This window comes from Anabrus simplex, chromosome 3 (genome assembly GCF_040414725.1).
Source record: "Anabrus simplex isolate iqAnaSimp1 chromosome 3, ASM4041472v1, whole genome shotgun sequence".
NCBI classification, from domain to species: Eukaryota; Metazoa; Arthropoda; class Insecta; order Orthoptera; family Tettigoniidae; genus Anabrus; species Anabrus simplex.
Window position 1 is genome coordinate 343,617,289 of NC_090267.1, and position 121,896 is coordinate 343,739,184.

The 121,896-nt window shown below is 40.0% G+C and overlaps 1 protein-coding gene across 1 annotated transcript; it reads left to right on the forward strand.

Annotated features, from left to right (window-relative positions):
• Positions 1-61,048: 61,048 nt before the first annotated feature.
• Positions 61,049-117,902, forward strand: LOC136866804 (ATP synthase subunit b, mitochondrial). Its single transcript, XM_067143909.2, has 6 exons — positions 61,049-61,123; positions 68,638-68,656; positions 69,788-69,991; positions 84,099-84,262; positions 93,189-93,377; positions 117,549-117,902. The coding sequence occupies exons 1-6, from the start codon at positions 61,049-61,051 to the stop codon at positions 117,900-117,902; spliced, it is 1,005 nt and encodes a 334-aa protein (XP_067000010.2).
• Positions 117,903-121,896: the final 3,994 nt, after the last annotated feature.

A 121,896-nucleotide genomic window follows, 5' to 3' on the forward strand; every position in this document is an offset into this window, starting at 1 on the left:
AATAGCCACCTGCCTTCTGGACACGTATTTCGCCGAAAGAGTTGCAATTAAGAGATTATAGGTCGTTCAAAGCACATACCGCATAGAAGCAACTTTTTGATAGAGTGGAATGTCTGTACGCTTATAAGTTAATGAGTTATTAAACCTTATATTTTGCATCTTTGGCGTGTTTAAAAATGCACTCTGTTACAGAACATAGTAGTATAATGACTGCTATTGATTTCACATTCGAAATACAGCACGTTGTGGCACTCCTTTGTAAACCAGCGGATAGGCATCCCATTCATCATTAGTGCGTGTGGGACACTTATAAGCAGAAAGTACGGAGCCGGAGGAGCACCTGGTGTACATAAAATTCCTATTCATTTTGTCATTCAAGAGATATTGAGAAAACGACAACGTTTCAGCGGATGAAATTGCCACCTGATATAGGCTGTTACTTCTCCTTTACAAGAAAAACCAATTAAATTCTCACGACCACGATTTTTTTGCTCTTTTAAGAAAATTACGTTTCTTTGAGTGAAGTGATTGTGCCACAGTTACCTTGAGGTCGCACTACGTCCATCCACAGTGTTGATTTTACATCGGAGGTATGTGGCCTTCTATTTGGTGCTCGTGGAACTTCATTCAAGTGGACAAAGGGAGATGGCGACACATTCTACAATGTATTCACTGACTGAAGCCGAGTTTTGTGCCCGTTACCATATCAGCAATACCATCACTACTAGCCAACGCTAACAGAATAAACTAGAACACATCACCAATGTGCTGCGGGAGTTGAAACAAACGGTCACGCGTGGACACCATATTGTTTGCGCCAAAACATTAAAACTGTTTACTCTCCATCGTTGATCAATTTACGACGTTAAAAGCAAATACAAGAATTCCGTGCAATGATTTGGATTTTTGAGATGTTTATAGGAGTTGCAACAAAATAAGGATGACATACACATAGGAAATAAAATCACACATTTGCATATAATCGGCAGGAAATTGAAAACGACAATTAAATTAGATGTATATGTTTTGAACCACTTCATACGACTTCAAATGTCATTCGGTCAATTTTAAAATGTGCTACTCTCTGGTCCAAAATGATTTTTTTTTTTTTTTTGCTAGGGGCTTTACGTCGCACCGACACAGATAGGTCTTACGACGACGATGGGATAGGAAAGGACAAGGAGTTGAAAGAAAGCGGCCGTGGCCTTAATTAAGGTACAGCCCCAGCATTTGCCTGGTGTGAAAATGGGAAACCACGGAAAACCATTTTCAGGGCTGCCGATAGTGGGATTCGAACCTACTATCTCCCGGATGCAAGCTCACAGCCGCGCGCCTCTACGCGCACGGCCAACTCGCCCGGTTATTTTAAAACTAAAAAATAGTGTAAATTTCTAGAGATCCCAAATTCTACAAATTCTACAAATCGGCAGTGGAGAACTAGGCCAAAATGGTATTAGTGAGATCTCAAAAAAAATCTCATTTCAAAAAATATTGAGCAATATTTGCTTGGATTTTCTTCACATCGTAATAATTAAATTATGTTTTCCGAAAGAAGCAGAACAAGTTTAGTCATTAAACAACAAATTCTGAACATTTTAAGGTCATAAAATATCGTACAGTCACTCAAAAAGGAACAAGAGCGTGCTATTGTATAAGATCCTCTCAGGTTCATTTTTCTAAGAAACAATTAAACCTATAGAAATAATGTTTGTTGTCGGTATCCACAGAATCTGTATCTACGTTAAAGGTGAATTATATTTTGATAATAATTAAAATTTAGTCTGACAAAACATAAAATGCTAGGAACATACAATACCATTCGTTCACTCTTCGTTTGGTGGTTGTGGTGGTGGTGGGGGTGGTGGAGGATGCGACTATACATTATAACTGATTCCGTAGAATACGTTGATGTTTATGAAGTAGTACTTCATTCTATTGAATTTCTGAACTTCATTCATTCTTCAGGCATTCTGCTTCACAAGTTAGACATAAAAGTTGGATATGTCGTTATATTCTTCTTTACAATATGAATACTGATGCTGGTTTGCGCAACGGAATTAGATTGTCTAATGTAAAGCTACACAAAGGTATAGTTCATGCAGAAATTCTCATGGACGCAACTACAGGAATAATGTGTTTCATTCCAAAAATAGCTTTTGAAAGCCTGATATGGATGGAATTAACTATTTGTTTTGTCTTCCGGGGCCATGTGGTTATCTGTAAGTGCGGTTGGACGTATCTATTTGGGAAAAAATTATATAAAGAAAATGTCATAATACCTGTTATGATTCTGTACAATTGACATGAATATAACATGGAATGTGTAACTTTTTCCATAAGATACAAACATTAACGTGTTCATTTCAATTTTCCAATTACATTTTACGTGCTAATATTTACTGTCGAAGATTTTCATTGCAAAATCCATCACATGAAGCAACGCTACATAAAAGAATTGTTCAGCCATCGTGGTAACGAATTAACTATGAAAATGAAGGGGAAAAAGGAATTCATAAAATGGTTGGGGACTCCCTGGTCCTCGGTTGTCCGAATATCGCCGGCCGCAAGAAAATAGTGTGATAGCCCTCAGTATCCCTCTAAAACCAATCAACAAACACGTTACACTGACCAACTGCTATTTGTTCCAGTACGCTCTGTTGTCCCTCGGCTACTACTATCTCCGCGAAACGACAGTTCTGGTGCAATTGTACTAAATCTAACTCATCGACGACGACGGGTACAACAGCTAGTAAAATAATAATAATAATAATAATAATAATAATAATAATAATAATAATAATGGAAACAATATTGTTTCGAATACTGAATAGAGTTCGAGTTGCCGTATACGGCCGAAAATATTGTAGAACTAGCGAATGTACCCGTGCTTCGCTACGGTATTCTACATTGTATTCGAATATCGAAGTAAATAGTGTACATGCAGTAAATAAGATTGTTTTAAAATTGCATGTCTCTTAGCGTTATCCGAGAAAGAGCATGGGGAGGTCCCCGTACGTTGTTTCCAATGTAAAGTGTTTGTTACGGATTTGTGATATAACGGCAGGCTCACTTGCCTACTGCCATTCACAATCGAGTTGGGAAGTTTACATTATAACTGCAGGCCCCATTGCCTACTACGCGGACAGAATCGATTTGGGGAGTTTTCGTTAAAATGGCAGCCCCACTTTCCTACTTCCAGACAAATTACAGTTGAGGAGTTTTTATTATAATGGCAGGCAATTACCGTACTATCACTCGAAATTGAGTTGTGCCGTTATCATTATAATGCCAGGCCCATTTTCCTACTGCCAGCCAGCTTACTGCCAGCCACACCAAGTTGGTTGAGTTTCCATCAAAACAGCAGGCCACTATGCCTAATGCCAGTCACATTCTAGATGAGGACATTTCTTTATAATGGCGAGCACCCTTGCCTACTGCCAAACACAATCGGGTAGGGGAGTTTTTACACAAAACTGCATGCTCACTTGCCTGCTGCAAGTCAAATCGAGAAGTGAACTATTCATTACAATTTTAGGCCTTCCTTACTAATGACAGTTACACAGGAATTGGAGAAGGAACCCTTTCCTACTGCCAGTCAAAGTCGGTGTGGGGAGTACTGATTACAATAGCAGACCCACCCTTTCTCGATCGCTACAAATCGACATCAGTGAATATATATACAGTAGATCGACATACGAAAGTTATGCGTGTTTACAATATTGAAGATCTTCATTTACAGATTAACTGCTACTAAACGTACGTCATATCGACAAAGGATTATACCAAAAGACACGCCGGATTTAGTGGCCTAAATGGCTGGTCCTATGATATGTCGTCTATTCTTGGGTCAGATTGAATTAGAAACGTGGAACAGGGTAAAGTTTTTGTAAGATTATCTCACATTACATTACTTTTCGGATAATTATGTGACAGCTACGTACATAGCATTTGGCTCATATATGGCTACTGGGTGGGCCAATTTTCGTGAAGAGTTTGATGATTCTGTATTTCATATAAGTAATTGAAAGTATGAATTATGCATGTGAAAATTCCAAATTGACTTAACATCGATTAATAGGTAAAAATCAAACGTAAAAGGGATACAGATACGGCAAAAAGTCAAAAAGCCAAGGTTGTAGATCATTCCAAATTGAACGGAGATTGTGCAATCCGTTATGTGATAGGAATTTCCGAAGGTGTGCACCATCATTAAAATTGCCTGCATATTTCGATATTCTTCGGGGATAAAAAGTGAAAAATTTAATGATCTTGGTAGTTTTCCGTTCATTACAGGCTAAAACGTATAATGTTGTCAAATTTCAATTATCTTCTTTTTCTTCTGGCAGATTATGCCGCAATCTGGATTTTGGGCGAGGCGGGTAAAAATTAGGACTTTCAGGAGACTAAACCAAAAAATTATGCAGATGGTCATTATTACCCCTTAAACGGAAAGCTGTACGAAAATTTCGCCAAAATAGTCAGTGTAGAGGCACGCAGTCGTTACGATTTTATTTATATAAATAAGGAATCTGCTCCATGTAAAACACCTTTTGGGCTATGTCCGCTGGACTTAACCTGCAAAACTGACCATTCATGATATCTCCCTTATTAATCCTCCTGACGAAAAAATGCACATGAAAAAAAGGTTTAGAGGTGGAATTCCATCACGTTTGTTCGATTTCCAGTCAGGTTGGTCTTGTTCTGTATATATTGTGGAAGAGTAAAATCACCATTTCGGTTCCCTATAAACCGCCAGTCCATTCCGGAACATGAAATGTTATTTACGTTTAAAACCTACCTTTGGACAGGTGGATGCTAAATATAAATTTTGGTTCGAATGTCTTCAGTAGTTTTCAAGTTGTATGGAATACGCTTTACACGCACCCGCTCGTGAGTTAAGTCCGATGGGACTTGTACAGAAAAACGGTCCGTTAATGATATCTCCCTTATTAATCCTCGTATCGAAATGATGCACATGAGAAAAAAGGTTTAGAAATTAATTTTTACCAAGGTAGGTAGATTACCATTAAGTTTGGTTGTGTATATTTTGTGGAAGTGCAAAATCACTGTTTCGGTTTCGTTCAGTCAGTTCAGGGATTTAGAAACAATATTTGCCCTAAAACCTATCAAGGACAGGTGTATTCTAAATACGAATCTTGGTGGAAATACATCCAGTAGTTTCTAGCACTCGCGTACATACGGCGTAATTAAGGAAGAAAATAATACAGTTAAGAAAGTTGAAAGTAATAGAAAATGGATTATAACTGAGGACAGCCGGATAACGACAAATAAGTAAATGCCAAGGGAATGTATTGGAAAATCAAATGCCCGTCAATAAATTATGCTAGTGTGAGTTATGGATATAATAAAGCGGTAACAGAGGAGAAATTTAGGTCCAGTGATTTTTAGGTAAACAAATAATAAGAAGATGACTAATGGTGTTATTACTTAATCTATTCGAGGGCGGTTATAACCTCCAACGATATTCCGCCAATATCCCGCAGATGGGCCGATTGACGCCTCTCTTGCCATCTACCCAAGGAACAACCACGAATTTAAAACATGATGAGGAAAACGGCAATACGTTACTTCCCTACTGGCATGCAGTCAGAGACGTTGCCATGGTAACCTGTAGGTTCGTTGTCGGTCTGTCGGTCACTCAATGCAGAGCATGATACCAGCGGAAAATTGTAAATTTCTCCGTCATGTGAAGAGTAAGGTAAATTATGAACATAACGAAAGTTGTTTATAATGAAGAGACGTTTCACGTACGGTAAACGAAGTTTACAGAAATTCAATAGTATAAGAGAAAATGGGGGGAAACCATTCTGGTTTTCCTATAAACCCCCGTCTATTCAAAGATTTTAAAATGATATGCATATCGAAACCTTTCTCGGGATGAGTATACTCTAAATATGAAGTTTGGTTGAGATCTATCCAGCCGTTTCGACGTGATGGTGGAGAAACCATTCTGGTTTTCCCATAAACCCCCCGTCTATTCAAAGATTTTAAAATGATATGAATATCGAAACCTTTCCCGCGATGAGTATACTCTAAATATGATGTTTGGTTGAGATCTATCCAACCGTTTCGACGTGATGGTGGAAAAACCATTCCGGTTTTCCTATAAACCCCCCGTGTATTCAAAGATTTTAAAATGACATGCATATCGAAACCTTCCCCGGGATGAGTATACCCTAAATATGAAGTTTGGTTGAGATCTATCCAGCCGTTTCGACGTGATGGTGGAACAGACAAACAGACAGACAAACAGACACGAAACGTAAAAACCACCGATTCGGTCTTGAGTTGACCTAAAACGGATAAATATCTGAAAAATTGGCAAAACAAAAAAAATTACAGACAGCGGACCACCTACAATTTTTTTATATAGATAATTAGAGCTTCCTTCCTGGAGCCTCCGTGGCTCAGACAGCAGCGCGTCGGCCTCTCACCGCTGGATACCGTGGTTCAAATCCCGGTCACTCCATGTGAGATTTGTGCTGGACAAAGCGGAGGCGGGACAGGTTTTTCTCCGGGTACTCCGGTTTTCCCTGTCATCTTTCATTCCAGCAACACTCTCCATTCTCATTTCATAGCATCTATCAGTCATTAATAAATCACTTTGGGAGTGGCGACCCCATCGTACTAACAGCCTCTATCTGCTTCATTCATTCCATCCCTGACCCGGTCAATGACTGGAAAACAGGTTGTAAGTTTTCATTTTCAATTAGAGCTTCCTCTGTAGATGATCAGTGGTGAAGTGTCAGGCAACAAAATCGCAGCCTAAAATACGACATGACATAGGTTGTCAGATTTTTGAAAAACAGGATAAAGTTCACACGTCACTGTATGTCGTACGATGTCGGTATATAACTGATCTGATGATTCATCATCATCATTGGTTCCTTCCGCACGAAGCCCATAGGGTAGCAAGTTTCCGCCAACGAGTCCTATTCAAAGCGGCGTTCTACATATCGTCCCACCTGACGTTAACTGCCCGTACGTCGCCTTTGAAAGTTTGGCTCCATTTTTTGTGTGGTCTGCGAGTTCTTCGAGTATCGGCTGTTTGGTAAGCGAAGAATATCGCCTGCTAGACGTATTCGACGTTCCGCCACGATATCTCACAATCGATTTCGTTTTACGGAAGGCGCTAAATGGGCCAAATGCTGGAGTCCCGTGGAATGACCTCAATTTTGCCGAAGACATTCGGAAACCAGTACTTCTCTACAAGACATGACTAGCAGGGTGGGAAAGTTGGATTACGCGTTAGTGTTGATATGTTGATTATTAATCATGCTACCATCACGCCGATCATCGCAGGGTAGCAGCCAGCCGAACAAGTGAAACAATTCACCTAGCTCGGTAGCGTTTTAACGCAAGATGGCACTAAAAATGTCGTATGGCTTTTAGTGCCGGGAGTGCCCAAGGACATGTTCGGCTCGTCAGGTGCAGGTCTTTTGATTTGACGCCCGTAGGCAACTTTCGCGTCGAGATGAGGATGAAATGATGATGAAGACGACACATACACCCAGCCCCCGTGCCAGCGGAATTAACCAATGATGGGTAAAATTCCCGACCCTGCCGGAAATCGAACCCGGGACCCTTGTGACCAAAGGCCAGCACGCTAACCATTTAGCCATGGAGCCGGACACAAGATGGTACTATTTTAGGTAAAAGCTGCACTAACAAATAAATTTCTTTGTATCACTGAAGCGAAAATGTTGCCACTATAACTGTATTCCTTTTCTACCACCCAGTATGCAAATTGCCAGATTCTATTCACACTTAGACTAAAGCCAGCTTCTTGGATGTCCACAATGAATTTCGACAGTTTTATCTCACTACCAGACTTCAGTGCACAGATTTGGTATATCTGTTGGTGCTATAACGCCATCGGTTCTTTAACAATATCCTTCAAAGTACTCCGTAGGATAGAAAACTGTTAGTAGATTTGTATTTAGGATATTTCTCCTCTAAAACCTTCTAAATTGCTACCTGAAGACTTCCGACATAATATTTTTGTCTTCTTTTAGATGTGGAAACTTTCAAATTCGCCTTTTCTTCCCTTTTTCTTGCGAAGGTAGTTAGTTTTTAAAATCATAAGAAAAATATAAGCTAGCCTCAACATAATCCCTTTCTGTAGTAAGTTAAACATGCATTCATATGTATTAAGATATCAAACTTTTATGATAGGATATTTAGCAAATAATTGAATTGCTGCAGCAACATTTTCTCCATAAGTCCAGTGTTCTGGACCATTAGCCTATAAGAAGGACTGCCTTCGGCTCATTTTGCTCAACAGTATAGCACACAGATTTTCCTTATTTTATAACTTCAAAACAAACCCGTTCTGAAACTTATTTACACAACAGCATGCGTTTTACTAACAGGTGGTTATATATAGAGAGACCGGCTCCTTGACTGAATTATCAGCGTCGAGGTCTTCGATTGAGAGGATCACGGGTTTCTACGTCTTGCCGGGATGGGAATTTTAGCCGCGTCTGGTTAAAGAACATGCTAAGTCACATTTTACTAATTTTACCGAAGAGCAACATTAAAACATTGTAGCATCATGTTCCTCTGATGTGTATGGTTTTTAAAATCGTTCATATCTAGGAACTTAACAGGTCCCCTCCCTTTATTGAACAGAGGACTGAAACTACATACTTAGAGCCACAAGATGGCAGTAATATCGGAAAAAATTGACTTAGCATGTTATTCCCCTGGACTCTTCGTTTGTCTTAAAGGATGTACTGAACCACCACCGCCAGACTGAGTGGCTCAGACGAATGAGGTGCTGGCCTGACCCCAACTTGGCAGGTTCGATCCTGGCTCACTCCGGTGTCGGCAGATTTACTGGCACGTAAAAGAACTCCCACGGGACTAAATTTCGGCACCTAAGTCTCCAAAACCTTAAAATTAGTTAGTGGAACGTAAAGCAAATAACATATTATTATTATTATTATTATTATTATTATTATTATTATTATTATTATTATTATTATTATTATTATTATTATTGAAACACTATCGAAAAATGTCTCACGAGTACTAGACGCCATGCTCTTCTCGTTCGTCGTTCAATTCGTAGTGTTCTTAATGGGATTTGCCCCGCTGATGGACGAAGTTGTACGCTGTTTGATTTTTAATACAAAAGAACGAGAAAAATCTGCAATAACTGACTATCGCTGCGTTCCAATGTTCTAAAGTAAAAGTTACTATATTCACTCCATCAGCTTCCTAAGCAGGAGCCCTTACAAAAACAGTGGTTACATGTGATTCATAGGAAAAACTTCTTCTTATTATTTATCTGTTTATCCTCCAGGGTCGGTTATTCCCTCGGATTCACCGAGGGATCCCACCTCTACCGCCGCAAGGGCAGTGTCCTGGAGCTTCAGACTCTGGGTCGGGGATACAACTGGGGAGGATGACCAGTACCTCGCCCAGGTGGCCTCACCTGCTATGCTGAGCAGGGGGCCTTGTGGGGGGATCGGAAGATTGGAAGGGATAGACCAGGAAGAGGGAAGGAAGCGGCCGTGGCCTTAAGTTAGGTACCATCCCGAAATTTGCCTGGAGGAGAAGTGGTAAACCACGGAAAACAACTTCCAGGACGGCTGAGGTGGGAATCGAACCCACCTCTACTAAGTTGACCTCCCGAGGCTGACTGGACCCCGTTCCAGCCCTCGTACCACTCTTCAAATTTCGTGGCAGTGCCGGGAATCGAACCCGGACCTCTGGGGGTGGCAGCTAATCACACTAACCACTACACCACTGAGGCGGACAGTAGGAAAAACGTACGAAATAAAAGTGTGATCTTGAATGTCAAGATCTGCTCGCATCTCGCCAGCTTTATACAAAATACTGCTTCCGATTGGACTTAACACTTCACAAACTCAATAAAACTATCACTGAAGAGTATAGCAAACCATAAAGTGACCACTGATGTGTGTAGCGAACCATAGAGTGCTGGACTATAATTTGAAATTGGGGCACCATCGATTTCAGACTTCCTATAAACGAAATAATTCTTCAAATCCAATTTTAAAATATTTATTTCTTCCTTATGAACTAAAACCAGATCTTGGAACTCATTAGGTGCTGAAGGGTAATCGCATCCACACCGACTAGTAACTGAAGTTCTACCAATGTCGTACTTTTGTGTACGCTTCTAATATTTAAAATAATAATAATAAAATTCACACATATTTTTGCACTTACAGAGTTCAACATTTAACAAAATCACTACAAAATGGTTTCTGTATTTCATATTGAACTTTCTGTCAACTCTTACTTCTTTCACATATTTTTTCCACCTTATTGGTTCAGTTCCGCTTTCAAATCATCATTTCTCACAGCGTCAGTAGAAAATGACAACTTGACTTTCTATAAATAAAAATAAAAGATTTAATTTGAAACTCTCAAATTCTGAAATTATCTATGTGAATAATTTGGTATGTAAAACAAACGAGAAGCGGGAAGCGCAAACCATCACTTAGCGGACAAGTTTTCTTCTTATTCTTATACAAGCCCTTTCATATTTACATACCGAGCTCGACAGCTGCAGTCGCTTAAGTGCGGCCAATATCCAGTATTCGGGAGATAGTGGGTTCGAACCCCACTGTCGGCAGCCCTGAAGATGGTTTTCCGTGGTTTCCCATTTTCACACCAGGCAACTGCTGGGGCTGTACCTTAATTAAGGCCACGGCCGCTTCCTTCCCAGTCCTAGCCCTTTCCTGCCCCATCGTCGCCATAAGACTTATCTGTGTCGGAGCGACGTAAACCCAATAGCAAAAAAAAAAAAAACAAGCATATTTACACAACACACCACACTACTAACCACTGCAAAAACATGCAGTAGTGAATATATCCCTCAACATGGAGTTGACCTCAGAAAGGAGATCCGGGCATAAAACTGAGCCAGTTCACCATTTGCTACACAGTACGCTCCCGTGACGCCTTCAGAGTGTGTAAAAATGGCAGAAGAAGAAAGTTATGTTGAGAGACTCCTTTTAATTGTATCCTGTCAGAGTTAAGTCCGTCTTACTTGATGAGCCGTCGCATTGTTGTTGGATTGACCTAATTATTTTCTTTTTTTAGAGACCGTGGCCTTAATTAAGGTTCAGCCCCAGCATTTGCCTGGTGTGAAAATGGGAAACCACGGAAAACCATCTTCAGGGCTGCGGTCAGTGGGATTCGAACCCACTATCTCCCGGATGCAAGCTCACAGCTGCGCTCCCCTAACCGCACGGCCAACTCGTCCTGTGGTTGACCTAATTAAGCAACCATTCCACTGTTCTGCGAATTTCATCGGAATGGTTCAGAACTGACGAAAGAATGTACAAGTCATTATGCAAGAACCGAAGGCAGTAAGTTTGACTTGTGAATGATACGACGTCCTGAGCTTGAAAGGTAAACTTATTGTTTCTTTGACCTCCGTTTGGACAACGATGCTCATCGCTCCTTTATTACAATTCTTCATTTTCTTTCTGGCCTTTATCCGAACTTACTGAGAACGGCACTTAGTGTGGATTCGGCCCAGCTTTACGTCCAGATGGCCTTCCTGACACCAACTTTATCTGGAGGACTGGAATTACTATTTCGTGTATCCGTAATGGTTGGTTGTGTGATGTGTTGTATGTATATGAAGAGAAGTATACTACGACGAACCCAAAAACCAAACTCCCAAGCCAAAGGAATTAACCGTACAAAGCTAAAATCCCTGGCTCACACGGGAATCGAACCCGCAGACTTATGAACAGAAATCCAGCACGTTGAGCATTCAGCAAAGGAACAGGAACACTTTACTAAAAGTAATTAAAAGTAATTCAGTTGACCGAATATTTGGCTTATTACTCTGTCGAATGTATCCATACGATGTATTAGACTGTGCTTTATGATAACGGAAATTCTATTTGTAAACTTCGTTTTGATACGTCAATCTGCATGTTTATGCTGTAACATAATGTATTCCTGACGCACTGTTGTACATATTTCGAAAAGATCCCACTGTAGCAGACTGGACCTGATCAGGTGACTGAAAAAAAGCTGCGAAGCACACCTGCACGGATCTTCAACATTCAATGTTTTATCACTTACACTGCCATTGTAACACTTCCCACAACCCTCACGTTTAAAATTACCTTAGCGTCTACAAAATCTTACAGAACTAAGGGTTCCATCGACGTTTCGTTAAATTATAATTCAGTGTAAATTGTAACTTAAAAGCTTTCCAGTCTGCCGAACATACTACTCACGGTACGACAGGCAGCGCGACTACTGCACGGTTAATAATGTGTTTTTATATTTTACACAAGGAATAAAAATGTTTATACCTTGTTTAATAATGTGTTTTCGTTTTCTGTTTTATACACAAGGAATAAAAATACACACTGTTTATACCTTGTTTAATACTGTATTTTTTGTTTTCTTTTTGCTTTCACACAAGGAATAAAATGATATTAGTAAAGAAGTGGAATCAGAGGTAAGGCTTTTTGCGGATGATGTTATTATCTATAGAGTAAAAAATATGTTACAAGATTGTGAGCAACTGCAATGTGACCTCAATACTGTTGTGAGATGGACAGCAGGCAATAGTATGTTGATAAACGGGGTTAAAAGTCAGGTTGTAAGTTTCACAAATAGGAAGAGTCCTTTCAGTTTTAATTACTGCGTTGATGGAGTGAAAGTTCCTTCTGGGGACCATTGTAAGTAACTAGGTGTTAATATAAGGAAAGATCTTCATTGGAGTAATCACATAAATGGGATTGTAAATAAAGCGTACAGATTTCTGCACATGTTTATGAGGGTGTTTAGGGGTTGTAGTAAGGATGTAAAGGAGAGAGCATATAAGTCTCTGGTAAGACCCCAACTTTAGTATGGTTCCAGTGTATGGGAGCCTCACCAGGATTACTTGTTTCAAGAATTGGAAAAAATCCAAAGAAAAGCAGCTCGATTTGTTCTGGGTGATTTCCAACATAAGAGTAACGCAACAAAAATGTTGCAAAGTTTGGGCTGGGAAGAATTGGGAGAAAGAAGACGAGCTGCTCGACTACGTGGTATGTTCCGAGCTGTCAGCGGAGAGATGGCGTGGAATGACATTAGTAGACGAATAAATTTGAGTGGCGTTTATAAAAGTAGGAAAGATCACAATATGATAAAGTTGGAATTCAATAGGACAAATTGGGGGAAATATTAATTTATAGGAAGTGGAGTTAGGGATTGGAATAACTTACCAAGGGAGATGTTCAATAAATTTCTAATTTCTTTGCAATCATTTAAGAAAAGGCTAGGAAATCAACAGATAGGGAATCTGTCCCCAGGGCGACTGCCCTAAATGCAGATCAGTAAAGAATGGAATAAAAATACGCTCTATTTATACCTTGTTTACTAATGTGTTTTTTTGTTTTTTACACAAGGTATAAGAATACACACTATTTATACTTTGTTTAATAATGTTCTTTTGTTTTTTACACAAGGAATAAGATTCCACACTATTAATACTTTGTTTAATAATGTTTTTTGTTTTTTACACAAGGTATAAGAATACACACTATTTATACTTTGTTTAATAATGTTATTTTGTTTTTTTACACAAGGAATAAGATTACACACTATTAATACTTTGTTTAATAATGTTCTTTTGTTTTTTACACAAGGAATAAGAATACACACTATTTATACTTTGTTTAATAATGTTTTGTTTTTCACACGAGGAATAAGAATACACACTATTTATGCTTTGTTTAATAATGTTCTTTTGTTTTATACACAAGGAATAAGATTACACACTATTTATACATTGTTTAATAATGTTTTGTTTTTTACACAAGGAATAAGAATACACACTATTTATACTTTGTTTAATAATGTTCTTTTGCTTTTTACACAAGGAATAAGATTACACATTATTTATACTTTGTTTTATAATGTTTTGTTTTTTACACAAGTAATAAGAATACACACTATTTATACTTTGTTTAATAATATTCTTTTGTTTTTTACACAAGGAATAAGATTACACACTATTTATACTTTGTTTAATAATGTTCTTTTGTTTTTTACACAAGGAATAAGAATACACACTATTTATACTTTGTTTAATAATGTTTTGTTTTTCACACGAGGAATAAGAATACACACTATTTATGCTTTGTTTAATAATGTTCTTTTGTTTTTTACACAAGGAATAAGATTACACACTATTTATACATTGTTTAATAATGTTTTGTTTTTTACACAAGGAATAAGAATACACACTATTTATACTTTGTTTAATAATGTTCTTTTGCTTTTTACACAAGGAATAAGACTACACATTATTTATACTTTGTTTTATAATGTTTTGTTTTTTACACAAGTAATAAGAATACACACTATTTATACTTTGTTTAATAATATTCTTTTGTTTTTTACACAAGGAATAAGATTACACACTATTTATACTTTGTTTAATAATGTTCTTTTGTTTTTTACACAAGGAATAAGAATACACACTATTTATACTTTGTTTAATAATGTTCTTTTGTTTTTTACACAAGGAATAAGATTACACACTATTTATATCTTGTTTACTAATGTGTTTTTGTTTTTTACACAACGAATAAGAATGCACACTATTTATACCTTTTCAATAATGTATTTGTTGTTTTTTGCTTTTACACAAGGAATAAATATACACACTATTTATAGTTTTGCATAATAATGTGTTTTGTTGGGTTTTTTTTTTTTTTTTTTTTTTTTTTTTTTTACATGTATGGTATAGTGTAATATTTAACTTGTGTTTTCGACGGACTGGAAAGCTTTTAAGCTACATTTAACTAAATCGACACTGGAAAGTACGGCTTCCTTCTTAATAAATGGTCATTCAAAGCATTTGGTCGTCTTATTAGAGGTGTACGAGGTCGTGGACCAGAGACGGATCCACGGGAGAGGGAATGGGGAGAAATTTACTACACACCCCTTCCAAATGGTCAGATGAAGATTCGAAAAATGTAAAATTTTCAGAAAAAGTAATGTAATTTTTAACAATTGCCTTTACGTCGCACCGACACAGATAGGTCTTATGGCGACAATGGAATAGGAAAGGGTTAGGAGTGGGAAGTGAGCAGCGTGCAGCCTCAGCATTTGCTTGGTGTGAAAATGGGGAAACCACGGATTACCATCGTCAAGGCTGCCGACAGTGGGGTTCGAACCCACTACCTCCCGCATACGAGCTCACAACTGCGCGCCCCTAACCGCACGACCATCTCACCTGGTAAAAATAAAAGAATGTAAAGGAATCATCAGTGTCTAAGGGGATACAAAAATATACAGCTAAACACTGTGAATTGTAATAAGCGTACAATCTGCATAGCAATAGGAAATTGATTGTACTGGTTCAGCATAAATAGCAAGAGGTACTCTGATCTTTTAACAGCACCGACAACTTGATTTTGAGGAGGTGAGAGAGAGAGAGAGAGAGCAAATGGTCAAAGCCCCACCCTCTAGTAAGCAAGTGCGATAAATGGTGGTAGAAATACTCCGTTAACCGAAGAGACGTCGCGAACTAGCGTTGTACTTAGCCATGCTTCATTCTGGTTCCATCGTTTGAGAGAGAAAAAGTGTTTTACAGGTATGTTATAGTGTTCTAAGAGTTATAATTCATTTTAGAGAGACTGAAAATCCTAAACGTTATATTAATTTATTCGATACTTAAAAAGAGAATGGTTGGCTTCTTTGTTAACATCCATTTAGGTGGCCTGCCTCACATCTTCAGAGTGAGAAATATAATCTTGTCCATCATCATCCTGCTCTTTGTAGGTAGTTCTCTTGTTTGCTTCTAGACTCCTTACCTTGGGTTCTGTATGGGCATAAACATATAAAAGGTTACGGTACTTCAAGAAATGTTTTTTTTTTCTCAGTAACCTACCTGTTTGAGACAGTTACAACATGGCCGACGATTGTGTCTTTATACCGGGGTGCCAAATCAGTGTGACGGAAAGCAAGCACTGTAATAAGGGGCTTAAGGTGACACTACCGAAATAAAGAGATAGTTTTACCTAATGCATGGATTTTCACGAAATTTTATGGGAATGTCATCTACATAAAAGTAGAGATACACAAACATTTCTTTCATATACATTTAATAGTTTTTCCAAAATAAATTTTTGTTTTTGAAATTTTTAATATCAGTTTTTTATGAAATGTAATTAAAATTTTAATATTAATTTGTAATTAGGTAGATAATACTGCTTTTAAAAGCACTACGTATCGTACTAAATCCCTGACCCGGCCAGACGGCAGCGCGTCGGTCTCTCACTGCTGGATACCGTGGTTCAAATCCCGGTTACTCCATGTGAGATTTGTGCTGGACAAAGCGGAAGCGGGACAGGTTTTTCTCCGGGTACTCCGGTTTTCCCTGTCATCGTTCATTCCAGCAACACTCTCCGTTATCATTTCATAACATTTATCAGTCATTAATAATCACCTTGGGAGTGTCGACCCCATTGTAATAAAAGCCTATATATGTTTCATTCATTACATCCCTGATCCGGTCAAAGACTGGAAAAAGGTTGTAGGTTTTCATTTTCATTCATCGTACTAAAGTTTGTGTCATTTTTACGTTCTAAAATTTTGGAATTAAAAATCCCTACTACTTGAAAAAATTCTGCAATCAAAAATTCCATAAGCAGGTTTCTTAATATAACTGTGATACATATACCATACAAATTTTGTCACATTTGGCGTAATATTATGGGAGAAAAACGGGATTTAAATGTAAAATTACAATTGGCAAACAAAGCATTAGTACAGTAATAAATTGTTGAATTCAGTGGAATAACTTCATGACAAGAGAAAAGAATCTCAATCCTTTCAATTTCAGTCCAAAGAAATTCAACAAAATTACCAAAATATCGATTTTTATCTCCGGGGTGTTGCCTTGAACCACTTCCCTCCCTTGCGACGGACCTACGGAATGTCTTGTTTCTTGATAGTGACAGCTTATTCCTAGCGTGCTGGCTTCTTGACAAAGTAACCAGGTATCTCAGTGAATGTGAGAATTCTTTTGCTGCGTATTTAACGCGCACCAAATCTGTACTTTTCGGCGAGGGTGGAAAAGGAGAGGACCAGGCTTGGGAAGTTAGTGACCACGGCCTTAATTAAGGTACAACATTTCCTGGTGGGAAAATGAGAAACCACGGAAAACCATTTTAGGTTTGCCGGCGGTGAGACTTTAACCCTCCAACTCCAGAATGCAGGAGCAAGTGGATTCGGATTCCATATAAAACTATTATCCCTGTGACTTATGGTCACAACATTTAGAATCACGTAAAACTGCAAGCTAGCTAAATTATTATTATTATTATTATTATTATTATTATTATTATTATTATTATTATTATTATTATTATTATTATTATTATTATTATTATTATTATTATTATTATTATTCAAGCAAAGTCACGTCCGTACAGGCCATGAAGGCCCTTGGAGGGGAGGAAGATAAAGGCTTCCACCATTGTTAACCTCGGCACGGATAGGGTGGAGTAGTTAGCTCTACGCCCGGCCGCCTTTGCCCCCAGGAATTAACCTGGTATTCATTTTTGGTGTAGGCTGAGTGAACCTCAGGGCCATATGCACCTCCGGAAGTGGAAATCTATTTTCTTAAATTTTACGACTTCCTGACGTGGATTCGAACCCAGTCCTTCCGGGCGAACCGAGCACGCCTTTACCGCCTTTGCCAGGCAGCCCCTATTATTATTATTATTATTATTATTATTATTATTATTATTATTATTATTATTATTATTATTATTATTGATGATGATGATGATGATGATGATGACGATGATGATGATGATGATGATGTTCTAGATGCCACAGCAAGATGCAAGATTAAATTATTAAAAGGAAATTCTCATTAAACTTTGAATATATTATTACTCGGGTTTAAATTTTGAGACTTACTAGCAGTAGCAATTCTACTTTAGTATCGAAGAAACCGGGCGAGTTGGCCGTGCGCGTAGAGGCGCGCGGCTGTGAGCTTGCATCCGGGAGATAGTAGGTTCGAATCCCACTATCGGCAGCCCTGAAAATGGTTTTCCGTGGTTTCCCATTTTCACACCAGGCAAATGCTGGGGCTGTACCTTAATTAAGGCCACGGCCGCTTCCTTCCAACTCCTAGGCCTTTCCTATCCCATCGTCGCCATAAGACCTATCTGTGTCGGTGCGACGTAAAGCCCCTAGCAAAAAAAAAAAAAAGTATCGAAGAAGATTTAGGTAAGGTGCTATAGTTAGATTTAATTTTGTGTTTTGATTTTTAAAATTTCACGATTACGTATTTTCATTATACTCTGATGACCCCTCCGTGTATAAAACAGACATCGGCTATTACCGCTGGTCTCGGATTCAAACCTCGTGACTGCATGCGAATTTTGTCCTATATAAAGTGGAGGCCGGAAAGGCTTTCACCGGAATCTCCGGCTTTCCTATGTCCTTTTCCCTTCAAGAGATGCACCGTATTATACATTTTGCATTGCCTCAGAGGTACGTGACAGGCCTCCCCAGCTGCACGTTCCTCTTGCTCGGTGTCAGTTGAGGCCTTCTTTGTAGAAAAATGCATAACTCACATAAGATGAACAATAACACATAACATAATTAGACGATCTCGCCTTGCTGATAGATTCAATTTCTCCTAAGGAAGGAAAAAAATCCTACAAGGGGAATACACCACTTATTTCTGAGTAACTATCGGCATTGTCATCGTCTGTTTAGGTTTTACTCTTCTGGCTAATTCATCCACCACGTAAACTGGGTACTAGCACTTTTTGTTTCACAAGGTGCACGAGTTCCCCCCTTCTTTATGTTTTCGAGAACCGAAATATTGTACTCCTTCAACCGCTCAATTAACTCATTATTTCAAGCCGCCATTGTTAGTGCTTTGTCAAGAATGACCGAGTGAACTGACAAATGCCGCGGAAAGAACAATACACAGTTGATAACACGTGGTTACAGGAAACAACACACCGACAACACTGGTAACCGGAACTAGAGTCTATCGGAGCGATCGGCTGCCTTGGCTGTTTATTAATTCACTTAACCTCCGCCAAAAGGCAGTGCTCAAATGTCAAGTCGAAACTCATAAGAACTGAACTATAGTGACATATTTAGCATCTACCACACAAAATTAACGAAAATCTTAAGAGATTCGGATTTATTGCTGCCATCTGGTACAGTAAATTGGAACGACAAAATTGACGCTCATGAAGCCTAGATTATATCGTCTCAAAATGCCTGCACGCGGTAACTGATTTCGAGCGACTATATTATTATTATTATTATTATTATTATTATTATTATTATTATTATTATTATTATTATTATTATTATTATTATTTCTTAATCCGTTTACCCTCCAGGGTTGGTTTATCCCTTGGACTCAGTGAGGGATCCCATATCTACCGCCGCAAGGGCAGTGTCCTGCAGTCAGTGACTTTGGGTCGGGGAGTTACAACAGGGCAGGAGGATCAGTACCTCGCCCAGGTGGCCTCACCTGCTATGCTGAAGAGGGGCCTTGTGGGGGAATGGGAAGATTGGAATGGATAGACAAGGAAGAGGAAATGAAGCGGCTGTGGCCTTAAGTTAGGTACCATCCCGGCATTTGCCTGGAGGAGAAGTGGGAAACCACGGAAAACCACTTCGAGGATGGCTGAGGTGGGAATTGAACTCCCTCTATTCAGTTGACCTCCCGAGGCTGAGTGGACCCCATTCCAGCCCTCGTTTCACTTTTCAAATTTCGTGGTAGAGCCGGGAGTCGAACCCGGGCCTCCGGAGGTGGCAGCTAATAACACTAACCACTACATCACAGAGGTGGACATTATTATTATTATTATTATTATTATTATTATTATTATTATTATTATTATTATTATTATTGTTCCGGGGTTTCTGTGGAATGCAGACATGGTGAAAGAAGGTGCGGGCTTGAATGGGTCTATCTGCAATATCAAAAATTGAGTTAAAACTTTAGAAGGCTATATTTCTTTTCCGAAAACAAACTTAACAATCTTTTTCATGACAATATTACAGGTACAAATAGCAATCATTAAACAAAATTCGGAAAAAATCCAAGATTCAGAACCTTAACACTTTGGGCTTTAAGCCCCTAGTTTTACAGTTTTACAAAAGGAAGAGGTATTATTTAATGAGGGGCAGAAATCCGCTCATTCAAGAGCACTTGCTCCCTAAATCACAATATCTAGCCTCCCAGAGGCGTACTTTACAGTTACAAAACTTGAAAAAGAGCTAACAGGCTTTTAGTTTCTTGCTGCCTACTCAAGGCAACGTTACATCAATGTCAGGTCGCTCAATCCACCATTTACAAATTAAACTTACTTTTACAGGGGTATTTAATACCCAACCTACGGGGCCTTCATGGAAACAGAACAGGTTAAATAACTGACCCAAACACAAAAGGAATGGAGGCGTGCACTGCGCTCCAAGATACTGAAAACTTACAAACCTACAGGGCTCTAGGCCGATGAAACAGGGGCTATTCCCAAACTACTGAGGTGACTCGTATAGAACTTACTTTAACGCATTACAGAAGGAAAATCAGTTACAAAACGTAGTCACCTCAAACCAAGATGAAGGGGAGCTCGAGAGGGTACATCACTCTCTATCCCCGATTCTCAATTAAAAGGTTTAAGAAGTGTTTACATTAGCCGAAAGAAGATTTACATTTTACAAAGGTTTGTTACATAATTAAAGAGTCGGACCTTTCCCTCGGGTTAAACTGCGGCGGTTACAAGAAAGAATAAAGTTATATGGCCATTACCTTATAGATGTTCTGGTTGCCGACGAAAGAGGCCGCCCGCCTCCTGCATGACACACACTTACAGATAGACGACGATCAATTGGCCAATAAACGTGAAAAGCCGCAGTTTATAAACCCTCAGGGAAGGTTCGAGATCATTCAAGACTAAACTAGCCATACCCTCTCAATTTTATTGGTTAAATTCAAAAGTAACATTCAGAATCGAACAAGAAGCCTGTGATAGGTTGAAAATTAATTACAGAAATTAGTGATTGGCTGGATTCAAAACTGGCGGAAAGAAAAAGGAAATATTGCCAACCCAAAAGTAAATGAACATCAATCAGTTACAAAAACCTAGAAATACAAAACTACTTTAAATTATAAGTTCTTTCACTTTGAACCAGGGTGCATGATCATAGTTTTTTGGTAGTGTCACCTGTGGAGAAATGTCCAAACTTCTTGATGAATGGCAAACAAAACAAGGAGAAATTCACTCAGTTTAGGAAACTGCACAATAACAAAATTACCGAGCTCGATAGCTGCAGTCGCTTAAGTGCGACCAGTACCCAGTATTCGGGAGATTGTAGGTTCGAACCCCACTGTCGGCAGCCCTGAAAACGGTTTTCCGTTGTTTCCCATTTTCACACCAGGCAATGGCCTTAATTAAAGCCACGGCCGCTTCCTTCCCACTCCTAGCCCTTTCTGTCCCATCGTCGCCATAAGACCTGTCTGTGTCGGTGCGACGTAAAGCAAATAGCAAAAAAAAAAAAACATAATATTTCGGTGGTGCCCTTCTGATTAAAGTTCCAAATTGTTGTGTTATTAGTTCCACTTTTGATTGATAGAGGAGTTCATTTAGGCGCAAATTTTGAATACGCGGCGTTGAGGTGTACCTCCCGGTACAATTATTATTATTATTATTATTATTATTATTATTATTATTATTATTATTATTATTATTATTATTATTATTAGACATTCCCCAGAATTCCAATGAAAATCAAGCAATAGTATTTCATCAACATTATGATCCCACTAATTTACATTTGGAATTTGCCTTAATTTGGTCCAAATTATAACACGAAATTATAAAAAGGTAACTCGACAAAATGAAAAAATGCATTTTTTTAAGGTTGACTCAAAAATAATTGTGGTGTAAGTTTGAAAATTTTAAACTTCTCCATTGGGCTCTCCAAAAATGAGGTGTAGGAATTTTAAGATGATTTCAAGCCTAGATTGAAAACCGCGAGCAAATGGTATATACACAGCCTTTTTTGTTTGTTTGTTTGTTTGTTTGTTTGTTTGTTTGTTTGTTTGTTTGTTTGTTTGTTTGTTTGTTTGTTTGTTTTTATTTTTGTTTATGTAGTTTGGGGGGGGGGGTCTTGGTAGAGTATTTTCGAGCAGTCACATATTTTTGTGCTTTAAGGTCATTAGCCCAGTCTTCGGTTTCTTTGGACAGCCGAATAAAAAACCTATAGACCACAGCGAGGGAGCAACTGATCAATCACAGCCCGTTTCAAAGATTTCTGAAATAAAAGTAGTTCGAGTTCCTTCAGTGTTCTGCAACACTGGTGGCTGAAGAGTCTCGATGTACACGTCGCCCTTAAAACCTCCTTGCCAAACATAGCTCAGTTCGTTGCTGCCCAGTCTCTTCAGTTCTTTACATTGGATATGACATTGGCCTTTGCTGGCAAGATGTAGTGTTTACAGTGCGCTATGTCTTCTGGTATGGGCTAGAATAAAATTGTTACTTTCATTGACCTGTCTCTATCTTATCCTTGGCTTTGACAATATGAAAGTGGCTGAGGTATGAGTGACGCTAGTAAAGCCATTTCTTATCCAGCCAGTCCCTGCTATGAATGGTGTGAAAATGTCGCTCATAGGGTCGGTTGGTGCACGCATTTCAGTGGGCTTGGCAGACTGATGTGCAATAGCAACTTCTGGCGCAGTGAGGAAAGCAACGGGAAACTACCTCACTCCTCATTTCCCTAGTACGCCTCTTCAGTGACACCTAGGCCATCTATGACAGCTAATTGTGAACCTGTTGAGGATCCAACCAGTCTTCGGGCTGAATACCCAACATACATATACATGACATTGGCCAAGACATCAAGAACCATACAAAGATGATTTACTGGAGGAAACCTGATTTCCGTTAGATAACTTTAGTTTCTCTTTTCCCTCAAGATCTGTATCGGGAAAAATCGTTAAGAAATTACATCAGGATAAGTCATCTGTAGAACCATAAAAATGAATTTTGCTGTCAAACATCAACAAAAGGGTTATATTGTAAATTTTAACCTTGGTTTACTCATCGAAATGAAGATGGATTTTATCACAGAAACTCGTAACTAATTTCAAGAAGATAACTACCGAATAAGTTGGCCGTACGGTTAGTGGCGCACAGCTGTGAGCTTACATTCGGGAGATAGTGGGTTCGAACCCCACTGTTGGAGGCCCTAAAGATGGTTTGCCCATTTTCACACCAGGCAAATGCTGGGGCTGTACCTTAATTAAGGCCATGGCCGGTTCCTTCCAACTCCTAGGCCTTTCCTATCCCATCGTTGCCATAAGACCTATCTGTGTCGGCGCGACGTAAAGCCACTAGCAAAAAAAAAGACCTATCTATGTCGGTGCGACGTAATACAGATTATAAAAACTGGCTCTACAGGTGATTTGGAAGTACACAGTAAATGCTTTTCATTCAGGGAAAGATTTCCTTACTTGTTCTCAAATGGAAATAGGAAATCTAATCGATGTAGAACTCCTTTCCTAAGCACAACAACATCGAGAGAGGCTACTCCCAGTTGCGAATGCCATAATAATGCTCAGTAGACAAAACATACCTCTGTGTGGACATAGAGATGAGGGCCCTACTGCTATAGATTGTCTTGCAACTTCTAACGAAGGAAATTTCAGAGCTATGTTGAAATTTAGGGTAAATGATGGTGACAATGTTCTGCAGAACTATCTAGAAACTACATCTTCAAGTTCACCCAGAATGAAATCATAAACTGCTGTAAGGAAGAAATGACTTATGTAATTCTCAGAAGAATATCACAATCTCGGTTTTACTCGATTTTTTTAAATGAAATATTTATTTTTTCGAATAAGGCGCAGGTAAGCCTTGTTCTTCGTTATGCACAGTTTGAAGACGTGCCCAAAATCAGAGGATATTACTTTCATAGATGCCTTCGCGGACGTGGCTAAAGCTGATTCACTACAAGATGACCTTCAACAAGCAGATGTCTTTAAAGAAGAAGAAGAAGCAGAAGACGCAAAAACTGGTTGAGAAGACTGTGGTGGTTTTGCCTTAACCCGCGTTCTCAAGGTACAGGAAACCCTGTGCCTGCACGACTTCGGAGATCTAACGGCCCATACCTGATCAGCTGTTACTCACACGGTAGTGATGGGTTGCGACTCGAATCGTGAAGAGTCGATTCCTTATGCCTGGAGAATCGGTTACCCGATTCCGAGGAACTAGTAGCACCATCTATGAAGCAGATACGTAAACGCGTGCAGCACGAATGTTTTTGCTAGTTGCTTTACGTCGCACCGACATAGATAGGTCTTATGGCGACGATGGGACAGGAAAGGGCTAGGAGTGACAAGGAAGCGGCCGTGGCCTTAATGAAGGTACAGCCCCTGCATTTGCCTGGTGTGAAAATGTGAAACCACGGAAAACCATTTTCAGGGCTGCCGACAGTGGGGTTCGAACCTACTATCTACCGAATACTGGATACTGGCCGCACTTAAGCGACTGCAGCTATCGAGCTCGGTCAGCACGAATGTGTTCTGTAATGTGAGTTCATTTTGGTTTATAACCAGGTCACTCTACAAGCCATGCCTCCTCTCATTATAGTGTCCTGGAGTTATACAGGGTGTTAGGTGTATACGTGCAGATATTTCTTGTACCAATCGAGAATGATGTGTAGAACCAATATATATCAATTTTTTAATAATCGTCGGAAGTTACTTTCGTGAGCAGAGGGATATGATGTTTTTAGAGTAGTTAATACACCTCTCTGTTGTGAAAGGATAGCTTTGCTCTGTTTATGTATATGGATAGCCTGTCCACAATAACAGCTGAAGGCTGGTGCTACTGGATCATGACAAGTTACGTACCACTCTTGTTAAACCGGTTTTGTTCATGTGTTTGGGCAGCCTGTCCAAGATAACAGCTGAAGGCTGGTGTTACTTGTTCATGACAAGTTACGCACCATTCTTGTCAAACCGGTTTTGTTTACGAGCATGTGTATCCTGTCCAAGATAACAGCTGAAGGCTGGTGCTACTGGTTCATAATATGTCACATAACATTCTTCCCAAACCAGTTTTGTTTATTTACGATCAGCCTGTCCACGATAAATTTTTAGCATTTTGTTTCCATTTCAAGATCTTCAGGAAGCCTCCGTGGCTCAGGCGGCAACGCGTCGGCCTCTCTCCGCTGGATACCGCGGTTCAAATCCCGGTCACTCCATGTGAGATTTGTGCTGGACAAAGCGGAGGCGGTACAGCTTCCTCCGGGTACTCCGGTTTTCCCTGCCATCTTTCATTTCAACAACACTCTTCATTAACATTTAATTTCATCTGTCGGTCATTAATGAAATTAAATGGCGTACGACGTTCAGTGCCGGGAGTGCCCAAGGACAATTTCGAATCGCCGGGTGCAGGTCATTGCCCCAGAGGAGTGCGACAGGCTTCGGCAGCCGGCACATTTCCTATCCTCGCAGCTAGATGTGGCTTCAATCATTCCATTTCTGACCCGGTCGAATGACTGGAAACAGGCTGTGGATTTCCATTTTTAATATTTTCAGACGCCCTTGGTCATCGATCTCGGTTAATGGAGATGTATCGAATAGCCGGTGTTAATGTGGGTTCTGTTGCTGTTAGGTCCTTTAGGGGATTGGGATATTTGTGGTTATCAGTCCCATGCTCTAGTGAGTGTGGAAATGGCCTGATCATCTGTGTCGGTACGGAGTCTGTAAGATTGTGTGGTATTATAATTATTCGAGAGTGGAGTTAGTATAGGTTCTCCAGGACATGAAGTATGCTACTATCTCGCTTTGTATTGCAAAAATGGAGAATGAACAAGGCAAAATCATGCTGGCGTATACGTAAAGAACTTTCGTTGCTTCAAAAATATAATACTTGAGATAGGATATAAAAATAGGTAGTACTGGAAGTGAATTATTAAAGCACATCGAACGTTTTGTTTCAACCGGATAATGTACATGTTATTAAACTACATAAATTAACGTACCTACAGTTCATCCTTCCTAACGAAAAGATCATGTATAATGGTAGAATAAAAAATCATTAACTTATTGCTGCTTTTGCAGCGCTTATTAACCGCATCAAAAATTCAAGTTTACGGGCTGAATGGCTCAGACGGTTAAATAATTGGCATCCTGGCCCTTACTTGGCAGGCTTAATCCTAGCTCGGTCTGGCGGTATTTTAACCTTCTCAAATACGTCAGATAAGGATGTAAGGGAGAGAGCATATTTGTCTCTGGTGAGACCCCAACTAGAGTATGGTTCCAGTGTATGGGACCTTTACCAGGATTACTTGATTCAGAAACTGGAAAATATCCAAAGAAAAGCAGCTCGATTTGTTCTGGGCGATTTCCGACAAAAGAGTAGCGTTACAAAAATGTTACAAAGTTTGGGCTGGGAAGACTTGGGAGAAAGGAGATGAGCTGCTCGACTAAGTGGTATGTTCCGAGCTGTCAGTGCAGAGATGCTATTTGCTTTACGTCGCACCGACACAGATATGCCTTATGGCGACGATGGGATAGGAAAGGCCCAGGAAGTGGAAGGAAGCGGCCGTGGCCTTAATTAAGGTACAGCTCCGGCATTTGCCTGGTGTGAAAATGGGAAACCACGGAAAATCATCTTCAGGGCTGCCGACAGAGGGGCTCGAACACACTATCTCCCGATTACTGGATACTGGCCGCACTTAAGCGACTGCAGCTATCGAGCTCGGTAGTGGAGAGATGGCTTGGGAGGACAGCAGTAGACGAATAAGTTTGGATGGTGTCTTTGAAAGTAGGAAAGATCACAATATGATGATAAAGTTGGAATTCAAGAGGACAAATTAGGGCAAATATTCGTTTATAGGAAGGGGAGTTAGGGATTGGAATAACTTAGCAAGGGAGATGTTCAATAAATTTCCAATTTCTTTGCAATCATTTAAGAAAAAGGCTAGGAAAACAACAGATAGGGAATCTGCCACCAGGGCGACTGCCATAAATACAGATCAGTAGTGATTGAGTGATTCCTATCAATAGACTTACTGGCACGTTGAAGAATACATGTGGGGCAAGATTCCGGCACCTCGGAGTCTCCGAGAACCGTAAAAAGTAGTGGGACGTAAGCAAATATCGTTATTATTATTATTATTATTATTATTATTATTATTATTATTATTATTATTAAAATAAAAGGTATCCGTCACACTCAAACTTTGTAGCTCTTAATTTGTCACAATACATGAAAAAAAAATAGTGAACTGTCAAGAATTCCGAATTTTTACCCGAATTGTTAATCATAACTCTACCGGGCGAGTTGGCCGTGAGGTTAGCAGCGCGCAGCTGTGAGCTCGCATCCGGGAGATAGTGGGTTCGCACCCCACTATCGGCAGCCCTGAAGATGGTTTTCCGTGGTTTCCCATTTTCACACCGGGCAAATGCTGGCCACGGCCACTTCCTTCCCATTCCTAGGCATTTTCTATCCCGTCGTCGCCATAAGACCTATTTGTCTCGGTGCAACGTAAAACAAATAGCGAAAAAAAAAATTAACTCTGAACACGGCTCCGAAATTACTAGAACATGTACCTCAAAGTCACCATTCCGTTCCCTTATAGGAGGTGCTCGAAATGTCGTCCGTTAACTCGACGACAGACGTCCATGTGGTGACAGCATAAATCCCTCACCCACCTCCATGTCAGCTCTCACAGTTACGATGGCATCCCCAATACGTCGTCTTACAGTAAATTCATCGGCATTTTCACTTGGTACACCAAGTCTTTGAGGTGCGCCCAGAAATAAAAAATCTAGTGGATCGAACTCGGGAGATCTCGGTTGGCAGCTGACGAGACCATACCGACAAACCCACCGATTGGGGAAACGGCGTTCTAGTGTTCGACGAGCGTACCTACTGAGGTGAGGAGGTACCCCGTCGTGCATGAGCGACATCCGCTTTCGTATCTGTAGTGGAACGTCGTCCAGAGGCTCTGGCAGAGACAACTGCATAAATTGGAGATAACTAGAGCCAGTCAGTTGCGCAGGCAGCTCCAATGGTCCAAGAAGCAGATCTCCAGAATTTACAGCCTTAATATTTTTAGAAAACCTATGCTGGAAATAACCTTGGTAAATGGCATGAGGGTCTTCTTCTGCTCATGTAGGGGCATTGTGAAAAATAATTATACCCCACCCCGCTAGTAAAGGATGCCTCATCTGTAACCAATTCACTGTGCGGAACGTCTGCATTACGTTCACATTGTTACAAGAATCAGGTACAGAATTCAGCTCTTGGTAGGTAATCCGCTTCTTGGAGATGCTCATTTTTTTTTTTTTTTTTTTTTTTTACAATTGCCTATCCCATCGTCTTACTGCGACGATGGGATAGGAAAGGAATGCGAAAGAAGCAACCTTGGCCTTAATTAAGATAGAGCCCCACCATTTGTCTGGTGTGAAAATGGTAAGCCACGGAAAACCATGTTCAGGGCTGCCGGGAGTGGGGTTCGAATCCCCTGTTTCCCGAATGCAAGCTGATAACTACGTGACCCAAATCATGCGGCTACTTGCTCAGTGAGATGCTGAACTTCGTGGTAGTGCTGTGGGTACAACAGCTGTTCACGGAATGTACGATGAGCAGTCTAGTTAGATGTAACTACTCGTCTTGCCAAGCTCCTTTGGCTATAGTCGGTCCCGCTTGGACAAGTTTTCGTTTAAATCCTTCTTCCCGCCGAAGATCCAAGCGATCGCGTTGCAATCCACGGCACACGATCTGAGAATGAAGCGAGCCTGATTCTCGGAGCCTTCGGTACACATCGGCGAACGTTCGGCTATTGGAAATACGGCAGTTTGGAAATCTTCGTCTGTACAGCTTCCTCGCCGCATGTGCAGTTTCTCCAGCTGTCCGTAAACGAGGTGAATATCAGCTAATTCGGCACATGCAAATGTTTCCGTTATGTAATCAATTGGCTGCAGTGATGTTAACCCACGACTGCAGGACAGGCAGCAACAACTTGCGAACAGTGACAGTGGGGCAGGTAGCGTGGAGCATACGTCCAGTGTCGCATTCACTTGTTCACTCACTACTACTGAATATAACGTCACTCGGATTGCTTACATAAGAGCTGCGTAAAATCATTTCCTCATCTGATTGGTATACGTAGATTTAACAATGTCTTGACATTCAAACGTATTAGTCTACATTTAAAATAAAAACAATAATGCATTTTGGAATAAATCAATGGAGCGGAGGCATACGTAATAATAATAATAATAATAATAATAATAATAATAATAATAGGAAGAAGAAGAATTGACTACTCGTAATTAATGCTCTGTCTAGAAAACACTCATCAACGTTTATAACTATGGATCTACACGCGTGTATAATGTCTTAAATATGGTGAAACGGATGCTCTAATGCCACGTTGATTAGTTGAACTGTAGAGCGCTGGCCTTCTGATCGCAACTTGGCAGGTTCGATACGGCTCAGCCCGGTGATATTTGAAGGTGCTCAAGTACGTCAGCCTCGCATCAGTAGATTTGTTGCAACTTGCTTTACATCGCGCCGACGCAGATAGGTCTTATGGCGACGATGGGACAGGGATGGGCTAGGAGTGGGAAGGAAGCGGTCGTGGCCTTAATTAAGGTACAGCCCCAGCATTTGCCTGGTGTGAAAATGGGAAACCACGGAAAACCATCTTCAGGGCTGCCGACAGTGGGGTTCGAACCCACTATCTCGCGAATAGTGGATACTGGCCGCACTTAAGCGACTGCAGTTATCGAGATCGGTATAAGTAGATTTAGTAGGAGCCTTCCAACTCCTAGGCCTTTCCTATCCCATAGTCGCATTAAGACCTATCTGTGTCGGTGCGACGTAAAGTCCCTAGCAAAAAAAAGATTTAGTAGCATGTAAAAGACGTCATGTGAGACAATATTCTGGCACCTCGGTGTCTCCGAAAATCGTAAAAGTAGTTAGTGGGACGCAAAACCTATTATTATTATTATTATTATTATTATTATTATTATTATTATTATTATTATTATTATTATTATTATTATTATTATGCTAGTTGCTTTACGTCGCACCGACACAGATAGGTCTTATGGCGACGATAGGATAGGAAAGGGCTAGGAGTGGGAAGGAAGCGGCCGTGGCCTTAAGGTAGAGCCCCAGCATTTGCCTGGTGTGACAATGGGAAACCATGGAAAACCATTTTCAGGGCTGCCGACTGTGGGGTTCGAAACTACTATCTCTCGAATACTGGATACTGGCCGCATTTAAGCGACTGCAGCTATCGAGCTCGGTATTTATTATTATTATTATTATTATTATTATTATTATTATTATTATTATTATTATTATTATTATTATTATTATTATTATTATTACGAAAGCTAGACCAGTTTACGAGTACAGCATGACCTCACCAGCGACAAGGGGAGGAGTACACCAACATGCGTTTGCCTGCGATAGCAAACAGGTTCAACAACTCCCTTACTGTGCAACTGTATTTGAGCACGTGACTCAACGACACGAGGACAGTATGACATAACCAGCGTTTCCTACTACGGCAATTCAAAACACATTAGCTCCTAAAATATTTGGCTCATTTATAGGGAAACTAATAGGACAAGGTAAAACGTGCATAGTATGTGTTATGAGATGTACTTTTCTTTACCGACTAGCGAAATATCTGCACGTATACACCTAACACCCTGTATATTCTAATACGACTGTAATTTGATCAGAATATATGATTCTGTGTTTGGAACTGATCAAATTGTATAGAATGTCAATAAATCAAAACTTGTACGAGGATTATGACATAATATACAGTTATACTACTATTTCATCAAAATACAATTGTACTGACGAGACTTAGCTAGTGTTAAGCAGTAATAAAAACAAAAATAGTAATTCTAACAATTTCTCATAATAATATTTAGTAGTAGTATGAAATGTTCATTGCAAATTAAATGTAACAGAAGACAGATACGCTACCGAACAAGTTGTATATTTATTAGAAATGTTATTCCACAGACTTTATACACATATACTAGCGTTATTTGAAAATCATATTAGAAGCAGAATACAGTATAAGCATAAATAACAACGCCGATTGTTACATCCAGTATCGAAATGTGAAATGTTATTTCCAGATTACCAGGTTAAATTGTTATTTCAGTATTATGTGGCATAATTCATTCATGACAACCAATAAGACATGTAATTTAAATGGATGTTGTATCATACTACACTGTATATAAAACAAATACTAAATATTACACGTTCAAATTTGCCCCACTTATCTACGAATCGACTCACTCTAGTGAGTGCGCCCAGCACAGTCTGCTGACGTAATCGCGGAACCAGTCCCTCACATGCGACATTGAGTGCGACTCGGAGTCGTAGGAACCGATTCTCGCGATTCCAGGCGTCATTCACGCACATCACTATCACACAGCCAGTACGAGGCATGACGACATCGTAGTCACGTTCCACGCTGTACTGTTACATTCTCTGGGCTGACCACAGCGTCCTTTATCCAAAACGGCAGCTATCTTTAATTCAATTGATCATGAGTGTGTTAAGACACGGTTGAAGACAACCATGGTAGGAAGTAGACTTGGCGTTGTCGTTCATCCAGAGAGACCCACCCACATCAAGTAAATGAGCGGTTTCCGAAAACTGGAAAACGTAGGGTGGTCTTGAAAACAGGAGTAAATGCTACATTTATTAGCGGATAAGCTTACGGTCAACTGGAGTTATGTTGTCACAGAATGGATAAATTTGAGTTGAGATGCAGTGCTGGTTTTCTGAAACAGACCTAGGCCTACTTAGTACTTCACACACCAGTACGTTGCAACACAATATAATATTACAGTTCCTCACTTTGTAATATGTAATAAAGCACAGGATTCAAAAACAGGAAACATTATATGAACAATGTTAACCCTGTATAATAAAACCACACCACGGATAGAAAATCACTGTTTGACGGGAAGGGAAAGAAAACATTGCTTACAAAAAGTCCGATTAATGTAAAAGAGTAGCATCATCAATAAAATCCACAATATTAGCAGAAATTACCCATGAACTCACGACAGCTGAGCGAATTGGCAGCGCGTAGCTGTGAGTAAGCATTCGCGAGATGGTGACTTCGACACACACAGTAGACAGGCCTGAAGATGGTTTTCTGTCGTTTTCCATTTTAATATCAGGAAAATGCTGGGGCTGTACCTTAGTTAAGGAAACGGCCACTACTTCACTAAACCTATCCCTTTCCCATCCTTCCGTCGCCGGAAACTTCTGATGTGTTAGTGCGATGTTAAACAACTAGCAAAATCTGCACCAAAAAAAAAATTCTTCTTCTTCTTCTTTTTCTTTATCTGTTTACACTCCAGGGTGAGTTTTTCTCTTGGACTCAGCGAAGGATCCCACCTCTACTGCCTCAAGGGCAGTGTCCTGGAGAAAAATTACTTACAAAAAGTATAGTTTTCCCTAACATTTAAGTTGTGTGGCACAACCACCTCTAAATATTTAGGGAAATATTTTCTTTTTGAGAGCTAAGTTTAATAAGGTAAATTACTTCCGGAACTCACTTGTAAGACTTTGTTGTTAGGTACTTCCTCAGAAAGAATTATGACTCATGAAGTAATATCTTAGACACGAACACACAAAACTGAGTTTGCCGAGCCGAGTAGCTCAGACGGTAACCGCTGGCCTTCTGAGCCCAACATGGCAGGTATTTGAAGGTGCTCAAATACGACAACCTCGTGTCGGTACATTTACTGACACGTAAAAGAACTTCTTCGGGACAAAATTCCGACACCTCAGCGTCTCCGAAAACTGAAAAAGTAGTACCTAGTGGGACATAAAAAATAACATTAATACTAACGAAACTGGGCTCTAAAATAAGCCGGTGAGGTGTCCTTAAACGACAAGAACTCCCTATACTGGAAAGGGTTGCACAGCTGTGAGCTTGCATTCGAGAGATAGTGTGTTCGAACTCCACTGTCAGCAGCCCTGAAGAAGGTTTTCCGTGGTTTCCCATTTTCGCACTAGGCAAATACTGGGACTGTACCTTACTTAAGACAAGGTGCGACTCGTTGTCTGAATGGTCAGCGTACTGGCCTTCGGTTCAGAGGGTCCCGGGTTCGATTCACGGCCGGGTCGGGGATTTTAACCTTCATTGGTTAATTCCAGTGGCCCGGGGGATAGGTGTTTGTGCTGTCCCCAACATCCATGCAACTCACACACCACACATAACACTATCCTCCACCACAATAACACGCAGTTACCTACACATGGCAGATGCCGCCCAACCTCATCGGAGGGTCTGCCTTACAAGGGCTGCACTCGGCTAGAAATAGCCACACGAAATTAAAAAGAAAACTTAAGAGAAGAGCTGCTTCCCTCCTACTACTAGTCCTTTCCTAGTCCATCGTTCCCCATTAGACATATCAGTGTCGGTGCGACGTAAAGCAAATTGTATACTTCAAAGGTAAGTTTTTCTTTGTTTTCCATTGTACATATTTCGATTAAATGGAATGCAGATTATAGTGTTGTTCTGATAAGCTGTTAAAATGGTCCATCACCAGCTTAATTAACGAGGTAGAGAAGACACACGTGATTGGGCATATTCATTCTTGTACTAATATTTACGAACAATCTCACTGTCACGTAGAGTGCACGCCATTCCCGTTATCGTCGCACCTGTCAACTCCTGTCGGTATTTAAATGGACAGATCATTCTGTGGATATCGTAGTGGACGACACCATTCTCCATCGTCATGAACTCGCTCAGGATTACTCTTCTCTGCACCGTCACAGCTGTGTTGCTTCTTGTCTCCACAGCTCATCCCGTCGAGAAGTCGGTTATGTTGAGGTACCGATTAGGAAAGTGGTTCCACTACTCCAATGGCTTGACTGGCTGCATTAGCGAACAGGTCAGTATCTTACTCTCCAGTTTACAGGTTTCAACTCGTAGTAGTACTCACAGTATCAAGGGAACTATCAACCAAATTTATGTTAGTTGGATTTCAATCCCAATAGACTAATTTTTCTTTCACTAAACCTCAATATTGCCAATTTGGGACCCTGTACAAATTACACTTAATACTCGGACATTTTCTATAAAAAATTCCTATTATACAAAAATTAAATATATGATTCAAAACAACAAAAGTCTTTTAAATGATCTCACATGATTTGTTTTAACAGGTACGTCTAAAATCGCATAAATAGCATATATATTTAACGGTGAAAATAATGCTTTGCTTTTTCTACAATTGGCTTTACGTCACGCAGACACAGTCGGGTTTTATGGCAACGATAGGATAGGAAAGGGCTAGGAGTGGGAAGTAAGCACCCGTGGCCCCAGCATTTGCTTAATGTGAAAAAGAGAAACCACGGAAAACTATCTTCAGGGCTGCCGACAGTGGGGTTCGAACTCACTATCTCCCGAATTCAGGCTCACGGCTAGGCGCCCCTAACAACACGGCCAGCTTGCTTGGTAAAAAAATTATACCTAAATTACGTTTTATTCTGTTACATTTTATTTCAGAAGTACGTTCGGTTTGCAAAAAACAAAGAAAAAATACAATACAAGCCTCATTTTACGACGGAGGTCTAACAATCAAAGTACAGATCACTATTTTCCCAAGAGGTTTATAGGAATATATGTTTCATAAAACCATAAATCGTCGTTATATACACCTCGAAATACCGTCGTGACAATGTTGAGGGGAGAAACACTGACCCGCAGCACACGTATCACTCGTAAAAAAAATTCGTTGATACAGTTTATGCAATACTGAACCCTACATGACAGAGTCTCCTTGGTCAGCGTTCTAAGCTGAAATATTGTCAAATAGCGGTTTTTATAGGTGCAGCGACGAAATACAATATTAGGTTCGAATCCTACTGTTGGCAGCCCTGAAGATGGTTTTCCGTGGTTTCCCATTTTCACACCAGGTAAATGCCGGGGCTGTACCTTATTAAGGCCACGGCCGCTTTCTTCCCATTCCTAGGTCTTTCCTGTCCCATCGTCGACATAAGACCTATCTGTGTCGGTGCGACGTAAAGCAAATAGCAAAAAACAAAAATAGCTATGGGCAACTTCAGCCTATGTTACTGCAAATTTTAGAACATCTCCTGGTAGAACTATAATATTTCCTCTTGTATTTTACAGAAACAAGCGTTGAGAGATGTATCCATCAAGCACGTGGATGTGAGAGTAAACAATACCGAGCACTGTGGATCTCAACTCCAGGTGGTGTTCTACAGCGACAACAAGCTTCTGCAAACTTACAATTACCCTTGCAAGATGCGCTGCAGAGAGCCTGTGGTGCTTGGAAGTTAACAACCTGCGGTGTTCTAAATCCATTGAAACGAGCTGTGATAATACACTTCAAATATTCCCAGTTTATGTGAAGTAACATTCTACCACCAGCAACTGTGTCGATCATTATGTTACTACCAATAGTACGAAGGAAAAAACATAGAACCTTGAAGGGTATCACTGGTTACTGGTCATCAGAGTGTGGGCCTCGAGGACATTGCTTAGTAAGAAGGCATGCACAAAAGAATAATTTTAATTTGGGACGCAAACTTCAAGGATTGTACAGAAACTTGTTCACCTTGTTCTCTTCACACTTACTGCAGTCTTTACAATCAACGTAATAGCTGGGAATATTAAAATGTGATATCTGTGTATCTGTGATATTTTGTTTATAGCAACACAAATTTTAACTAACTCTTTGGAGTATTGATATCTTACTGGTGATTGTACTTGTACTTGTTTAGTTGGATATTTTCTTCCATAATAAGTTACTGTTTTAAAACGAACTTCTTCCCCGTGCTGTGAATAGCTACCAAATTATGTTACAGGATGTAAATATTCATGAGAAAGTTTTCACTTTCAGTTGAATAGAATAAAATAATGTGAATAATACAGAAAATAGTTTTCTTTCAAAAATAACATTTTTTGAAACGCGAGAAAGTCAGAAAACTAACCAATAATCGTGTCTTCTTGTACATCTATGCTTCATCAGTACAAGAAATACCTCCATTCCATACAAACTTCACCACCTATACTCATTTAAAGTTCCGTGTTTGCTAAGTCAGATCTAGTAATATGTAGTCATTTACGTTACTAGGGCCGGAATTAATTAATTGATTGATTGATTGATTGATTGATTGATTGATTGATTGATTGATTGATTGATTGATTGATTGATTGATTGATTGATTGATTGATTGATTGATTGATTGATTGATTGATTGATTGATTGATTGATTGATTGAATTAGCGATACCTTAGGTCTTTTCGCGAAGAATGCTTGTTGAATGGCGCTATAAAGTATACGTTTAAGTGCAGAGTACTCGTATGTGTAGTAACATATGCTACAAAATATGACGATGCCAAGGTTGTAAATGTACATTTAGGCTCGAGTAGGCACAAAAAATATGTAACAACAAAAGAAAATTAATCATTTCTTAAGTTCATGTGAAATCAGTTTTGTGCAGAGATGATAAAGTACTGTCACTGCAACAGAATTGACATTTACTTACCACGACGTTAAACAATTCATACAATTCTGAAGACTGGTATAATATGTTAAATTCGCGTAATTTTAAAAATCCTTCATAACAAGAAAATAAGTCGTAGTCGCACAAAAAGTGAAGTGTTTGTGGAAAGTGTACTCTGGCCGTTTGCCAAACAGAGAGTAATATTAGTGATTTAATAGATAATGTCCCATTTTCAATAGGATCAAATTCTTTAAGTAAGGGCCAGTAGCGTAGCCTAGATCGACCGAGGGGGGGGAGGGGTTATAGTTACAAAATGATTATAGAACACAATGAAGGTGGTTGTGAGTGTGTGGTGTGCATGAGTGTCTCTATAAGGACACTGATACAAGTGAATTATGTTCATATTCAGAATGTAATACACTACAAAATCTTACATCAAAATACAAAACGAGAACAATATGATCAAGTTCGAGAGTTTTACAGCGAATGGTATGTTCAGATTGCAATCTAAAGTCCAACTTTAGGGGCTTCTTAGAAAATAGACTCAAGAGATCTGTTGGTTTTACAATTATGTCTGTGAATATGCAAAAGAGCCAACATATTGAGTCAACTTTCACTTGTTTATTGTCAGTTTCGTTTATTTACGTTTTTTTTAAACGTCCATGGAGGGGTCTAACCCCCAGTACCCCCTCCCTTCCAATGGCTGGGCCTATGAGGCTTACGAATGTTTAAATTGCTTATATAATAATATGCAATTTATTTTTGTTAAGTTGCTGTACGTCGCACCGACACAGATAGGTCTTATGGCGACGATGGAACAGGAAAGGGCTAGGAGTGGGAAGGAAGCGGCCGTGGCATTTTATTTTATTTACATAAGCATGAAAAACCAGCAGTTGTTGCACATCTACTTGACACAGGTCATTAAGCGTCAACTACACAAAATTCTATCACTGTTTTACAGACATACCAGAAAGGGATAAAATTGATCATTTTACAAACTCTAGAAATGTACAGGTATCAATTAATGATAAAATTGAAAATGAATATTTAAAAGCAGCAAATAAATATTTCTGAGATGACAACACACCTATAGTTGATTCAAGATAGATGTAAACATTTCATAATGCACATAGCCCCTAGTCTTCAATAAAATAGTATAATATTCTTAGAAAACAACTGTGTATTAAATAGAGCAACAATTAAATATCACTATTTCACTACCTGTCAATAGATTTTAAGCTCTGAAAAGCGTTTTGGAATAAACAATAAAAAACTGCGACTGGTAATTATTTTATAACGAGTAAGTTACCTATATTTACCAAGATTGTCACCCTCAACTTGCATAAACAATTCTCCGAACTACGAATCTACAACTTGAATGCAAACAGAACAGGGTGAAGGAAAACTGAGCACAAAGTAACTTAAACAGTTCGTGTTGTATACTGAGTGGTGAACACTGCTCTGGCGTTTTCCGTTAAGTGCGCATCCTGCCCATTCCTATCACCGCCTCTGAGCAGGGATCGAATAGCTGGAATACTATGGTGGACCAGTGTGCAATGGATCAGTAGTTATCAGAACATATGAAGCAGGGAAATGGCATGCTAAAAAAGAAAGTTATCTAACTCACCAGTTACTTCGCGCCAGTTTTCGGGTAGGCTGTTCTAGTAGACACGCAGCAGTAATACCATCACCGGGCGAGTTGGCCGTGCGGTTAGGGGCGCGCAGCTCTGAACTTGCATCCGGGAGATACTGGGTTCGAACCCCACTGTCGGCAGCTCTGAAGCTTGTTTTCGTGGTTTCCCATTTTCACACCAGGCAAGCGCTGGGGCTGTACCTTAATTAAGGCCACGACCGCTTCCACCCCATTCCTAGGCCTTTCCTATCTCATCGTCGCCATAAGACCTATCTGTGTCGGTGCGACGTAAAGCAAATAGCAAAAAAAGGCCATCTATCGGAGATGAGTGGCAGCAGAAGAGACAAAGCACGGCCGACTTGATGCGTCGCTCTAGCTAGCTCCTTACCGGCCTTGACAATCGGGTCCACGCAGTGTAATCGGAGTAGTTTCATAGCTCGACGTGTGGAGCTGGCGGCCTAGAATTTTGCGGTAGAAATGCATACTCCTCTATGGAAAATGTATTGACTTTGATTGCCAATTTATCGTAATTTAGAGGTATGGAGAATGTTACATAGGTTAATACTGTTAAAATGATTAATCCTTGAGGTTACTTTCGTTGATATTTGCCAAAATAATGTCATGAAATGAAACTGCGGAGAGATGGAGTAGTTCAGCTAACGTTGTGATATTGACTTTGATTGCCGTTTTATCTTAATTTAGATGAATAAAGGCGTATGTTACATTGACTAATAGTGTTAAAATAATTAATCCTAAAGGCTACCTTCGTTAATATTTGACAAAACAACGTCGTGAAATGAAACTGTGGAGAGATGGAGTAGTCCAACTGACGTTTCTTAACTGTGAGGAATGATAGTAATCACTGTTATTATCCATAGCATTTATATAGATAGCAGAACTTCCACTTTTTCTTCTGATGTTAATCTTGAGATTCAGAGTCATTGTTCAATTAGAGTTTCAAAATTCTTCAAGTGCTGCTGTCAGGAAGGGGGTGTGATCAAAAATAAACGTCTTATTATTTTCTACTTAAATATTCGTTGTACGGATAACATAAATATTTCGACTCAAACATTTTTAAATTTTAATTTCAATATAATTATATAGTTTCAGATTAAATTTCAATCATACCTTGCAAACGAATTTTAAATAACAAATCAGTAATAGAAAAGCATTTTGGGCAAATACTTGGTAAACTGTTCATTTTACAGGTAACACTTAGCTTCATACGTCGGCCTTACTGTCATAATAGTAATGGTTCCTACTTGCCAGTATTTAAATGTTAAAGTTCAGATTATTTTGGATAAAAGTGTGCTGTGTTTCTGTCATGTGGCAAATATGACTCCACCTAAAGGATCATTCAATGAAAGAAAATTTAAATCCGCCTCCGTGGTGTAGTGGTTACCGTGATTAACTGCCACCCCCGGAGGTCCGGGTTCAATTCCCGGTTCTGCCACAAAATTTGAAAAGTGGTATGAGGGCTGGAGCGGGGTACACTCATCCTAGGGAAGTCAACTGAGTAGAGGTGGGTTCGATTCCTACCTCAGCCATCCTCGAAGCGGTTTTCCGTGGGTTTCCCACTTCTTCTCTAGGCAAATGCCGGGATGGTACCTAACTTACGGTAAGGCCACGGCCGCTTCCTTCCCTCTTCCTTGTCTATCCCTTCCAATCTCCCCCACCACCACCACCACCACCACCACCACCACCACCGCCTCAAGGACCCTCTTCAGCATAGCAAGTGAACGAGGTACTGGTCGTCCTCCTCAGTTTCATCCCCCGACCCAAAGTCTCACGCTTCAGGACACTGCCCTTGAAGCGGTAGAGGTGGGATCCATCACTAAGTCCGAGGGAAAAACCAACCCTGGAGGGTAAACAGATTAAGAAAGAAATAAAGAAAGAAAGAAAGAAAGAAAGAAAGAAAGAAAGAAAGAAAATTTAGGGGTAATAAATATCCGAAAATAGAAACGGAAAACTAAGATGAAAGTGCTAATCCAAGGGTGGTGGTAGGGAGCTATAATAGAAACTTATGTGTTACAGGCATCCTTGTGCTTGTAATGCCATTTGTGCTTCAGGCTTATCTTCACTTAATGCTAGTTGTTCTACAGTGAAACTGGCATTTGAAAAATTGCCTGTACCTTCGTTACTGGCTGTTGAACAGCTTGAATCAGTATTTTGAAAATGATAAGCAGCTTCAACTCTGTTGCGTTTCTTGAGTGAGAGTGGTGCGGTTCTAGTCAGTTTTCTTCTAGGACTCTTGGTACTAGTCACCTTATAACTAGGGTAGTTAGGGAACACTGATGGTACAGAACCTTTGTTTAGTACTCTCCTACTTTTGCCTAAAAATGAAAAATCATGTTCTTTGAAATGAAGGTTACAGACAACAGAAGAAGCAGAATTAGTGTCAGAGACAAAGTTATCGCGAGAAATTGCTTTGAGCCACTCCTTACTTTTGTACTGGTCTACAGAGAATTCGTGAAATGATAGTGTCCCTTTGCTATTGTTCCTGTTCGAACTGCAAAAAGGCATTACATGTTCGAATATTTCCAAACATAGTTAAAGAAAAACAAACCACTACACTGCACAGTTTAAAAAAGCGCATTGAATGAGAATTCTTGTTTAGGACGAAGTTACGGCGAGATATCACTTTGAGCCACTCTTTACATTTGTCCTTGCTTGTAGAAAATTTGTATTCGAGGTACAAAAAGGCATACAACAATATCACATTTTTCCAGAATTTGTAAACACAATTTAAAAAGTCAAATCACCACACTACACAGTCCGACTCGTTGGCTGAGTGGTCAGCGTACTGGCCTTCGGTCAGAGGGTCCCGGGTTCGATTCCCGACCGGGTCGGGGATTTTAACCTTCATTGGTTAATTTCAGTGGGGGGCTGGGTGTTTGTGCTGTTCCCAACATCCCTGCAACTCACACACCACACATAACACTATCCTCCACCACAATAACACGCAGTTACCTACACATGCCAGATGCCGCCCACCCTCATCGGAGGGTCTGCTATAAATAGCCACACGAAATAATAATTATTATACCACACTACACAATAAAAAAAATTAAAAATAGCGCATAACTCTCAATAATAAGCCAACAAACTCTTCATTACGAACACATTACCAACACTTACGACAGTAAAACAATATAAATTAAACTGGAAATGTGGTAATTTGCGGTATACAGCTTCCTGTCAGTGACTTAGGTGGCCAGTGCTCCAGCGGCATTATGGTGAAACTTTCCAATTACAGATTTATGCTGCGCTTTACAAGCGATTGTCAAGGCCGTATAAAGAGCGCAGCGCGGTATCCAGTCAGCCATAGACATAGCACATCACAACAAACAATTGTCAATGCAATGTTATTGTTAATACATTTTATGGGCTTTGGACATTGTAGGTTTTCTTCCGACTCTGTGATGTTAGAGCATCCTTTTTAATGACGTTCCTTCACGGTTTGTTTCTCATTTTGTTAGTCATCTTTACATTTTTCCTAACTGATACGAGCTAATCACGCGGTTTACCATCTTACGACAATCACGACAAAAACCAGTTAACATGACTGAACAATATTTCCGTATCAGAGATGCTCGGCGTTGACATGGAGTAAGCGACAAAGACTAAATGATGAATATCTCTGTTATCATGGCCGGTACGGTAAAATTGTATAAGACAGAAGTGATCGGAAAATGTATCCTAAATAACATTCGTTGTGTTGTATTTGTAGTGAAGTAGGCCTACACAACACACTGAACCCACTTTAGCTACACTTTAATTTTACACCACAATTATCGTTACACAAATATACAAAAACAGCTCACTCCATCACTTTTTCTGCTGCCTTTCTCCTCGGCAAAGATCGGTTATCTTCGCTTTTTAGTTCAGTCAAAGTTCACTAGGGGCGGCCTACATATTTATCGATATGACCATTAATATTTGAGAATTGAATTGTAGGCCTTCCCCTAACCTACCACTTAACCAGTGTGAATAAAATATTTATAACCTTATGTTCCAACTTTACATACCGATTTTCATTAAATTTTGTTCAATCGTTTTCTCGTGATGCGCTTACATTGATACAAACAGACAGATAGAAATGACGGAAAATTAAAAATTGCACTTTCTTTTTACTATGGACACGACCGATATGGAAATACCATTATTTTTTAACTCTGAGCAATGTACAGACAAAAAATATTTATATAATATACGGTTATATAAAACTCACTGTAGAGTGAAATGAAATGGCGTATGGCTTTTAGTGCCGGGAGATCCCAGGACGGATTCGGCTCGCCAGGTGCAGGTCTTCTTGGATTTGACTCCCGTAGGTGACCTGCGCGTAGTGATGAGGATGAAATTATGATGAAGACGACACATACACCAGTCACCGTGCCAGAGAAATTAACCAATGATGGTTAAAAATTCCCGACCCTCCTGGGAATCGTACCCGGGTTCCCTGTGACCAAAGGCCAGCACACTAACCAATGAGCCATGGAGCAGGACCACTTTATAGTGCTAAAAGTAGTTGAATAGTTGAATGTTGTTGTGTAAAATTAAAAACTGAATGAAGACTTATTAGGACTTTGTAGTTGGAACTGCAATATTAAGCTCTCTTCATGCTACCACGTTAAAAAATATATATATTGAAAACATATGCCCCGTTTTGAACCGTCAGGAATATATTAATCCTCAGTGTACCGGTACATGGCAGATTTTGGTACCAGGTGCGATACCTTTCTAGAGCTGCCGTCGTATGTTTGTCGGGTAACAATGCGATAGTCGTCTTACTCTATGTGAAGTGATGATAACAGGACCATGTCAATTAGTTTTTCTCGGCTCCTTCCTGGAACATGTTTCTGAAGTCCTACATCTTCACTTTTTATTGTCTTGACCCTACCCTCTGTAATAGCTTAGATCCGCCACCGCTATTACAAGTCCAATGAAATGCACTCATTAACCGACCCAATGAGCGATCTTTCCACACCACTTTTTGTAGACAGTTACATAAGGAATGGTGTTACTAGCATCACTCATACCTCAGTCACTTCCACAACGTCAAAGCCAAGAATGAGACTGAGACAGGTCAATAAAAGTAGTAAATTAGATATAGCCCATGCCAGAAGACATAGTGCACTGTCAACACTAGAGGTGTTGCCAGCAAAGGCGCATTTTCACACAGAGCCTTTAAATACAAATTCATATTTTTAAATACAATTCAGAATCATCAGTTGTTTACAACCGTTGGTAACGTAAAGGACTAGTTTAGATCGAAAAATATACCGGTATAATACAAAACAGAAGTTCACAGAACTGAAGGGTCTCTTAGCGGGTAACGCCCGTTCTCAGACCAAGAGATTTGTAGAGGTGATTTGATGTGCAGAGAAGATGAGGCGTTAGCAACCGTGATCTATAAAAGGATCTGTCTCGAAATTTCCCTTAGTGCAGAAGAATGGAAAACCACGAAAAACCTTTCTCAGAATAGCTAATGGTTGGGACTAGTCCCTCCGCCTCCCGAATGTAAAGCTGCAAGGCTAACATAGGGTAACCAGACGTCCCTTATTTTACGGGATTGTCCCGTATTTCTCTAAAATGTCCCGTTGTCCCAGCAAAAAATTTACGGGACACATATTGTCCCGGTTTCCGTGAACCACTCCGTATATTTTAAAATACCGCGTTTAAACTTCATTTATCGCAAAGCTCTCATTGTGTAAAGTAATTATAGTTTCTTTGGTTGGCACTAAATGTAACAAACCAGTGAGACAGACGTACATAGAATGTAAAAATGGCAGCTTATAATCCTGCATAGTTCAGAGATTTTGTAAAAAATAAATTATAATTAAAGTTCAGAAACGTGCGCCAAGTAAAATATGTGTAGATTATCAGAATTAAAAGATAATTTTACTATTAACTTACCACGCAAATAATATGTTGTAAACTTCCTAGAGAAAAAATGAAGATACGTACCTTCCGTTGGTCTAGGCACGGGGTGACCACAACGCTCACTTTGTGATACACTGAAGGAAATGGAAATTGCAACACCCAGAATGAGTGGTGCTACATTGCTGCAATTGAACATGCAGGACGAGTGTTCGGTTGTGATTCGATGATTACACTTTCAGGTCCATCTGACCACAAGTTTGGATAACAATCAATACAGGATGTGCCCACCACGAGATGCAATACATTGATGAATTCGTCGAGGCATGGAGTCAATAAGGCCCTGGATCGCTTCCTGAGGAATTGTGGCCCATGCTTGCTGCACTGCACGGGACAGTTGTTTCAGAGTTGTGGGTGGCTGAGGACAGTTGGTCAGTTGTCGACCCATCATGCCCCACACATGCTCAATAGGACTGAGGTCCGGGGATCTGGCGGGCCATTCTAAGGTTGTGATGTCGTAGAGAGCTTCTCTGGAGATGCGTGCAGTGTGAACCCGGGGATTGTCCTGCTGAAACATTCTATTATCAATGTTCGCCGTCATAGGAACAACCACTGGATTGAGTACCCTATCAACGTACTGTCGACCAGTCATAGTGCCCTCAACAAGCACTAATTGTGATTTCACATTAAAGCCAATAGCTCCTCAGACCACAATGCTTGGTGCTGGCCCTGTGTGCCTCTCGACAATAAGATCTGGGCGGCCCCTCTCCCCGGTACGTCGGCACACACGATTCCGGCGATCACTGCGGGCAAGACAGAAGCGCGATTCATCACTAAAGACGACCCTATGCCATTCGTCGACCCACGTCGTTCTTTCTCGACACCAGGCCAGCCTTACACGTCGCTATTGTGGGGTCAATGGAACACCTTCTGCAGGGACACGGGCTCGTAAGCCAGCTGCACGCAGGCGATTACCAACCGTTTGTTGTGTAACGTGAGGTGCCACAGCTGCTCGAATTTGCGCTGCTGTTGCATGGGGTTCCATCCGGGCCATCCGAGTGAAGCGGCGATCCTCTCTCACAGTTGTCTGTCGCGCTGGGCCTGTGCCAGGTCTACGAGTGCGGGTACCTTCATTTGACCACTGCTGCCATACACGTTGTACCGTAGATGCCTGTCGGCCAACACGTGCAGTGACAGTCCTCAGCGATAATCCAGCCTTACACAGCCCAATTATCCGAGCCCTCTCAAACGGCGACAGTTGTTGATAGCGTGCTCTTCTCTGTCGTCGAGGTATGTTTGACGGGGAACACTTCACTGCACAGACTGCAAGTCAACTACGCTACACCAGAGTCCGTATACTGGAGTTGATTCCTCCGCGACCAATCACGTGGGGAGACCTGTAGCAACAATCCAATGGGTCTGAAACTTTGATCGTTTACATACGTACATGGCATCGTTCCATATCTTGAAAATCAACACAAACGACCAATGCATTCATGGTGTTGCAATTTCCATTTTCTTAAGTGTATTATTCTCTATAATATACTCAATGCAGGTAAATGTTTGAATCACCGTGTAGCTGACTGTTAGTGTTTCAGGAGTTGAGTAACGGCAATGGTGTAGGGCATTGTTTACTTCGGCAGCAGCAACACGTTGTTTCCATCAACAGTGCGCTAAGCAAGAGCGCTGCGCTCACCCTCGACCTGCGATGTTACTAAATTAAAATGGATATATTTTTGGGCTGGGGCTCTACCTGGAATTAGCGTTAGCAATTTTGCGTCGAGAAAAAACCGACAACGTAACCAGGCAACCAATGTGCATCATATGGATGGAAGAACGATCCATTTTGGTGGACGGAAAGGCATGTTATTGGAAGATGTTGATGGTGGACGTATTCGACCTATAAAGAGAAGATGTAAACAAAGCAATAGCGAATAGTTTTAACGGGAAAGCATTAATTAAAATTCTGATCACTGCGGTAAGAATAGAAATGTATTTATGTATTTATTTATTTATTTATTTATCGGAACTCTTTATCTCCCCTGTGGCTGGAGTGAAAGGATGCACTCATTATCTGTACACCCTGCACGTCGTAAGACGCTACTATATATTTATTTATTTATTTATTTATTTATTTATTTATTTATTTATTTATTTATACATCATTATTTTACTCCAGATCTACAGTATTATCTACCTTAGTGATCCTTAATGGAGAAAAACATTGCCCAACCTAGGCATACTCCTTCAACCTATACTCTCCTAAATAAAATAACACCGAGCTCGATAGCTGCAGTCGCTTAAGTGCGGCTAGTATCCAGTATTCGGGAGATAGTGGGTTCGAACCCCACTGTCGGCAGCCCTGAAGATGGTTTTCCGTGGCTTCCCATTTTCACATCACCGGGCGAGTTGGCCGTGCGCGTAGAGGCGCGCGGCTGTGAGCTTGCATCCGGGAGATAGTAGGTTCGAATCCCACTATCGGCAGCCCTGAAGATGGTTTTCCGTGGTTTCCCATTTTCACACCAGGCAAATGCTGGGGCTGTACCTTAATTAAGGCCACGGCCGCTTCCTTCCAACTCCTAGGCCTTTCCTATCCCATCGTCGCCATAAGACCTATCTGTGTCGGTGCGACGTAAAGCCCCTAGCAAAAAAAAAATATTTTCACATCAGGCAAATACTGGGGCTGTACCGTAATTAAGGCCACGGCCGCTTCCTTCTCATTCCTAGCCCTTTCCTCTCCCATCGTCACCATAAAACCTATCTGTGTCGGTGCGACGTAAAGCCAATAAAATAATAATATAAATAACAATAATAACAATAATAATAAATAATAATACTTATATAATACCGGCGCCTCCTTAACGGAGCCCCGATAGCCCTGGCAGTACATAGAATGGCACTTCGCCACAAGGAGGTTTACTGACCTCCACCTCCCTTCTGACTGAACTAACGAACCTAGCATATTCCTTGACTACAGCCTTCCACTCTCATTGACCTACTCTGGTTCGCTGATTCAGCCAAAGCATTATCTGCTGCGCGAGTGTGCCGTAATCTCCTCGCTTAGCAGTTCCTGCATGGACTACTTCACTTCACACATTATACATGCAAAAAAAAAACAGCATTTCTCATCCTTCCAATAACAACTATGATTATGCCATCACACTTTACCGTTTACATCACCATATGAAATTATTCAACTGCATTTAGCAAAGATCTCACAATGACGCCGATTCCTCAGTATCTTGCTACAAAATCAATCCTAATTACCAACTAAACTTCACTACTTCTCTTATCATTCAAACCTCACACCTCTCCTCACTCCATGACCAACCTCCAACCACCTTCCAGTTAATCTTCATTATATCACCAATCATCCACCGACCTTACACCTCATCATATTTACAATTTCTCACATGCCTCAATCCACTCACCACTTTCACTTATAATCATCCATAATTACCACCTAAACCTCACTACCTCTCTTATCATTCAAACATTAAAAAACTCTGAACCCTCTATGAGCAACCTCCCAAATACAATAACAGCAACCATCATTTCTCACTCATCATATTCTTTAAATCCAACCACATCCACCTCTTAATCATCATCACACTTTTCTTCTCACCAATCATAACAAACCTTCAAAAACCATCTTACCATTACTACATATACCCACTATAATCAACCTTGTCACCTAACCAGTTTTTACAATCACTCTCCTACCTTGATCCACTTACCATATTACCGGGCGAGTTGGCCGTGAGCGTAGAGGCGCGCGGCTGTGAGCTTGCATCCGGGAGATAATAGGTTCGAATCCCACTATCGGCAGCCCTGAAGATGGTTTTCCGTGGTTTCCCATTTTCACACCAGGCATATGCTGGGGCTGTACCTTAATTAAGGCCACGGCCGCTTCCTTCCAACTCCTAGGCCTTTCCTATCCCATCGTCGCCATAAGACATTTCCGAGTCGGTGCGACGTAAAGCCCCTAGCAAAAAAATAGCACTTACCATATTAAATTAAATTATGCCATATTAATCACTCTTAGCAGCCTTCACATAATAATATCATATACCAGCCATCTCAACATATTATCTTCCTCTCTCCAATATAATTATATCACCATCCAACAATATGTATGTATGTTGGGTATTCAGCCCGAAGGCTGGTTTGATCCTCTGCAGCTCCGCCAACAGCGGTCATAAATAGTCTAGGCGTCACTGAAGAGGCGTACTAGGGAAATGAGGAGTGAGGTAGTTTCCCGTTGCTTTCCTCACTGAGCCAGCAGTTGCTATTACATATCAGTCTGCCAAGCCCACTGACATACACGCACCAACCGACCCTATGAGTGATATTTTCACACCATTCATAACAGGGACTGGCTTCATAAGGAATGGTATTACTAGCATCACTCATACCTCAGTCACTTTCATATTGTCAAAGCCAAGGATGAGACTGAGACCGGTCAATGAAAGTAACAAATTTGATATAGCCCATACCAGAAGACATAGTGCACTGTAAACACTACATCTCGCCAGCAAAGGCATATCCAACAATATATTCATTTCAAATACAACCACCAACAGCTTGCTTACTATTGAACACTCTCCCATATATCATATCAAGATCACTAAACAAACCAAATACAATACAATGAGCACCTCCATTGCACATATCAAACACACACCACCCTCAACAACCTTAGCTCTAAATTACTTACTAACTTTGCTTCATCAACCAAAATAACTCTATCCATTCTCTTATTATAACACCATTATATTCCCACTCCCATCATCCTCCAACCTTTCACCTCACTTTATTACAATTACTCACTTACCCCACTCCATTCTCCATAATACTTATACCATCACATCTCTCTTATCATTCCACCACAATAACTCTGATCACTCTCTTATTATATCGCCAAATTCACAAAGTTCGATCATCCTAGTAACCAACCTCCATGCGCCAATCAACACAATAACTCTAATCACTCTCTTCAACCATCGATCATCACAATCAATTATCACTTCATCCTCTCTTTAATCATCACATTCGCCTAAATTACTATACCCATCTTTATTCTATATATACAAAATACTAAATATTTCAAATACCTACTATAACCTCTAACAAAGCAAATACTACTCATAACCACGTTCACCATCTCTCTAAACATAATCTCACTATTCAATTCTAATAACACCACCAAGACCACCTAAACAATTTCGAATACAATAACAACAATAAATAAGCTCACTTCACAATTCTAATAACACCGCCAAGACCACTAAACAATTTTGAATACAATAACAGCAATAAATAAGCACACTTCACAATACCGTACACCAAATTCACTACTTCGACACTTTTATCTCAAACACAAATATCAAACACACTCCACCATCCAACAATATCTTAATTACACTCCATTCACTAATCCACACCCTCCACCATCCAACAATATCTTAATTACACTCCATTCACTAATCCTTTCAAATACATACAGTATTTCAAATACCATAAACATACCAATCATAACAACATCTCTTACACCATCATTTCAATATTCATTTCAAATAAAACCACCAACAGCTGTCCGGCTTTGGCCACAGGAGTCCCGGGTTCGATTCCAGGCGGGGTCGGGAATTTTAACCATAATTGGTTAATTTCGCTGACACGGAGGCTGGGTGTATGTGTCGTATTCATCATAATTTCATCCTCATCACGACGCGCAGGTCACCTACGGGAGTCAAATCAAAAGACCTGCACCCGGCGAGCCGAACTTGTCCTCGGACACTCCCGGCACTAAAAGCCATACGCCATTTCATTTCACCAACAGCTTGCTTACTATTGAACACTCTCCCATATACCATATCAAGATCACTAAACAAACCAAATACAATACAATGAGCACCTCCATTGCACATATCAAACACACACCACCCTCAACCAACTTTAGCTCTAAATTCTTACTTACTAACTTTACTTTTGACTCTTATTTACTATACCTTCTTCACTATTATCTCTCTTCAAGCTCATACTTCTCCCTTTATGTAGAGCCTTATTTTAACTTTCTCACTCTGAACTACACATTCACTCATACTGGAGCTTGAACAGCCCTCCACACCGGACTCCCCTCTTAATTCATTATTCACTTCTCTCCGCGCTTCACTCTCACATTCCATGCGTATTTCTATGCCTAATTCCCGCCCACATTTTCCTTTTCTCACTGTCATACCAAAACTCATCGAAACTTTGTTCTCTTCTCTTTCTTTCCTCCGAACTCGACGCCACATTAATATCACTCAACTCACTGCTTCCCTTCTTTCTGCCCTTTTCATCCTGCCCGTCATCTCCACCGCTACATCCCGCACTCGGTGCTCCACTCCTTCTACGGTGGTGGTGGTGGTGGTGATTATTGTTTTAAGAGGAAGTACAACTAGGCAACCATCCTCTATATAACACTAATCAGAGGGAAAAAATGGAAGGGATCCGACACTTCGAAAAATGAAGATATCGGCCAAAGGTAGACAAGGGCCACGAAGGGCGTGAAAATGAAAAACTCCCTAGCCCTCGCAAACCTAATAGCGTCGGGGTCAGAAAAGAACAAGAGTTGACCAAGAGAGGTCGGATAGGATAGATGAAAGTGAGGAGCCTGGCACAAGTAAGTGGAAGCAATGCCAGGACTCAGCTGAGGGCCCCGTGGTCGCCAACCCACGCTCCAAAGTTCAGAGCCCCTGGGGCCCACTCCTTCTACCAAGCATGTCCTCGCCGGTCCTACTCATTTCGTTCTGATTTAAACACTGCTCCATGGACAAAAGTTTCGACACTCACCACTTCCGAGTCCATTTCCCATTGGACACCACCAGTACTTGGCCGCTAATATGAGCTCTCAACCCGTGCAGTCTTACCCTCATCATATATTTCTTCGAAATTTTCAAATTTCTATTTCCATCTCTTCCCAAGTCTCTCTTAATCCACATTTTTTTCTGCAGGTTTCTGGCGTTTCTGACTACTATATCTGCCATTAATGAGGATAGCAACGTGACCTTAATAGGTCTGCGCCCCCTCATCCTGCCTATCCGCTTAACGTCATCTATATCGACCTCACTGAAGTTTTTTTTTTTTTTTTTTTTTTTTTTGGTATGAGACATCTACCACCTTGTAGATTATGTCTACTTTAGTCTCTGCCTTCTCTTCTTGTAAGCCATAAATAAATATGGCTTCCTTCATGCTTTCTTGTCTGTAGGCTTCTACCTCTTTCTTCAAATTCATCACCTCCTCTTCCATATTTTTTATTTTCTCATTTAGATAAACTGCATCTCCCTCGCTGCTTTCAATTTTACCTTTAGCTTCATTAGTGTTTTCCTGGATCCACCGTCTCGTCATTCCATGCTCCTTAACTTGCTCTTGTATTATCAGTTTTAAATGATGAAACGGACAGAGTTCCTCCACTACCTCCTTAACCACTTTCCTTATTACTTCTACGTCCTCCCAATTCATGTTGCCACTGCTCTGCGTGCCTGGATTTACTTCCACACCCCCAATAACCAGCAGGACAGTGACCACCGCTGCCGCCATCAGCATCTCACCTTTCAATCTCATTTCCAATCTACCTTCCTTATTTTTGGCAGTTTCATTCTTCTTACTTCCCTGCCATCTACCTATAATGGCCCTATATTTTTCTACGCTGATCATCTTCTTTGACACACTTGGTTCGACCTGCCCGCTCCTCACTCTTACTCCACTCACCCGGCACACTCCACACAGCACGTCAGTTCCCTTCGCTCGCCTAAGCTAGACTGTAAGACGCTACTAAGAGGGGAACAACCAAACAATCTGTACTCGCCCTCTCGTCTGTTGAGCTCCGAAACATATCCATGATTTTTTTACACTCATTATTATTGTCAAGGATTTTATGTTTTACTAGGGTTACCACATTTTGTTTTCCACAAACTGGGACACTTTGAATTCTCAAACGTGTAAGGACAAATTTTATTAATCACCATCATTATATTATCATCAGTTGAAATGTTTAGTTTTAAATAAACACTCTAATACTCAACTATTACCACAGATTATCACTTAGTACCAGTTTCTGGACGATAAACAACCTTCTCGGGTATTTTAAAACTGATGAGAATTTGTTTACTTTTCTTGACGTAGATTTACTCCCAGGCCTAATTGGATGTTTAATTAATTAAGCTTCCGGCCTTAGAAAATGGTTCAGAGATAAAACATGTGCGGCAAAAGCTTATTTTTCAACTTCCTTATTAATTATTAATTAATTAACACTTCACCGTGTTACCTCGTTAAGCTTATCCCTAAACTTACAACTCCGTTTCTTCTTCTTCTTCTTCTTCTTCTTCTTCTTCTTCTTCGTGAACTGATTTTGGGCTCCATATTTATTAATTTTTGCCCAGTCAATATTCTTATGTAGTTAACAAGAACTATATAGACACCTAACCATACTGAGCACTGAATAAAAACACTCGACAATATATACAATATACACTTGATAAACTCATATAGTGGGAAGAATAATTAAAGCAAGTGCTAAAACTTCGTGTAGAAGGTAGAAAGGCAGGTTCAGGGAAGCAGGAGGAGATGAATTATCAGATATATAATCGAACACAAAGGAATCCAGGATCATGTCTACTTACCAAAACAACAAGACTAATGAAATCATGATGTAGTTTCTAGTCATAGAGTTAGGTTAGTGTCATCAAGAAACGTGGTAATTAATGAAATGACGTTAGGTGTCAAATTATAAAGTAAGCAAGATATGCTAGAAGGCAAAGGAATTTTATGCTGAACAAGGTGATGTAAAAAACGGAGTCTAGCTGAACGATATAAAGAAAGTAAAAATACTAGCACAAGAGAAAGACAACATTCAGCAAACAACAGAGAAAACAATAACCAAATGGCGGTTTACTTCCGTCATTACCTAAACTGAATATGTATTCCCGTAGCTAAACGACGCAGATGGCATAAAGAATCACTGCCGTCTTGATCATTCATTAGTAGTGAACATGGAGCAACACACAATTATATAGATTTTAGCTAGTCACTGTTAAAGGTGAACATGTTATGAAAATACTTCAATATCACAAGATCACTTACAATGAATGAAACAGTGTGAATTATTTTCGAGCACTGGTTTCCATAAAAACCGGGACAAAACTATGGACCGGACGGGACAACGGAAGAGAGCTTCCAAACTGGGACGTATGGTAATCCTATAGTTGTACTATTCACTCTTGGGAATTTGGTGGTGAACGATGGCTCAAAACGAGATTAGACAGTGGCTGTTTGAAGAGACCGATGAAGATGTTCTAGAGGATATATGCCAAGGGAATATTGATGAATCCTCAACAGCCTGCGAATAGCTATCTCGATAGTTCTTCGGAAACTTCCGGTGTTGAAGCAAATGCCGATACTGCCAACAATCCTGGCTTTCAGTATGTTGGACGTGACAATATGACATTGTAGAATGTTTATCCACCTCCCCATAGAAGGCGAAAATTAAAAAGGAACATAGCAGTTCATCCACCTGGACAAAAAAGAGGAGGACCAAATTCGAAGATTGCGTATGAATCGTGGTCTCTGTTTCTTTCAGATAAAATGTTTGAAGTAATACTCCATTATGCAAACGCTCGTTTACGTCATATAAAAGCTAATTAGCTGTTTTTAAAAATGTTTAATTTCGTGTGGCTATTTCTAGCCGAGCGCAGCCCTTGTAAGACCGACCCTCCGATGAGGGTGGGCGGCATCTGCCATGTGTAGGTAACTGCGTGTTATTGTGGTGGAGGATAGTGTTATGTGTGGTGTGTGATTTGCATGGATGTTAGGGCCAGCACAAACACCCAGCCCCGAGCAACTGGAATTAACCAATGAAGGTTAAAATCCCTGACCCGGTCGGGAATCGAACCCGGGACCCCTCTGAACCAAAGGCCAGTACGTTGACCGTTCATTAGCTAATTATTCTCGGTGAGTAATGTGGACACCAACCTTGAAGAAATAAAGTCCGTTATACGTCTGCTATATACTCGTATTTAGGTGGAGTAATGAAATCCTCCCGTTACCTTTTTCCCTTGTTTTCATTTATTGCTGCCGGGCTGAGTGGCTCAGACGGTTGAGGCGCTGGCCTTCTGACCCCAACTTGGCAGGTTCGATCCTGACTCAGTCCGGTGGTATTTGAAGGTGCTCAAATACGTCAGCCCCGTGTCGGTAGATTTACTGGCACGTAAAAGAACTCCTGCGGGACAAAATCCCGGGACCTCGGCGTCTCCGAAAACCGTAAAAGAGTAGATAGTGGGACGTAAAACAAATAACATTATTATTATCATTTATTGCTGTATTATCATGCCTATCGGCTCTCCGTGAGGGAGATGTCCGTACGCCAATTGACAGCAGGTACCGATTATGTTAGTTCTATTTCTTTTACGAGAATTATTCTATGTGTATGTCAGCACAAGCTGTCTAGGTTGGGCAGTATTATTTTTCTCCTTTAATAGATCAATAAGGTATCAATACTGTAGATCTGGAGGAAAATAAAGATATGACATGATATGATATGATATGATATGATATGATATGATATGATATGATATGATATGATATGATATGATATGATATGATATGATATGATATGATATGATATGATATGATATGATATGATATGATATGATATGATATGATATGATATGATATGATATGATATGATATGATATGATATGATATGATATGATATGATATGATATGATATGATATGATATGATATGATATGATATGATATGATATGATATGATATGATATGATATGATATGATATGATATGATATAGTGGCATTCACTCCAATCTTAGTCCGGCTCCATGGCTAAATGGTTAGCGTGCTGGCCTTTGGTCACAGGGTACCGGGTTCGATTCCCGGCAGGTTCGGGAATTTTAAACATCATTTGTTAATTTCGCTGGCACGGGGGCTGGATGTATGTGTCGTCTTCATCATCGTTTGATCCTCATCACGACGCGCACGTCGCCTAAGGGAGTCAAATCAAAAGACCTGCACCTGGCAAGCCGACCATGTTCTCGGGCACTCCCGGCACTAAAAGCCATACGCCATTTCATTTTACTCCAATCTTAAGTTGAAAACGTTGGCCTGTCTCACGAAGTGCCAGAATTTCAGTCCCTGGGTAGCCATGGATGAGTCAAATGTGCCTACTGCACAAAGAATAAAAATCAGAAAATAGCAATACGATGTGCCAAATGTCAGTTGGTAATATGCGCTGAGCACGTTTTTCATGTATGCCATGAAAGTGACATATTGTTTTCCAGTGATAGTGACTAATGAGTAAGTAGGCTAAATACAGGTATCATCACGTGAAAATAACTATTATCACAGTTTGATTGTATTATTTGTATAAAACCCCTGTAGTGACATTTATGTTGTAACTAGCTGATGTACCCGTGCTTTGCTACGGGATTCTCAGAAAGACTGACTTTGTGGTTTTCCTAACCTGAGATCAACATAGGTCATTACAAAAACTTAAGTATGAATGTAGCGATTAAAAGCAATGCTATCATATAAAATACTCGATCAAATGGAAAGCCGCACGTTTTATCACTTTTAACGAACAGTGTTGCGGTTAGATTGTGGTGCTAATTTAATAGTCCAAAGTTCCAGAGCTGGGATGATCAGGCCGCAGATTGCCATGAACACTCATCTGCCATTATTCCGCTAAATATGCACACTGTTCATTCCAATCAGTGCCCCAGAGTAGGGATTGAATAGCCTGAATGCTATGATGATCCAGTGTGTTACGTACCAGTAGTATCAGAAAAATTATAAACCAGGGGAACGGCATGCTAAAGAATAAAGTTATCTAACTCCCCAGCTATTTCCCATCAATATTCAGACAGGTTGTTACACTCTGTATGACTGGGCGAGTTGACCGTGTGATTAGCGGTGCGCAGCTGTGAGCTTGCATCCGAGAGATAGTGGATTCGAACCCCATTGTCGGCAGCGCTGAAGATGGTATTCCGTGGTTTCCCACTTTCACACCAGTCAAATGCTGGGCCTGTACCTTAATTAAAGCCTAAGGCACTCCTAGCCCTTTCCTATCCCATCGTCGCCATAAAACCTATCTATGTCGGTGCAACGTAAATCAAATAAAAAATACTGTGTACGCAGCAGTAATCCTATTTTATACCATAAACTGTAGTTTCTTATTCTCCGACTTTACATACCGATTTTCATTAAATACTGTTTACCCATTTTCTCGTTACTCGGTGCTGATATGGACTTATTAACAAAAATCCAAATTCATGAATATCTTTGTGATCATAGCCAGTACGGGAGCAATGCATAAGACATGAATAATATGAAATTTAATACTATATAACCTTAGTTATGTAGCATTCATCGATTACACCTCTGATAAGAAATATTTGATAATTACATTTTAGGCCTTCCCCTAAACTACCATTTCAGTCAGCGTGAATAAAATAATTTACAGCCTAGACTATAGCGACTTATTTCCTGACATTGCATACCGATTTTCATCAAGATAGGACTACTAATAACAATATTTGAGAATTAAATTTTAGGCCTTCCCCTAAACTACCATTTCACTCAGCGTGAGTAAAATGATTTATAGCCTAGATTGTAGAGGCTCATCCCCCGACTTCACATACCGATTTTCATTAGACCACTAATAACATAAATAGTTGAGAATTCAATTTTAGGCCTTCCCCTAAACTACCATTTCACTCAGCGTGAGCAAAATGATTTATAGCCTAGATTGTAGAGGCTCATCCCCCGACTTCACATACCGATTTTCATTAAATTCTCTTCAACCGTTTTCTCGTGATGCGTGTACATACATACAGACAGACAGACAGACAGACAGACAGACAGACAGACAGAAATTACGGAAAAGTAACAAATGCATTTTCTTGTTATTATGGACATGACCGATACAGAAATACCATTATTTTCAAATTCTGAGCAATGTACAGACAAAATTCTTATTTTATATATATAGATATCTTAATACAATATCAGTTCTGTTAGTTTTTCCTCTTGTTTGTTTAGTTTGACGAAAACTTGAAGTTAAGACCACTTTAAATAAAGTCTCAACTTTGTAATATATAAGCCAAAATTGGGAGAATACAAATGCAGTAACATATTCTAGTAATAAGTTCCAGGGGCATGACAAATATGATACGGGCCCGCCTGCCAAAATAAAAATTCGGGCCCTTTCATATAAAATGCAAAACCTGCGAATATCTAATATAAATTTAATTGTTGCGTTAGTTAATGCGCAATATATTGTCAAATTATATAAACAAAGGGATTATTCACTACTGTAAGATTATTCAAAAATAATGTTAATATGTTTTATTGATGCTGCCTCCGTCGTTTAACGGCTAAGCTGCTGAACCAATCACCATTTAGCTGTTCGTACTTAAAATTAGTTTTATTTTACAGTACCAGGTGTATGCATAAGTTGTGGCGGTTTTTTGGTCAAGAAAACACGTAATTTCTTTCAAGGGAAATTCATTTTTTGTTTATTAAAAATATTGGCATCGAATTCTACACACTTCGCCCATCTTTTAGGTAGGTTATGAATACCGTGCCCAAAAAAAGAAAATGCTCGTCTTTTGCGGCAAACCATTCGTCGAGCCATTTTCCAACGTTCTCGAAATTGCTGAAGTGCTGCTCTGCGAGCGCGTGCCCCATTGATGCAAGGAGGTAATAGTCAGATGACGCCAGGTCGGGGCAGTACGGCGGGTGCGGAAGGATGTTCCATCCAAGCGATTTCAAGGTGTGTTTCACTGGTTTTGCTGTGTGAGACGGCGCATTGTCATGTAATAAAATCACTTTGCCATGTCTTCTGGCGCATTCCGGCCGTCTTTCGATCAATGTGTGGTTTAAATTAATCATTTGTTGGCGATAGCGTTGTGCATTAACGGTTTCGCCGGGCTTCAAGAGTTCATAATACACAATACCGCTCTGATCCCACCAGACACAAAGCATGATCATCTTGCCGAAGCGATTTGGCTTTGGTGGTGAAGGACCTGCTTTGCCAGGTAACAGCCACGATTTTCTCCGCTTCGGGTCTTCAAAATAAATCCACTTTTCGTTACCCGTCACAATTCTTTCGTGGCATTGAAGCAGCGTTTCACACGTGACTTTGCGATTTTCCATTTGCCGTTCATTTAAATCGTGTGGGGCCCATTTACCGAGTTTACTGATCTTCCCCATTGCTCGTAAACGTCTGTTGATTGTTTCCTGTGACACATTTAATGCTTGTGCCAATTGCTGTTGAGTTTGAGTTGGGTCATCATCCAGTAACGCCTGCAATTGCTCATCTTCGCACTTTTTGTGGTCTACCAGAGCGCACTATTCTTCACATTCAAATTACCACTTTTAAATTGTCAAAACCATATTGTCTCACATGTTCTACTCGATGGAGCGTGTTCACTATATTATGTTTCTACCAACAAACGATGACTTTCCACAGCCTTTTACTTTAGATTAAATAAGAAAACAATGTGTGCCGCAAATTTTCTTTTTCAGGCACAAGCGTCGACATGATCACTGAACGATACAACATAGACGCTAGAGTTTGGCGGACTCAACTTGTGTGTCCTGGTTGGTTAATGTCAGACGAACAAACTGACGTATGTGTCAAATTCATACGCTGCGTACTGTTCGCTGACGCCATCTCTTAGTGAAACCGGAAAAGACTTATGCATACACCTGGTAACTACGAAACAATACTCTGTAACCGATAATAAGTCTCGGTTATAATAATTTATTCGTTAACAACACAGAAAAATATACGAACAGAATTAAATCAAAAACTGTTCAAACAAAGTTTGAAAAATATCAAACAGCACAACTGATAGCCTTCGCGCGAAGAGAACTCATTCGAAACTGAATTGACTGATTGCTAGTACACTTACTTCTTATTTGCATTATACATTGTTGTCGAATAAATGTGTGATAGGGCCGATGACTTAGCTGTTAGGCCCCTTTAAACAACAAACAAATGTGTGATAAAAGTTAGATATTCAGCAAAATTTGTGCATAATACTATCTCAGATGCAGAACACATTAAAAAGAAAGAATCATGTTTAACTAAAATATGATATTTTGGTATCAATTTTCATTTCCGTAATTATTTTAAAATAATTTGATGCAGGTCTTTTGCGAGGAGTCTCCCTGTGGGTGAGGGCAGTAGAATAACACCGAGCTCGATAGCTGCAGTCGCTTAAGTGCGGCCAGTATCCAGTATTCGATGATGATGATGATGATGATGCTTGTTGTTTAAAGGAGCCTAACATCGAGGTCATCGGCCCCTATCCAGTATTCGGGAGATAGTAGGTTCGAACCCCACTGTCGGCAGCCCTGAAAATGGTTTTCCGTGGTTTCCCATTTTCACACCAGGCAAATGCTGGGGCTATACCTTAATTAAGGCCACGGCCGCTTCCTTCCCACACCTAGCCCTTTCCTGTCCCATCGTCGCCATAAGACCTATCTGTGTCGGTGCGACGTAAAGCAACTAGCAAAAAAAAAAGTAGAATAACACCCACAGTATCCCCTCTCTGTCTTAAGAGGCGACTAAAAGGGCCCCAGGGGTTCTGAACTTTGGAGCGTGGGTTGCGACCACGGGGCCCTTAGCTGAGTCCTGGCATTGCTTCCAATTACTTTACGAGGCTCCTCACTTTCATCTATCCTATTCGACCTTCCTTGGTCAACTCTTGTTCTTTTCCGACCCCAACGCTATTAGGTTTCCGAGGGCTAGCGATTCTTTCATTTTCACGCCCTTCGTAGCCCTTCCCTTTCTTTGGCCGATACCTTCACTTTTCGAAGTTGCGGATCCCTTCCATTTTTTCTGTCTGATTAGTGTTATATAGAGGATGGTTACCCAGTTGTACTCCCTCTTAAAACAGTAATCACCACCACCACCACCACCACCACCACTTTGTGAGGAGCGTGCCACGGTGTTGCAGAAGACAGCAAGGGCAAGCTTTGTTTACAGCTGTGCTGTGTTACACTCAATACAGTTATAATAACTGCTGCTAGATGCAAGGACCAAGGGGAATGTTTTCATTCCCCTTCCCGAAGGGTTACGCCTTCTCTCTGGCCAGGAGATTTGGTGGGGTTTGGGGATTTTAATGGGTTGGAAGATAAAAGGATGGTGCTTTTTAATTTTGGTGGTGTGGGGGATTGGCCTCTTGGCTAAGGGTGCAGTCTCTGTTCTTGTGCTTTTTATTAGATATACTTAGATACATACATTACAAGTTCTTAGGTTTACATTTATAAGATATATTGCATATTACAATTGGTGTGATGATTGAGTTACAATTGGTGTTTGTTCAGCTGTTAGGGAGTAGTAGGTTGAGGATTTGTTGGTAGAAGAGGGTTATGTTGGCGAGGGATGTGAGTAGGAGGTGTAGGAGGTGGGATTTGTTAGTTGATTCGGTAGGTGGTGTTGATGGGGACGGTTGCTAGGTAGGTGGGGGCGGGTGGTAGGTTGTTGAGGTGAACGGGATGATTCCACCCTGTAGTGCCTTCCAAACAGTTGTATTCCTTGTTGAATAAGAAGTTGGGCGTCTTCTTGCGGTTGGAGTACGAGGCGCACCATGTATGTGGGCCCGGCTGAGTTGTATATTCTGGTTGCCTTCTTCAGTTGTGTTCCTGATCGTTGAGTTTCGTGGAAGATGAGTTCTGCTGGGATGGTTGGGTTGACTCCCCGGAAGATTACGCTGGTGGTGGACTCGGGAGCTGGTGGAGGTGTCCTGTTGGGCTTGGGAGCTGGTGGAGGTGTCTGTCTTCCTGTGTCTGTTGTCATGGAGACTTGATCATCTTCTGGCGGCCGGTGAGGACTGGGAGGGGGGGGGGGGAGTAATAGGAGACGTCATGATAGGGGAGGAGTGAGTCATCACTGAGGTGGTTATGGGAGTGTTGGTGGAGGAGCGGACGGGAGTAGTAGCGGTGGTGGTAGTAATGGTGGTGGTAGTGTATAGATGGGTTAGCGGGTGACGTGGTGGGGTATATGGATAATAATAATAATGTTATTTGTTTTACGTCCCACTAACTACTCTTTTACGGTTTTCGGAGACGCCGAGGTGCCGGAATTTAGTCCCGTAGGAGTTCTTTTACGTGCCAGTAAATCTACCGACACGAGGCTGACATATTTGAGCACCTTCAAATACCACCGGACTGAGCCAGGATCGAACCTGCCAAGTTGGGATCAGAAGGCCAGCGCCTTAACCGTCTGAGCCACTCAGCCCGGCGGGGGGGGGGGTATATGGAGGAGGTGGCCTTGCTGTTGGTTGCTCCAGTTGTCGGGGTGGCTTGGTTCCCGGGTCCGGTCCGAGGTCATTTGCCATGTGTGGTGGACAGGGTTCTGCAAAGTGCGGCTTTCCATATATGTAAATCCCAAGTCTTATGGCTGTTTGGACGGCTCGTTCTGATGCTAGTTGGATGAGGACTCTGTCGGTGGGTTGGTAGTTCAGTTGTATCCGGCGTAAGTTGGTTATAGGTATACCTTCGTTCTTGAGGTACGTGAACAGGGCAGCTTCTGAGAAGGATAGATCTACGCCAGGTAAAATACAGTTGGGCATGGTGGAGGGAGGCCGACTTCCAGTTTGGTGTCTAGGCCTGATTTTGCTTTATTGTCACGGCTAGGGTACGAAGTTGAAGCTGGAGTGCTCCCTAGCCGTAATAAAAGTAGCGTAGATCGAATTCCGAGTTTTTTGTAGATGCAACCAAGGCCCCACACTGCTGGCTGCACAGAAGCGTGTGACTGGGGAAGACATGTCCATGCGCGTACCGCCATGGTGCGGGCGTCTTCAGCATGACGCGGAGATCGTATGGAATTCATGCTTTAACTTACATTTCGCACACATGAAAACATTCGCCTAATAAAATTAATGACAGCCTACACAGATTACCGTGTACACACGCAATAAATATACATAATATCAAGACGAGGTAATATTAAAATATACTTCTGTATAAAAACTGAACAATCTACACAAATCCTTTCGATAGCCTATAGGTGGCGCACCTAAAAAAAAAATTTAAAAAACCTTTAGCAGACTGAATAAGAAGACTGAAAAATACACTACTTCAAGAATACACTAGCGGTACCTCGAAAATGATCATGTCGTTCACTTTAATATAAGGGTCATGTTTGTAACTGATGCGTTTGAACATTGTACGTATGGCAAGAAGACCAGACTCAAAGGACGAGAATCACGTGGCAATCTGTCTCTTGTGAAACCTAGGATCAACAATTATTTAGCTTTATTGAAAATATGAAGACATGTTCAAAAACCGGTCTACAACTTAAGTATAATTACATATCGTGAGATAAAAATTACCTGTCTCTCAGCAGACTGGAGAACACAAAAATTAAATATTTACAAACTCCTATACCGATAACAATAATCTTCAATATCAACAAAAAAGGAAACCTGTGAAATAAAATCATTCTATGAAAGGTACATTCCCCGGTCTAGAAAGCCAAGAATAAGGGCCGAGAGGATTCGTCGTGCTGACCACACGACACCTCGTAATCTGCAGGCCTTCAGGCTGAGCAGCGGTCGCTTGGTAGGCCAAGTCCCTTCAGGGGCTGTAGTGCCATGGGGTTTTGGGAAAGGTACATAGCTTATGATTCCTCTCAGATAAGTCATTACAGCAAATTTTACTCAATTATCTGAACAAATTGTTTAAAAAGTACATGACTGCAGAAATATTTCTAAAACAATCAGATTCATCATTTTCTGAATATGTAATGCCGGCTCTGCGGTATAGGGGTAGCGTGTCTACTTCTTACCCGGAAGCTCCGAGTTCAATCGCCGGCCAGGTCAGAGATTTGAACCTGGATCTGAGTGCTCGTTCGAGGTCCACTCAGCATACGTGATTACAATTACGGAGCTATCTGACGGTGACATAACGGCCGAGAGGATTCGCTGTGCTGACCACATGACACCTCGTAATCTGCAGGCCTTTAAGCTGAGTAGCGGTCGCTTGGTAGGCCAAGGGGTTTAGTTTGGTTTGGATATGAAATAACGTAATTGGATGAGTAGAAGTTAAATTATCATGTTTGTGTGATTTGGATTTAGGTAAATGCTACCTGACATTCGTTACACTTGTGCTAGTCTTCTATTGTGTATTTCTTAAAATGAAATTAATGTCTAGGGTTAGTTTGAGTTTTTCTGCGTGGTTTACGCTTAAGTTTTATTTTCTACAATTAGCTTTACGTCGCACCGGCACAGATTGGTCTTATGGCGGCGATAGGATAGGAAAGGCCTAGGAATGGGAAGGAAGAGCCCGCGGTCTTAATTAAAAGTACTGTCCCAGCATTTTTCTGGTGTGAAAATGGGAAACCACGGAAAACCATCTTCAGGGCTGCCGACAGTGGGGTTCGAACCCACTATATCCCGGTTGCAAGCTCACAGCTGCGCGGTCCTAACCGCACGGCCAACTCGCCCGGTTAGGCTTAAGTAAGAATGTTATCATCTAAGATGTAAAACCCTCTTCATAATATTATCTTCTTAAAAATTACTGCTTTTACAAACTCATTCTGAATTAATATTATCTGAGCACATAAAAATGGAAAGTGCGTTCTAATTTTTCTCTAATATGAGCACCATGATTTATACCAGAAAGAAAATGAAATAAAATTCAAAGTAAAGCACTTGCAAACACAAAGATTAATATCATAGTGAAAAGTTAATTTGATTAGCGTTTTCTAATCCGGACTAGGATTGACAAGATTGTATTGAGCTTTGCTTAGACTTTACATTGTCAGATTTTTCTGGAATAGCGTATTAACAATTGTATTATAAAGCAAGTGGGAAAATTTGGAGAAATTAAGACATACGATACTAAAAAATCATTTTTCAGATAATTCATAATTTGAAGCAATACCTTACCCTAATATTAGAAGGTTTTATCAGGTTGTATCAATCATATCTTACGGATTCTAGGCCCTGGTTTATCAAATTTGTAATACCGGTACCGCTACACAGTTTGTATAAAAAATATGTAGTCTTTTTCAGAACAGCTTTTTAGTTCTAAACAATTATCCGCGATGAATTGGAAAAAACAAACAAGAAAAAGAAGCCTAAATATTCTAAATTTCATGTCCATGCGTTCTCTGAATCAACTACCCTATGACCTGTTTAGTTCTCGATTACGGTAAATGACAGTTATTTTAACAGTTCAATTTCTACTCACATGTGAAAAGAAATACCAGATCCCTTCTGATAGCAGTCTGTACAAATGAAGGCTGGACACGATTTCACCCTCGTGAATATCTTTCCATTCCACAGGTAATGCCCACTGGAACTTTAGGCCTAATATTGCCGATCAATTTAACTGACGTGATGTATCAGCTCCCACATTCCTTGAAAATATTTGGCAATATATTATCACTCCGTCACATATAATACCAAACCAGATCCACCAACAGGCATGATTCAAATAGAAAACATGCAAGGGTCTGTAAACATTACCACGTGCTAGCGATGCATTCGAAGCTGAAGCGCCCGCAACATGGCGATGCGCGAAATTGTTCGATATTCCGCTTAGCATCAGCGCGCTCTGTGAGTCTAGATAAGTAATATTAAAGTCTTTGGATGCAACCAAATTAATTTCTCTACGTACAAATTGTAAAACGAACTATTTAGACTGATTCTATAAAACTGCCCTGACCATTTCCGTGCAGAGTGACATTGAGCTAGATATATATTTGCGAGGAGTCTGCAGGGCCCCGAAAAGGCCCGGGCCCTCAGGCCATGCAGGCCCTAACTTACGCCCCTGGTAAGTTCAATGAAGGTAGAAAACTGCAGAATACTCAAGAGTGAGCTCATCCTCGACCAACGGCGTTACGAAAAATGGCTCGACCAGTGGAACGTTAATTAACAAAGCTCTCGATTCGATCTCTCCTTTATACCATTACCGGTATTACCCGGTAACAATGAGCAAATTGTGTACAAAATAGATGGCGATGTTCAAACGTGTCTCCTGTCAACGGCCTCCGAAACTTACCAGTTACGAAGTTGATAAAATTGGCAACGAGCAGATGGGCAGGGTGGAATGCACGCAAGAATAGCCCGCCTGTTAATATTTACGTAAAAAATATCGTTTAATTGTATTTTCCTAAAATCACGTTCTACTTATTATTACCGCTCTCATGCAGTCCCTCGTAGTTTAAAAGAACCTGCTATAAAAATAAGTAGGTATTTCCTACATAATGCTGTGCACAAAGGCTACCTATGGCTAATATCGCATTTTGGTAAACTACGGTAATTTCTTTACTTACACTTATTTAAACAGTTTCAAATCCGAATCGTGTAGAGAGGGTATCCGAAGAAGATATAAAAAGCACTGTGTCCCCTAAACAAAATTTTATAAGTGATTTTGATGTGTTAGTGTACAATTTCTCTGAATCTTCTCCATCGGCAGCTCAAACTGAGTGATGTGTCGAGCAGCAATGAAAAATGCAGACTCTGGTGTTTTATTACTTGATATTAATGCATATGTATGTGGATATTTATATTTTGTAATACTGTATTGTATTTATTTGCGAAAAAAGTCTTGGATCGTATATGGTTTTGTGGCTAGTAAGCAAAGCAAAGTCATCTCCGTATAGGCCATGAAGGCCCCTGAAGGGATGGAAGGTAAAGGCTTCCACTATCCGTAACCTCGACACTTGATGGGGTAGAGTGGTTAGCTCTACGCCCGACTCCCCCTGTGGGTGGGGGCGGTAGAATAACACCCACGGTGTTCCCTGCCTGTCGTAAGAGGCTCTTAACTTGGGAGCGTTGTTTGGCGACCACGGGGCCCTCAACTGAGTCGTGGTATTGTTTTCACTTACTTGCACCAGGCTCCTCACTTTCATGTATCCTATCCGACCTCCCTTGGTCAACTCTTGTTCTTTTCTGACCCCGACGGTATTACAGTACTCGAGGGCTAGGGAGTCTTTCATTTTCACGCCTTTCATGGCCCTTGTGTTTCTTTGGCCGATACCTTCATTTTTCGAAGTGTCGGATCCCTTCAATTTTGTTTATCTGATTAGTGTTAACAGAGGACAGTTGCCTAGTTGTACATCCTCTTTAAAAAAAAAAATCACCAACACCACCTCTATGCCCAGCCGCCTTTGCCCCAGGAATTAACATGGTATTACTCGCGCAACTTTTAGTGATACCTGAGCTCCCTAATGCTGAAACAGTATGTTTAGTCCTCAGTCCGAAGGCTGGTTGGATCCTCAACAGCTCTGCCATCAGCTGTCATAGATGGCCTAGGCATCACTGAAGAGGCGTACTAGGGAAATGAGGAGTGAGGTAGTTTCCCGTTGCTTTCCTCACCGAGCCAGAAGTTGCTTTTACATATCAGTCTGCCAAGCCCTCTGAAATGCATGCACCAACCGACCCTATGAGCAATATTTTCACACCATTCATAGCAGGGACTGGCTGCAGAAGGAATGGCATTACTAGCATCACTCATACCTCAGTCACTTTCATTTTGTCAAAGCCAAGGATAAAGCTGAGACAGATCAATGAAAGTAACAAGATTGCTCTAGCCCATACCAGAAGACATAGTGCCCTGTAAGCACTAGGTCCCGCCAGCAAAGGCATGCTGAAACAGTAGACCTCGGCAATCTTCGAGATTCGCATTGGCAACCTTTGAAACACAAACTATGAATCGCTTATGCACCGCCATGAGACATCTGGCGTACACTTTACGTACTAGTAGGCCTACTGTTCTTGTTTACGCAGCAAAGCCCAACTATAGAATTCATGCTAGGAACAAGATTCGCATCGAGAAATGTTATCTAATGTTATATGTATGTGTTATGTGTATGTGTGACACAGTTGTTGGCTTACGATAATGAAGGTTTAGAACATGCATATCGATCGATCATACTATCGATTCAATACAGATTTCATTTCCATTCAGTTGGCAGTATTACCAGAACCGGGAGTGCTCCCTCCTTACTCCTCAAACCGTACAAAGAAGTATCACTAAAAGTTGCGCGAGTAATACTCATTTTTGTTGTAGGCTGAGTGAATCTCAGGACCATATGCACCTCTGGAATTGGAAATCTCATTTCTTAAATTTTTCGACTTACTGATGGGAAATCGAACCCATGTCCTTCCTGGTGAACCGAGCACGTCTTTACCGCCTCGGTCAGGCAGCCCCTAGTTTGTGGCTAGATATATTGGTGTTGTGCGGTGGCTGGTAGTAAGCCTACTGTTTGATAGCTGGGAAATGTTGCAACATGTAAGCCTAACAACACGGCTCGAGTTCTAGACGGCGTTGGTTATGTTGATGTACGGTAACGCCAACGAGTTTAATCGGTTAATTGATGGAACAAATCTTAGAACATACTTGTGCTACGGTATTTCATTTTAAACACGGATAAGGTTATTAGTAATTACTAATTAGTTATTCTTTGTTTTAATCCAATTCATCTTTGCTTGTATTGGATGGATGACACAAGTAATAAACCAACAGTTTGCAGTGTACTGTGGTCGACCGTCAGCTACAGGATTCCTGAGAGTTGTTGAGTTTGCGCATGTCCAGTTTAGCAACAAGAGACTGGAATGAGAATGAAAATTATTTTACGAATTACGATAGCGAAAACTTAATGATCCGTAACTCAATATCGAATTGATTGGGGTGGATGAAGAATCATTTACGAGAAAGTAGTCTTAATTTCATTATCAGATTTCTAAACATGAGATACTTTTGAAACTCGCCATGTAATGTGCCTTGTTCAATAGACTAACCATAATCGTTGCTGAACACTTTCAGTTTACATGCTTTCTTACGATGATCTATGTGTTATGACAATCGTTTCAACAATGGTAACCTGAACAGTGTCTCGAATTCTCATTGTCTTTGTGTTTCAAAGTTCAAACAGAGCGCCAGTTACACGTCGGATGGGAAGTAAAGAAGATACTTAAGAGGGAGTACAATGTATTTGTCAGCAGTAACGAGAAAGCTGTTTAGAGGTACCGGTATTATCTCACGTTGTAGATTGTTTTGAAATACGCGTAAAACATATGGTAATAGATGCGAAAATAGAATAGGTGGATCTTTGAAGTGTATTCTGTGATGTGCATTCTACCAGGAGAGTTGTGTTAATGAGAGAAACAGATTTAGTAAAAAGTTTGTATAGGGATTTTCTTTATGCAGCCTAAATTTAGTCGTAATTTCGAAAAACAGAAATAGATTCCAAGACCGAACAGTCCTGAGAGTGTAACGTTAGGTGTTGCATATTAACGGTTTACAGGAGCAAAACCTACATGGATTCAAAAATACCGTATCTTCCTCATAAGCCTGTAGAAGTGACACAGAAACAGCATGATTTATTGATAATAATATGCGAGAAGAATGCCAGAAGGTGCTTTTAACGAAAGGGTAGAACTGTTCCAGATGGGACTGTACGATGTGCACATTTAGGCCCTTGCTTATGAGACTAATGGATAAAGCTTTTTAGATAATAGAATCAGTGACAGAACTAGGGGGTAATAGAATTTAGAGGTAAGCATAGCATATGGAAAAATTGGAATTTATCGTTCTTTCAGAGGGAAAACGAAGGGTTGGGGAGGGGGGACGAGACGATTGTAGGTTGATAACCGATTGGTGTAATAATTTGTAACTTGCTGTAAGAATACATTTAAGAAAAAAAAAAAAACATTTTGTGAAGTATCAACACAGTTCGCTATCTTTCTCATGGTTTTATGTTTTATATCAGTGAATCAAGTGAGCTCTATTTGGTTACTCTTTAACCAAACCGTGATGAAAGTTACCCTTAGTTCAGAAATAACTAACTTCTTCAAAGCTGTTGATTGCAGAAAGTTTAGGATCCACTAGCGTGAGTTCCCTCAATAATACTGGTACCGGTATTTAATTTGATAGTCAAGAAATGGTCCGCCTCTGCCATGTAGTGATTAATATGATTGGCTGTCACCCCTGGAGGCCCAAGTTTGATTCCTGCCTCCACCACGAAAATTGAAAAGTTGTATGGGGACTGAAACAGGGTCCACTCAGCCTCAGGAGGTCAATTGAGTAGAGGAGGGTTCGATTCCTACCTCAGCCATCTTCAAAGTGGTTTTCCATGGTTTCCCACTTCTCCTCTAGGGAAATGCCGGTATGGTACCTAACTTAAAGCCATGGCCGCTTCCTTCCCTCTTCCTTGTCTATCCCTTCCAATCTTCCCATTCCCCAACAAGGCCACCTGGGCGAGGTACCAGTTATCCTTTCCAGTTGTATCCCCTGACTCAAAGTCTCATGCTCGAGGATACTGCCCTTCAGGCGGTAGAGGTTGGGATCCCTCACTGAGTCTGAGCAAAAAATCAACCCTGGATGTTAAACGTATTAAGATAAAGAAAGAAAGTCAAGTAAACAAGTTACAAGGAAACCATTGTAAACATTCAAACAAATCTGATCTTGTAGGGAATGGTTGCTTAGTTGTAACTCCCCTTAAAGCAATAATCAATACCATCTACGCTTTTAACTTTCCCTTTATATCTTTACTTTAATTTAAACATTTATTTCTACAATAATTCCCACTCTCTTGTTTTCTTATGACCTCAGAATCTGTTTAAACTCATCTTGCGTGTACCATATTATCCTTCATTTTCTGAAACTATGTACAATTTTCATTTTCAGGTAGTATTCTTAAGATTTCACAAAATGTCTACAGACAATGTACTACAGCTATTCCGTTAGACTGGCAAGAAACTCCAGAATCACCTGAAAGAGACTTGGTCAATTTTCCCAGACGTCTTAGACCTGAATTTCCTGGCAAAGTGCGCTATGGATTCATTCCTGAAGAGTGGTTCACAATGTTCTATGACAAAACAGGTGTAACAGGTTGGTAGTAATATTCAATAACATACAGGTATATACTTCTATATGCTTTTAAAATTATTTTCTTAATTATATGTTTGTTACAGTTATTGTTTTATAAGACAGGACTCAAGCTATGAGGCCTGCTGTTCTGATCATACATTCACCTGCACTTAAAATATGACAAGTCTAAGCATTCAAGCTCTTTAGCCTAAAGAACATGAATACTTAAATTATATTCTCAATCAGTAAAATTAAATTATGGTTATTGCATGTTCAAAATATGATTGCACTATATCATACTGGGAATTACTGCTTGTTTACATACAATGTTCTGTTAGGCCTGTTATCAGGTACATCAGCATGCTAAATCTATGTGCTCAGTGGTCAGTCCTTGGTGATACTGTGGTTTCTTTTGCTCTGACGTCATTAGTCCCTGAACGATCAACATATATTCCATTCTGAATTCAACCTATTGTGTTTTGCATTTGTCATCATCATCACCATTTCCCAACTCCAGTTTCCCAGGTGTGGTGTACAAACGCTCGCCATCTCCTTTTGTCTTCATACATCTTCTGATCCAGTACATCCTCCCATTTGTATCCTCTCTCCTCCACATCTGATCTTACAGTCTCTATCCAACGTTTTCTTGGTCATCCCTGTGGTCTTCTTCCTATGAGATTAAGGTTGAAATATTTTCTGGCAGGTCTTTCCCTGTTCATTCTCATTACGTGCCCATACCACTGAAGTCTGCATTTCTTTATGACACTGATAATCGGAACCTCAATACCAGCTACTTTCCTATTCACTTCATTTCTGATCTTGTCCTTTCTGGTTGTTTGGTTCATGGTTCTAATGAATCTCATTTCAGTTGCTTGGATTCTACTGAAGTTTTTGTTTAGTAGGGTACATGTCTCTAAACAGTACGTGAGGATTGGTACGAAGTAAGTGTGTTACACAATTGTTTTCGCTTTCTGTGGTATTTTGCAGTCCCAGAGGAGATTCCTGACTTGATTGTAGAAGTTTGATACTTTCTGTGTCCTACTGAGTATTTCCTGCCTAACAGTGTTGTCTTTCGATATTGTGCTTCTGAGGTACTTGAAGTGGGAAGCTGATTCGATTTTTGCTCCTTCCAGAAACATATTTGAGCTTGTTCCTTCCCTGTTGATGGTCATTTTCACTGTCTTTGTTTTGCTCATCTTCAGTCCAAAATTTTTGAATGTGTTGTTCCATTCATTAAGTTTCTTCTGAACTTCAGCTTCTGTCTCCCCCCATAAAAGCACATCATCAGCAAATACCAGGGTGTTTGGTTCACTGTCCATTTTCTTGATAAATTTGATGACTTTGTCCATTACTATTACGAACAGGAGTGGTGACAGAGCACTTCCTTGTTGGACACCTCTCTTTGTTTCAAACCATTCTGATCGTCCATTGCCAATCTGGACACAGCTGTAGCACTTCTGGTATAGCATCTTGACTTTGTGAATTAAGTACTTTGGCACCTTTAGGTCTTCCAGACATTCCCATATCTTGTTTCGAGGAACACTATCATATGCTTTTTCAATGTCCACAAATGCAATCACAAGATTTCTTCCATATTCCCAGTTCTTTTCTGTCAGCATCTTTACTGCAAAGATAAGATCCACAGTACTTCGACCTTTCCTGAACCCGTGTTGTTCTTCCTCAAGCAAAGGTTCCACTATCTTCCTAAGTCTTGTTTCTATGATCTTTTCCAGCAGTTTCAGTGAGTGTGACAACAGCATGATGCCTCTGTAATTTCCACATTTCCGTCGGTTGCCCTTTTTGAACAGCAGGATGATGACTCCTTTACTCCAATCTTCTGGAATTTTGTTACTTTCCCAAATCACTGATAACACTCTATGTAGCCAATTCAAGCCTGGTATTCCAGCTGCTTTTATCATGTCTGAGCTGAGATCATCAAAGCCTGGGGACTTCCCATTTCACATGCTCTTTAGTGCTGTTTCTACCTCAAGCCATGTTAATGGGTATTTGTTGCTTTTGGCTTCATCTACACTACAATCATTGGTGGTGGTGTTTCCCCCATCTCCATGTAACAGCACGTTGAAGTACTTCTTCATTTCATCCCTGATCCCTTCCTCTGTTTGTATTAAGCTACCATTATCTGTTTCCAGTGCAAGGATGTTTATATTTTAATTTATTTTACTGTTTACTATTTTGTATAGTAGTTTCCTACTTCCTTGACAGTCTTCCTCTATCCTTGTAGTAAAGTCATCCCAGCACTTTTCCTTTTCTTCCTGGATCAGTCTTTTCACAACCAGTTCCTTTTTCCGGTATTCCTGTGCCCAATTTCTAATTCATTTCGTCTATCATCTGTTTTCTGTTTTTCGAGGTCTAATTTTTTCAGTATATTTCTATCTTTTTCTGCTGCCTTCACTCGGTCATTCCACCAAGGCGTTTCCTTCCCTTTTGGTGTGGCACTTGTTTTCCCACAAATTTCTGTGGCTTCTTTTCCAAGGGTTTCTTTGAATAAGACCATTCATCTTCTACTCCCCCTTTCTCAGTTTTGGGTAATTTAGCTGTTATCCTTGCTTCATAGTTTCCTTTCTTCTCCATGTCTTTCAACAGCCATGTCTTAATCTTTGGCATTTTCTTTTGTTTAATTTTGGGCAAATGAACATCTTTTAGGTAAGCGATTAATAGTCGAGGATCGCTATCTAGGCACTCACTGGGTACGACTTTAACATCTGTAACATACTGACCCGCTTTTCTAACGGTGATGATGAAGTCGATCATAGTCTTGAGCTTTCCATCCCAGCTGTATCTCGTTATTTTATGGCTGTCCCTCTTCTGATACCATGTGTTCTGGATGATTAAGTTGTTTCGCACACAGAAATCAATCAGGTTCTCTCCTTCAGAGTTTCTGTTACCATAGCCATGGGGGCCAACGATGTTTTCACAGTCTAGTCTTTCTTTACCAACTTGGGCATTCAGATCACCCATAATGATTGTGTTCCCCTCTGTTATTTGTTCCTCAAGTTCAATAAGGAATTGCTCTTTCTCTTCTGTGGTACATCCTGGCTGCGGTGCATATACTTGCAGGAGAGTTTGAGTGCATTACCAACACTTAGTCTCATCTAGATGATCCTATCACTCACATATTTGACATCTGTCTGTGTGTCTATATCTTTATGAAGGAGGAAGCCAACTCCATTTTTGGATTCATCATTGTTCCCACTCCAGTACAGCACATATCCATTTCTCAAGGGTTTCTTCCCATGTCCTTTCCATTTTGTCTCACTCAACCCTAATACCTTGAGCTTACGCCTCTCAATAAGGTCCACAAGTTCTTCATATTTGTTGGTGAAAGTAAGGATATTGAGTGTACCAATTTTCAGTCGCTCTTTCTTGGGAGGGTTTTGTGTCTTCTGGTATCTCCGATGAGCATCAGGATTTTGGCCATCATAAATTCGGACGGTACGAGAAGAACTGTCATGTCCGGTATTTAATTTATTCTTCCATCCGAGGCTTGTTTTAGGTTTGAAAGCAGTATATTCATACTCAACTGTTGACTTGCTAGGCCTAACACAGGTGAGGATTTTCTTTCGGGGTTTACTCCCTTAGCCTTTGAAGATCCCTCTTCTCCACAAGGCAGTGGTGTCCTCTTCTAAAATTTATCATGTCTTGTTGTTAATATTTTATGCCATTCCTCACTGAAAAAGGCTATATTGCTGAGAAAAAGCCTCAGAGAAGACCTTGGAATTTCATTCATAAAACAGTTCATACAAGAAGACTTAGCCTATGTGTCCCCACCTGTTTGACCTATTTTCAACATATGTGCAGACCAAGGCAGGAACTTGCACCAGTTCACATTACAAGGCGCAACTCTCAACCAGTTCTGAGAAAATAAAATGTGAATATTTTGAGAGTGCTTCATAATGTGCAGCCCAATGAGCAAGGTCTCTGCTTCATAAACTCATGATTCAAGAATTGATTTTCTCCTCCATGGAGTTTTTGTTTGCTGCTGTTCTCCATAGGCCCATGGCATTCCCTATTGCTGCTAAATGACAGGTGACATGTATATTGATGAAGATGAATGAAAAAGATTTTGCCAATGCTTTGTCACAATCCTTTACCCAAACATAAAGCAAAAATAGCTCATATGCCGATTATTCCATTGTGATACCAAACTTGTAATTACCAGTTATAACTGTATCTATGTAGTTCTTGAATTAATGTTTAACAATAAGGTACTCATATTTTCAATTCAAAACATCAAATTTCCCACAGAGAAGCAGATGACAATAAGCACATCAGTCCACCAATTTTCTTTTAACACATCTTTAATATGCTGATACAGTGATGCAAATATTGTATAAACAGAATGTTAATGCAAAAGCAATATAGAGGGGAGATTTGGTTCATGAACCATGAGATTGTGAAGTGGAGAGCTTGCTCGTTGTGCTGTATGATCTTTAGGGAAATATGTCACCTGCTAATCTCGTGAAGAACTCTCAACATTTTGAAATTCCATTTTGTGAGAACTGAGTTGGTTTTTCGCCTTGCAGTTTGAACCACTGAAAGTTCCATGGCCAGCATGTGCATTAATAAAAATGAACCGAATTGGCGGGGACATGTTGGCGAGGTCTCCTTACTAGAAGTCATTGTAGCGGAAAACTGTGTCACAAGGAAGAGAACAGACATCGATTCAAGTGATATGGAACCACTTTGTGGCAACAGATCAGTCCTTGCACTGAAGAGTTGCTGTTGATGATTACAATATTCAAAGTGTTGAGGTTGCTTAGCACCTTTCCACCCTGAAAAATAGTGCTGGGTATAAGGCTTATTCAACTGAAACATAGATCTGGCAACACTGCAGAAAGTTGACAGGGCAGCCAAGAGGTAACAGCTCCACGTGGCTTTGTTCACATTAACAGCACGGAATGCGGTCTGAGACACACATCCACTGAGTAGAGAAAAATTAAGTAACAATGGTATATGAGATATGTTCAAACAAGCAAGATGTGGTGTCATCCAATTCTTGTGCACCATACCGGGAAATAAAGCTAGGCTGTAGATATACATTCCAGGGATAGTATCAGTAAAAATGTATTTGTAAAAGTGCTCCTTCCTTTAAATCTGGTCCAGAGGGATTGCCTAGTTATTAAAAGAACACAATGAAAAGGTTAAAATATCATAGCTCAATGCTTGTGCAATGGCATCTTCCATGATACTAATGTTTGGTTATTTGATGGTCCTGCAATTCCACTTGAAATAATTTACAGTATTTTTCCAGAACCCACCATCTAAAGCGACTAATTACTATCTCTGTATGGTAGTATAATTTCTGATATTTTCAACTGTAGATATACCATTTTGTGATGAGGGTAGAGTGTTAGTCTTATGTTTCTAGGATCACATTCCCAATCCCAATCGGTGGAGGCTGGGAAAACATATGATTCTACATATCGTCCCCACTCTGGCAAACTAGCGAAACTGACAAACTAAGGAATCTGTAGTTCTGAAGTTCTGGTCTAGATTTTGTTATTTATATATTGTCTACCCTCTGACAAAGTCTGACATCTCCAGCTCGTTCTGTATGTTTAACACATAAAACCAATAATTAAACATAAAAATTGATTTGACATGAGTAATCACAACTTCTTTCAGCTCTCCTAACCTTTTGACAATTTGCAGATTCGTTAGTTTGCCAGAGCAGGGGCGATATGCTGTACGAATGAATTTTAATCTCCCGAGTTTGCTCTGCTTGACTTCTCAGTTACCTCAGTCAGGGCGAATGAAGTATAAAGTATTGGAACTCATGTAGTTCAGCATTACTGCCACAAGGCAGTGCTAGCACTAATTGATCTTAACGTGACTTCATAGCATAATACAGTATGAAACAGTTGGGCCTGGAGCTTGTCAGTGCTTTACTGCTACACTTCTGCACATAACTGAAATAAAGATGAATGCACCTGTTATTGGGTGTTCTGTATAAAACATTACAGTACTGTTTGCAGAAAGAAATAATAAAAAATTACAATGAGGAGTATACTCAATTATTCAAAATGATCCCTCCAGTTGGAAAGTTAAAATATTTTTCTTGCTGTTTTAGAAGATGACCTGGGCTTCATCTCTATTGATATTTCCTTCCCCCAAAAAATAAGTCTGGAATTAATGTAATGATATACAATTTTGGGTGAATATAATAGAATAAATTTCTAAACACTTGAAGTTCACACGTCATATCCACACAGTCTGAAAATATATCACCCCACAATGGGTCTTCTCCTTTTTAGCTTTTCCTCCATTGTAGCATCGACACATTTCAGCAAGTTATAGAAGGCTAATGAAAGATATCTGAGACAGTTAGGGTCACTACTGCCAAAAACCCATAATTTGGAAGGAACTCTTGCATCACTAAGTTTCAGAATCATATTCTAACAATTTCTCACACACTCATCGCTCGGTACAATTTTGTTTGCTGTTAGTGAATCAAGCACCCACATAAACAATACACTTGATTATTGCCTGCTTTGGCTGAACTGTTATCAATAACTGACAGAACTCAGTGTTCTCCCCAGAAATGTTTGTCAGCCGGGTGGCAAGAATGAGTAGCCAAGCGTGGAATACTACGTAAAACTTCAATATGAAAATAATTTCAATTCCTTCCCCTCAGGGCATTAACAATAATATCAGACAGGTAAACATTAACTGCAAATTTGAACTATTTTAGTGTTATTATTACAAACAAGACATGACAGAGTATTTTGAACTTGTAGTATTCTATTGATCCTTCCAAATCATGTAACAGCAGACATAGGCCTACCACTCAATTGCTGTGGATATGTGGACTGCCATACGGGTTTGTGACGTCATGCGGAATAGAGGACTCGCATGCAATTCCACGCTAATTCAGACCCCCACTCGTGACTACGTAGTGGCGAGGCTAAACATTTGATCTCCAATGTAATTGATGCAATTATGCTAATAATAATAATTTATCATTTAAATTAAAAGTTTTACAGTGCTTAGATGTTAATTTGGAGCACCCAATGACTCAAATATGTATTAATAATATGTAACTGGCACATATCTAGGTTATATTAGCCAGGCAGTCTCTAAAAATAGCAGGATCCTAGGGAGAACACTAGATCTATGGGACTGAGCCTGGTTTGATATCTGTCAGTGAAGTAGTGTCCCTCTACCTACCTTCTTCACTGTCTTTCATCCCGTGCCATAGATCTTATATTTTGCGTGAAGACAGCTTGTAACTGTGAACAGTGAACTGTGGGCAAATTCCTTTCATGGTACATAGAAAAATAAATAACATTGAAAATGTTGCCCATATCACGTGTAAATATTTCAGGCATTTCTGTTTTCGAAGCCATGCACAAGAAGTGCTCTAAAAAACGCCAGACCTATTGCAACTGACTTGCTAAAAAGCTGATTTGCCAACTTGATATACATCTTTAGGAAAATCTTAGGATTGATGTGCTTTAAGATATACATCCTGACACAAAACTGCCTGGCATAATGCTGACTACATTTATTAACAACACTCAATTCACACACAAACAATATTATACAGTGTGTTGTGCCTACACAATATTGCTTTCAACTGCTACTTGTTCAGACGAAACGATCTGTGCGGCGTGTGGTGCTGAAATGTGGAACCAACTTCTCTGGAATATAGAGCCTTATGGAAGTTCCAACACTCATTATTCTACTCGCCCTGCCTCAATTTCACTACTAGGTAGTCTAACACAATAGCTATGTAGCCTGGTCTCAAGACTATAGGACTGCAGGTCCCATTCCTGGTCGCATCTTGGGATTATTGCGTGTAATATTAACCACTAAGTGGCTTGGTGTTCAATCAATCAATCAATCAATCAATATTTGCCCCTTTGAATTCCAACTTTTTCTTCATATTATGATCTTCCCTATTTTTAAAAGCTCCGCTCAAGCTTATTTCTATACTAATATCATTCCACGCCATCTCTCCACTGACAGCTTGGAACATACCACTTACAAGTAACAAGTAACTACCGGTAATCTCATATTTATTCCGTATTGAAGATAACAATAAGTAAATTTTTTTCAAGAATAAAATTTACTGTGTCCACCTATTCAAAACCTATTATACCTATTATATTCTATTATATTCTGTAGTACTGAATAGGTGTACACAGTAAATTTTATTCTTGAAAGAAATTTACTTACATACCACCTAGTCAAGTATCCCGTCTCCTTACTCCCAAGTCTTCCCAGCCCAAAATTTGCAACTCTTTTGTAATCAGATTACATTTCACCTACTCTAATTTTCTGAGTTCTATTTCTACAAATTTAACCACTCATTCAATACTCTTTTGTCTCAGCTGATAGACCTCATTTTTGTCAATCTTCTATGATTTAACCTATGAAAAGCTTTGGACAGATCAAGAGTGATACAGTCCCTTTGACCTCATGAATCTAAAATATCTGCTGTATATTGCTGGAATCCTGCAAGTTGAGCCTCACTAGAACCTTTCCTAAACCCGAACTGCCTCCTGTGAAACCAGTTAGTAATTTTGTAAAGATGTATAATATGACGGGGTATCAAATATAAAAAGGATTTTATTTAAATTCATTTATTGAAAAACACAAGGCAATTACAATTTATTTTTCCACATAGTTTCCTGTTTTGGAAATCCATTTGTCCCAGCGTATGGGCAGCTTTTTGATGCCCTCATCGTAAAAAGAACAGGGTTGTGTCACTAGCCAGTTGGCATGAAGTCTTCCACACTCTTGTCATCTTCAAATCGTTGCCCTCCTAGAGCTTCTTTAGTGCTCCGAACAAATGGAAATCACAGGGTGATAAGTCCAGGCTGTAAGGAGGATAATCAAGTGTAGTCAGGTGTATTTCCTGTAGCTTGGAGACAGTTAGAGATGCAGTTTGGGGCCGCGCATCATCGTGGAGGATCTGTCAAATCAGTTGGTCTCATCTTTTGCAGCAATATGCCTTGTTGAAACTTCAAGACGGGATGGAAACAACAAAGCTAAAGTGGTATGGGTGTATGATGAGAATGGGAGGAGAGAGTGCCAAAAGAAGCTTTTTCAGAGAAGTTAACAGGAAAGAGACCATGAGGAAGACCCCGAAAGAGGTGGACAGATTCAGTGTGGGAGTGCATAGAGAAGAGGGGAGGAAAACCAGAAGATATACTTAAAAGAGAAGAGTGGTGGAGAAACAGGCAGCGATGGAAGTCCTTGATTCACAACCCGACCTGGGAAGCTGGAAATAGAACATGAAGATGATGATGATGCCTTGTTCAACAGCTCACAGTAGTAAGTAGCATTGATTGTGCATTGCTTATGCCCATCGATCATCATCAATAATGTCTTTAACCGCAATCGTGTTGCTGATTTTCCATATGTTCTCGTCCTTCCTTGAACTTTTTATGCCATGCAAACACATGCGTTCTTGACAATGTTTGATCACCGAACTGTGCAATCAATCTCTGGCACATTTCCGCCGCTGTAACTCCTTTACGAGCAAGAAATTTTATAATTATTTATTGCGCAGTGGAGAGGTGCACCTGTTGCTCTGATATCGTGAGTGGGAAATATATAACAGCATGCTCTCCCCACTCCTGATGGTCGTGCCTAAGCATAGCAGAAACGCAGGGCCAGTCCTACCAATTGTTGATGTTCAGGAACAAAAATCCTGTTTATATTTGATCGACCTTCATAAAATCAGATAGAATGCTTTCCCAGAGCTTACAAAAACACATGTCAGCTGACTAGCCTGTAATTATGTACTTTATGTTTATCATCCTTTCCTTTGTATAGGGGGGCTACATTTCATGATGGATACAGTACTTTTGTATCCATCTCTTGGCACAGGCCAGAGTAAAGTGTAGCTTCCACCGAAGTCCCAGTCTCATCCATGGCTGTGAGAATATGGAAGCTGCTGGGGTATGGGTGGTGCTGAGTAATGACATTCAGAGCACGACTAGTGCATCTGAGTGTTATGTAAGGTGTTGCTCATAGGGTCAGTCGTGCTGCAATAGCACTTTCTGACCCAGTGAGGAAAGCAATGGCAAACTACCTCACTCCTCGTCTTGCCTAGTACGCCTCATTTTGGTGCTGCCATTGGTTTTTGCAGTTTCCTTATAACCGCATAACCTTTGGTGGTGCTATTTGAGGATCCAACCAACCTCTGGGCTGATGTCCTAACAGACAGACAGGGGGGCTACTATTGCAACTCTCCATCCATTTGGTATCACCCATTCATTGAATCAGTAATTAAATAAGTTTTTCAGATATGGCACTATATCCCACACCACAGCCTTTAATATATCCCCAGAAATCTTATCAATCCCAGCTGCTTTTCTAGCTTTAAAATTTTGTATCTTTTTGTAAATTATGTCTTTATTATTATGATAGGTAAATTTCAGTAATTCGCCAGTATCAGCCACCTCCTCTATCTGGACATCAGCCTTATATCCAACTACCTTTACATACTACGGTCGTCTGAAGAGAAGTCGCTTGCATACAGGGTAAAGGGTGCAGAGGGTAAGCATGGCTGCTGCGCATGTGTCAGTCTCAACTCTCAAGACCTACCAATAAAGATTGGTTGCGTCCGCAGTGATTCTTGTTAACTGAGATGCTGTTGTGAAGTTTCAAAGTGGTAGTGCAATTGTGCTTTAGTTACAGTACACATTTACTGTAAGTACTGCATAAAGAACAGTTTAATAATGAACACGCATCTCTTTCAAAGAGCTTGCACTGTTTATCACGACTAATGTTTGTAGCTTAGTTTAGTATTTGTTACTCGTGCCATACCTACAAGCTGCCGCGACTTATCATTTATTTCCCTGTTATAATATAACCGGTCTGTACCATTCCTTACCAAATTTAAAGGTTTATACCTGTTTTCACACTCCTTAACAATTGCTTTAAACACTTCCCATGGGCTGTTCACATTTTTTTTACCATTTTCCATTAATCATAATTGCTTTTTTTATATTTCTCCGCTGGGCTGAGTGGCTCAGACGGTTGAGGCGCTGGCCTTCTGACCCCAACTTGGCAGTTTCGATCCTGGCTCAGTCCGGTGGTATTTGAAGGTGCTCAAATACGTCAGCCTCATGTCGGTAGATTTACTGGCACATAAAAGAACTCCTGCAGGACTAAATCCCAGCACCTCAGTGTCTTTGAAAACCACAAAAGTAGTTTTTTTTTTTTTAATTTCTCCATGCCTCTCTTACCAGCCATATGGTATTGCCTATTCCATTCCATCACATTTATTTTTAACTACAACAAAGACATCTTCATGATCGCTTAAATATCTAACACTTCAGTTTCTCTATACAGGTTATCTGGTTTTATCAGCACTATGGTACGTCTAGAATACTTTTCCCTCTAGTTGGTTATGCTTTCTGTCATTCACATTCCATTCCCAGTTAACATTTGGTTAGTTCATATCATCCACTACAATATTGTTCCTTTCTGTGTCGTTCCTCACATAGCTGATTATCTTATCAAATAATTCAGCACCAGCCTTGCTAGGACTGTACACTCCAAAAATGTAAAATTGCCTGTTATGTTTAGAGATAAATCTTACACCTAAAATTTCATATTTCTCAACCTTAACTTTTTCATAGATTAGAAATTCTTCTTTGACCAGTGCAAATACTCCCCCTCCCATTGTTCCTAACCTGTCTGTATGATAAACACTCCGATTTCATGGGAAATTTTCCATATCTTTGAATATAGCACTCTTTGACTTAAATCACTTCTCAGCCATGTTTCAATTCCTATTATAATATCTAGTAAATATAAAACCAAACCCATGGTGTAACAGCTCCAAAGGGCCATGGCCTACCAAGCGACCATTGCACAGCCCGAAGACCTGCAGATTATGAGGTGTCATGTGGTCAGCACGAGGAATCCTCTCGGCCATTATTCTTGGCTACCTAGACCGGATCTGGTAATTATTATATATCTGTCAAATTACTTAGCTCTATTCCTTTCTTTACAATACTTCCTACAGTTTAACAATAATGATTTTATGCCATCCTTACTTGACTTCCTGCTTCATATACTGTCATCACCACTGCGTAGTCCACCCCGTTTCCTTGAATGTACCTCCCTATATCTCTTCTGAACAAACCCCCTAACTTATATGTACCATTGCAGTTCAAGTAAAGGCCATATAAACATAGATCCCTATCTCCTATCCAACCATTAGGATCTACAAATCTAACTCCTAATTTTTGACATACCCATTCCATAGTCATTTAAATCCCCAATCACTCTCCAGTCAATATCCCTCCTACACAGTATCCCACTGATAACAGTCTCTGCATCATTATACTTCTTCCATGCTGTTGTAACCAGATCCCACACATTCCCAACTATGTTAGTACCGGTACCTATTCCTGTTTGCCTTACGTTATTGATACCAAAATAAAAAATTACCACCTTCTCCTTACCCTCCTCCTCCCTTTCTATTTTCCTGAACTTCTGCTTTAACCTAATTCCTGGATAACACTCTACCCTGGTTCCCTCTCCTCCACCGGGCGAGTTGGCCGTGCGCGTAGAGGCGCGCGGCTGTGAGCTTGCATCCGGGAGATAGTAGGTTCGAATCCCACTATCGGCAGCCCTGAAGATGGTTTTCCCCGTGGTTTCCCATTTTCACACCAGGCAAATGCTGGGGCTGTACCTTAATTAAGGCCACGGCCGCTTCCTTCCAACTCCTAGGCCTTTCCCATCCCATCGTCGCCATAAGACCAATCTGTGTCGGTGCGACGTAAAGCCCCTAGCAAAAAAAAAAAAAAAAAAAAGTTCCCTCTCCTCCGTACACTTTCCCCACATGCCTAACAACTGAGTCACCCATGGCCAGACCCTCAACCCCACCCTCCTCATTAGATCCCTTCCTCTTCTTGTCTCCCTTAACTTCCCTGATGTCTGCAGAACCTACTTCCTCCTGCCTTCTCTTCCTCTCATTGCCCTGTTCCACCTCCCTCTTCCTATCCTCTGCTATATGTTTCTCTTTCTTACAATTCCTCTTGCTCTGGCCCTCCTCTGTTTGCTCTGTCCATAATATTTCTGCAACTCATACATGACATGCTACACTTTCCTCCACTACAATGCCACAGTTTATTTTCTATAGAAAGATGCTGCCTACCCTCATCAAAGGGTTCGCTATGAAAGGATCGCACCAGACTTCGATAGCTACATGAAATTATTACTGTTAGGTATAGGTAAAAAGAAATGAAATATCAAGGCATAAAGTGTCAGGTGACATTAATTACTAACAGATGATTCACTATTTCATGTTTTAATTCATGAAAAGAAACAAACAAATAGCAAGTCTTACAGTGAAATATTAGAACAAGAGTAGGAATATCTAATAGCACAAAGAAGCTAACAAGTCATTATGGACCGGGCGAGTTGGCCGTGCGCGTAGAGGCGCGCGGCTGTGAGCTTGCATCCGGGAGATAGTAGGTTCGAATCCCACTATCGGCAGCCCTGAAGATGGTTTTCCGTGGTTTCCCATTTTCACACCAGGCAAATGCTGGGGCTGTACCTTAATTAAGGCCACGGCCGCTTCCTTCCAACTCCTAGGCCTTTCCTATCCCATCGTCGCCATAAGACCTATCTGTATCGGTGTAACGTAAAGCCCCTAGCAAAAAAAAAAAAAAGTCATTGTGGGAAGCAGGCGCATCTGTAAGAGGAGACAAGTACCAACATGAAAACACAAGAAGACAGAGACAATCTCTACATCAACATACACTACAGCGTCCATATCCTGATTTCAGTCTTGGAGGTGGGTACTCTATCCATCATACCTACCAACAGAAATTAAACTTCAAAACACAAAGACATTAAACCAATATCTGGATATTTCAAAGTCCCAATTCTATGTAGAATTCTCAATAAATGGTCAACAAATGTTTAGTGCTTGTTTTGTCAATGATGGACACAACATATAAGAAAATGTTATTATTTTTATTAATTTTGGAATTATTCTATGATGAATACCCATTTATTTTTTGCCCATTTGTTTAGTACAGAGAGGAAATCTTGAAAATGAGATTATATATTTATTTATCCAAAAATTCTACCAATTAAGAGAAAATCTAAACTACTATTATTTTTTTCCCAACAGGTCCATATATATTTTCTTTCAGTCTCTCATCCTATCTGATTAGTAAAGAGATTTTTGTCCTGAATCATGACTACTACACTGGAATCTCTCTTTTTATGATGGTAGCATATGCTGTGAGAACATTGGGACCAACACTTGCAGTATATCTGGATGAACAAGTTGATGTAAGCATTTATTAATTTCATAACGTATAAACAGGGCAGTGGCATAACATGACAGCATGGTCTGGGTAAACCAGATTCTAGAAAGCTAGTTTATATTTTTAATACACTGGAGTCGCATATACAAGAATTTTATTTTGATTAGTCTAATGCTCAAAAAATAATTTAATCATCTGAAATTTGATTTTACTTCTTGTCTATCAAAGTAGTATTTATTTATTTATTTATTTTATTTATTTATTCATTCATTCCTTTACTTATTTATTTATTTTATTTATTTATTTTTTTCCACATTGGAGCACTTAAATCAAGCCATATACATCTAAGTCTTCAAAGAATCAACAGGTAATTTAGCTTTCATATTATTATTACTGAGCTTCTGTGGCTGAGCCAGCAGCACACCGGCCCCTCACCGGAGTACCTGGAGAAAAACTGTCCCACCTCTGCTTTGTCCAGCACAAATCTCACATGTAGTCACCGGGATGTGAACCACAGAATCCAGTGGTGAGAGGCCGGCGTGTTGCTGCCTGAGCCACGGAGGCTTTTTGTCAATACTGTAAATTATTAAATTGTATTAATTTCATTGCCTCTCATGGGCCCTTTCGACTGTTTACTACTATCAAGACTTTGCTTACAAAGATTTGAATGGAAAATACCGTACTAATTCAACATTACAAAATATTTGTGATTGGACTGAACATCAAACTGTGTTATGTGATTTTAACTTAATGTACGTCCTTTGTGTTTTGGAATGATGTTTATCCAATAAGTGGCTGAAGATGTCCTAAAGGAAGGGATGAAACATGTTTCACTATAATCCAATTATATTTTAATAGGCAAATACAATTTTTAAAGTATTAAAAAGGTGGAATCTCTCTCAAATATATTTAGCACTGTCGATACGGGCTTTTAAATACGAAATTTATTTCATGCAAAGCGAGATCGTCTGCCGGATATGACACTTCGCTATCAACTGTTTTCTTAAAGGCACATGCATTACAAGCATTGCACATCACACACACATCATTACCAAACATTTTACTCGGAAAGAAAACTAGATCACTGTTTACCACCATGCCCCTACGTACGCACAGTGTTTATTTTCCTCTGTGTCTCTTCCCAACACTGCCTACTAATTATTTCTTTTCTGTATTAACAATGCAATGTGTGTTTCTCTGACAACAAAGTGTAATTCAATAGCATGGCACAGAAATTGTACATTGTTAGCTTGAAAATGAGCATTAACGAAAGGAATGCCACCAAGTGAGGAAGACACTGGCCTGTAATTTTCAACCCTTTCCTTATCACCCTGTTTGTATACCGGCTCCACATTAGCACTTTTCACTCACACAGCACGGCACTTTTAATGATGGAGTAGTTGAATAGAGCACACACAACAGTAAGATCCATCCAGGTATGTTGCAGCATGGGGTTGTATTTTCTGTAAGCTGGCGGTCACTTTGGGTATGGCGAAGAACAAGTTGCGTAGTGAGAGGAGTGGAGGCAATGACCTGGAAAAGTGCGAGTTTATGACTGTATTTGTCTTAACCCGTTTACTGGGGTGCGCGACTTAAGTCGCTCGAGGAAGTAACCAGCCAGGTGGGGAGAGCGAATTCAGTCGTGCGCTGCTGTTTTATTTTTTTCTCAATTCTGAGCCTAGCCAGAGTTATGAAATTTAGTCCTCGTTATCTGTATGCCCCTGTCATCAAGTGGTATTTTTAGTAAGTACTTCCACTTAACAGAACAGACAAAGCTGTATATCATTCAACAAAATTCCCTTCCGTGCAAAAGCGCACTATGTGTTAATCTCGCACGGGAACTAGGCTAATCAGCTGCATTCTTGCTATGCGCTTACTCAAATGCTTTAGTGTTTTATGAGACTGGAAACTGTATAGTATATCAATGTGAAAAGGAATGATTACGGCGAAGAGTAAATTTGAATTTACAGATGCGTTGCACTTCTGTTATGAGTTTCATGAGAGTATTTTTCAGTTATAAGAATGTCTTCTAAACGACATCAGGTTGAAGAATTACGTGATAACAGCTTACACTCCCACGTACATGATATATTGGAGTTCAGTGACGAGGACGATGACTTCAGTGACTTCCGTTCAGATAGTGAAGATAATTCGTTCGTTAGAGAAGAAGTATACAGGGCATCATTCTGGAGCTATCACAGCGAATAGTTGCGGGTTTGAATCTGGCACTTCGAGTGATGATAGAGAAAGACAGGCAGGCTCAAATGGTAGTGATATTTCAGGGCCTGTTACGTGGGTAGAAAATGGAAAGAAAAGGAATAGATTTCCAGCAAAATTCATTCCTGGACTAAAATGACAGTTCTTGGATGTAAAGACTCCACAGGATATTTATGAACTCTTTGTGGATAACTATCTGTCAGTATGTTGCTGAGCAAACTAATACTTACACCCAACAGAAAATTCATGGGAAAACACTGATGAGCAAACTGAAACGGAGTAGGAAAAAATACCGGATTCCAACAAATAAGGATGAAATGAAACTTTCTTTTGGGCTCTTGCTTTTTCACAGGATTGTGCACAAGCCTATGATGGGGCATTATTTTTCTCGTAAGAAGTTATTAACCATGCCCATATTTCACGAGATTATGATGGAAAAAGATTTTTCCTTATATTGAAATTTCTCCATTTTTCCAACAATGAGCAGATGCCTCTAAAACTATACAAGGTAAAGCCAGTCTTCGATCACTATGTGAAAATGTTTCCTGAGGCTTACATACCAGATGACCTGCTATCCATAGATAAAGCCTTCTTCAATGGAAATGTCGCCTTTGTTGGTACATCTACATTCCAAAGAAAAGTTCCCAGTTCGGAATAGAATCTTACAAAATTTTCGAAGTGCAAATGGGCTACGTGTGGAATATGTTGTGGTACACTGGAAAATCAACAGAACTCAAAACAGTGAAGTCCATGGCATTGATGTATCACAGTATTCCAAGCTGAAGAGAACTGTACGTACCCCAGCAGGTAATCTGAAACAAGAATACCTGATAGCAATGGACAACTATTATAGCAGCCCTGCTGAATGACCTCGATACTGACGCAGAGGATACAGTAGGAACAAACCGGAAAAATCTCCCTAAGGAACCTATGAGTAAAAAAACTGACAAAATAGGAGAGGTATCAGCTGCTTATCGAAAGAAACTCATGGTTCAAAATGGAAGGACAAAAGAGACGTTTGCATGCTCAGTAGTATCCACGATGCAGAAATGTGAACTGTCCTTATCAGTGGAAAGGACGAAACTAAAAAAAAAACCTGTTGTTTTCATTGACTACAAAGATTCTATGGAGGTGGGGGAGTCGATCTTTCCGATCAGTACGTCATTACGTACTTCACAGCAAGGAAACAGATGAAGAAATATTACCAGAAAATTTTCTAGCATCTTCTGGACCTCGTGGAATTCTGTTCATTCATCATTTTCCAACAACGTTGAGGAAAATTTGATCACCTGCAGTTCAGAATTCTCGTCATTGATAAAATCCTTGAGAAGTGTGCAGGATCATTCCCCTCTGAAGCTAAGTCTGTACTTTCACTTAGACCACTTCCTGCTACTCCCTCATGAAGATTCAGTGGTAGGCATTTTTCTTATGTGAGTCCACCATCGGGAAAAAGACAGCACAGTGTGAAGAGGTGCGTGGTGTGTATGGCGAAAAGCGAGAGATGTGAAACCATCTCCAGTACAGGTGCAGTGACTGCAATGTCGCTCTCTGTGCAGCTCCGTGTTTCCGTGCTTGCCACAAGCAAGAAGTGTAAAAAAACAGTACGTGAGGTGCAAACTGTGTAATTAGTGTAAATAATATAATTAATGAAATGAGTCCTGATGTTTAAATTTATTGTGATAAAGAAGTAATTATCATGAGAAGATGATTAGAACCAGGCTATAATTTCATGCACTTACGCTCAAATTATTACTGAGACTGCAAACACTGCATGAAATTAATTTTATCTCAATTGCAGTATTTATTTTAGAAATGTGTAGATTAGTGTATGATTAAGTGTATTTCCATTGCACACGTTTTATAATTTTCCTAAAATTAATATGAAAATTAAGATATTCCAAGAAGAAATTTATATTTGTAATATTCAGAAGCTAATATGAGACTTAGGTTGTTCTTGCTCCAAAAAATAAAAAGCCACAAATATTAACCCCTTAAGTGGGTATGACGTCTTTAGACATTTTCGCGCTGGGCTTCTACAGTGAGTATGATGGCATTAGTCGATCGTAAAATTTATCGCATATTTATCTTGAGTGTGAAGGCATATGGTGTTGCCGTGGAATCTATCGCAATAGTTGATATGTTTTCCACAAGATCAGGCTGTGTATTGCTTTTTAGAGCTGTCACAGCTTCGTGAAATATATTTGTTTCGGCGCCTTGCACAAAGTTCCCGGGCAGCCATTTATTTCGCGAAGCATGGCTTCCAAACGTAAAGTAGATTGACTTGATTGTGTGGGTATTTCAACAGTTTTATAATGTTGTTATCCCATTATTGAAGAATAATAATTACTATCATATTAGATTAAACTAATTGCGTACACATTTATGAAGGAAATATTTAAATATCACGAAGTGGGGAAAAGTACTCAGGGCAGGTTATGCGTGTGGAGAATTTAGTACCCAGTTAAGGGTGAAAAACCACTTTATATATATGAATTAGACTATATGTAGTATTATTTATCAAGTATTTCAAAATTTGGAGCTTTTAGGAAGATGCAGGCTAGATTGGTTTGGACATGTAATGAGGATGGACAGAAGGAGACAGCAAGGAATTACTTTGACAGAGAAGTAAGAGGGAAGAGACTAATAGGGAGGCCAAGAAATCGCTGGATAGACACAGTAAAATCGGAGGCCAGCAAGAGGAATGCCAAGTGAGAGGACATAAAGGAACAGAAACTATATTCTGACAGAAGGAACTGGCGAGTGCTTGCACACACCACACCGGGAAACTAGAGCTGGAAATGATGATGATGATGATGATGATGAACTGTTGTAAAATTCACGAATGAGTTTCTTGTCATTCCTTACTCTCTTGTACCTCACCCATGTAAGGTCGGTGCCACAACTTTTCCATTTTTTGTACACTGAATTCCATTTTTTTAAAAATATTCTTTGTGATCCATGGAGAATTTCTTTTATGAGAAATGGTTACTTTCGGTATGGCTTGGTTCACACATCAAAAGGTGGTATCGTACCACTTGTTGCATACTAAGTCCATGTCTCTGACATCCCGTGAGTTTGAAGTGGGAAGGTATTGAAGGAACAAAGATGATAAGTGCCATTCAGCCTTTTTGTAATTACAGACTGTCCTTCCCATATTTTTAGAATGTGGCTTTTTGAGGCCAAGCATCTCTATAATATCTCAGTGATCACTGAAATCCAGGATAACTTCACCTTTCTGCACTAAGGATGGTTGAATGTAGAGTGTGCGGTTGGTGTAATATGGGTAACTTCTGTTATCAGCTGATAAAGAAATACGTTATAGATTATGGTAAGGAAGTTGTCTGCCAAGCAATTTTTTGGAATAGGGACTGACTATTACCATTCTAGGAATTTATCCAGACTATTACATAAATAGCCTTGTATCAGTGCTGGATGCGTTGCACACTCAACTGAGTGACTGTGACTGTTGACCGTGGATATGCTGTTCTGATTTCAGGAATCTATAAACTGATCCTACATGAAACTTTGTACCATGCTTGTAAATTCTACTCACATGGCATTGGCATCAGTCTCAAGATGCTTCAGGCAAACAGGACACAGTTCTGGTTTTGTGGCAATGAGCACTCCACCCCCTGATGTCCAAAATAGAATATATGAGTCCAGGATCACTTCTCCATCATGAACAGATGGTTCCTGCCATGTTTCTCTAGCTACTATAGCTGGATTTTGGCAGACAAAGATTAGATCTGAAGAACTGCTGTCTTGAAGCTTTCTCTAAACTGCATGCATTGAACAGTAGTATGGTAACCATATCATTGTCCGGCTCCATGGCTAAACGGTTAGCATGCTAGGCTTAGGTCCAAGGGATCCCGGGTTCAATTCCCGGTAGGGTCGGGGAATTTAACCTTGATTGGTTAATTCCAATAGTTCAGTGTGTGTGTGTGCGAGCATGCATGTGTGTATTTTTGTCTTAAGCATTAGCAATCATCCTAGGTAGGGCCCTATCTTCACAGACGGACAAGTCACCTATACGGCATCAAATCGAAAGACCCGCACCAGACCTCTCCGGAGGCCACATGCCATTATTATTACCATATCATTTTCCTTGGTAGTTACGTCGCTACACTATATACAATCTGTGATGACGTGTTAGAAAAGTATTCAGAGAATTCCGGTAATGAACAATTCCAACACTGCCATGATTCTAAACCAAAGATAACATTTTTGAGTATGGAACAACTTAACTTTACACATGTCCTATGAATTGGGAATTGACAAGTAGTACTTGTAAGATATAACTGGTTAACATGACACATAGAATTACATATTGTACACACCTGAATAGCCCCTGGGTTCATCTCTACAGTTCTACTTAGGGCTATGAATAGCAATATGAGATACAATAATGCTGTAGGCAGTCTGGCAGCCTCACGCTCCACTGGGCGCTCTCTGCTTGCTGTTGCAGCTATCACAACCCTTCACTTCCACACCATTGTAAGGATGATATTTTACATCTCATTATCACCAGGAGCTCTTCTTCCAGGTGAGAGAGTATGTGAAATTCATATCGTACTTTTCACTGCACAAAATGCAGTTTTATTATAAGTTGGAGCAGAGTCACTATGATATGCCACCATCTTGTTATATATGGAAAAATCTGAGTATCACAAACCTGAGAGAGTTGAGAGCCTGAAAGCCACTCTCCAAAATAGAACTCTGTGTCTGTCAAAAATCACACCATCTTGCCTTGTGTATCATTTGGTTAAAACCGACTATTTCATCAGACCTCATGACTATGAACAATCTCAGAAGAATGATTTTGCATCTGTGTTACAAGAAAGACATTATAAAGCAGGAGTAATAAAATCAGACTTTGAAACTCTGGAAATGAAGTCAGTTGAGTGGAAGGAGACAAATTATACACTTCAGACACATCTGCTCATGATTGCCAGTATATGGATTCCATCACCACCTATGCAATCAAAGAGGTTACTATTTACCAGCACCATAATGAGTGCTGCTTGCATTGTTATCATTCTGAGGTTGGTTGTATTTCCATACCTGTATGAGCATCCATCAGCAAATCATGATGAACTTCAGGTGATGGATGTTTGGATGTTGGCTGGTAACGTGGTTGGCTATATTATAGAAAATTGCTGAAACAATATTTTATTCAATGCCTCAACACTTGTAGTAGGTGATACATACCAAAAGGGACCACACTACTTACCTATAAATTGCTCAATGTACCCTCTGAAAATAAATGTTATGATGCACCTTCTATAAGGTGTTCTGATTTTAGTGAATCCTGTGTTATAAGTAGCACTTTTATTACAAGTGTGCTCTAATGTGTGTCAATTATTGTTTGAAACCTTTCAAAATCTTACCTTATTTACATCTGTGATATTTGAAGCCATTTCTTTTCTACTTCGACTCAGTTAGGTTCTATATGTTAGGTTCTTCAGTCTGTCAAACCTGAATAACCTAACAGTCATAAATAATTTAGATCTGTCTTGGATATATATAATAGAATGAGTTCTTGGTTCAGGGTACTTACAGGGGTTAGACAAGGCTGTAATCTTTCACCTTTGCTGTTCATAGTTTACATGGATCATCTGCTGAAAGGTATAAAGTGGCAGGGAGGGATTCAGTTTGGTGGAAATGTAGTAAGCAGTCTGGTGCAATGAATATGGTATGAGTAGCAAGACTAAACTGATGTCAGTAGGTAAGAAATTAAACAGAACTGAATGTCAGATTGGTGATACAAAGCTGGAACAGGTAGATAAATTTTAAGTATTTAGGTTGGTTAATCTCCCAAGATGGTAATATACTAAGTGCGATTGAATCAAGGTGCAGTAAAGCTAATGCAGTGACCTCACAGTTGCGATCAACAGTGTTCTGTAAGAAGGAAGTCAGCTCCCGGATGAAACTATCTTTATATCAGACCGGGCAAGTTGGCTGTGCGTTTCAGGGCATGCAGCTGTGTGCTTGCATCCAGGAGATAATGGGTTCGAAACCACTGTCGGCAGCCCTGAAGATGGTTTTCCGTGGTTTCCCATTTTCACACCAGGCAAATCCTGGGGCTGTACCTTAATTAAGGCCATGGCCGCTTCCTTCCCATTCCTAGGCCTTTCCTATCCCATCGTCACCATAAGACCTATCTGTGTTGGTGCGACGTAAAGCAAATAGCAATAGCCTTACATCGGTCTGTTTTCAGACAACTTTGCTTTATGGAAACAAAAGCTGGGTGGACTCAGGATATCTTATTCATAAGTTAGAAGTAACAGATATGTAAGTAGCAAGAATGATTGCTGGTGCAAACAGGTGGGAACAATGGCAGGAGGGTACTCAGAACAAGACGATAAAGACTAAGTTAGGAATGAACTTGATGGATGGAGCTGTACCCACAAATCGGCTTTGGTGGTAGGGTTATGTGAGGCGAATGGAGGAGGATAGGTTACCTAGTAGAATAATGGACTCTGTTATGGAGGGTAAGAGAAGTAGAGGGAGACCAAGATGATGATGATGGTTAGACTCAGTTTCTAATGATTTACAGATAAGAGGTATAGAATTAAATTAGGCCACAGCACGAGGATTGTGGCGACGTTTAGTAAATTCATAGAGGCTTGCAGACTGAATGCTGAAAGGCATAATGGTTTATAATGATTATGTATGTATGTTAGATATATAAAACTATTAAATATCTGTTTTTGATTTTAAACTTACTTTTGCAGAAGATTGAAGAGCAGTATAGATTGTATCGTGAATTACACATTAAAACTTATGAAGATGGTATAGACAATGAAAAGAAAGAACAATGGAGAGCTCATGGACAAAAAGAGCTATTCAATGCCAAAAAAATCAACGTTGCAGTTCAACTGGAAGCAGAATATCGGGAACGGCTCATGGAGGCTTATCAAAAGGTAACTTAACAATAATTTTATGAAACAGAAAATGGGTGCTGAAAAGTACTCTTACAAGGAAACATCGGCAATGGTTAAATTGTTGATCGCGATGAAACTTGGCAAACACATTGAGGTACACGTAAAAACGATGTCGGCATCAATTTTGGGTGCCAACGTTCATTAGGGTGTTAACTACAGGGCCTAAAAGTTGCAACGTTTCAAATTCCGCGCGATCAGCAATGAATATCTGCTGGCCTATGCTAAGCCTGCACACTGCGTGCTTGGAGACACGCCTCTGCACCTCCTCCCCTCCACGCTCCAATTGATTCGCCATTGCACGTTTCTCTTCCCCCTCGACAGCCCGTTTTTTTAGCTGTCGAAGAGAACCGGTGCTACACTTTGGGTAATCTATCAGCCTTCCTCATATCTCTCCTTTGTAATTTCCACATTCTATTAGTCAGTTTACGTTTTCTGAAATGTTTATGAAAACGTTTGCACCTGGCAAGTTGGCCGTGCGGTTAGAGGCACACGACTGTGAGATTGCATCCGGGAGATTGTGGGTTCGAATCGCACTGTCGGCAGCCCTGAAGATGATTTTGCGTGGTTTCCCATTTTCACACCAGGCAAATGCTGGGGTTGTACCTTAATTAAGGCCACGGCCGCTTCCTTCCGACTCCTAGGCCATTCCTATCCCATCGCCGCCATAAAACCTATCTGTGTCGGTGCGATGTAAAGCAATTAGCAAAAAAAATGGCGCCTGTTATTAATTGTTTTGTTTCGGTTTTCTTTTCACTATTTTTTAATGTTTCGAATAGACCAAAGATTGTTTTTGTTTATTATCAGTTACTGGCAGGGAGTTTGCCCGATGTAATATAGGCCTATACGGAGTAATTTATTGTGTTGCCTTGTAATTGTTTGTTGTTGTACCAGTTCGTACAATAGCCATTTAACTTTTTGCATATATAACTGCCATTATACCCAGAAGACTGTAGTGTGATACTTTAATATCGGTACTTGTTGAATACATAGACCTTCGTCAGCTATAACGCAAAAGTACTGGTACAGTAAGACTACAGGCCTGCCTGTGATTACTGTATATCTACTGCATATATAAATGCACATCTTTTTTACTTTTCAAGGCTTTTCTTATTACATCAAACTTTACTACATTCCATGTCATACTCATATCAAAATTGCCTATGCATTAAATGTATTTATGTTCGACAACCATTGCTGCAATTGAAATGTGTTGTGCCTGTCACTGCAAAACATAAATAAATTGTTCAGTACAAGCACAAATCAAAACATTCTACCTATAGGCCTATTCCTTATACCAGAGTACGCAATACGGAAAATACCAGTAGTTTCAAACTCAGAGTTTATAATTGTTGTTGTTGTCGTCCGCGATGTCGTTTCGTTATGACACAACTGGTAGCGTACACAAAATGGGTGGGGGAAAGGGACATAAAATGAAGATCTGGACCTATAACCAGGTTTTGATATCCCGAGGTACCGAATCTCATTACATTCAATGAGATCCTCTACCCGGGCACGTAATTTCTTTACATAAAAAAGTATTTCACATTGTTTAAAGGCAGGAGATTTATTTAGTGGTGGACGATTTAATTTAATTAATTCCATATGTATGTCAAATCCAAAGACACTACTAACAGCTTTAAGGTGTTTTAGAAGTAAATAATAATTTAAGCGTAGGTAGGACGCAGTTCCCCGTCCCACGTTTGACCACGCCCGGTGATACTTAACTCGGAGTTGTACCCACGAATGTGACAACTCACCGGAATTAGCAGGAATGAAAATGTGACATTTGAATAAAATACGGGTATATTAGTGTAGGTTATTTATTATCATTATGTGTGAAACGGAACGTTATTTAAAGGATTTCAATAATTATAGTATGAAAAGAAGCAAAGTATAGAGCCGGTCCCGTTGAACAGCTAAGCAGCCGGCAAGCGCGGGGAAAAGGGAAACGTGCGGTGGAGAACCAATTGGAGCACGGAGGGGAGGAGGTGCAGAGGCGTGTCTCCAAGCACGCAGTGTGCAGGCTTAGCATAGGCCAGCAGGTATTCATCGCTGATCGCGCGGAATTTGAAATGTCGCAACTTTTAGGCCCCGTAGTTAACGCCCTAATGAATGTTGGCACCCAAAATTTATGCCGACATCGTTTTTACATGTACCTCAATGTATTTTCCAAGTTTCTTTGCGATCGGCAACTTGACCAACCATTGTCAATGTTCCCTTGTTAGATAAACTCTGTTGGGAAATAATAATAATAATAATAATAAAAATAATACTGTGTTAATGTATTATTATGATTATATTTTATTCATGCTTTTTTTTTTTTGCTAGGGGCTTTACGTCACACCGACACAGATAGGTCTTATTATTATTATTATTATTATTATTATTATTATTATTATTATTATTATTATTATTATTATTATTATTATTATTATTATTACAAATATTACAGGCAATTGGTTTGATGCTCTTCAAGTAAAATAAATGAAATGGGGTGCTAACAACCTGCCACCATCCCTCTAGTGCTCTTGTCCAGAATACTGATATGTCATGCACCACATAACTTTACATTTACAGTTTTGATTTTCACATTGATATCACAAAATAGAGCAAAGTTCATTATTGCTGCACAGCTTGTACTTTCACGGATGACATACAGCATTAATTATTGGTAGGCCCTACTGTAAAATTAAGAAGAAAGTCCACAGGTCTAAGTCTCAGCATCTCCATGAGAATGAGTGTCAGGATGTCACAGTCAGAATATATGTCAATGTGACTATGTCAGAGCGTCCAAAATTCTCCGCACCCCAAGCTTTTCATACATACACTACAGGGCCATGCTACATGGCCTTTACAAAATTTGCTGTAATAAATGCTCTGTATTGACAGTCTACTGAGCATCATGTATTCTATAGCACATAATGGAATAATTTGAAAATCCTTAATTCCTATCAGTTGACAAAATATTTTTTTTTTAATGAATAAAACTATATCTCCATATTGCACTCATCATATTTAGTTTCTACAAGACATATTTTTGTCTAATAGCAGCCTTGAATATGACTGCACAGTGGGATTTCATGAATCTATTTATGTTCCCAACGGACAAAGTTGTTTATGCTGATCTTAATCAGACTGCACAAATCTCACCAGCCTAACATTTAATTTACATAGAAGAATACAACATAAATCTACAATGAATACATATAATAACAAATATATAATGGAATTGGTGTCTAATTTATAAATATTATCAGACACACATCCTAATAAATACCGATTACATCGGATTAAATCTTATGACAATTACCAATGCAAATTTTTATGCTTGAGGTTTGGGTTCAGTTTCTGTACCGTTACAATCTTCCCCTTGATTTGCAAAGATTAATTTAAAATTACATCTGAGCAAATATCATTTAGTCATGGTACAGACATAGACCTGACAATGAACCCCAAAGGCCTCTAATATTATCTACATATTGCAACCATACCACCAACGCTATTGCCCCATAGAACCATACGACAGCATCATTGTCCCCATAATTTCGAGCTACCGCCATATAGCACCATATGCCAAGGAGTTCAATGGTATAGGACCTTTTGAGTCTAAAATCAAATGCCACCTTATCTAGAAAGTGAAGAAAAATAAACTTCAAAGTGATGGGTGGACAAAAGCTCTTTCGACCATGCAAGGATCAACTGCACTCCTCCGTTCCAAAGAATCAAACCAACGGCCTCCCAGGGCCATAGTGCGTTCGCAGCATAAGATCTAAATATAACACTAAACTAACTTAAAGGCATAAATGAATGGAGGGAAATTTAGGATGCAATCTTTTTCCGGCAAAATGACAAGCAAAGAAAAGTTTAAAAACCTATTTATTACTCCTTGATAAAATCACGTATATTTAAATCAACCCTGAATAATTCTACGATAATAAAAACAAAATATATGCAATGTCCGATGGACTAAATATGAATTCGGAGATGTCACTCCTTTCATTAATTTTTTTTTTTTTTTAAATTCATATTTGACCATTTTATCAGTTGAAATACTGTAGTTAATTGTTCCATTCCCCGTTTGCATGACAATAAGTACCAATATCATTATTGGTACAAAATCCTTTTTAAGAACAAAAATATCCTTGTAAATGCAACGGTTCTCATTACAAGCTTTCTTCACTATTAGAAGAAACACATTATCTATGTAAAAATTGGAGACAACTTGGAGTGGTCGCCTAACTAAGTAATTATACTACTAATTAAATGAACAAAAAAATAAGCTAACACTAGTGGGTAAAATCACAACTATCAAAATAAAATTAGACAAATGTCGGGTCCAGAAATCGAACCCACATCGCAATGAACCCGATGACAAATAACGAGACAGGACCCGTTTTGGAATTCATACACAAAAAAAAAAACATTAAACACAACTCAAGGAGCATATTCAAAAATATTATGTACACATATTTTAAAACAAAATAGAAGCAATTTACACATGCAACTGGCTGTACAACACAAAAAATAAAATTGTATGTGACGAAAAATCCATGGTCTGCCTTGGAGTTAAAACCAATGGTCTCCCGGATGCCACCGACAAACGGGTCTCTAAAAAGCTCCCTATCTCAATTATTCATAGGGTCAACATATCATACAATACTGGCATTCCAGTTATTTAATTTCTTTACAGAAATAAACATGAACGAGTTAAAAAGAAATCCTTTAAATGTAATCGGGTTTATGTGAAACCCCAAGCATTCAGTCTTAGTGGACAGGCTTGAACAATAACATTGGCAGTAACCTTACTCACAACAGAGTGCTAGTGCACCTTCTTCTAAAATCATAAATCATACAACGCAGAACCACTCCTAATAATGGGTGGCCGCAGATCACTTCTTGTCAACAAACTCAAGGCAATTCGACCGGTCTCCCTGAAAATACATCATGGTAAAAATCCTCTTATCATATTCCATAGCTCCACTGGCTTATTAATTCTCTGCCCGCTTACAATTCTTTAATTCAATATCAAGCCACTATTTATCTTTTCAATTTCACATCCATGGACTTAGAATGTCCAGGTTCACATCCATCCGACTACATAGAATATCTCAACCTACCATGTTTTCCTACAGTTTGAACTCAGAAAAAAATCAAATATGGATTTAAACATATCCATAATATTATTCTAATATTCAAGAAAAGCAAATACTTGTCATAAAAGGAAAACTTTATCTAAAACTGGGAGAGCGTTCGTTCATGTCCAGGCTTGTCACAACTTACACAAATAATTAATACAGCCATCTACATATTCTATTCATGCAAAATTACATTAAAACACGAGTGCCTTCCTATCCCCATGATTATTTTGCCAATAGTGGCATTTTGAAGATACTGTCACCATGCATTACCAAAATAGGTTGAATATTCCATAAAATAAAAATACGTATATCACAGTTTGAAATCACCAATAATACAAATCTATATTTTGCCCTCCTAATCTCAAGCACTCTCAGACTTACTGATGTTTCATCATCAAATCACGTACATGCAATACATTAAAATTATATTTTTTTAGGTCCAAAATTTTAGCCCAAATAATAGAATTTCCATTCTTATCTAGCTGAATATATTTTAAACAATATGAAGACAACTCCCAAGTCTCTCTCTAATTCAAGAATACATGCAATTTACATTACTAACCTAATTTATGTGATCTACATATTACATAACCGTGCATTTATTTGGATAATATTTAGATTTTCAGTACTTATCGCCACGTCGTGAAATCCATGGTTCGGGTCCAGGAAAGGCCCTTATCGTCATTTAGCCTCTGACGTGGATCACAGGTTCGAATCCTCTTCTATTCCTGCTGAGCACGTTAATAATCCCAGGGTCCTCTTCTTCACTGTAACAAGTCTAATGACGTTGAAATAAGTTGCGTCACTCAAAAACACAATTTTTCAAAACTGTAACACAGTTCTCCCAGTCACGTTATTTAAATACTTTCAATACTATCACTTGGACAAGGTTTTTCACACCGCGTATTTGCAAAATGTATATTACCACTCCCGAATACGGGTAAGGCCAGAACACCAGCGGACCGTGTGTCTGCCTTCAATCTTTCACGTCAAGTGGATATTGTCTCAACATGGCTGACTCTTATATAATATTACCCCTACATGAACAATAGACAGCGGTCAGTCCCCACCACAGTTTTGCAAATCAGTGGTTTTACGGGTTGTGTGACATCGGCATTGCGCTCAAATGTGTGACTCAGACTTTTAAGTAATCTAGGTATGTGCGGAAAATGCATCGATCGGCGGTTTATTTAAAATTTATTATCAAAATTATGCCTTTACGAGGATCCCCATCCAGAGTCTGCGTACTTAGTTGGTATAGGCACGCTACTGGTGCTTATATAATCAAATGTTAACGTAATTTTTCATACGTTAAACATTTATAAACAACTCGAATTTTGGCAGAGGTCTATTATGAAAACATGACATGCCAAGGTTTCCCTTACTAATTATTATGCATATCTCGAAATCTTACAATACAAATCAAGCTTGCACGTTGGCATTGCTGTGTTTCGGCCATTTTTAGTGGGTGGAATTAGTATTGATTTTCTTTCCTCTCTTTCTCTTTGCTCTCTTTCTGGGGATTCCTCCAGCTATGACGGACTCGTGTTTACACCAAGTTGGAGGCGTTGTGCAAACAGATGCAACCTAATGCAACTTTCTGTAATATGGACAAGGGAGCTTGACAAAAGTCTCCCACCGCCTATAATAATTATTAAATAAAATGTATATGACCGATACGGTCACAATATATACATAGATGAACCATCTTGACCGTGAAGATCTCACCTTATATATCTCTTGAGACTGTGAATGTTATGAGTGCCAATCACTTCACCTTCACTGTTCAGCAGGTGATAAGCACATCTTCTAACTTTCTGATTAATGGTGTTGTAAGTACTCCTACCACTAGTTTTACTATTAATTTCCTTCACACAATATACTTTAAATTGGTTTAGCGCCAGTTGCTGTAATAAGCAACCAAATTTGGAGAGCATGCCTCTTATCTCAATTATTCTCAAGGCGTAAGGTGATAAACTCACACATCTGGCAATATACAGGAATATGGATCAAGACAATTGTAGATTACGGTTGCATTTCCACAACTGAGGATTGTACTTGGAAATAGAATCACTTATTATTAAAAGAAAACTGAATTTATGACTATACTTTACGTCACAATGAACTAGCATTGCCGTACTTTAATTTAGCACTAAAATATACCTGTGAGATTTGTTGTTACATATACAGAAAGTTTGATCTAAACAAAGAAAGCTATTGGCATGAACTTGAATAAAACTATGATATCGCCATCAATTACATTCTTCTTCATGTTATTTATGCATAACATGTTTGATGCTGTAATTACCTGATGTCTGCACACACCACTGTTGAACTTGAAATTCCTGGAAAAACCATTGGGTTGAAGTCGGAAGCCATCTGCTGTTATCTTCTTATGTAACTTGGAGTTGACCTATATTCCCTGTCCGAGTGTAGTAAGCTCCAATGCGGTTACGTCCACTCAATATTTATTGTTAGAAATCAGAAAACTTAACTGAAAGAACCTGTAATATCCAGGCATACTATTTAGTTTCACACATCCTGATAGCTAATATAGAGACTGTTGAAATAAATACAACAGTTCTATGTGATGTTAGATGTATCTATGTTAGATTCAATTCTCGAACAAAGTTCGCAAATTGCATAGTAGAATTCAGTAAAGAATTCAAAGTACCATGATGACTGTTAACTGCATATATCAGTTAAATTCGATAGATATATTTATTTCCTGTACCTCTGCAGATTACAGCACTAAATGTCTGGTAAATCTACTGAAATAAACTTACATTGCAAAGTTCTACCCCGCAATTAGATGTTGCTGCTTCACTATCAGCCCAGTACAAGTCTCTACTCAGATCAGACCACCACTCTTACATCTCTTCGACGATTCTTAGACCTCTTAGAACTGACCAGCACTCTTACATTGACTTATATAAACTCGTGATGACCACTCATCTCCCTACTGTCTGGTCATTCCTTCCACATTGACACACGGTAGCTGGTGAATACGGACACGCTATTGAAACCACGTGGCCACGCACTATACCAAAGTAGTCATGTGTCTTAATAGCTTCCCCACATGTACAAACGATGACTACAAAGATGAGTCAGCGGAAAATTTAATTGCCTAACAGAGCCTCGGTTAAACATAGCCTTGGTTGCAAAATATCATGCAAGCTCACCTACCCACAGTTACAAGTCACAGCATGACCATTTCAAATCAACAAATCTCACTTATTTATGCACAGAATAATTACAAACAAAATTCCCTTATCCTACAATTAAATGACATAATATGCGTGATACCTAATTATATTACAGTCTAAATGATAAAAATCAGAATATAAAATCTAATGAATCAGGTCAATTAATGATAATAATAAATGCTGAATGAAATCTGTAACCCTGTTGTACGATTACAGTGTAAGGCCCCTGATAAAGCTTAAATAATTGGTGGATTTCTTTATTGTTTGCAGAAGAAATGTGCGAAACCCACAGTAATCGCCCCTACTTTATATGCTCAACCATTTACTAATAATCTTATACAGTATACGCAAAGTATATTTTGATATGTAAGTGTCCGCCAGTATGTAATGTTCTGTACAATTCCTATGTATGAGCCTGCAGGCTCATTTAGTTTAGTTTAGTTTAGTTTAGTAATGTTTTATTTTACCTGGCAAGATTAAGGCCTTCAGGCCTTCTCTTGCATCTAACCAGGAACTGGAATATACATATATTACAATGTATTACTTACAATAACTAGATCTAATACAAATTAAATTAATAATAATACAAGGATGGTGAGATTACATTAAGATGAAATAAATTGATTAAATGAAGATGAAATAAATGAGATATAATAAAAGGATAAATTCTTAGAACTAATATTCTACATGTAAAAATAAGAGGCAGTACATAAAATTTGATTTTAAAAACAAATCGGATAAGAATTTTAGAATCTCTACCAGGACATCCATAACAATAGAATGGTTGTAAGTAGCCGCATCAAGTTTACAGATGATGGAATTAACTGAAATGAATGAACCTTCTCGCTATATACATGATAATAGCCTTTCCGTAATTTAACGGACACGAGAAAATATAAACTAACCTCTGTAATCAATGCCGCACTCTGCCATATCTTGAGGAGTATCCCAATCTTTCTTAATGCAGTATTTAGCATTAAAATTAAGCGATCGTTTATACAGCCTTTATCTTTAATGAGTTAACAACTGTTATCGCACACGTTATTTATGCATTTATAACGAAAAACATGTTCTCCTCCTTCATTTTCATTGTTCTTTATGGACATAGAGAGAAAACGATACTGAAGATGATCGATCAGATGCAGTATAATGACTGGGAGCATAAATATCAGTAACAGAAAAATGTGCGCGCTCAATCGCTCGTAATAACGGATGCGTCAGTGATAGGACTCTCACTGTAACCGAAGGACAATACACAGTTTAATATAGGAATTTTGAAGGGGCGGACAAAAATTGTCATTATAACGGGGTTCTCAGTATATACCGGACTCGCTATAGCGGACTTCTACTGTAACTCAAAAACTTAAGATGCTACAGACATGAAAGTTGGCATTTTTTATCTCCTTTAAAAATGAAGGAACACATATACACTGACTGACAGTGACAATGCAACACCAAGGAGGAGTGGTTCGAAAGGGATGAAAGTTGGGGAAAAAACAGAGACGGCACGGACGAATAATTGATGTTTATTTCAAACCGATATGCAGGTTACACAATGCGCACGGCATCGACTCAGTAGGATGTAGGACCACCGCGAGCGGCGTTGCACGCAGAAACACGTCGAGGTACAGAGTCAATAAAAGTGCGGATGGTGTCCTGAGGGATGGTTCTCTATTCTCTGTCAACCATTTGCCACAGTTGGTCGTCCGTACGAGGCTGGGGCAGAGTTTGCAAACGGCTTCCAATGAGATCCCACACGTGTTCGATTGGTGAGAGATCCGGAGAGTACGCTGGCCACGGAAGCATCTGTACACCTCGTAGAGCCTGTTGGGAGATGCGAGCAGTGTGTGGGCGGGCATTATCCTGCTGAAACAGAGCATTGGGCAGCCCCTGAAGGTACGGGAGTGCCACCAGCCGCAGCACATGCTGCACGTAGCGGTGGGCATTTAACGTGCCTTGAATACGCACTAGAGGTGACGTGGAATCATACGCAATAGCGCCCCAAACCATGATGCCGCGTTGTCTAGCGGTAGGGCGCTCCACAGTTACTGCTGGATTTGACCTTTCTCCACGCCGACGCCACACTCGTCTGCGGTGACTATCACTGACAGAACAGAAGCGTGACTCATCGGAGAACACGACGTTCCGCCATTCCCTCATCCAAGTCGCTCTAGCCCGGCACCATGCCAGGCGTGCACGTCTATGCTGTGGAGTCAATGGTAGTCTTCTGAGCGGACGCCGGGAGTGCAGGCCTCCTTCAACCAATCGACGGGAAATTGTTCTGGTCGATATTGGAACAGCCAGGGTGTCTTGCACATGCTGAAGAATGGCGGTTGACGTGGCATGCGGGGCTGCCACCGCTTGGCGGCGGATGCGCCGATCCTCGCGTGCTGACGTCACTCAGGCTGCGCCTGGACCCCTCGCACGTGCCACATGTCCCTGCGCCAACCATCTTCGCCACAGGCGCTGCACCGTGGACACATCCCTATGGGTATCAGCTGCGATTTGATGAAGCGACCAACCTGCCCTTCTCAGCCCGATCACCATACCCCTCGTAAAGTCGTCTGTCTGCTGGAAATGCCTCCGTTGACGGCGGCCTGGCATTCTTAGCTATACACGTGTCCTGTGGCACACGACAACACGTTCTACAATGACTGTCGGCTGAGAAATCACGGTACGAATTGGGCCATTCGCCAACGCCGTGTCCCATTTATCGTTCGCTACGTGTGCAGCACAGCGGCGCATTTCACATCATGAGCATACCTCAGTGACGTCAGTCTACCCTGCAATTGGCATAAAGTTCTGACCACTCCTTCTTGGTGTTGCATTTGCTCTGTCAATCAGTGTATTTTTTATTCTGGAAAGTTCACTTAACCTGTGACTGGTCGCTATATGATACTTTCTCTCACATTTTGTATCTTAAGTTAACTCCTCAGTAATGCAAGGGAGATGACTGTTCCCTTGTCTAGCTGAGTTGATAACTGTCATGAGTAAGGCGATCCACATTTGAGGGGTAAGCATCCCCTCCTGTAGTCAGAACAAAGATTTGTATGAGTTTGTGTGCCCTGTGTGAGAGGTTCTCTCATCACGCGACCAATGGTGTTGGTGTTGGTGTTATGTTGAAGTCGAGAGGGAAATTTTCTCCTGTTGTAGACGTTAGTACTTGACTCAAGTCGCACGCAAATCGTTCTCCATTTGCAGTTACTGATAAATGAGTCTTCATAAATTATGAGTCGAGAAAGAATGCTGGGAAATAAGCGCTGTTACCGGGCTGAGTGGCTCAGACGGTTGAGGCACTGGCCTTCTGACCCCAACTTGGCAGGTTTGATCCTGGCTCAGTCCGGTGTAATTTGAAGGTGCTCAAATACGTCAGCCTCGTGCCAGTAAATTTACTGGCACATAAAAGGTTTGTTCCAACAAGCAGTTTGCGTACGGTTTGGTATCAATTCATGAACTGATGTAAGCGCATGCGCGAGCTATGTACTCGTTGAGAACCGTCGCTAAACAGCAGTCTGTTGGAACGGTTCGTGTACGGTCAAGAAAAACTACAATGTGCATGCGTTCACAATTACACGGGAGATTGTTGTTTGAGAATAAACAAACAGCTGTTCTTGTTCATCTCTGCTAAAAAACCTGTTAGGCCTACTCAGTGGAAGGTAATTGGCAATAAAATGACTCAACTAATAAAATTATAGACTAATGGACCTGTTTCTAAAATAATAATTACTTTATTCCAGAATTACGTGAATTTATAATTCTACCACGAGTACTGGCAGTGTAAAAACCAATGATGTAGACGGTTCCCTTCAGGGGATAACCATGTCACCTAAAAGAAAATACTGATCACATTTTTTTTCCTTCTAAATTATTGCCAAGAGGTGAACTACTAAAATCTCTGCTAGTCCGGCCCCGCGGTGTAGGAGGCAACGCGTCCGTCTGTCACCCGGTGGCCCCGGGTTCAATTCCCGGCCGAATCAGAGTTTTTAAATTGTAATGACGTCCTTTATCTTCCTTTCCTCACACATAACATTCCACACTACCGTCATTCCAATTACACGCAGGTTCATACAATATGGTGCCAGTAGTGGCAGAAGATATACATGGGTCGACGCCCCGAACAAATCGCATTAAAAAAATACTCAGAAACACATCCAAAATTTTTCGCCTGTTGTCACAAACAGCTTGCATTCATTTAATAATAACAGTAGTTTACTATGAAGACATATGTTGATAAATAAAATATACCTGTATGGAATAGTGTCCTTTTCTATCTACGTAAGAGTCAGGATCATTTGCAGGCTTTTCAATATCAATATGACAGCCACCTATGGCACCAATGACACCTGGAAATCCACTTCCCCTGAAATGTTGCTCAATATTTATTTTCTCATCTTCTGTAGTCAATCGTTTGACAATTCTATGTAGAGAGCTCAAAGAAATGTCAAACCAATCTGCAATGTCATGGAAACTTGCAGTCTGATGCCCAATAAACCACAGGAAAATTTGAACCTTTATTGAAAAAGCAATAATTAACGATTATTAAAATTATTATTACTGTCATTATTAATATTATTATTATTATTATTACCGAGCTCGATAGTTGCAGTCGCTTAAGTGCAGCCAGTATCCAGTATTCGGGAGATAGTGGGTTCGAACCCCACAGTCGGCAGCCCTGAAAATGGTTTTTCGTGGTTTCCCATTTTCACACCAGGCAAATGCTGTGGCTGTACCTTAATTAAGGCCACGGCCGCTTCCTTCCCACTCCTAGGCCTTTCCTATCCCATCGTCGCCATAAGACCTATCTGTGTCGGTGCAACGTAAGGCAAATTGCAAATATATATTATTATTATTATTATTATTATTATTATTATTATTATTATTATTATTATTGCAGCAGCTGCTGACAAACCTGACTCAGTGCAGAAAGTTTTCCATATTGGCCAGACTGATGTTTGTAAATATTTTCCATTATATCCCTACTGACGTGAAAATGCTCCTTGAACGTTTCATTGTCGTAGCGAGGTACTGTTTCTTTATAGGCGGAGAGTGAGAGAGAAAGAGAATTTTGGTTACTAAATTATGCGTTACTCGTACATGTAGTGAAAATAAATATCATTTAAACATAATTGCAAACAAGTAAAAAAAAATTATAATAACTTGCCTAAATAATCATTTTTCACTTTTGGGATATTGTAATTGGAGTCAGAGTTCATAAGATCATCATCAGAATTTATTTGATTTATTTATTTATTTATTTATTAGTTATAGAATGTCCCAGTGAGCTAGTGGATCAAGGAACCGCCTTCAAAATCGTCGTGCATCATTCTCGTTTTTATCTCGTGCCTCTTAATGCACAGCTCACACTTATTTTGGTGTACTGCTCATGTCTCTGATGAACAGTACTTGTTCTGGAGCACGAATTGCTTTGCCAGTCTGCAAACTGGTTCAAGAACGGTCCATAGTCTGTTGGAACAACCGACTCCGAGTCCGCATTTGAGTTTGAAGTTTGTTGGAATGCTCTTTCTGTACTGCGCATGCATCTGCCAGTTTGCAAACTGTTCCCGTTCTTCTTGTTGGAACAAACCTAAAACGAACTACTGAGGCACTAAATTCCAGCACCTGGGCATCTCCTCAAGGAAAAAGCCTCCAGGATTTCCTTGAGGATTTCCTCAACCGAACCCTCATCCACACACAGAGCGGATATCCTCAAGGAAAAGGTCTTGGGGATTTTCTCAAGGTTCAACTCCAGGTCAAGACAACAGTTCTGTTGACTGGTGGTGGTTGGTTGTTCAAGTGGTGTTGCAAATAATTTTCATCATGGTAATTTTTTGAACTGGCTTGCCACAAGAAAGGTTCCTTCTGGTATATTTGTATAAATTCTGTTAAAAGTTCTCGAGACATGACAATATAGGACACTCCCGACAATCACTTCACAAATCCTCAAGGCCTACTGTCGCCAACACATACACGCTGCAAGAAACTGGGAAAATCCGCCCTGCTTGGCCTCAAGGCGGAAAAGAATTGAATTTTGTTCGGGATTTTTGGATCTCTCGCAACCAGCGCGGCCTCAAGGACGCCACCACACACGTTGAGGAATTCCTCACGGATTGGACTGTTCAGGCCGAACCTTGAGGAAATCCCGCTCGTGTCTGGCCACTTTACAAACTCCAGCTGACTCAAATGTTAGAGAGAAGACATATTGTACTTTATTCTTGCATTTGTGTTATGGAACTCGCTAATAACCTTGAAAAAACAGAACACAAAAAACTTTGTCTATATAACCAACACAACTGAAACCTACATCAAATCTGAAGTTTTCATCCACCAGTTATGAACTTGAGTAAAGTAAGTCTTAGCAAGGACGTCCTTGAAATCTGAGTAGTGGACCCAAACATAATTAGCCCACCACATCCAAACATGATACAGTACTCAGTTCAGTAGGCAAGTACAGTCTGGTAGGTTTGCTTTGACAGTAGCGAGAATAGACTGACTGAAGTTTTTCAATGAAGACTTTAACCCCATCGTATTTTGAGATACTTGAAAAATCTTGTGTAACCTCCTCTATTGTCCGTTTGTGAATGATTTCTTACACACACCTTTTACTCTGTCCTAGCCTTGCCCAGTATTGATAATAAGGCCTTTTGACAAATCTGCACTAATGTGGGTCCACTGTAGTGATGGGATATTCGATTCATTTTACTGAATCAATTCATTTGATTCCGTTCACGTTACTGAATCGATACAGTGATCCGATTCACGGCTCATTGGTCACCGCTCCTAGTGAATCTGTGTAGTATGTGCTGGTAAGACAGCAGCAACAGCATTCAGTGCTCGCAGCTGCCATCTGGTCTTCATACTATGAACTCCTTTCTTAGAAAAAATGCTAGTTACTCTAATACATCGAAGGTTTCCGGCGACGCAGGGTGGGAAAGGTTAGGATTAGGAAGGCAGCAGCCATGGCCTGAATTAAAGTACAGTCCTAGCATTTCCTGGTGTGAAAATGGGGAAACTACGGAAAACCATCTTAACGGCTGCCGACGGTGGGATTCGAACCCACCATCCCCCGAATGCAAGCGCATAGCCACGCGATATTAACCGCACGACAACTCGCTCAGTATTTTTCTATCAACTGAGGATTTTTTTAAATCGTCATATTTTGTATAGGCTACCCGAGATGTACAGTAGCCCGCTGGTTTTCTGATTCAACATACTGTTACTGCGTCTGTCCACATATGATTGAAGTCTTGTGCAACGATGTGACATATGAACTGAGAGAATACTGAGCCGTTCTTCCCAATATAAAACAGGTACTTTTGAGTGGTCATGAGCATGATTCATAGTCATAGGGCAGGCTAGAGTCGAGTTTAATTGTCAAAAGTCAACTAACTTCTAATACTAAGATTCATTAAACTAATAAATAGTGAAACCTAATAGCCTACCTACTTACTAGCTACTTCAGAATTATGTTGCGACTACCCTTTTAACACTGCAAATAAATCCATCTATTATTTAAACCTCCCTGTAAGAAGAGGACAGAGAATGCAAATGGATATTATTTTCAAATAAGCTGAGCTCGAGAGTCCATTATAGCATACGATTCTTTCAGTGTAGCATGGCTCACTGTATGTCTCGCTGCAGTGAGCCGATAAGGAGCCGTGCGTATCTTGTGTCTCACTGAGCCGGCTCGTTCACGATTCTTTCGGTGTACCATGGCTCACTGTATGTCTCGCTGCAGCGGAAGCTCGGCTCTTCGCGTGCCCAGTGAGCTGATAAGGAGCCGTGTGTATCATGTGTCTCACTGAGCCGCGCTCGTTCACGATTCTTACGACGTGCCATGATTCACTGTCTCGCTGCAGCGGAAGCTCGGCTCCCCGTCAACGTCCAGTGAGTGCGCCACTCAGCACTGTCCGCTGGGAGTAAGCTGAATCGTGTGCCGTGAGCTCGCCGTTCCTGTGAATCGATTCACTTGGACACTTGAATGAATCGATACACTGCTTCGAATCATGCATTCAGTAGCCAACACTAGTCCACTGATTGCCCGGACTCTGATGAAATACTTGACAGACATGCATTTCCTGGAACTGTTCGGTTTCACAGTTCTCTTTCTCTCTTTTAGGTGCTTCTTGAGTTGTGTATCTGAGAATAAATTCATCTTGTCTCAACTTGTCACTAAACTCATAATATGCTTGACGAAATCGCCTTACGTCTTGCATTTTAAGTTCACTGCACTGGTAGACTTTTTACGTGTTTACAAGTGGGCATTGTTGGCAGACGTTTTCAAACATACCTGAATGGTAAGATGGTGTTTATGGTTTACAAAATAAAATAAACTAACTTCAGTAGTTTTTATAAGGATAGAATTAAAGTGATGAAAGGTTAGTTCAAGAAAAAGTGTAAGTGTGTTTACCTGTTTCGCTTAGCGGTATTCTTTTCCCATCTGAAAATATCTCTCGTCTTCTTCCTACTATTTTTATGGCCAATTTCCAACATGCTTCAATCTTTCATTACTCCAGAAAAATGTACACTGTTTTACCGAAACTCGAAACACCACTGACCAATGGTATGTTCTACAGACACATGTGGGTGAAAAACTGAAGCAAAATTATCGAGTACAGCATTGCCAACAGTTTCAAAAAACACACCGTGAACCCGGAACTTCATAAACATCATACTAATGCTTACTTCATAGAGTATTATTTAAGTTATGTTCCAGTTGTGGTGCCCCATGTTTGGATAAGGCAGATTTTGGAAACATCATCTGAATTAGCATTACATTTACATAGGGACAAAGTGGGTTTAGGAACAGTTTTCTTGTTGAAAAAGATGCTAGATCACATGAGTTAAGCTATAACTCAATTTTCATAAAAAATGGATAAGGCGGATTTTGGAACCGTGCACGCCTCATCACCCTGAAAGGGCCATTGGAATCATGACATAGGGTATGGAGCTGGGCTGGACGAGGCTAGGGAACATGTGACATGATTTCAGTTACCTACATCACTTCATGAAGCACCTGCTTGAACTGATGACCTCTGTGGCCAATACAGAGCTGCGCACGATGTTATAAGGACCATCTAGCATATTGCAATATCTCCAACGTAAAATATAGGCATGCATTGGTGATGAGCTGTCTAAGGTGACCAAGATTGGTCAGCTTCTGTTCATACACCAGTTGTTTTACATGGCCTCACAGGAAAAAAATCCAGGGGCATAAAGATCGGATGATCTCTTGGGCCAGGCGAAGTAGAACTCCAACATGTTGAAATCACATCTTGTAGCAGTCAAGGAGCGACGCATGTTGCAATAATGATGGGAGTTCATTGTGGGGAAACCGCAGGTAGCGTGCTTCCGTCAGATGGCCCTAAAATCTGTCTGTCCTACCCAATGGGGATTGTCCATTTGCCAGTAGTGCATATTGTGATAATTAACAGTAGCATTTTTGTGCAATCACGATTCATCCATAAGTAAGATGGTAGCTAGTCCGGCCCCGTGGCGTAGAGGGTAACGCGTCCGCATGATTAATATCCCTGGCCTGGGGACAGGGTGTTTGTGTCGTCTTTAATGTTCCTTTCCTCACATTCAACACCTTACATTTCCAAATACACGCAGGTTCACGATATATGGTGCAAAGTAGGGGCAAAAAATCATCTTAGGTCGACGCCCCGAATAAATAGCATTCAAAAAAAAAGGTAGCTAAAAAGGCAGGATCAGTGTCCACATGTTGTAGGGTCCATTGAAAGAATGCCACCTGGGCCTCAAAATCATGACCATGGAGCTCCTGGTGTAAGTGCAGATATATGGGTGCATAAGAGATGTCCAGTTGATGTTCATCTCCTGTGCAATGACGCATGTGCTAGTTCAAAGGTTGTGCCAGATAGTGTCCCCAACACAATCTCTTCATTGTGAGCAGACATCCCAGAATGATCTCAAATAGGCAGTCTACTTCCCAGGGTCGCAGCTGCATGCATACGTCTTTGCACACTCTGAAATATCATGCCTGTCAGTTGATTCCCATAGGGAACCTGAAATATTTGTTCCGAATGAGTAAATTTATAATACCAATATAGTTGGTCCGTTATTGGACACTAGCTGTAGTACCCGGCGTTGCCCGGATGGTTTTTGAATGTTTACCCTTAATATTTGTATTACCAGTTAGTTGAGTGTGAAGTGAATGCTTATAGAATTCTTTTTGAGATGTTGATTTTACGACTTATCATGTAGTTTTATAGTTATTTAGATGTATCTGATTTCAAGTTTTAGATTATTTAATTTTCGAGTAGACACTAATCTCGGTCATTTTATACTATTTACTTTTAAGCCCTTCTCAGCTCCTGCCTCGATGGAGGCTGAACATGGACTTAAACGCTATCCACAGCGTCACAGTTCGTATCAGCGACACATAAACAATGGATTTCGACATTAATATTGGTTATTTTCCTTATTTTTGCAAGTCAGCCCCTCTCATTCTCCAACACCAGCGGGGGCTAAGTGTATCTGACCCCCACAGTAATGTTTTCTATATAGTACGTCATGTGTATACCAAGTTTGATTGAGAGATATGCTAAAACATACACACATCTTTAAACTCTGTCCCTTTGGACGTTTTCAATTTTTTGCCAGTTCTCATCCGCCTGCCGAGTAGGACTGAGCTTTATCTTAAACGGCATCTAGAGTGTTACAGTTCATCTCAGCGACCCCGAAAACTATGGATTAGACACAAATTTCGGTCATTTTCGGTTAATATTTACATTTCGCCCCTACTTTAGAGGCTAGGAGTCTCTTACCCCTAGCGTATATTTCTCCAGGCAGTAGGTCCAGTATACACACATGCGTCCATTCTCTCGGTCATTTTCGAAATTTTGTTTTTCACTTTTTCTCACCGCTATGCGAAAGGAGGCAGAAATTTGACTTCTAAAAAAATTGGAGCGTTACTATTCATCTCAGCGACCCCGAAAAGAATGGATTTGACACTATTTTCAATTATTTCTACATCTCATCCCATCGTAGGTGTGCTAGGGTTGTCATACCTCCACGCACTTTGTCTCCTGATAATAAGTCATAAGTGACCAAGTTTGTTTGAAATTGTTCCCGTAGTCCCGAAACGTATGGATTCAACACTAATATCGGTCATTTTCAGTCTTAATTACATTTCGTACCCTTATCTAAGGCTTCAAGGGGTGTCTTTCCCCCTTAGTATTTTTTTCAGGTAGTAGGTAATATTTGTATTAAGTTCTGCTGACAGTTATACTGGAGCGTACAAAAAACATCCCTAACCTCGGTCATTTGGATATTTTCTGTTCTTGACTCCTTCTCACCCGCCTGGCAATTGGGGATCAACTTGGACTTAAACGACAACTGGAGTGTCACTCCTCATTTAAGCGACACCTAAAACCATGGATGTGACATTATTTTCGATTATTTTATATCTAACTCCCTTCCTAACCACTCACCACAAAAGGGGCCTTAATTTGGACTTTAAATGTCCAGAGTGCCACTATTCACCTCAGCGACCCTAAAACGTGTGGATTCGACACTAATCACGATTATTTTTATATATCACTCCCCCTTGCCCCCCACCCTAAATGGGGCTGAACTTGATATTAAAAATTTCCCGGGATGTCACTGTTCATCTAAGCGACCCCGAAAAGTATGGATTCGACACTATTTTCGTTTATTTTTAAATATGACCCCCCCTTGCCCCCCGCCCCTAATGGTTCCTGGGGTGTCTTATCCTCACGTGGTTTGTCTCCTGATACTAAAAATCCGGAGTTTCGCTATTCACTTTGGCGACCCCGAAAACTACGTATTCGGCACAATTTTCGATTACATGTATATATCACTTCCCCCTCGCCCCCACGCCAAAGGGTCTGAACTTGGACTTAAAAAAATTGGAGGGTCACTATTCATCTCAGCAACCCCAAAAAGTATGTATTCGACACTACTTTGATGATTTTAATATCTCAAGCTCCCCGCCCCCCACCCCTAATGGTTCCTGGGGTGTCTTATTCCCACGTGGTTTGTCTCCCGATATTAAAATTCCGGAGTGTTACTATTCACCTCGGCGACCCCGAAAACTGTATATTTGACACATACTATTATTTTTATATCTCACCCCCCTTGCTCCCCGCCCCAAAGGGGGATGAACTTGGACTTAAAAAATCCCGGGGTGTCACTATTCATCTAACCGACCCCAAAAGTATGCATTCGACACTACTTTCGATGATTATTATATCTCACTCCATCGCCCCCCGCCCCTATGGGTTCCTGGGGTGCCCTAACCCAAGTGGTTTGTCTCCTGATAGTAAAAATCCGGAGTGTCAATATTCATCTCAGCGACCCCGAAGAGTACTCGACATTCTTTTCGATTATTTTTATACATCACTCCCCCCTTGTACCCCACCCTAAAGGGGGTTGAACTTGGAATTTAAAAATTCCCGGGATGTCACTATTCACCTAAGCGACCACGAAAAGTATGGACTCGACACTATTTTCGATTATGTGTATATATCACTCTCCCCTCGCCCCCACCCCAAAGGGGGGCTGAACTTGGACTTTTAAAAAATTCGGAGTGTAACTATTCATCTCAGCGACCCCGAAAAGTATGGATTCGACACTATTTTCGTTTACTTTTATATATGACGCCCCTCACCCCTAAGAGTTTCTGGGGTGTCTTACCCCCACGTGGTTTGTCTCCTGATACCAAAAATTCGGAGTGTCGCTATTCACTTTGGCGACCCCGAAAACTATGTATTTGACACTATTTTCGATTATTTGTATATATCACTCCCCCCTCGCCCCCACCCTAAAAGGAGGCTAAACTTGGACTTTTAAAAAAATCGGAGTGTCACTATTCATCTCAGCTTCCCCGAAAAGTGTGGATTCGACACTATTTTCCTTTATTTTTATTTCTGATCCTCCTCGCCCCCCGCCCCTAAGGGTTCCTGGCGTGTCTTACCCCCACGTGGTTTGTCACCTGATACTGAATCTGGATTGTCGCTATTCACTTTGGCGAACCCGAAAACTATGTATTCGACATTATTTTCGATTATTTGTATATATCACTCCCCCCTCGCCCCCATCCTAAAAGGGGGGCTGAACTTGGACTTTTTAAAAATCGGAGTGTCACTATTCATCTCAGCGACCCCGAAAAGTGTGGATTCGACACTATTTTCGTTTATTTTTATTTATGAACCCCCTCGCCCCCCACCCCTAAGGGTTCCTGGCGTGTTTTACCCCCACGTGGTTTGTCTCCTGATACTGAAAAATCCGGATTGTCGCTATTCACTTTGGCGAACCCGAAAACTATGTATTCGACATTATTTTCGATTATTTGTATATATCACTCCCCCCTCGCCCCCACCTCAAAGGGGGCAAGGGGGCTGAACTTGGACTTTAAAAAATTTGGAGTGTCACTATTCATCTCAGTGACCCCGAAAAGTATGGATTCGACACTATTTTCATTTACTTTTATATATGACCACCCTCGCCCCCCGCCGCTAAGGGTTCCTGGGGTGTCTTACCCCCAAGTGATTTTATCTCCTGATACCAAAAATCCGGAGTGTTGCTATTCACTTTGGCGACCCCAAAAACTATGTATTTGACACTATTTTCGATTATTTGTATATATCACTCCCCCCTAGCCCCCATCCTAAAAGGGGGCTGAACTTGGACTTTTAAAAAAATCGGAGTGTCACTATTCATCTCAGCGACCCCGAAAAGTGTGAATTCGATACTATTTTCGTTTATTTTTATTTATGACCCCCTCGCCTCTAAGGGTTCCTGGCGTGTCTTACCCCCACGTGGTTTGTCTCCTGATACTGAAAATCCGGATTGTCGCTATTTACTTTGGCGAACCCGAAAACTATGTATTCGACATTATTCTCGATTATTTGTATATATCACTCCCCCCTCGCCCCTACCTCATAGCAGGCAAGGGGGCTGAACTTGGACTTTAAAAAAATTGGAGTGTCACTATTCATCTCAGTGACCCCAAAAAGTATGGATTCGACACTATTTTCATTTACTTTTATATATGACCCCCCTCGCCCCCCGCCCCTAAGGGTTCCTGGCGTGTCTTACCCCCACGTGGTTTGTCTCCTGATACCAAAAATCCGGAGTGTCGCTATTCACTTTGGCGACCCCGAAAACTATGTATTTGACACTATTTTCGATTATTTGTATATATCACTCCCCCCTCGCCCCCACCCCAAAGGGGGCTGAACTTGGACTTTAAAAAAATTAGAGTGTCACTATTCACCTCAGCGACCCCGTAAAGTATGGATTCGACACTATTTTCATTTATTTTTATATATGACCCCCCTCGCCCCCCGCCCCCAGGGGTGTTTGGGATGTCTTACCCCCACGCGGTTTGTCTCCTGATACCAAGTCATAAGTGTATCAAATTTGGTTGAAATCGCTCCAATGGTTTGGGAGGAGATGTGGTACAAACCCACCCACCCACCCACATACATACAATGACTTTTATATATATATAGATTATAAATTTTCCAGCTAACACATTCCTGGTTGCCAGCATTTCGCCCCAGTGTGCTAAGTTGGACCCAACAGTTGGTAAATAGCACACCTACCAAGACGCATGGCTAGTGCATACCGTGGAGGCCACTGCGTAGGCTACTTGGAGCGCTACAGAAGTTGTGCCTGGTTTACATTCTGTCTAGCTTCTCCACGGATGAGTAACACATCCTCATACACTTCGCTGAAATACATCACGAGGGGGTGAATAAGCTTTGTGTTGTGACCTGCCTCACAGGAGAAGAGTTTGCAGAGCTACATACCTACCTGCCACTGCATGTTATCATTCCAGTGGGGCACACTTTGCCCTACCTGTGTCCTACGAAGCTTGGAACATGAATGATGGCTGCCTGTGTGCTACCCACATGCTATCATCACCTCAAACTCCTCCAACCCAGCTCCATACCGTATGCCATGATGCTAACGGGCCTTTGCAGGGCCACATAAACAAATCAATCTGTGGAAATTAAGTATGCAACCTTGCCACATCCTGGGCAATAGGTAGTAAAAGAAATTACTTCTGTGGGATTCAAATCTCCATACCTCTGACTACATCCCTGCCAAGTGAACTATTGCAAGGCTTGGTAAGCAGCAGGCAGTTCCCAGGCTACATATTACATGTTCCTGGTCTGTGTGTGCACCTCCTGTTGTAACGTACGTGTTTTTATTATCTGTGCTCATTTTATGGGTTCATTTGTGGTACTCATAATGAATTAAATGTGGCACTCATGATTCCTGCTGTCTTCTAGCCCATAACAACATATCTTGGCATATTATCCCAGATTAGGGAGAGGGACCAATGGTTATCAGAATTGTAGTAAACGCGGTAGGTTGCATAAAACTACAGTAGATCGCAAGGTGCAGGCGGGCCACCCAGTATATGGACTGCCAAGTCAAGGCAGTAATGGTATGTGCAATGCAACTGGAAGGATATGGAATCAGTTCCTTATCAGGGAGACAGAAAATATTAGAAACAGCCTTTTTTTACAACTAGAGAAGCACATGGACCTGAGGTTCACTCAGCCTACACCAAAATTGAGTACTAGGTTAATTACTAGGAAAACAGCAGCCAAACAGATTATTGCCAAGGTAAAAATAGTGGAATATTTCACCTTCCACTCCTAGGACATAAAGTAAATAAATATGTATACGAGAAAAGAAAATGAATTTCTCTTTCCCCTTTCTTTATTCCTCCTGCCAGATCATACCATTAAATTAACTATTTTCTTTACCTATAGCAGTAATAAGAATTACTTTTTTTTTTGCAATTTCAGGTGAAGGACCAACTGGATAATGAAGTAGCTCGCAGTGCTGTTACAAAATGCATGAAGCATAAGCATATGACTTCTTGGGTAGCCAGAAATGTAATGGAATCCCTTGATGATGAATTTGCAACCAAGTATCTACGTCAGTGCATTGTAGATCTCAACACTCTGGCTTCCGTCCCTTTGCTGCCCATTTCTGATTCTCTATCTCCAGACAAGATGTGGTTGCACAGCGGACGATTTACACATTTCTATCAGTTAGAACTTCAGATTAGCAGGTCAATGGTCTTGCTTGTTGTCTTCAAGAAACAGAAAGACAAGGACACTAAACTCTCAGACCCTTTGCTTGTGTTATTACTATAAGTTGTAATCTCAAGGATTTCCTTTATAAGTAGTAGGATAGTATATTATGTAATTGTTGTTGTATGTTCCAGTATTTTTATTATAATACGTAGATATTCCAAGAATTAAATCTTACCTAACTCTCAAGATTTTGTTCAGGAGTAACATCATCTATAACAGTGAACTAATTTGCATCTTCCAATTGTATCCATTGAGAAATAATCCAAAAATTTCAAAAATCTGTAAAATAATGTTTTAGTAATCCTACATGTTTTTATGCATGAACCACATACAGCTACTTGCTTATTGCCTGCCATTGTTTATACTGAAATCTTGTTAACCTTGGTAACTGTGCAGTGCACAGTTATATTGTGATAGATAACAATAAACCAACTAATGATTTAAAGATATATTGCTAAATATAGTTACCAAAAAAGGTGTTGTACTGAAAAGTTCTTAGTAGCTGTTATAGAAATATTAAATTAAATTTATAAAGGATACCAAACTATAAGGCACAAAATTTTTGTTCAGGTTATTAACCAGCCTCGTATGTAACAACCTATTTTGTCTTTAAAATAAAATCTCATAAATTATTTGCGATTTAAATTTCTTTTTCCAAATCAAGTACTGCATACATTTCTTAGAATAGTAAGCTGATATCTTAAGGCTCTTGATGGTCTCTCTTAATTACGTGTCAACAAAACAGTACCACATTTCAACATATCTCATTATACTATTGCAGTAGTGGATTCACTGTCCATGAAAGAAACCACATTCCATCAACATGTAAACAATACAGAATTAACTTGTTAAAGTGCAAGCCATTTTCTTTTCAGTTTCAACTTAGTTAATACATAAGCATGAAATTTTCCAGTCTGGTAAAATTAACACAAGATTAATAAAAGTAGAAAATACCTGAATAAGAAAACAATTAATAATAGAATGACATGTTTTGTTCTTGAAAGATCATCATCAGATTCTATCGCATCACTGTATTTACTGTAATTATTATTAATGTTATTTGCTGACATTTTATGCCCTCCATTAGACCACTTTAGCCAATTTTATAAAAAAGGATTTTTCAATTTCCTGTAAGAACAGTACTTTTCTCAGATCTTATCTTTCTTTCTTCATCTGTAGTCTAGTTTGTTTGTCTGTGAGTTTCTTGATTATGTCTGTTTTGTTTTTAAAATCTTCTATTGTTCCCTCATATCTTCCTTGATCACTGTAATCCATCTAATGTTGCTCTTACTGTTCCATATTTTTTTCTATAATTCTCCTGATTATCCTGTTTTCTGGTGTCCTGAGTAGATGTCCAAAGAATGAGTCATTTCTGCCTAATTGTGATGATTACTATTATTATTAGTATTGTCTGCCTCAGTGGTGTAGTGGTGAGCGTGATTAGCTGCAACCCCCGGAGACCCGGGTTCGATTCCCAGCTCTGTCACGAAATTTGAAAAGCGGTACGAGAGCTGGAACGGGGTCCACTCAGCCACAGGAGGTCAAATGAATTGAGGTGGGTTTGATTCTCACCTCAGCAATCCTCAAAGTGGTTTTCCATGGTTTCCCACTTCTCCTCCAGGCAAATGCTGCATTCGAGGCGATCATACGCATGGAATAGGAGCGGACAAAATAGCGCGCGGCAGCTTCGAGCAGCACAAACGCATATAAAGTATCACAGAGGTGTAAATCAATCTCAGAAGGCGTAGAGTCATAGAGACCTCGCAAAGGAATTTCAAGATGGAACAAGTATTGTTTTGAAAAATAATTGAAACCAATTCATTCTTAATACTGTAAGAAAAAAAAGAGCGCATTAAAAAAATCCACTTAGAAGCAAGAAGAGGTAATCATTCAGCGGTCTGGAAGAAAACAGCAGATTAAATATAAATATTTGAAAAGAATTCAGTTATACATAACTGCAGACCAAGTCAAGTTGTGGAGAGAATCGAATATCTTCTCATTCGAAATATTAGAGAGAGGAAATATTCAAGCCACTGCAAGAAAATGAGAAAGGGCAAATTCCTGTGCTACAAGGGACCAATAATATTGAAGAATATTTAAAATAATAATTGGAAGCAGCAATTATCCTGAGGAAAAGCTATATTTAATAATATAAGCCACATTTGAATAAATATACCGGCGCAGTTTCGAGATAAAGATACCAATATATATCTATATATATATAAAATAACTTGTCCTGACTGACTGACTGATTCATCATCGCCGAGCCAAAACTACTGGACATAAAGAAATGAAATTTTGGGGATATATTCATATTAAGATGTAGGTGCTCACTAAGAGAGGATTTTTGGATATTCCTTCTCTAAGGGGGTGAAAAGGGGGGTGAAATTTTAAAATGAGTGTATCTATATCTCAAAACTTTAAAGGTTTACAGATGTAAAAATTGGTATTTAGAATCTTCTTTAAAAATAAGGAAACACGTATTTTTTTGTTTTCAGAAAATTCCAATAGGAGGGGTGAAAAGGGTGAAAATGGGGAAAAATGGGTTGAATGCCTTTAATCAGGATACCGGTACTTATATCTCAGAAACTGAATATATTACAGACCTGAAAATTGGTACTTTTGATCTCTTTTAAAAATAAAGAAATACGTATTTTTTTTGTTTTTGGAAAATCCAATAAATGGGAGGGTGAAAAGGGGGTGAATTTTTAAAATGAGTGAATCTATATCTCCAAACTTGTAAAGTTTGCAGATGTAAAAATTGGCATTTAGAATCTTCATTAAAAATAAAGAAACACGTATTTTTTCGTTTTCGGAAAATCGCAATAGGAGGAGTGAAAAGGGGTGAAAAAAGGGTTAAATGCCTTTAATGAGGCTACTTATATCTCAGAAACTGAAGATATTACAGACCTGAAAATTGGTGTTTGGGATCTCCTTTAAAAATAGAGAAACACGTATTTTTTTTGTTTCTGGAAAATCCAATTAAGAGGGGGTGAAAAGGGGGTAATATTTTAAAATGAGTATCTATATCTCAAAACTTTTAAAGGTTATAGATGTGAAAATTAGTATTTAGAATCTCCTTTAAAAATAAAGAAACATGTATATTTTGTTTTCGGAAAATCCTAATAGGAAGGGTGGAAAAGTCTGAAAAATTTGTCCTACGCCTTTCATGAGTCTACTTATATTTCAGAACCTGAATATATTACAGATCTGAAAATTGGTGTTTGGGATCTCCTTTAAAATAAGGAAACACGTATTTTTTGTTTTTGGAAAATCCAATTAATGGGGGGGGGGATGAAAAGGGGGGTGATTTTTTAAATGAGTGTATCTATATCTCAAAACTTTTAAAGTTTATAGATGTAAAAATTTGTATTTAGAATCTCTTTCAAAAATAAAGAAACACGTATTCTTTTGTTTTCGGAAAATCCCAATAGGAAGGGTGTAAAAGGGTGAATAATGGGTTGAATGTCTTAAATGAGGCTACTTATATTTCATAACCTGAAGATATTACAGACCTGAAAATTGGTATTTGGGATCTACTTTAAAAGTAAAGAAACACGTATTTTTTCGTTTTTGAAAATTCCAAATATTGGAGGATGAAAAGGGGGGGGGGGGGTGAATTTTTTAAAATGAGTGTGTCTACATCTTAGAACTTTAAAATTTACAGATGTAAAAATTGGTAGTTAGAATCTCCTCTAAAAATAAAGGAACACGTATTTTTTTGTTTGCTGTAAAAGGGTGAAAAATGGGTTGAATGACTTTAATGAGGATACATATATCTCAGAAACGAACGATATTACAGAACTGAAAATTTGTATATGCGATCTCCTTTATAAATAAAGAAACACGTATTTTTTTAGTTTTTGGAAAATCCAATTAATGGCGGTTAAACAGGAGTGACAAATTAGGGTGAATTTTTTGAAAGACTATATCTACAGAATATCTTGGAAACGTAAAATGTTACAGACGTAAAAAGTGGGTGTTTGTAATCTCCTGTAAATGTAAAGAAACATAGGTGATTTGTTTTTGGAAACTCCACTTAAGGGGAACTCAA

Bases quoted from the DNA above. Each gene is read 5' to 3' on its own strand.
- LOC136866804 (XM_067143909.2), top strand. From the start codon at position 61,049: ATGGGAGTGTTGGTGGAGGAGCGGACGGGAGTAGTAGCGGTGGTGGTA. The intron at 69,992-84,098 runs GTTGGTAGTAAT...TTTTCCCAACAG, and splicing joins TGACAAAACAGGTGTAACAG to GTCCATATATATTTTCTTTC. The intron at 84,263-93,188 runs GTAAGCATTTAT...TTACTTTTGCAG, and splicing joins ATCTGGATGAACAAGTTGAT to AAGATTGAAGAGCAGTATAG.